We start from the raw sequence: 144179 nt of genomic DNA, 5'->3' as shown, positions 1-144179 counted from the left end.
ATTTAATTCTAAGGAGGCCTTAGCCATCCTAGCTGCCTTCCTACATCCTCTAGCAGCAGCCTTATATTCCTCCCAAGTGGCCAGCCCCTCCTTCCATGACCTATAAACTCTCCTCTTCCACTTGAGCATACCCAGCAGTTCCTTATTTAGCCACGCAGGTCTCCTGGCCCTCTTCCTTGACTTCCTACGTGTTGGGATGCTCTGCTCTTGAGCTCGGAATAAGCAATTCTTGAATGCCAGCCAACTATCTTGGGCCCCTTTACCTTCAAGCAGCCTTGCCCATGGGATTTCCCCTAGCAATTGCTTGAAAAGGCCAAAGTTTGCCCTGCTGAAGTCCAGGGTTGCAATTCTACTTGCTATTGTACTGGCCCTACCACACAAGATCCTGAATTCCACCATCTTGTGGTCGCTGCAACCAAGGCAGCCCTCAACCTTTACTGCTTTGACCAGCCCCTCCTTGTTAGTGAGGATGAGATCCAGCAGCGCTCCTCTCCTGGTTGGCTGATCCACCATTTGGATGAGGAAGTTATCATCCATACACTGGAGGAACCTCCTGGACTGTGGCTGGGTTGCTGAGTAGTCCTTCCAGCAAACATCAGGGAAGTTAAAATCCCCCACGATGACCACGGCCTGTGACTGTGAGGCCGCTCTCAGCTGCCTGTAGAAGGCCTCGTCAACTTCCTCACCCTGACCTGGTGGCCTGTAACAGACACCCACAACAGTATCACCCCTGCCAGCCTGCCCCTTAATTCTCACCCACAGACTCTCAACTCGCTCGTCCTCTGTCCCTGGACAGAACTCAGTACACTGCAGCTGCTCTCGCACATAAAGAGCAACCCCACCACCCCGCCTGGGCTGCAAAATGTAACTACAAACTGCATTCACTCTCAGCAGACTTTAATTTTCAACTCAGTAGTCCATTCCTCTGGGAAAGTTTTACAGGTCTAAGCATCAAAGAACACTGATAATCAATATATAAATGGCCAAATGCATATATAATGACATGTACATGCATATAGTGTGTGTGTACGTGTAGTAAGTCACAATATATCTAAAATTCACCTGCAGCCTCAAGATAAAACCCAAGAATGTGGCTTCTATGCAAGCAGAAAACAAGGTGTAACACGCTATTTCTTCTATTTGTCTCTGCACTCACCATCCTCCCCATTCCAATAGTATTAACCCAGATACAAAACCACTAAATTGCCCTAAATACAGTGAGGTATTTTGGCATGTATTTCAGATAACTTCTGAGTTCTAAGTATATTAAGTCCATACTTTCCTAAGATTTTTCCACTAACTTGAAAACTTAACATAAAATTCAAAAAGACATCTATGATTCTGGTATCAACTGTTGATTTATGCAACTGGAGCATTAAGAAAGTTGGTTTGTATTGGGAGAGCTGGGAACAACTCACCAATTTTGTAAACAGTCAAGGTGTATTTTGCAAGTTTAATGTTTTAGGAATGGCTCCAAAACCTGAGGTATTTAATGAATCTTTCAACTTCAAAAATAATATAGATTAGTGCAGATTATGGTCAATAAATTGCATGCTCTTAAAATTAGGCTGCATTCTAAATTTCAACCAGTTTTTTCTCTGGCATTCAATCCATGCTTCACCTGTCCTTAGGAAACATTCTAGAACAAGGATCATAAAGTATTTTTATGGCAACATGATATATTCTGATCTTTTTCATGGTCACTGTATTAGCAGGAATGGAAGGAACAACAGAGGTCTGCTAATCATGTCTCTGTCAACTACCAGATGATAAGATTCTGTCCATGCAGAAACCCAGTTCTGTCTGTGAGCTCTTCCTCTGTATGTTTGCAAATGCAGTCTGTCTTGAGAATACTTAACCTATCTCTGCCTTTCCTGGCATCAAAGCTGTCTGTCTTTTGTAAGCAGTACCTTTTCATGTTCTAATACCCTCTCCACTTATTGCCAATGTTCTTATTTGGATAAATAACAAGACTTTTCCTGAAAAAGAACATTGCTCCATTTTCTCCATTGCTCTTCCCCTGAAGATAACATTTAACTTAAAAAAACCCTCAATATTCTGAAACATTATGTTTTAATTTTAAGGTTCAGTATTGGTTTGGTCTAAAACAATACAAGTTGCTTTCACATGTTTTTTCAACCTTTTTTTTACATACTTAATGCATGTGAAGTTTTTCCCTAGGTCTGCTTTAGAGTAAAAACTACATTATCCTAAAGCAATAGCTATCACAGTAAAGGTAACAATCATAGCTTATCTACTATTAGTGTCCCTAGTAAATTCAAATTTCACTGCTCCCATGAAATTCCAACCTTAAGTCACTGTAAAGAATTTTTGCCATGATTCAGATGGTTTCTATAGCATCTCTACTGCCTCCAGTTCTCAAACCATTACATTTAATTTCTTTCTATTATTTTTAATTATTATAATTAATTATTAATTATAATTAATAAAATAACCTATTATAATTAATTTCTATTATGTCTATTATTTCATTACATTTAATTTCTTTCATTACATTTTAATTTCTTTCTGTTTATTTTGTTGGAATTTTTTTAAGGACCCATAGGACATCAGTCAGTTTGTTTCATCCTTCTTCTCCAGAGCCAGAATTTTGCCACATATGAAAAGTGTTTCTCTAAACCTTTAGAGCTTCTTTCAACTTCAAAAGATATCAATTTACTGAGGAATCCTAAAGCTGCCCCAGCCATTAGCTACTTCTTTATTTATGATCCTTTAATTTCTTCAGAACAAGCTTTATTAATCAAACAGATTACTCCTGGACAGATCCAAAAGGCTCAGTGGAGTTACTGGAAATGTCTCCGAGACTCCAGCAGGTTTTGGGTCAAATATTTGATAATTGTTACATGTGTGTTTGCTCTCCAGGGACTAAAATTTAAAATTCTCCTATACATCAAACACTACAGATTCAAAGACATCAGTCAAGCTAAATACTACTCCATCCTTCTTCCAGCTAACCCTCAAATTGAACTCTGTCATTTTGCAAAGGGAGGTAAGTATATGTCACGTTTGCTATACCATGCCCAAGACATATTCCTTCCAGCAGTGACCAGTACATACTTTATAGATCAGCAATTCATGGAGAGATTTAGATCTAGAGCTTCTACTGAGCTAAGAGGACTCTGAGTGTCTGCAACTTCAAGAATCATTCACACGATCTACTGGTCCTGTCAGCAGAAAGTTGGCTGCCTGCCTTACTAGCTAGAACACGATAACGTGATAAACAGCTTTAAATCACATCAGTGAGGCTATTCTAATCTCTGGGCTACAGGGAATACAATGGCAAGTCTTTTTTGCCAGTCTCTGCTGAAACTCACACTCTGTAAGAAATGCTCTGATGGAACATGTGTAAAATGCTTACTAGGATAGTCGAGAGAAGCCAAGTATCCCTTTGTGCAGTCCTAACCACAAGCATACCAGCAGTAAGGAAAGAAGCATCTTCTTTCTTGACGAAAATGAGCTAGTTCTGCTCATTTTCATCCCATCAAAACTTAGGCTTTTTCCTGAATCACACAAGTTTGGGGCACTACTCATCTGAGGTTTGCTATTGCCAAAGAATCCGGGCTACCCTAGAGGCTTGGTGTAGACCTGGTCGCTCAACTGAGTGCTGCACGACAGATGAAATGAATTTAGATTCAAGCCTAAACAACCAAATAACAAACTAGATCTAAAAAATGGCTTTAACATTATGAAAAGAATAAGCATAAGTAGGAAAAAACAGACAAGATTTTACTACAGCATCCTGCCTGCTGAATGAAGCAATTTCTTTCTTACACTCTGTATGAAATAGTCATTTCACAAGCATGTGGTCACAAGGAAACATTTCTGCCCTATATCTCAGGTTAGAACGCAAGACATCAAAACCAAACAATGGTGAGAGATGATTCAAAAACATTTTGGATCACATACGTGGTTCACATACGTGAACTTATTACTCAGAGTGCCAAGTATATCTTTTTACTACACTAACCCCACGAATCAACACTAACTTGTGCACCCAGTGTCATCTCCTCTTTCAAGCCTTTTCATTTATTTTATGATGAAGTTCCCACTAGATGGTGCTTTCAGACGAGAAAACCATCAGTCCCTTTTTCTTTAAAACATTCTCCTGCTGCAGCACTGGAACAAAATAAACAAATGCACTGCAATTATGGCAGGTTTTGAAGCCATCAGACTTGCAACACTTGCTCTGTTTCTGAGGAAAGCAAGCATCTTACATATTACACATTACACTAAATCACTAGTGTAAACTGCAAAATAAAACTAAGTTCCTGAATGCTTCCTTTTTTCATTGTATGACATTCCAGTGTTACAAAGTGAATGCATTTTGTGCATATTAAACACATCAAAATAGTGATTTTAGGCATACATGGCATACGTAAGATATTTTATTTCTACAGATAAAGCTGTTTTTCATTTACCTATGTATAGATATTCTGATTATACACAACGTATTCAATAAATAAAAATAATCTTTCTTCATGGAAAGTGACAGTTAATTCTGTCAGAGAAGTAAGAGGGAGAAATGCTATCCTTATCAATTAGAAGAAATTATACACATTCTACTGAGATAAAAGAGTGAAAATTGTTTCTCATGTATGTTAAGACAAAGTTAGCTATAGTCTGCATGACCCGTGGCCCCTCATCTGTGGATATGTTCTTTTTTGACATTTTAATTTGGTCAAAAGGACTGTAAAGGAAAGGTTACTGCTGTCAGAGTTAACAGTATCAGCCCTTAAAAGAGCTTGCTTCTTAACCTGTTATGCGTTCCTAATAAGAGTATAAGCTTCATACATGTGTCTATTCAATCAGAGTAACAAATCCTCTCCCCATAGTGGCTAAGTATATTCCCTCAGTATGGAAAATAACTTGGTAGTCCAATAAACATGATGACCAATTATGACTTTAACAAATAGTTGCTGTACATCACCAGACTCATGAGTTGGACATAAAATGAACATATTACATCAAACAGAAGAACAAGCTGAGCTTTTATAACAGCTAATCCTGGAAGGAGGACAACCACTAACAATTAGAGATGTGTTACCTTCACAACCAGCTGAGGTACACGCTTGGGGACATAAAGTGGGGGACCTTCCCACTGAAAGCATTAAACTCTGCTCTCTGCAAGAGCTGAGGCACTTGTAAAAGTTTTGATTCCTACGTAAATCCTTGTTCCCTCCACAGTTACAATTTTATTTAACAGATTAATTGATTGCAACTGAAGTGAACTCACAGGAAGCCTGATTCTGTCACCCTTGCTCAGGTGGAGTGCTCTTTGATGTATGCAACCCTACTTCACAGGAATGCCTGCATGGCAAAGCACTGCACAAAAAAGGATGACAGAACTGAACTGTGAAGTAGAGGGAAGGACATCTCAAGACTCAAAAGGGAATTTTGTTGATTAAATACATCATATTACTTAATTATATTCTTATGTTACACCCTGGATTAGAAATATATAGACTAATGTTCATGAGACAAAATACATCCAGGGAACTTTGGGGGGTTAAATGGTTGCTGCTTTGGACAATGGCACATCACATCCACGTAGGACCCCTCTCCAGAGACCACATGGACTCTGCCTCCCATCCCTGTACAGAGAAAACTCCCTCCACTTTCCAAAGAATGACAGAAAAAGAGGATCAGTTTTTAAACACCAAACTCAAAGTTGGGGCAATCTAAATTGAGGAGTTTTCTGTAACAAAAAGCTGCAGAAAGGAACATTTCAAGAGTACTATGCTACCAGGTTTCACTGCAGTTTTTGCAAAACTGACATTTTTTTACAGCGAGGCTTTGATTTTATTAAAAGTGTTACTTAATTTTGGGGTTTTTTTCCCTGATGAGAAGACAGTAATTCTCTTTAGGTCATGTGAACCTGTTCTGAAAACATTTTACTTGTTCCATTCAACTTAAAGATCACTTTTGATCATTTCAACAACAGCCAATATTAACCAAAGGTGCCAAAATATATCTGGTTTCCACTCACACCAGAGCTGGAGCTTCCTGACTAGACTCAATGTCCCAGGACTCATTCATAGAGTTCATTTTCCAGATGAGCTCCAGACATTACCCCTACTGTGACATTGTGTAGCCCCACCCACAAGAATACATGTGGTTGTGAAGCTTCAAAATAACACTGCAGGAGCACTTACCAACACAGTTTGATGTCTAACACAGTTGTTAGAAAATGTTTTTGTGATGCTGAGAATCTCTCCAAGGTCTCATTATAGATACAACATTTAATATATATATATACATTTATTTTAGAAAACCACTGATTTCTTATTTTATTAATAAATTGACTGAGGGTAAATGTTAAACTAAATACCCTTTGAAATCAAAATTCTTCAATTAGACCACCAAAAAAGTAACATAACAAGGTAAGTATTAAAGTAACACAGAACATGCAACCCTATTTAATCTGATTCTTCCTTTTTTAACCTATACAGACAGAAATAGAAAGACAAAATCATGGCAGTATCCCAAACAGAGAACCATCATAGAAAAGAGTTTTTGTCATTCTCTGATGTTTTAGTATTCTGTAAGGTACCATTAAATTTGAGCATGGAAAAATTAAAGATAAAATCTATCCATGAACGCAAACTAACTGGATACAGAATACTTAAGAATCTATGAAAAAGTGAGGCTTTCCCAGCAGCACCTCTGCAAAGGAAAAGGAAAAAGCTTGGACATACACCCGATTCTTATTTCATTATATTGGTATAAATCTCAAGTGGCAACATTTCAAGTAAATAATGCAGGGATCTGAGAAAAAAGAATAGTGAAATGTGTAATTTACAGGAGCTTCTGAATAAAACGGTGCAGCCCTATATCTAGCCAACTCGAAGACTGAAGGAAATAATATTGCATGGAAATAATTCATCTTTGTCCTTCCATCTTGGGTCTCATGATTGAAACAAGCCAAAGAAACATCATGGACATAATGATCCAGAATTATAAATAAATATAAATCTCAGTGAGCAATAATTCCTTTAAGCATCAGTAAGTGTGAAAGGTCACTTCACTTTACCAAACATCCACATGAACATGTACCATATAACAGTGATTCTCAATTCAAGTGAAACAATAGAGTAGCTTCTGAAATAAGAATTCAGCAGTGACTAAGTTTGGGTATATACTTTACCTATAAAGACTGTAATAAAGCTTTAGGATTGAGAAAAAACACTTGAATTAGCCATGTTTGATAATTTCTTATTTTTCAGTCTCAGATTATCTCATTCCTTTTGCTGTCCAGTATCCATATATATATATATAAACATACACATATACTGGACATACATATGTATGTCCAAGACAATAATTAACTCCTTGCCACTTATCTCACAAGTCTGCCTTAACCCATCATCTCTCTACTTCCTCTCATTCTTGAGCTTGTGCACAACAGAACATGACAAAGTTAGTTTTCCTCAAAAGGTTTCTGTTTGTTTCCTTTGTTTTTCATGAGCACAGAACTGCAGGCTTGAACAAGGAGTTCATACAGACCATTCCTGCTCTTCTTACAAGCTAAGCTCTTTTTGCCACAGCTGTCAGCGCTAGAATCCTGATGTTCAAATGTTTTTCTCATTTCCATATGGAATACATAAGAAGACCAACCAGCCACAGAGTCATGGTCTCATTCACCCTTCAGCATGGCTACAGCTTTAGACATCTGCTAAAAAGCTGGTCAGAAGTGAAAACATTAAAGAAATAGTTTCTAAGATGAATGCCTCTCCAGGAGAGGTGGAATTAGCACTGGGCAAAGAAAGGGAAACCAGCAGCTTTACAGCATGATCATTTCTATACCTCTATAACCCTGAAAAGATACTTCGAAAACATCCTAAATGGAGGCTCTATTGGTTGGCAGGGCGGTAAAAACATAGACTGATTTGATAAGTTCCTTTACAACAATCCATGGGATCAACAGATTTCATGCAGGTCCCATGAGATTCCAGGACATGCCCCTTTCATTCCTTCTGCTTCCCAGCTACACGCTTAGCCCAGCTGCCTGGCAACATGAATTGCAGTGGAAATCTTTAGGGAATCCTTATATTATAATGTTAAAGGAGTTAGAAATAATTAAATACGGAGAGACGAAGAAATTGTCTCTCTCCAAACGTAATTAGTTTTCAATAATGATCATGTAAATTTGTAGTTCACACTGTTACCTCTTCCTTCTCAGTGGCTCAATGCAAGTTTTTGCTGTGAAGCAGCTGAGTTCAAGACTGATGTAAGATCTAATCTTTTATTCTTTGAAGTCTTAGTTCCATTAATTAAGGAGAAATTAAACCAGTCAGAGACCTTTTATTCTTAGATTTAGTTAAATCAAGGTAACATTCAGCGTATGCATATTTTAATCACTACTTTTCAAATATCTTTTGAACAATTTGGCTAGCATTTATCTTCTTGAAAGGATATCTTTTCAGATTCTTGGAATCAGGTTTCCCTGATTCTGAAACAAGCTGGAAGCAGTGGCAATATGCACAACTACTTAACTGAGAGAAATGAGCCACACTGGGCTGCTGTAAGAACTGAATATTTTTAAAACAACCCAATTCATAGCAATGTATTTCAGTTAAGACCATAGTTGCAAGAAGGCTTCATGGTGGAGAATTCAGCTAAGATAGCAGAAAGCCCAAAGAAATAACACTGGAAATCACGAAGTGGCCCCTCAAGGCTACTATAGCAATAGAAGTCAAGGAGAATTATATCAGTAGAGAGCTCCCTTATGCTGCAATATTGATGAAAAATGAGAAGAAACTGCATTCAAGCACAGAAAAAAAACCCAACCATCTGTTTGGAAAGTGCTGTATCAGGTATTCCATGGTATGAACCTGAGGTAAGGAGAGGGCACTGCTATTCTCATCAAAGTTCAAAACAAACAAGCTATGAATCAAAGTGAATACAAGATATGATAAATCCACACCATACTTATCTATTGGGTATAGTGACATGAGCCGCTAACCCATTTGATCCAATAGATTTTTATCTTCTTGAATGCTCTGAAGCATTCATTTCTGTTTCACTTGAAAAATTAAAAGTACTGAAAACTAAATTTAATGACAGAGGTAGAGGTCACTCAGGACAAGGAGTCATCAGGGACAACTGTTCTCAGGGGCACTTTTAGCATGGTGCGAATTAAGTTTAGCATTGTAAAAGGCAATGATGTGTACAGATGGGACCCCTTAGAACAAGGGGGAGTACAGCTTAAGGAGGAAATTTTAACACAGGATGTCAAACACCATTTATTTCTAACAACGAATATTTAACTCCCAGGCTCACTCACGTATGATCCTGTACTACCAATAGCCCAATCCCAGTCTCTGATAGAGAGAAACACGATTCAAGATTGACATAGTTCACATTCTGAATCCAACCCCACAAAAATCATTAAAAATACCTCCCTCTATCCACTGCTAGACTGTCCTTAGCAGTACTGAATCCGCATCACCCTGGCTCCTGTGGTGCAGGGACCAAGTGCTGATTAAAAACAATGTTTTATGTGTGGCATAAGGACAGATGGTAGCAGTAGCTGTAAACCTCTGCAAAATGTACATTCTGTAATTATCAAAACAGCAACAAAAAACCTGCAGCATATACAGAAAGAACTGCAAAAAGCAGAGCTGGCTGACTAGCCCAAAGAGCATGAATGTACAAGGACTAATGGAATCAGAGGATTCTCATTTTTGCCAAAGTAGGCCACTGCAAGGCCAAAGCAGGAACGCTGCTGACACAGTAACACGCTTCCTACAGCTCCTCAGCATGCACAATTACGTGTTATAAGCATTACCTTGAAACTACAAACACTGCTTTTACTGGGGATATGGGGATAGTAAGCCCCCTGCAACTTGCTTGCGCTGAAGGCAGAGACATGTCTGGGTACTTGTACAAACAAAGAACAAGTTTTCTTTGGCAGGGATAATTAGCAGATTATAAATGTTATCATATAAACAGCTCAAATTAAGGAATGGAGCTTTTCTTCCCCCCATTTTTTGTTAATTTGGGCTTTCCAGAATCCATTAAAAAGCCCCTGCAGTGCAACCACATGCCTCCTTACAATCTCATTCTAGCAATCAAAAAAAAAATGGGTAAACTTTTAGGAAGGGACAAATACTTTCCATTTTTCACACATACTCACGATGCTCCCTGAAATCTAAACACCCCTATCATACAACTGCAGGCTTCTATTCTCACATTTCTTCTTCATTCAAAGCACTTCTCACTCTCACTAATGTACTTGGTTTGATTATTTGTGGGAGAAAATCCATGCCTCAGATTCATCACAGGTTCTGTAAAGGAGCATCACAACTTGTTTGTGTCTCATTTTTATTAGTAAGGTCAGTAAGCATTTCCTAGGTAGAGGTGTAGGAGTTGGACTGCCATCTTCAAACACAGAATATAAACAGCAAAGGTGAAATTTATACGGACAATTATGCCAAAAGTTAGTGGTATAGCCACCAAGGAGTTCAGAAGTGTTTCTCCTGAGCCTCCGGATGAGCAGAACTGGAATCAAACTCTGACTCTACAGGTACAACCCCAAGCCCGTGATTCTTGACAAACTCTACCAATCTTTTTGCAAGCACAGTTTCTTTTCTACATTTTTCCTGCCTACTGACTACTGATTTCCACAAGCAAATACTTTCTGCTGCTACCTACTAGTGGAGGTGGAAAAGTAGCAAGAGTCATAGACTGCCTTTTCCTGTGTTTAAAGCAGAGGTAATGAAGGGGAACACTGACATTCCTGCCCAGACCATGGAACAAGTCTCCCTAGGACACCAAAACCAGAGGAACCATCAACCCAACATCATTCTTTTTTTAACGTCTTCAATATTTGCCTTTAAACATGCATGTAAACCAAAATGAAACAAAACCTAAACTTGTTGGTTACAGCAGAGACTGCTTGAGTACTCAGTAAAGCACAAGTAGACTAGATTTTCTGAACAAATAACAAACAAGGCCTGACCAAACCAACTGCTGTTCAATCCCCTTTCCCCTGTTCATTTCCTTAAATGTGGCAGCTAGGATATTTTAGCCAGTGTAGCACAGCCTTGGTTGGCTGTGGGAGTCCTTCCTGGCACAACAAATGCCAACAACAACTATGTTGTCACTTCCAAGAGATCATACTTACAAGACAACATCTAACCCAGAAAGGTCTGGGAATGGATATGCGTCCAATGCAGGTAAATTACATCTTTCCCTACCAGCAGGGACGGACAGGGGTCTCTACAACTTAACTGCCCTGTCTTAAGATGAACAAGGTATGCAAGAATACAAATTAAACCCTATTAAATTATATTCCCACTGTTAACTATGTCAGTTTTGGTTTTATGCTAAGAATTTGCAACTGTAGAGGGTACAACATCTGAAAAAAAGCCCGCCAACTTCAGGCTGGGAATTTGGGATTTCTTACAGAAGAGATTCATGGAGTTTGCTTCCTATGGCTTTGAGCCATACTTCCCAGTATTCATACTTTTCAAACCTGAAAACTAATATAATTTTAATCATACTCTACATTAGGATAATCCAATGTGCCCATTCTAGGAAAATAAAAAAGAGGGTTTCGGTTAGTTATTTTTATTTCTTTACTGTTCCACTGAGGTAACAGTTACACTCCATTCATTCAACATGAGAAAACAAGCCTGTTCATTAGCACTTTCCACACACATAGGTTGTGCTATCAGACTACAGTTGAACAAACCAATTATTTCATACATTAGATTTCTCAATTAAATCATTTTCTAGTGTATTGCTTTAGTTTCCGACAAGGTATCCACATTTCTGTGTGTCAAAGCTGGTCCTTGGGTTTTTAAAAAGTTATGGCAGACTCATGAGTGGGAGAAAAGAAGTTTTGTGAGGAAAACAGCAACTTGTTGCCTAAATGTATTACAAGAAGAAAGGAGCCAGGAATAGAAATACAGGCATAAAAAAACACATGAAACTGACTACCACTATGAATCTTAGTCATGTTTTTAGCTATTCACCAGGACTGTTATGGAATATAGTCTCACATAAAGAAAACTTCTAACTGCAAACTTGAAGTAACAGAAAGAAAAAAAATTGTCCAAATGAAGAGTAAACGCAGTATTTCAAAAAGCACACACCACTCATTTGTATAATGGCGTCATAATATTTACTGATATCCTCCTTTCCTTGTGCAATGCTGAACAAATACAACTGTTGTTAAAAACTTCATTTCTTTTCCCCAGTAAAAGAATCATCCCCACTGCAGATGAGTGAGGTGAGATAAGGTTTGTACTGAGCTCTCTGTAGGTTTTTCCAAGATTTCTCCATTATATATTTGAACACATCACTAGTAGTTCAAAATCTGTATATTAGTTTGAAACCTACCGAATAGCTGCTGCTATTGTGCCATTTTCACCAAATTCGATGCTCTTTATGAATTACTATATAATGAATTACTATGTTTGCTGTTTGGAAGATCCCAGGTACATCACACAGCAGTGAATTCATCTGTATCATAAAATAGTAAAATAACTCAGACAGCAAGCAGTTCAGTCATCACTGAGAACAGCTGCAAGTATAAGCAGGAATCTTTCACAGATAAGCTCAGAAGAGAAAGTCTGGCTGCACAGAAGATCACTACAAACAAGAACTTCTCACTTCCTTTCATAGAGTTTGCCTACACAATATCCATGTGATCCAGGAAGATTTAAATGTGCAGCATGACAGCAGCAATAACTGGCATGAGGAAGGAAGCAATACTGGTGATAGAGCTGACTGTCTAATGCTACAAAGAGCAGTGCTTAGCAGTCAACACAGTAGTATCTTCACTTGCTCACACTTGATAGAAAAAAATATAATATAGCTAAAGTAAGGTACATAAACCACAGTTTAGCTAACCTGCCACTTTCATAAACAAAACCTTAGTGCAGCTAACACTTTTTACTTTCCCTGCAAATACATCAGAGATCTCAGGCGTTGACATTAAGGCGCATGACTTACTCAACTAACCATATTACACTGACACGATTTATCTGCATGTGTTAAGAAGAGTACCTGTAGCACCAGAATCCAGAGGCCAGTCCACAGCTGCTTTACTGTCATGGCAGAAGTGTAAAGCGTGACCGAGGTAGTGTTGATTCATTTCCAACTTGCACTTCTGAAGCTCCTCCAGACACTGCCAGAAACCTAATTCTGTAATAGAGAAAGGAAAATTAAGCACATGACTCTGGAAATTAACCTATTACCAAAACCTCATGACTTTTTGATACCCTCAGATTCTTAGCATATTAGAATAAAATAATGATAGAGAAATGAAAGTAATGAAGGAAAGAGAAATTTCAAAACCAGTATTTTCTACCTCCTTCAGCTCTTGCTGATTTGTTCCTTTTTTCTTACAATACTCTGTTCCTTTGAGCTATTAGTATCAGGTCTGTAGGGGATCATTATCATTAGTACATTGTCTTTGGTAAGCGTTTCCATGCTTAGCCTTGTAAAGGATAGGCCTGGTGACTGTTTCACCTATAGAATCATGGAATCAAGCAGGGTGTAAAAGACCTTTAAGATCAACTGCTCCCCAGTGGCTTAGCAAGCTCCTCTGCCAGCTCCTTCAGCAGTTCTGGGTGGAGCCCATCCGGCCCCATAGCCCTGTGTATGCCCAAGTGGAGCTGGAAGTCTCTTTACCATTTTTTCCTGAATTATGGGGACTTCAACACCACCCGTGTTGCTGTTGTTGGCTCTGAGGCCACGTCTGTACCGCCAGGCAGGTTCTGTCCATCAGCGCGGCCTCCGTTCTCCCTGCTCTGTGCGGAAAGACGCCATCACCTCCACCTCCACCTCCACGGCCTGAGCTCGCCTCGCGCTACCTCAGGCGCCACGCGCCGCTCCCACCCCGCCCGGTCGCGTGCTGCCGCGGGTGCCGTCACCGCCCCCTGCCGGGCACTGCGCACGTCACGTCGCGCACGTCACGTCACGTGACGTTACGTCACGTCAGGCTGGTTCGCGCGTCAGGTGGTGCGGGAGTCAGGTTGCCGGGCGCGGAGGGTGTTGCGCCAGAGCTGCGCGCCTCAGCGCATGGCTTGTGTACGTAAAACATAGAGCCCAACAACCACACTGGACCTGAAATTGTAATAGAAGGAGTTTTGCGTCATTCAATTCAGTATTCACGTCAAAGTAAACATTCGTTTTCTGGTACCAGAAGACATTTGTGGTAGGAAGCACCTACTTACTGCTAATCAACATTGTGCTCCCAAGAGCGCTTGAAGTTTTATACCTGTTTCATTTGCAACATTCTTTGACACAGAAGAGGCAACATTTGAGTTGTCATTCAAGTTCATTCATGGCATTTACTCAGGAGTGCAGTACAAAAATAAGCATTTATCTCACTCAGAACAACAAATACCCAGCCTCCACTTGACAGCTCAGGCAAAGGGTGGCATGTTCTTGGATGTCATCTCTGCAGTGGTGTACTGTCATGTTGAAGTGTATTCAGCAACTTGTGTACCTGACACACTAAATCCATTGGCAGGTGATTGCTGCTCAGAGACCGTGTGCTTTTATGGATGTGAGGAAAGTGGCATTTTGCTAATATGGATAACAGCTCGCATGGCTTGTGATGCTGCTGCAGCTCAAGAATGTGCCTGGGTTTTAAATAATGCAGCAGATTGCTCTGTGTTACAGGAGCCTTGTTAGCTGCACACAATGACATTGTGAAAGGGATCGTTGAGAACCACGTCAAGGACTGTCTAGAAAGGAACTATAATTTCACTGTCTCAAGTACTCTTGTAATTCTCCTCACAGTAATATCTAAGCACCACTAAACCTTTATGTGGTTTATTTATCTTCAGAACCTCCTTGAAATAAATGGCAAATAGTGGGAAGCAAAGTAAAACACAACTGATCTTAATTTGTTTGTGTGCTAAGAAGTACCTTTGGACATCTGAGATGTACTTCACTCAAGGTCACCTCAAAGACCTTTAGTAAAATGAGAAAGTGAAGCTGGGTATGCTGAATCCAGCTTTGCCTTCTAACAGCCACCCATCTCTCTGGGTGATTCAAGCCGAGGATTCAAATAATAGTTCAGGTGCAAAAAGAAGGAGGTGGCAACAATGGATTTATACAGAAACATGGGATCACATCCACCAAATTGTGTTCATAAAGAATCTACACAGGACAGCTTGCACAAACAGAATATATTATACACCTGCTGAAATTTGTATTAGAAACTTGTTTTGTCATGTCAGAGACACACAAAAGTAAATATATTGTGACACACAAAGTAACTACATTTAGCTCTAAATGCACACAAGAGAAAGTCAAACTCCTCCTACCTTTAAACCCCTCCAATTTAATGCCTCAGATTTAAATGTAGCCCACACACCACACGTGTAGCAAGCTATTTGCAAACGCACCACACCTTCTTAGGCCATTAAGGATCTGGTCCAGCAGTCATGCAAGATGGCAAGAAATTCCTATTAACTTGAATGACACAATAGGAATCCTTAAAATTGCAAAGTCCGAGTGTTAGACTGCAGTCAAACATTTAAACGTGTAAGTCAGAGATGAGGATGGAGGGTACAACTAAGCACAGGATATAGGTCTAAATACTGCTCATTGGAACTATCCTGCAATGTGTTTTAATCTTCTTACTCACTTAACTACAATGACCATTTTACTCCATGGTCTGTTAATATGTGTCAGACAATGCAAAATAATCTAACACTCACATTTTAATAGAGGTATCTAGGGTATGAGAAAGAGGTCATCATTTAAACTATCCTTCTTTTTCCATTGATTAAAGAGGAGTCAAACTTACAGATTACTACATTTTGGAGAGCCAAAGTGAGGCTGTTGATCATACTTAGTGGAGATGTTCGTATTTGCAGTTCTTCACAAACAGGCAGCACTCTCAAACTAACAAGGCAATGAGCTTCAACACGTTTTCACAAAGAAACCCAGGGTTGGTTTTGTGAAGAAATAGAACAACATACAAATAGATGAATAAGGTTTCATTACACAGAGATATATATTCGACCTATGAAAGGTTAACATGAAAACCTGCTATTTCATACTGCCACTGCTATTTCTCTCCTTGTATTGAATATTTATTCCATAGGCATACTAGGAACACCACAACTCATAAACTATTTGAATGTAAACAGATTTAGACGAGAAGGTTATTATATCTGCATCAGATTTTGTATGTATTTGTATTCTGGTTGGCAGAGCCATTGGCAAACACTGGTCTGAATTATTTAAGGCCATCTCTGAGTCACCAACATTTAAAATGTATTAGTATATATTAGAACTTCAAATTAATGCAAAGTTTGCCTATCTGCATAGCTTTTTTAAAAGGCTTTGTTCTGTGCTCTTTAATTTGAAATTCACTTCAATTTGCTGGAGTGCAGTGCTTCCAGCTCTCACTCATTTTAAATGCCAAAGATTTTACTTGAATAAATGATAAGTAAGTGAGGCATAGAAATTAACTTAAACATGCCTATTGACCACGTTATGTTAGAGTTATCGGTCTCTCCTTGTCTTACTGTTGTGGCAATAAAATGTTTTTGAAAGAATGTGAATGTGCTCAGTTGTTCATGAAACACCCCTTTCAGGCACAGAGATCTGTGCCCTGTGCAGGTCTAAGTACAGCGTGGAAACAGCTATGTATCAAGAGATTTTTGCTGTGACCCTGGGGAAGCCAATTAGACTCAACACCCCCAACCACATCATATAACTGTGACTACCTTGAAAATACTTCGATTTCCACAAATGAAAAATAAGTACAACAGAATGAACATTGGTATTTGTCACTCCCTCACATGAGCTGACTTATCTGAAAGATCATTGCTCTTTACTGGCACCATTTTGATGGTGGGATGCAGAGGATATAATAATGGCGTAATGCTACAAGATTCAGGCTACAAAGGGCTTGATGCTGGAAAGCAGAACATTGCTCTCCATAAAGCATTGTAGTGTAATTTGTTATCGTTGATTTAAATAACTTCCCATCAAAGTGAATTTCATACAACAGCTGCCATAAAGCACTCTGTCCCTTTTTCAGACTAAGAAGCCATAAGCACTGAGCACAGCTTATAAACAGCAGTAGTAGTAGGGTTAAAGGATTCCTGCCTAGTTCTTTGCAGGCAAGTTTTAATTCATCCTACTGAGCATCTGAGTAATAACACCAACACATTTTAATAATTTATGTGTTGCATGTGGCTCCATGCAACCCTATTTAGCTCAGTTACTTACTCCTAAAAATATGCAGTTGTCTCCTGTTTAGTATTGACTTATCCCCAAAATGATCATGTTTATTTTTGTCCTGAAGAATTAGAGTGGGTTTTTTTTTGATTAATTCTTTTAAACTCTTTCAGAAACATAGTCTTACAAAAGAGTTTTGCACATCTGTGTCAGGCTCGTCTTTAGTTCTGCAGACTCAGTGTTTGTCAGCTGGATCATTCTTATCCAGAGAAACACTCTGAAAATGCAGACACTGTCTGGTGCCGGATTCACTATGGTTACTGTATCCCAGAATCACTAGGGTGGCACACAGGATGTTCATTTATTCTAATATGATCTCTTACTGCTCTTGGATTCTGGTTAGAAAAGTCTGGCAGGCTTGTTCGAGCAATGCCCACGTGCTGCTTTGTTATTTAAACATTTTTCATTTTCCTGGTCCTTGAAATAAGGTGGAAAATTCCATTACATCATTATTATTTAATTATTAATATCATTTAAGTATTAACAATTAAGAATATAGCCCCAAACTTCTAATCTGATTATCTCTAAAATGAATTACTGTACAGAACAATAGAACACATCACTGGCAGGTGATCATGATGTTCTCTCTGGCACCTTAACTATTAAATTATAGCAAACGTCAGCAAGTGTTTGTCTAGCAAGAGTCAACCAGTTCTTAATTGGAGCCACTGTGCTTTCAGGTTCATCAGATACTTTGAATTCAGCTTGCTGAAGAGAAAGTACAAGGTAAAATATGTCCCACTGAATGCTTGTTCATTCTGTTCATCACCAGACTGCTAGCTCATACCTGCTGAAGATTCAGTGTACCTCAATAGGCAGCCTTTATGACTATATTCCAAAAAGAATATGCTTCCATGAAATAAACATTAGAACTCATGTCCATAGAGAAAGCTCAAGAGCCAGAAAAGTGTGTTGTACCTCTGCCATCTCTACTTACGGATGCACTACACCCATCATCAGTTTTTCAGGCAAAAGCAAGCTGCTCATCTTCCTTTAAGTAAAATTTGGTCTAGTAGCTTGCCAGGTGGTGATCGCTTGTGCATCTTCAGAGATCAGCTATCTGCAAAAGTATAGACCGTTCCAGACAAAGTTCAGTACAAGAGCACACTGGGCTCTCAGCCTGGTCTCATACTGCTTAGTTCTAGAGTTATTCCCACAAAATCAGTGGCATAGGCAAGACCAGAACTAGGAGCTCCATTCGTCCAAGGAGAAAAGGTAATTAATTTTCAAGATTTTAAATGGAATACATACATAACAAGAAATCACTGACTGGTTGCAAAAACACTTCCACAGAGCAAAGGCTGCTGTTCCATTAAAGAGACCCTTCCTTATAGGGCAGCTCTTGCCCCACAGACTTCAGCACTGCTATTCACTAATATTGATACAGCTACAGCTTGGGGAAGAGCCGACTGAAAACTTTCATCCTGGAGGGGATGTGGTAAAGCCAGAGGGCAATTTGGACCATGGAATTTTTTGCAAATGGATTATTTCCTTCTGTCATAAATAAACTCTGTGTTTCATTCTTAAAGAAGACAAAACCAGATGAAATAAAAATAAATTGCAATTTCTGTTATTTTTGGCATGTGTATGAACTTAGAAATACTCAAACTGGTAACCCAGGAGACAGACGGCAGACATCTGTTAAATCCATGCCATTGATACAAGGCAAGTAGTGACAATGTATGGTTCTTACACAACCTCATGAAACTACACTCCAGACCTCTTCAGGGACCCCTTCAGCCCTCAAGACACTTCAGGCCCAGTGTTACCACCAACTACAACAAAAGGACCTGTCATGTAGGCTTGGAGATGCTAACTGACATGCAGAGACCTAATTTCACATGAGGACTGAAAAGCCATCAGAAGGCGCAGTGATGGGGCTGGAATTTAGCGAAAGCCCACAATCAAAAGGGTCATCATTTAGCTGCTTGTCGCCAGAATTGTTAGTTGATAGCTTTGTCAAGACAGCATTTGTTAAAAGTAATTATTTATTTGTTTGTTTCAGCTTTTTAATAATAATAAGCTTTTCATTTGAGAAGGAGAGCCTGTGAAATGTATGCAGTGGTCTGGAAAAAACAGCTTTTGCCCTGAGAATGATTAATCCTATGCAGCTGTTCTCCTGGACTGTTTTCAAATGTGTTCAATAAACCTTAAAGATTTGTTACAGAGTGGTGACAGAATTATTTTGCTTGACTAACTTCACATTTTCATGAACTCTGAGAGCCTAAAACCTGAGAGAAGATAGCCTGTACTGATTTGTATTATAAATAGGCAAGAAAGTTTTAAATGGAGAGCACAACCAGCATTATAAGATACTGAAAACCACCACTCTGGTACTCACTCGTCTCTGTTAGTTATTCCTGCCTCAGGAAACTTATTTTCAAGGACTGCTGCATACTGCAAAATCAGGCTTTTTTTACAGCTGTTCATGACACATAAGAGAAAGTAAAGATGAAAGGTTAAATTAACACATTTTCTTGTTATCACAATCCTTTTCAGCTTAGTTTAAACCAATCTTCCTGATTTTCAGTCACGTTCCTCCCAAAACAATTTCTAGATGTTTTCAGTTAATTTATCATACTTGCTTCAGTTGTTTCCTTCTGCTAAGCTAGGCCCTAACTCAAGAGACCATTTAACTATCTCTAAACATGTTTTTAAGCTTTGTGAAAATCAATTTGTGATGGAGGAAACATTAACAGTCCGAATTCAGAAATGGATCTAAGTCCTTGTTTAAACTCTTCCCTCACTGGGGATGTCTTCCTGAATCAGTACTTCCATGTTATGGTGTGACATTTTCAAGAGCACTCAAGCATTTTAGCAAAGTGTTGCTCACTTGCAGGTTGGCATTTGTGAAAAATTATGCTGCTGCTGAATAAGGCTGGATTCGCAGATAGTTTTGAAAAGCTTTTGCTGAATTGCAGCCTTATTCAGTTCATTTATTTCAGCATAGAAATAGACCAAGCTTTTTACTTCATTCTGGCTATCACATTTCTATTGGTAACCACAATAAGCCATCTGCTTCCACCTGCTTTGTCCCCTCCTCTCCAAACATAAACCTTCAGTTTGTCCCTGAAGAATACTGTCTAGTGGGGGCTAAAAACAAGAACTATTTCTTTTACATGTTCCTTGATGTCTTGGAACTGGGTTTCACCCTAGCTGCTGAACATCACTGCCTCTCACTGATAATACCCTTCCTGTTGTAAAGAGCCAGCACTGCGTGGCAGCAGCCCAAAGCAGTTCTAAGTAGCACACACCACTGTGAAGTGCTGCCTGCTCTGTTCTGTACTCTGTGTTTCTGCCATTCTAATTCAATGAACCACCCTTTCTTCTTCCTTTCATCCACTTTCTACTGATGACCTTGTAAAATAAGGCTAATAACATCCAATGTTTTCTATAAAAAACTGCATTTTCTTCCAGGTCAGTCAGTGTTGTTGTCCTCCATGTCCACCACTTTTATAATGCTTTCCCACACATCTCTCTCTTTTCAAACAGGAGAAAAAAAAAACCACCCAAGCCTTTATTTTGTGCTGCTTTCCTTGCCTTAGATGCTTCTAGGCAGGAAGTTACCTTCTGATTTCACTCAAAATAACTGTTCACTGAGCCTTTCACATCCCTGCCCTGCAAACTCCATCAACAAAACACAGCTGGTAAAGGACATGTAGTGAGAAGGGAGCATTGAAAGTGTCCCTTTAACTTTGGAGAGAACATTTTTGACGTTTCTGCACCTTTTATAATAAAAAAATTAAACTTTCTAATCCCCAAGCACCCATAAAGCTTCCTAACTGAAAAATACCAGCACAATTCACCAGTGATTGCATGCTGTATGCCCCACTCCTGTGCCATGCTGTATGCAATTCCTTTTGCACTTAGTGCAATGCTTATTTTCACAAGCATCCTTAATTGCAGGAACATTTCACAACAACATATGCTTGATATCCAAGTTATCCATCTAATTATTTCCATGCTGGAAGATGCCACTGTTACACTATCAGGAACTGGAAAATGATTTCAAGAGATAACCAAAGAACAGGAATTCAAATGACAAAATGCAGCTGTCTCAATAAGCTTAGAGCCTGAAAAATAATCTTTGAAAAGTACTAGAGGACACACAGATATATTCAGCTGAAAATGATCACAGATAGGTACCATTAATCTCTTCACTCATTCCTGGAGAAGGATGAACAGTGATCTGTCCCTTAAAACTTCACTGATATGCCTGGTTTGCAGCACCCTGTGAAAGTCCACTACACACCAAATACATGTGGTTTCTTTACTGGCCTTTGGAGAGATGAATTGTCTAAGTTAGATAAGAGCTCAAGATGCATAAAAAAATATCAAGAGAATTAAAATCAATGAAGCGAAACTTTTCTCTCTCACATGATTCTCATCTCTCCAAATGGAAGTGCAACCTTGTTTTTCAACAGCAGAACCGCAAATTCTTGGCATGGCAATGGCACTGCTGGAGAACTTTAAACAAGATTTCACCAGGCAATGTAGCAAGGCTTACTCAGAACACTGAGACTTAGTTCTAATGTGATCCCACCATGAAATAAGAACTCCAAAACCAAAGAGCTGAACGTTTGGGAAAGCAATTTTTCAGCCATCATAAAGTAAAATCTCCTGATTGCCACTGTGTGGCAGTGCAAGGAAAACAAAGCCAAAAATAAACATACTGAAAATGCACATGGTCTTTCACTCAATCCATATCATGAGAGAAATTACTTGAACATTCAAACACAATACTCCTTTAAGAAAGAGCCATTCTCCAAGAGAACACTTGCTGATGTACCATAGTGTGTCGTGGCCATGTTAGCTGTTCATGGTATTTCATAGATGAAGCAGGGAGTAAGGATCCTGTATCAGTATCTCAAATACATACCGTGTTCTTATTTTCTGTTAAATTTTGCCCTAACATTAGAAGGACCATAAATGGATTCGTCAGTAAGATGGATATTGTTAAAACAAAACAAAACAAGAAAACACCGCATTCAGTATCAAGTAAATATTCAGAAAATAATGAAAACAAAGCCTTCCTGAGGTTTAAATAAGTAAGACCCCACAAACAACCAAGCTTTCTGAAACAGAGAACTCTGTAAGTACCTGAAACACAGAGCAAGCTTCAAGTATAACAAAAAAAAAGTCAAAACAAAAGTTCAACCACGCAAATAGGTAAGTACGTGCACTAAGAGTGACTCAGGAGAGCCTGAAAAAGACCTAATGGGCTACCATTCATAATCTCATAGCAGCCATCTGCCTACCTTTTAAGAGCAACAGAAGTCAGGAAGAAAACAAAAACATGCTGGCATGAAAAAATTAAAGTTACCAAAAGGATTTCGCATACAATCTCCTGATTCCTCAGCTAGTCACGTCCCTCTGCTCAGTAAATACTCTGCTGTTTTGAGGAATAATGGATAAGCAGCACAAGAGGAAGCTTTAAAAAGTGCACGTGAAAACCGAGAAACTTAATTGCAAATAAAGTTTCTTAATTGCAAATAGGTTATTTGGGGGAAAAAAGTAAAATGGGAATGTGATGAAGAAATGTTGTGTTGCATTGCATCACACTGCAGAAAGGTGCTAACAGGTGGCTGGCTGCAATAGTCCATAGGCTAGAAAGATGAAAGCAACACAGAAGTCTCTTTCAAGATACAGCATCTCTGCACAACAGATGAATGCTTCCTCCCTTTATGCTGCTTCTTAAGATGTGGTTTCATTTTCAGCTTACACCCATCTGAACCCACGCTCATGTCTGTATGCTCCTGCCCTTTCTTGTGTCACCACCAGCAATCACTGGTAAGTGGCAAGCCAGACCAACTTGCTGACACAGCTGAAAGTTCATTTGTTTTCTTCCTCTTCTGCTGCCTGCATGGCCACACAGCTGCTAGCACCAACGTAGGGAAGACAGTGCAATTTCCATGGATAAGAGGAAAAGATTGGATTGCCCTTTTCAGCAGCAGCTACAGGCTCTTAGGGTGATTTATGACAGTAAACCTGGGAAAGTAAGATAATAGAACAACCACATTTTTCTAATCTTTCCTATTACTCCAAATTATGAGAAACCTGAAACACACAGCTTGAGGAGCTGCAGTGAAAAACACCACAGGCCACCTAGCATCATGGGGCAGACTTCCAAGACAGGCAGCTCTGTGCATTCACGAACTTCCTGTTCAGAAAGTGCTGACTTTCGAAGTACTTCAGGGCACCAAGGGCTGGTACACCTTTAGAAAAGCTATTTTCACCTATTAATTCCTTGGAAATGGTGACTGCACACAGACACCTCTAAATGCAAGAGTGGCCAAGGTACAGGCTTGAGCCAGGCACAAAAAAATCTGTGGCAAAACCAGAAAGCAAACTTGCCTCATTGTGTTTTTAGCAAGCCATTATGTCTCTATATGAACTGCTTTTCAGTTCAGCACTCTCTTTTGAGGCAACCACTTGTAAAGCATTAACTCTACATAATCATCCTTCCAACCTGCAACACCCTTTACAGATTTGATAATGTAAGACATGAGAAAGATGGGACAAAATCAGTGTACTAATACTAGCTTTCTGGTGAAGTGCTTGTAAATATATGCATGAAATATTGTCAAATAGAAGTGAACTGACAAGGCCTCAATGTTCCAGTCAGAAAACATGAATAGAAATAAATCAATGCACAGACAGTGCACAGGAACAGCAAGATCGTGATTGAAATATGAAGAAAATTGGTAAAAACCACACTGCCAGGAAACCAATACTTTTTAGAGAATGTCAGAATGGCTGCATTCAATCATGCTGGGTCAGCAAGAGACTTTACTATACTTCTCGTTAGTAACAAAACTCCTCTCTCCCCTCCCATTACCTTCTTTCTTTTGGTTCCCCTCCTCAACTAAGCACTTTTGGTTGCCAGTCTCCTCCACGTCTTCTTCACACTCTTCTTTTGAACTTTGTTTTAAGCTGCAGAAGAGAAAGCACTATTTTTACTTTGGTGAATAATCTGACCTAGTACCCGATGCCTTATTTTAGAAAGTGACAGCACCCTCAGCAAAGTGCACATTGAGTAGACAAGCACTGGCTGCCGACAGCTCCCAAACAGCTTATCCACAGGGCACCACTAGTGAAAAGTATTTTCACTTGGGCTCAGGGCTGGTGGCAGTTTCCTTGGTGATTTTGTTGCAACTACCAAACCACACTTTATCACATTTACAGACTACCAAGGGATGGGTGATAGATAATGAGGGCAGTTATACAGAAAAAATTGTATCACTTTAAGAATTAGACCCATCCAAACACAATGCTGGTGAAAAAGCCAAAGTTAGGTATCAAAGAACAACACATGAGGTTTTAATTACAAGAGGAGAGACTATTTCAGGAAATAGCAGCTAAAAACCAAGGGTCACAAAAGACATGCAGCTAAAATATGAGTTTTAACAGCAATGCTGTGGCAAATGAAACAAAGAAGGAAACAAAGTAAAGAAATGGTAATCTGTCCTTCACATCGGCATGAAGTGGGGGACAGGGCAAAAGACAGTTTTTTTACCTGGCTGTAGACCACTGACTAACAAAAACAGTTTCAAGATAAGGTAGGATCTGGCATATAGAAAGAGACATGTCCTTTATCAAAAGATGCTTCCTCAGAATTTAACTGTATGGATAGATCAAAAGATAATCAAGTTGTGGCTTATTTACAATGTGCATGTATAGCCTGGGAAGAAACTACTGAGTGCTACATCGTTCTTTCATTTCATGCAGAAAGAACCACTCGTGGCCCACAGCTTAAGGTAGATAATTTTAGGTGTGTGTGGGAAAAAAAACCCTCAATTTGCACAATTAGAACAAGCTATAATAAGAAATGGTGAATGACAAACACATTTATTGTCTTATAGCTAACCATCACAGTCCAACAGAAAGGTTTTGACTTGAAGTGAGATGTTATGACCTTCTTTATTAAACTATTAGATTAAATGAGCTAACAGTTTCTTCTAGACTTACAAATCTGTAGGAACATCTAATTTCTTTCCCCTTTCTATTCCCATATGGATGCTATGCAAAAAAAACTGTTCTCAAGAAAATATTCCTTTATCATGCTCCCTCCCTTCACCAGCAAGGGCAAGCAGCACTGCTTGAGAAAGAAACACAAATCTTCTTTGCATTGCTTAATGCATATTGCAGATAACAATGTTCTGGGACCTCCTTGCTCTGCTTGTGCTGCAGAGACAGCAAACATCTGGCATAGGGACCTTGGGAGAGCTACAGGTGGCCAAGAGCAGCTTTGCTTGCCTAGAATTTCTTGAGTTAGGAACCACTGACAGCTGAAAATCTGCTTTGAGTTTGACAGAGGAACTCAGAGATGTGTGCTGGAGCTGTGATTCCTATGCAGTGCTTAGCAAGTCCTATTAAGAGTGAAACTGGCCTTTTGATCCAGTTTAGCCTGCCAAGACATACAGGTTTGTGATTTGAAGAGCCCATCTCTGTAATCTATACATTCTGATTTATTTGCATTCTCCTTACCATTTCACACCTCTTCTGCTAATAGAGGGAGCAGCACTTCCAGGTAAATGGAGGTAATAGTTTTGTACTGCTTTCTTACAGAAAAGAATTAGAGCAAAGACGTTGCTCCAGGACAAAAGACAACAAATCATTATAAAATGCTTACAAATTCCAGGAATTGACAGCATAAGAGAGGAAAGCAGAGGGCATACTTCTGTGCCAGGAGACACAGTTTCTGACCAAAAGCTAAGATGCTGGATAAAGAAAAGGGTTTGTGTGTGTGGAATCTGAAATAAAAGCTTTGACATGCAAATGCCAGGGCATCCTAAACACTCCAGCCTAAACTACTTTAAAAAACCCCTATTCATAGTTGATGATGGGAAGGAAAATAAGGCTTGGAAATACACCTTAGTTTTAATTTGTTTTGTCTGTTTCTATACTATCTTTGTGCTACCCAAAGTGAGGAGTAACTGTTTAAGAACCATAGCTAAACTCATGGAAGGGCTGCTTTCTGTATTGCATGTACTAATGAACAGCCCTAAGTCTAGAAACACCTCCCAGATGAACTTCTGGAACAGGTTCTGGAGACTTCATGGAGTTAGAAATTACCTCCAGTCACAGGGACCTGTAAGCAAAGGGCTTCCATTCCCATTACAGACCAACAGAGAGCGCCTTCTCAGCCAAGAAACAGCCACAGGTTGATGGTGTTAGCCTATGCTGGCCAATGGAAGCCAAGACTTCAGATGGCTTTAGCAGGAACAAGACTTACTGCTATGTAGAAAAGTGCCTTAACTAACTGGTTTTAAGTCTGCAGGCAAACCAGAGAGCCATATGACAAGCAAACTGGAAGTGTTTGGATCAGATGGCTGGCAGAATACAAAATACATCTACTGCACTCAAATTTTAAGTTCACTATTAGCCTCCTAACTGGTAAAAAACAGAAGAGGAGAAATTTTGTTTTGTCTGCTTTTTCCTCCTCTATTGTATTTAAAGGAGTGCTTTGGAATGATTTTTCCTTCTTCTTAATCCATTACAGAAATTCCTAGCATGCTCCTACCATGTTTTTCCATGATAACAGTGTACGTAGGCCTAGGAAAACATTCAAAAAACATGTAAGTGCAAATAGAAGAGAATTTAAATTATCTGAACTCATTTATCTTTGTTTTCTTTAAACAAGAAAATCATGAAAGGGAAAGATCTCGATTAAATACATGACATCTGCTCTTTTTAGTTATCTTCTGTGTAGAAGTGATGGTGTGAACACACACACACAATTACTGCAGGGTGTAAAAGTGAGCACATTTACAAAGATAATATCTTTAATAAGACTGATGCTATGCTCTAAAATCCAGACCAGCCTTCAGGATATGCAGGCTGCAGCTTTGATCCTCAAGGCAAAATACAACTTGAAACTAGTGTTACGAGTTTAACTTGCACAAGTTAATCAATTATATCATCAAAGGAGTTTGTACATGCAAGTATGGAGGGGGAAGAATATTAAGAAGGAGCTCAGTAAGTCATTAGCTCCTCGTAGAGAGGGGAAAGGCAGGTTCATAACAAACAGGAATTGCTGGTGGTTCAAGGACATGAAAAATAATAGGGCACAATATATTTATGGACTAAAATTTCTGTGTAGCTGAATGAAGTTTAAGCAGTTCTTAATCTGAATTTAACTTTAAAACTTGGCATTTGTGTTTCAGTGGAGAAGAAGAATTTCTGTACCTGAAAGTGTCTCATCTTTTGAATTTCTGTTAGTTGGGCCTCATAAAAGATGAGTCACTTGCCCTACTGGTTTCCTTAATTACAGCAAGACAAAACCATATAGGTTCAATAAGGAAACTCACAAAAGAAAAAAGAGCATTTTTAGATTTCTACAAGTAAATTCCAAAACCAGAAAGCAAACAAAAGTTCCAAACCTTAATTGAAAAAGAAGAATTAAAATGAGGGCATGATCTAATGTGTCCTTCCTCTTTCCAAGTCAGAAAGTTCCCTGATCCAAACAGCACGTATTTCAAAGTTATGAGGACCATCTCCTTCTGCTCTGTGAGAGGCACATGTTTGGAATATAAATGTTTAGGAGATCTTTCTGGAGAGAGAAACTTTTTCGGAAAAAAAAAAGACTATCACTCAATTCAGCTTTCAGTGCAGAAGGCACAACATCCTAGGAGAGCTTTCTATCACTGCTGTTCATTCATCACCCATTATTTGACAACTAAATTGTTTGCTCCCACTTCTGGGGAGGAGATGGGAACACCAAGTAATGCATGAAACCAGGCTCTCCAGATCTCTGTTTTCCAGCTTGGATTCAGCAGGAAGCTGGAGGTCACGGATCTTGGAGAGGAGGAATTTTCTGAATTACAATTACAGATTTATTTATTTTATGTCACAGTCATCACTGATAACAAAGTTCCATATAACATATAGTGAGAGAGAGCCAAAGATGTGAGAGGATCTAAAGTGTGGAGTTTTAAACCTCAGTGATAAGCAGCTCTGTTGTTAGGATTCATATTTATTCCAGTCTTCTGCAATGCTCTTGTGACAGCTCAAAGACTCTTGTGACAGCTCCAAGAACTTTGATCTGAAGCAAATTCTTATTTGAAATACTGCTGATCCTCTAAGGAGGAAAATTAAACTGAGCTCACTGAAGGTTAAAGCACCCAGAGTGGTTTTCCCAGAGTAAAGGTCCCAGTAGAAGAAACAAGAGAAGTTGTTTATAACAGGCAAACAAGATGCAGAAGACAAAAGACATGTTAGCTGCAAACTAGCAGTGGTCTTTTGTGTATATGTGCAGAATGAGGCCATTTGAGGGCACTGGACTTAATAACAGGATGGTTATTATATTAAAACCAAATTAGGACAGTTTACAGAGAAAGCCACTAACATGATATGTGTTTCAACATGCTTTTAACTACGTTCTTGGGGTCATGAGCAGTTTAGTTCAGCCGTAAAAGGTGTTCTACCTGATCTGGATTGTGAAGAAAGGAATGAAATTACAAGGCAGAAAAAGAAACAAAACCAATCCCTTCTCTTCAGCCATGGCATGGCACATGCTGCCACTGGAAAATAGCAATATTTTACAAGGAATTGTGTTTTCAGGAAGGTTAGCTTGAGAAACAGAGCCTGATTCCCACATAACTGCAAGGTAAAAAAATGCAGTAAGATTAGAAACACTGAATAAATTAATTGGATGGCTTCATTTGTATCATGAAAACTTAGGGAAAAGTAAAACCTGGAAAAATTACACAGCCATGTTTCAGCTTACACTAGACTTTACTACAGACTAGGAAGCAGCTGGCGGATTAACCTGCATCTATCTACCAAAGAGATCCAACTCTTCTACCTAAAGCATAACTTTTTAGCTGTTACAGGAGTTCCTGCATTAGACCCATGGAAACTTAACTGGGTTATGGGCGACATCTGTTCCATGCAAAGCCACTTACTATGGCGCAAGTTTGCTGAAAGACCCAAGTACTATGCTATCCATAGTTCACTACTATTACCCATGACTTAACAATGAGCCTGCTCCTACATAACAACCGTCATGGAAAGAGAAGTCCGTGTCCTGCTATGTGTCCACAAAACAACCTACAAGTGAATAGATATTTGGTACCAGTGACTATGCAACTGGAGATGTTATCTGCATTAAAGCAGCACCACGGAAGTAATTTAGAGTATTAGATCTAAACCAACAGTCAGTCCTACAAAGGAACTGGAACCTCAATGACGCTGGCTATTAAAGATGGCAGAAAAGTGACTTCTGGTTTAGATGTATACAAGGAAATGATTAAAAAGAATAAACTGGAAAATCATCCAAGTGATAAATCGTTTCTGGCAGAACCTGGATTTCAACTAGATCTTCTGGAGGCCAATTTAATACACAAAACATGCCTTCCTCTATAGAGGGCTTTTTCCAGTGGAGGTTTATTTGCTCCAATTAGATGGTAGGGCTAGGGAAACATTTAATAGCAGGAGCACCCAATGCCAGGCTATATTTACCAAGGGAGCATAATTGGGGGGGGAGTTTGATTTTGGTTTGTTCCATCTCTAAACAAGCCCTGACAGAATACTTTGCCAGGAGGATTCATACCCTCTATAGCCTATTAATTTGCAAGAATGACAAGAACTTAAAATTTTTCTGTAAGTAAGGTGAAACTCCAGACTCTCAAACAATGCCACGGACACCTTTTCTTCCAAATGCATGTGTTGAAATTCTGGCCTCATACCTTAGAGCTGTTCACATTTTGCTACATGAGAAGCAATGCACTTGCCAAAGTGATTTTCTCAGTGAACAAAGGTTGAAGCATTCTGCCATTAAAAACATGCATTAATTTCCCAGCTATGTGTGCAGCAATGACTTGTGTCTCTGTTAATAAAGTCTAAGTGTAATATGAACATTTTATTCATTAAAAGACTGCATTTGCAATTGGAGCTTGCAATGTGAATTATCTTATTTAATACCTTTAAAAATAATAAATAAATACGGAGAAAACTGATCCAGGCACAAGTGAACAGATGCGGATCTCAACTAAGTGCCTTTGTAATGATGGCTTATGATTGGTATTTGAAACAGTCATAAGTAGAATGTGTTATACATAAGGACTGTCAGAAATATCAGCTCATTTCTGTATTTTGTTTGCTTTTCCTTAAAAGCCTGAAGACACCTCCCTTTTGTTCTGTAGCTTTCAAGAGCCAGAAAAACAACAGATTAAAATCTAAGAGCATAGCTGTCTCAACTGTACATATCCCCTATAGAACCATTCTATGATTCTAATACGTTAAAGTTATTAGAAACATGAGCTCTCCCTTTACATCTGCAGTCACCTAGAGAGATTATAGAGGCTTTGTAACTTCCAAATTTTCACAGCTACACAAATTAAAACAGAAGTTTCTGACCTTGACACCTGTTTCAAACAGGATTTGCAAAGATGCCTCCAAATTGTAGACCCTTTTAAGGTCAGCCATTTATCAATCACTTCAGATATGCTGACACTGCTGTCTCACTGCTGCTTGGCAAAGTAAACTGCCCCATATTGAGCTCTGTCCTGCCAATAACAGGGCTTCTCTTTGGCTAGCATTTAAGCTAGTTTGGATGCTCCCATGTGTTACTGCAATCATAGCAATATCGACAGAGCAGCCCTGCTCTTTGCCTAGAAGTTAATTCATTAAGTTCCATATGTGGAATAGGATGCTGCTTCACACAACTGCAGACTCCAGTCCTTCAGAGGCTTTTAAAGCACATGCAGTTTCATGACTGTAAACCCTCAGGAAAAGGCTATTCTCTAGAGCTCTGTGCCCCCACCATAGTACATTCAGCTTTGTTTCAATGTATCTTCAGTAGGGCATTCTGCTTTGTAGCAGATGCTTCAAAGCATTTTTATATTGGACACTGCCTGCAGAACACACTGAGCTCTTCTCTGAAAGAACAGTTGCAATCTCAAGAACAAAAAAAAGAGGGGAGGGTGTGCATTCAGGCTCATGTGTGTTGTGTATTTCTCATGGCTCTGTGTCTGCAGAGAACATTTTCCAAGGAGGAAGGAGGTTTTCTGGTGTCTTTTTGAATCAGGCAAACAAAGGATTTCCACTTCATGATCAGCAGACATTCTTTTGTGAGATAAACAGGAATGGATAAGGATCCTAGGTTCCTTTAAGTACACAGAATGAAAACCACCATGAGATTTTAATGGTTTATAAACTACAAGGCTTTTGAAAATCATCATCAAGGAGCCAAGAAGTCTGGCTTCCCCTTTTCATACAGGGCTCAGCCTCAACTAGACGCATTTTTTCATTCAGCTTTCTCACATTTACCTAACTACGCTTGCCAGATGCTTTGCTGCAGAAACCATCTGCTTGACATTGCTTACATATAATAAAGTATCTCTCAATACAATGTATTGGAAATGTTTGGAGATCTTTACATGGGAACCAAAAGCAGCAGTGCTGACTCAGGCAGATCTCCCACTGATGTCAGTGGGAATTGTACCTGAATGAGTCCTGCTGGACCTGATACAAAGCTGGCTGTGTAGTGATTACGGCTGACTGATGTGAGAACATATGGTTATAGTTTAACAATACCAACTGTAATGGAGATGAGAAGGAAATTTTATAGCATTCCTGGCTTGCTGCCTTTTTATAACTATCAGAAACACCCAAACGATTCGTATGTATCTGCTTCTGTAACAGTTTTTCCCAGCTTCAAGTGAACACTGAGAAACTTGAGAAGTTATATCCTACCTCAACAGTTTTGAGTCAGTCTGTTGAGATAAAACTTGAAAGCCAGCAAGACTACATGGGAAGTCTGAAAGCAGACTTCACAGTTTCTCTACAGATTGTATTACATTACCTCTAGATGAGAATGCAGACGTTTCAATACATTTCCCTTGGTCCAATCTGGAGCAGAAATTAAGCCTTCATAGCACTGAAGAATAGTCAGCCTAGTAGTAGGGACATGAGTGTGACAACTGCTATACCAAACGACAATGGCTTCTCAAATTTGACCCCAAAATTTAGGTGTTATAAAATTACAGCTGCAGTAAGTCTAAAAGCTGAGAGTATCACTGAGGTTATAGCACTTGTGAATCGTGATCACAAAAGCGCACCTCTTAGTGAAGAAAGCAAGTCCTGTCCCTCACAAGAGTTGCAGAAGGATGAAGAAGGGCAATACTGATAAAATAAGGAAGAGAAGGTATGATGCATGCAGCTACAAGTTTTAATCACAGCTTTAACAGAAGGGATGTTGCAACTTCAATACTTTCTAAGAAGGGGCCATATTAGAGTCACAAATGCCAAAGAGCAGGTAAAACACTTCCTGTTGCAACCCACTAATTTTGGTTTAGAGGAAGCACCACAGAAGGAGCATCAACAAAAATTCCAATACAACAGTAAAATAATTAGGTTAATTAACATACAGAGGCACCATTAATTTGTCTCATGATATCAGTTCTCACCTTACTGTCACATTAAAAAGCTGTCAGCGTGGGTCATGTGAAAGAACAGGGAAAACAACACTTAAAGAGTTGTGCCACTGCAGTTATTCGAAGGAATGTGAAGTCTAGTTACACAGTAAAACACTCATTTTAGGAATTGCTTACCTAAAACAGGCTTCAGTGGTGGAAAAGTAAGATCTACCAGGATTACTATGCCACTATGCCATTCCTGAACAGCTAGCTGCTTACTTGTTTATGAAAGATCACTTGACACAGCTATATCTTCCCTTTTGAGTGTTATACCCTCCTATCTCCTTCTTCCTACATACCTACTGAGACAAAAGGTTTAAGTTAGACAAATCAAGTGGGAAAAGTAAGAAAGAGATCACAGCTGTAATTCTTTCCCTTTTGCAAGACTAAGTTAAGGAATACAGTATGTACCTCTCACCTTAAGTGAAAGCAAGTCAAAAAAGTAAGCTGAACCTGAATCAACCATCAATTTACATAGTTAAGCCCAGAAAAGCAAATCACTTATTTAGTTTTTGACATCCTTGTTTTACCTTGCCCTTGTTGTTTCCATTCTTGCTTGTGGTGTTGTATCGTGGTTACCTCATGCTTCTCTTGGGCTGACTGAGAGAAAAGCAACCATCAGTGCTTTAGTGGTCAAACTTTAACCTGCCTCAAAAGCACGGCTTTGTTTAGACAAATCAGGCAAGAAAGGTGTTCAAAGCAAGAGTACAGCTGTATTCAGAGTGAGTGGCATAAACCAGGAACAGGACACAACATTGCCTGCAACGTCACTTGCATGTGAACCCAAAGCAGCAATTCCAAGGAAGTGCTGAACAGAAACATTTGCAAAGCTGCAGGAGGAACTGAACTTCAACTCTGCGTGCAGTGTTACGTTATTCAGCACTTCATCAAGGGAGACATGAGTTTCATTTTGGACAGTAGACTTTATTAGAAATTTTCTCCTCATTCATCAGTAAATTCACATTAAAATACGCTGGAGGCAGCTCAGTCTAAACGTTTGACATCCTGCCATAACAACAACTTCCAGTTTAAAAACTAGATAACTGATCAGGCAGATAACTTGAAACATGTAAGAAATGCAAATAGAAAGCAGCATCTGAAAAAAATGGGATGAGCCTGAAAAATTAATACATTTCAGGTGGAGCTCGGGAAAAAAACCAAAATCAGTCACCCCAAGATGGGAAACAGTTAAATGAGAACTCCACAGACTCTAAACAGATAAATAAACATTGTAACCACACATACATTAAAAAGAGAACCAAGTACTTAGAGTTCATGCCACATAAAAATTATAAATTTGTTCAAATAAAAAAGTGACAAGCTTCCTAAAGTACGAATATCCTAAATTCCCGGGATAGTGAACACTTCCTTATAAATTGCAGAACTTCAGAGGGACTAGATTTGGTCTTGAACACAAGTGGACTGCATCTTACTGTTACCACACCCGAAGATTTGACACATATACCAGTTTTGCTCCCCTCGTGTTTTTAAATCACATACTTTTCTTCTAACCAGTAATCTGCTTTTTTAAACATCAGAACTTTTAGATACTAAAGGCCTGATTACGTTGAGTGCTGAACACTCGAAGCTCTCAACAACTCTGAATACTAAAGGCAATACATACAAAAGTCACTGTCAAGGTTTTGCCTTTGCTACTTTATGTTTTATCTGTTGGGGAGAGGTGTAGGAGAGAGAAAATAAAATAAATCACATTACTGAAGAATGCTCTGCCCCGCATGACAGTGGGTTTTGCAGGTCACATTTTCTATTGGCATTTACCAGAGGCAACAAAGATAAACCAATGTATGAGAGATGAGAATAATGGCCTTTAGGACTGTAAACACAACAGGCAACAGGTAATACACAAATCTTGATCAAATCAATGTTTTCACATTCTTTAGTAGTCCCCCACAGTGATCTGCTTTCACTGGTTCAGAAAAAATATATATATTAAAAATTAAATAACACTTCAGTGTCCATCACCAAGATTTATATTTTGCTGTAAACAATTTTCTGCCATTTGCATTGATGTAGTCCAATGTGAGGCCAGAGGGTTCTAGACATCTTATTGGTACTGTAAATAATTCTTCAGAGACAGAGGCAAAGGTAGAATTTCTATGTCATGCAGGCGGTCTCTGCCAAGCGCAAAACGAATTGATCTTCGGCACAGGTCCATTAAAGGCAAGGGTTCCGCTGGAAAAACAAGAAAGAAAAGAAGGAGTTAATTCTTCAGCCTCTCCATTTACAGGCGATGTTTTATTTATTAACATAGATTGTGGATTGTATTAAACAGCCATAAAGACAATGGTATTGTGAAAAAACCCGACCATGAGACAATTAAGATAATCAATAGAAGCAAAGACAGAATTCGATGCACTTCACCCATAACAAGTAACTGTGAAGTTTCAGACTGAGCTTCCTTATCTGTAAGGCTTACAATAATAATTCCAAAACCACTCTTCAGGCTCACCAAGCTGCAGCATAAGAAGTTGCTACATTTCCAGATGTCTAACAAGACAAAGAGCTTCTACTCTGTTTATAACACGACATTCATCTTGCGTAGCCTTAATGTGAACGACTCTGGCAACTTCTGACCTTGACATACCAGTTCCTTCTTACATCTTAGGAACTGGAAATGGCACTTAAGGGTAACCAAACTTCACAGCAAACAGTGCTCTTCCTGCAACACACTCTCAGTTTTTCTTTCTAGGGTGTTCCTTGGAAGCAAAAAACCTAAACAAAACACCCTCAAAAATCTAGAGAAATTTTAACCTATTCCTCCATCTTCATGCACAAATTAAGGGAGAAGGATTCAGCTGACTCGAGGGCAGGGTGTGAGTTCTCATATGTGTACACGCAAACAGCCCCAAAATATACAAACTATGTCTGCAGACCCTCCTTATTTAGTTTAACAGAAATAAGTACCTTTCAGAAATGCCTGGCAGATAGCATTTAAGACTGGGGACCCAACCACAGTGATCTGCAGCATCTCAAACCATCTCACCACTATATCCCATCCTGGCCTGCAAAACTTGCACAGAATTGCAGGAACATCATAGAATCCCCATCTAATAGTAGCATGAACAACCCCTGTGATTGCAGAGCTTGCAATGGAAATCTTTTTGTAGCAGGAACTGGAATAAAGCTGTGAGGCCTTTAGCCAGTCACAACTATCTTGAAGAACAACTTTAACCAGATGGATTTGGTTGCACATGTTAGTTTAAAAGGGTAAGAGATTAAGAGACTACAGGAAACTCTTCCTCTTCACGTGGTAAAACAATAGTATCCTTTAAAACATTACCGGTACTTTCAAATGGAGGGGAAAAAAAGTCATCTGATTATATTAATGATAAACTTTTATAAACTTGACAACTTACAAGTGCTCAACACTGTACAGCACTCAGTGGTGTTATCAAGAGTTCTCTTATGTGCCACATGTTGGTTGACACAAAGTATGTTAATCTGCCCATCTTAAACCCAGCTAAAATAAAGCTGACTTTATTTTAAAACCTAATTGGAAAAAAAAAATCACTACAAAGCACAAAATATCCAATTGAAGGATTTGCTTTATATGCCAGAATTGTCTGGCTGGTGACACACCACTCACTTAATGGACTTCCTATCATTTACCCCAGCATCACATTTGATTTGTCTAGTCCACAGGTTCACTCTGGTGTTTCTCAGGAGTGTCTGGCAAAAGAGCTTAGAAAGCATTCTGTTGTATGCTGAAAGACTAAAAAGCTTATTTAACTTCATAACCACTTCAGTGACTTGCATATGGAGTCTACTTCTCCGTAAAAATCCACTTAATGTATAATTTTGGCTATTAAAAGATGAAAAAAAAAAGAGCCTTCACATTCCAGTAATAAAGTAACATCTTCTATACACTGGTGATCTTAGTTGGGTTTTTTTTATACCAGAATTATGAACATTAAATCTTACAGGATGAAGCTGTAAAATTCATTAAAAGGGATTACATAAGTAGGAGCAAAACCGGCTCCAGGAGATGGAACACAACACATCTTACAAGATCTACACCATAAACAACCATTTGCTGAGTATCTTTCCAGAATCTCTGAGGTCCCATTCAGAAGATATAAAATAAAGGCTAAGAGTGCTTAAAGCCATTAACCTGACCCTGTGGTCTCTTTTTCCCCCTAAAGGAATATGTAAAATGCAGCCATCTGTGCAGCCAGTCACGGAGTTAATCCTAAACTTCAGAACACAATTTAAGGAAAGGCTAGAATATTTTTCAAGCTTCAAATGCTAAATGAATGTCTCTCGTCTCACTTCTACAGGGAGTTTTCATATGCTACAGAAAATGCCCCCAAGTGTTGGCAACAGCTGTTATATTACACACACTGAATGTGTTTCTGCAACTTGAAAACAGAACTATAGTTGTTATTCTCCTTTCTATCCAACAGAAGTTCAAACCTACAACAAACTTAAAACAGGTTTGTCCTGCAATAGTAAATAAAAGTTATTTTCTGGGGTAAGCACTGTACAAACTTGAGGAAAAATAGTAATAATAGCATTTTGCAACTGTGAATAGCCCTAAATGCCCAAAAATTAAATTCAGGAACAGAAGTAATCTTAGTTTTTAAAATAGTTTATGGGATAAATGTAAAACTGTTTAAAGACTGGCAATTTTGGGGCAGCCTAACTCAATAATGCTCAGAAGCATTGTTAACATTTGGCACACACCTTAATGCAAGCTTTCTTCCCTCCATCATCACATCTCCCAGTTTTACTACATACATTACAAAAGGAGGATCATTTGGGAAGAGGTCCAGCTTTCCAGATGCACAAGTTAGGGTCTGAAAACTGGGTGAGTTCCGGGGGAGGCATTTCTGTTAACATGGGGAAGAGGCAGAAGGAAGTTTGTATAAAGACTGTACAGACCCTTAACAGCGGCTGGGAGTGCTCCTCAGCACTGGCATCTGGGTGCATCCTTCAGCAGTGCCCTGCCCTGAAGCCCAGCAAGACAGACTCCACTGTGCACCCTTCTCCAGCCCATTAGGCCCTGGGCGAGATAGGTGCCACCAAGTGCTCCAAGAGGTCCCCTGCCTTGGGAGCTGGCAGAGCAAAGGCACGCCAGACTGCCAAGCATAAGCAAGTGGTGATTTCAGAGGCGCTTTAACGTTCATCAGGTGCCAAGGTCTGGCACACAGCCTGGCTGCTAGTACCTGGATGCCAAGCCTAGGCTCTGCCATGCCCGCACTGCAGATGGTCCTCCATCAGTTGAGAGGCTTTTCCTGTGCTGGAACTTCTTGGGGAGAGGAAAGTGGGGCAATGTCAGCACAGCACAGCATGCTGGCAAGGAAATGAACCACTGCAAAGAGGTTGCTGCTCATCTGCTGTAGCGGCTGAACCGTCTCTTTCACACACATGCAAGCACCAAAAATGCTTTTGGTTTTCTGGGAAATTCAATCAGAAACAGAAGTATCACTGTGACTTGGTCCTTTCGGAGAGGAAAAGTTCGACAACCCTGAGTATGCACTGCTACGCACCCCACCTAAAACGCACACACAGAGACTTGATGTATGCAAACCACTCAACAGTACATTCAAGTGTTCAAACCACTATTTCCAAAATGCTCACTTCCTTTGAGATCATGCAAATAACTCTGAGAAGAAAATAATAATGCAAGAGATGGGAAGATGAATTTTGAAGCCACATGGTTAGCAGTAAGTCTGCTACCGAAAAAGTCTCTCTTTTACAATGTTAAATATTTACCTTCGAAAACCTCTGAAATTCAGGGACATTAACTGCTTCTCAGAAGATCTCGCTCCTCAGCATACCTAATATGCATGATGAGAGTTGTGTTTTTGGAGTAACCCACAACAGAATGGAACTGGAACATTCAAGCCTCTTCAGAACATGAACTAGCCATTTAGCTGAAGTTATGTGAACTCCAGTAATGTTCTTGCCATCAGAGGAAAGGAGGAATGAATTGCTGAGCTGGAATGCAACACTGTAAAGAAAACATGATTCACAAGAATGGCTCTTTGTGTTAAATTCCCAACCAGGCTAAGAAATTCAAAGCAAGACGCGCTGGGGCACAGGAGCAAGCTTTGCACAGGAAACCCAGCGCTTCCTCTCAGGCTCCAGAGAAAAGTGCAGCTACAGCTTGTTGGGTAACACACACCCTGAGCCTCTGCAACGTACTTTAAGGAATCATCTCCTCATTTAAAGTTTACCATGGAAGCTCTACACCCAAAGTAGCTCCTCATAACTGCCACGTTACAGAACACTGTATAAAAACATACATAAAAATATGTAAAACATATAAAGCATAAAACCAGTGTAAAAATAATACTGCTTAATTTATGTGTCAGAACTTAATCCCATGTCTCCCAATTCTGGACCAGTGCAATAAAACAAAAATTAAACAGAAACCAACCACAACAACCAAAAAGAACCAGCTAAGAAACAGACCTTTGCTTCCACTCCTCTGCAACAGGCCCACTGTTGGTTGCAGTACAGGGTCCTCCATCACAAAGCTTCCCTTCCCTACACTGCACTTACACACATACTGAGAACTGAAAGACTGGGAGCAGGGGGTAAGGCACAACAACAGCCCATGCAGAGCTGCATTTCACCAAGTGGCATACAAAATAGCTTAAACAGCTATTTAACATAAGAGCTAACAGCTTAAAAATAGCTTAAATAGCTATTCAATAAATTATATTTATTTAATGAAATAACAAAAGCTATTTAGTAACTATAACTGGATATATGCGTTCTAATGGTATCACTCATGGTTTAAGGACAAAGGCAAAGAAATGTTTGTAACTAGAGACAACGATGTGCTTGTGAGTGTTTCCCCAGTAAATATGCATCTGCGATGGCAATTTGCACATCATTACCAGCTGAAAAGTTCATTTAGTTTTGGCAACCTGCAGTTATTTAACAATCTGGCACCCCAACAAGACTGCCTCATCTCTGTAAACAGGCTTTTATAGTTGAGATACTGAAGTCATTTAGCATCCAATAACACTACATGTTATTAACTGCAATGTTACATAAGGCTCATACAAAAGAGCAGCTTTTAGCACACAACAGTTATTTGCCAAATGACAATACACAGTTTTTAAAGGAATTTTTAAAGCTCTAACAGCACACAATGTTCATGGCTTTCCTTAATCTATGTAGCATGTATTTTGATCTCAGTTATAAAATCAGAGTTGTCTGGGGGGAGAAAAAAACCAACACAATCAATACAAAATTAAAACCAATTGAAAAAGAAAGGAAGTTTTTGTGACTCATCACCAAAAAATAAGGATTTTTATTTCTTTTATAAGTCTACCTACGATACCAAACTATATTACGCTTTGCTATTTTGAGGCCTCAGACTTATTAAAAAGCACTTCTATTCAGTGATTTATGATACTGCTTCCAACTGCTGTAAGGCAGGTTTAAAGTCAGATACAGAAAAAAATCAAAAAAGAAAGAAAAGAAATAATCCCAGACTGGTTTGGGTGGGAAGGGACCTTAAAGCTCATCCAGTTCCAAACCCCTGCCATGGGCAGGGACACCTTCCACTAGAGCAGGTTGCTCCAAGCCCCATCCAACCTGGCCTTGAACACTGCCAGGGATGAGGCAGCCACAGCTTCTCTGGGCAACCTGTGCCAGGGCCTCACCACCCTCACAGGGAAGAGCTTCTTCCTTATATCCAGCCTGAACTTCCCCTGTTTCAGTTTGAACCCATTCCCCCTTGTTCTATCACTACAGTCCCTGATGAAGAGTCACTCCCCAGCATCCTTGCAGATCTCCTTCAGATACTGGAAGCTGCTCTGAGGTCTCCATGCAGCTTCTCTTCTCCAGGCTGAACAGCCCCAATTTCCTCAGCCTGGTGCACAGCAAGGAGTCTTGGAACCCACCATGCTCCAGACAGCATTTTTGTTAATCCTTTTACTTGAGTTTTCCCCCTTCCTCCAGGTATGAAAGCACCTGCTAAAGGGTAACGTGGCCTAAGTGTTTCCATGAGGGTGATTTAGGGTATGCAGAAATTTGTAACTCCCATTTAATTATCACATATAATAAACGCACAAATATATGTAAGCCAGGAGTTTTCCTTCCAACCTTTCTGCCAAAGCTTAATTATTGTTTTAATTTTACACAGTACAGGCCAAATTCTTTCCCCCACATAATATGGTACATAAATACACCCCCTGTGACATATTTATGGCTTCCCTGATGCAACTGATGGAAAATGTGAGTTGTGTGCCTTAAACAGCACAATCTAGAGAAAGGAAATTGCAAATAATATATTAAAGAACACAGGCTATGACCAGTCATAAAAAGGCTAATAAATCTCATAACAGCAATGAAAAATCAGTCAGAGGGTGAGAGAATAAAAGAAATCACTTATCTATTTTTCCCACGTGTCTAAGCTCTGCAGCCTAACCCAGCAAATCACACAAATGAAGCTACCTTAGAACATCACATCTTAGTTACAGCTCAGGTGATCCAAGGGGATCACCACTCAGGAATCCCATGGTTTTTCAACAGAGCACTGCCATTTGCCCTAACTCCCATGTTTTAGAACCCAAGAGCACTGGGCTCTGGCGCATTACCACCAAACTTGACAGAAGCCATGTGCTACAAAGCTCCAAGAGCACTGCACACCCTCCTTCAGCCTCTGAGCATCCCCTGCCATCCATGCAGCTTGTTCCTACCCAGCTGGAAGCTATTGCCCTCCCTTCCTCTAAAGAGCAATGGGTGGCAGATGGTGAGATGGTTTTGTTATCAGTCAAGGCTGATAAACAGCCACGGTCTCCAGCAGTTGTCTGCTAGGACAAATAAACTCCTTATGCTGTACCAACAGAGGCACCTTGCTTGTATCAGACAGAGTGGGGAAGCAGAATCATAGAAATAATACAAACTCCCTCCCCGAATCTGAGCTAAGCCACATTCCACAAAAATTTGGTACTTGAAATTAAATATGTTAAAAGGAGAAAGGAAGGCAAGAAAGTTTGAATACATGGAAGGACTTAGGGGTAAACCTCCCTCCTCCTCTGCGTGTCTTGTGCTGGACAGGGGGGGATTGTTTTACAGCTGCCTCTGGTTTTTAAGTGTTAAATACAGTTACGCACAGTTTAACACTTCAATCGGGCATCATTTAGCAGAATTAAGCTGAAAAAGCAACACTGAGCAAGCAGATATTCTGCAGCATCATTTGTTTTCAGTTAATGCTCTCCAGCTGTGCTGTCTTGAGAGGGAAAGAGTTGAGAAGCAGAACAGAAAGAAAACAAACCAAAGTCAATCCCAAAAGCCAGTGGCCTCTTGTTAGGGGTTCGATAAAGAATCTGTCATTTGAGCACAAGTACGTATCTCCTTGCAATTTCTTTTTGCTTTTCAGTGTTTGCAATCTCCTATGAAGAAGACACATGACTCAGACAACAGGTCATGATTCATGAGCACTAGAGCGCATGCCTAAATCAAATGAATTCAACGCAGGCTTAAAATTTATTCTTAAAGATTTCTATTTAGTAGACTTAAGCATATTCCTAAACACTCTCTTTGAAGCACTGGTTATAGAAGCATTCTTCCTAGAAAAGTAATTTGCCTGTGTGTATTTTTACAAGGCTGTATATATAGTCTTACACATTGTATCTGCAGAAACCCTCTTCTGAGAGGCTCAATGTGCCCTACAGTTCTTATCCTCTAGGCAGGTGCACCTAAAAAGGTCTCCAGATTGAGCATATGCAGTATGTGCAACAGGAGCAATGCAAAGTTTGGCCGAGGCCAAATCTGCAAGCCAATTTCACTGGGGAAATGCTACTGAAAACCTTTATTTCTGAATTACAACAGCTCATTTAAATGTACATATGTGTTACAGTAATTCTATTTCCAGTAGCAAGAAAAGCCCAATATCACAGCTATGATTCAAACTGGAAAACATTTTAGCACATTATTTCTCCAATTTACAGATTAGTAAATTGTACTGCTCTGTATAATTCAGAAGCTACAAAACAGACCTAGATAATAATGAATTTTACCAGCAAATGAATGGCTTTTTAAAAAAGGAACAGAGTTACAGCTTCATAGACTTGCCTGCTGCAGAGAGCATGAGCAAGAACAGTGGCCACTTCCCTTCTGAAAGCGGAAGCACACTTACGATGACCTTCCCTGTGTGCATCGAGAACATGCAAATAGGAAATATGAGCTGCAAAGATTTGCTTTCTGTCCTTGATTTGTTTGTTCTTTTCCTCCCCTCAAACACCTCCACAGAACAACTCTTTGTTTTGTTCTTGAACATAGTATGAAGGTAAACTGAGACAAGTGACTTCAGTGATGATCTAAATGTTCAGTACAAAAGACACCTAACATAAATACACCCTCTTTAAAACCAACCAACAAAAAGTGCTTGAGGTTAGAGATGAGCCTAAGCTACAACCATTGGCTCCTTAGCTCCTCAGCTCCTCCCAGCTCAAATTTCCCCAAGTTTAACATCCTGGCAATGAGGATTTGGCTTAGATTAATCTCTAATGTACACTTTATACCTTTTACTCTTAGGAACACATTTATCACCATTAAATTCAGCTTGTGTGCCAGGCCATAAAGAAGGAAGTTAAAATATATTAAGGTGAGAGAAGATTAAAGGTCGGATGAGAATTTCACTGAGCAGATGCATTTGAGTTCAAAGACAACATCGTTCAGGGGTTACGGACAGATTTATGGGCAAAGTAATAATGGAGAAAGTTGAAGTTCAGGTTTCAAGGCCAAAGCACTGCAGACAACTATTGCAACAGGAGTTCCCACACTGCAAACAATATGCAACGTGATGACTGAAACATGCTGAAATAATTCCTTGAGGTTTATCTCTCCATAAAACATGATTCATAAATAGACATATAAAACACACATGCACAGGTACACATCTATGCGTGCAGCCTTCATGGCTGTAAACAGGTCCTTATTGCTTGGGGGAAGGATCAGAAAGAGATTTCAGGTGAAGCTTTCCCTGCCCTTCAATTCCCATCTACTCTTCTCCCACTGGCCTACTTTATCGACCTGTTGCATTTTATATGGCATATTCATTGTGTGGGATAGTGAAGTGTGCCCTGTCATCTTTTCTTGCACTGTGCCCAACACACTGGAGGTTCACAAGACTTCCTAAATCCTACCATACTAAAATAACACATGCTCATTCAAGATTTCCATTGCAAACAACTCATATATTCTCAGCTGGAACCTACCACATCAGTTTTCTGTATGGATGTTTAGTATTACACTAAATAATGAAGTTATTTACCCTAGTTAGCAACTAAATTGATTCAAAGCATCTGCAGCACATTGCAGCTCCCTTCAAAGTTTTACCATATTTTCAGGCTAACCGAACTGATAACTCTCCTCCTTAAATTAATAGAAATCATACTGTTTAAGACAATTTAGACTTGACTACATCCCCATTATCTTTGTATTTTCTCAGCTGTTTCAATCCAAATTACCCAGAGGCTCCAACATATGCAGATTTCCTCAAACCAAGTGCAGAAAGGCAGTAGCATGTCATTTACATTTGAATGCAATTGTATACAAGCTGATGATCTCTAGGGGAGATCCACAAACAACAGACCTGACTCATCACTTTGTTACTCTAGTTTTGATATTAATAGAATTACATTGAAATAAATCTGGAGTAATGAAATTGCTATTAGGCTCAACATAATGAATTTGATCCCATTGGTTTTAGTGCCATTTATATTTCTGATTTCTTGTTGGGTTTTTTTCTTAAGTTCCATAATCTTTATCAGCAGAAAATGGGTGCTGCAGACAATCTGAACTATTTTAATACTGAATTTAGGATTTGTCATCACTCCTGGTAAGCAAACACAGCTGTTGCTCTCTGGAGACATTTCTAAAGCATTCATTTTGAACACAAACGCACTCTCACATCACAGGTAGAGCACACAGGGCTGCCTTTACTCAAGTCATTTATTGTCGTATCTAAGTATGGGCTTGCATAGAATCAGAGAATAGTTAAGGTTGGAAAGGACCTTAAGATCATCTAATTCCAACCCCCCTGCCATGGGCAGGGACACCCCACACTAAACCATGTCACCCAAGGCCTCATCCAACCTGGCCTTAAACACCGCCAAGGATGGAGCATTCACAACCTCCCTGGGCAACCCATTCCAGTGCCTCACCACCCTCTCAGTAAAGAATTTCTTCCTTATATCCAATCTAAACTTCCCCTGTTTAAGTTTGAACCCGTTACCCCTTGTCCTGTCACTACAGTCCCTGATGAAGAGTCCCTCCCCAGCATCCTTGTAGGCCCCCTTCAGATACTGGAAGGCTCCTATGAGGTCTCCACGCATAAACTCACTTATTCTTGAAAACCTTAACCTGCATAGTTGCACTGCCCAGATAAGAAAATGTATCCTCTGGCAGCTTAAACGATATTGAAATTAGTTTATATTTTGTATGGAGAAATTACTTCTCTGCCCAAGTTAGAGAGTTCTAGAAATATCTTTTTTCTGTGCTATTAATCACAGCATTATTCTTTATTTAAGTAGAACAATACTAATTCTACCTCATAGCTTAATCTCTTCTATTTCCCTTTGTTTAGGCCTAAAATCATTGCTCAGCTCTTCCTATCGCAAGCTCCTGTTACCATCTTCCTGCCTTGGCAAAGCTCCATCTGAAATTCCACACTGCTGTGCGACTGCCTACAGCCAGCCCTCCTGGCATGTTCTCTTACAAATGGTCTGGTCATTTTGTGAGAAATAGCATGGAAAGATGGTTTCCATATTATGCATTCCTACAGCCACTGTATTTGATATGTTATCGTACCCTAAGCCTCTGAAGTACCTCTGAGCATAGAACCCACTGATAAGAAAGCGGAGGGGTAGGTGGGCTAGGGAGGGTGGTTTGCAACTGAATTGATTCTACGATTCTGTGTCTGATTCCCTCCATGTGCCCAGCAGCAGGGAAAGCCACTTCAGTATTTGCACTAAATCACAGAATCACAGAATCAACCAGGTTGGAAAAGACCTTTAAGGTGATCGAGCCCAATCATTACCCCAGGACTGCCAAGGCCATTGCTAACCCATGTCACTAAGGGCAAACTGATCTTCCCTTAAGATCTCCCCTCAACCCTCACGGCCACCCCTGCTCTCCCCCCTCAGCCCTCTTGGCCACCCCTCTCTCCCTCTCCCCCTCCCGCCATGATGACAAACATTAAAACTCACACACACACCCCTGGAATTTCACACGAGATCACTAGACTCTTACAGCTAACTCCAGTTTTGCTCACTATGTCCATGTACTTCTTCCTAGCAGACACACAGACAGCAGGAGTCCTCTCTGAGCTGTCTTCTCTGGCCTGAATGGCTGAAAGGAGAGGTGGAACTGCTGACATAATCCATCCATCCATCCTCTCACTCCTCACAACACTGCTCAATCTTTGGAGAACTTGGCCTGCAGCAGCATTCCACTCACAGCTCTTCCCTGTCCTCCTCCAACTCACCACATCCAGCTAACGCATTTCTTTTGGACCCCTCAAACTACACAACTTTCCCCCTGCAGCACTCAGTTCTTGTTGCAATGAATTCAGACACAAAGGGGAGGGCAGCGAGGGGTTTGCCTCAGCTCTCTCCTCCTCACGCACCTCCCAGTGTCATGCTTGGTCCTTCTGTCCTTGCGCTTCACGTTATCCACTTGTGGTTTTATAACCACCATCTGCACAGCACATCACTGATGTCAAACAAGATGAGGAGGAAACCAACTGCAGCTGAACCACCGAGCAGTGTGGCTGTGCTCTGGAAGGAACTATAAAACACCACAAAGGGTTTGGGTTTATTGCTTCTTACTGATTCATTATCAAATACCCTTTGTCCATAAACAGCCTTTTGCAGCTTTCTCTGCCCCCAGCTGCCAGCTGGCTAATGCAGTTGCGCAGGTGTAAATGAAAGCATCATTTGGCCTGCGAAACAGCTATTATGAACTAAGATTTATCTCAATTTTCAGATCCCAAAGTCAATTTGTAAGTCTGGCAATTAAAAAATTGCATCTGGGAACAACAAAGCAAAGCTGAGCAATTCACTCATCTCTTTAATGTACTGTATGCCTTATTTCTGTAGGAAATGAAATCCCATCTACCCACTCATACAGATGATTTCATATGGAAAAACAGAATGAAAGAAATCAAGTTTGTACTAAAATCCTTGTAACAATTACTACATGTTTGTGTTTCCAGATTCCTGAAGAGATTCAGGTAGTAGCTAGAGGCACTCGGCTCACTACTATATATGTCTGTGTGTATACACGTGTGTGTTTATATATATATGTAAAACATACATATACACATGCACATTAAAAGTATGACTGAAGGAAACATCTGAACCATTCTCTCCTTCTTTCTACACACTTACTTTACATATTCTAGTGGCAATACCAAACCATGGAGTTTAGTGACACAAATAGCTATTAATATTTCATTTTAGGCCTAAACAAAGTGAAATAAGAAGAGATTAAGCTATGAGCTGGAATTAATATTGTTCTACTTATAGTAAGAACAATGCTGTGATTAATAGCACAGAAAAAATACTTCTGCAATTGTACAACTTGGGGAGATGTACAATAATTTATTTGTACAAAATATAACCTAATTTCAGCATTGTTTAAGCTACCAGAGAACGCATTTTCTTATCTGGGCATTGGCAAATATACAGGTTAAGCTTTTCAAGCACAAGTGAGTTTATGCAAGCTCATACTTAGATACCACAATAAATAACTTGATTCATTACAGTATTAAGCAAGGCAGCAGAGCTTGGTGAAGACAGTAATGCCATTTCCAGCCCCCAAAAAGGGTTATTTTGTCATCTTTGATATTTTATTTACATTTTGGAATATGACAATTTCAAAATTACATATTGAGTTCTTTAACGGGAAGAATTGTGGGATTTAGGTTTATTAGGGTTTTGCTTTAGTAAATTAGTGGAATATCAGTGTGATGCTAGATTTCCATTATGTTTTAATGGTTCTGGACCTTTACTATCAGCCTCATTATTTTGAACACTGATTTTTATTTTTTTCTTAATGTGATTACAATAAAGAAAAAAGGTGAGAGAAGTATCTATCCCATTTTATGCTTGTGTGGCACGTATAAAAATACTATTTTTATTTATATATATATATAAATATAAAAATTCCACTATGACTCTTTTCAACCAAATCTTCTGATCTATCATTTAAGTATGCCTTATTTTCTCCTCTTATCAGCAGTCTCCTTCCCTTTCTTCCATGCTCCTACTTCCACGGCAGTGACACTCAGCGAACTGAGGTTTAAAAACAAAGAGCCTTTTCACCTGTGGATCTGTAAATACCAGGCATTGCTTTTTGAAATCCATAATCTAGGTGGCATTGGTGCAACAAATGAAACGCTGTTGTCAAAACAAATTCTTTAACTCAGTACTTAATCCAAAGTACAAACTCCCAAAATACTAAAAGCATATTCAGAATTACACACAGCACAAAAGAATGTTTCCCACTGAATTCCCTGTTGACTCAGCTTTTTTCACTCCACCAGCATTGTCAGCAAAGCCAAAGGGAATTTTGCCAGAGTAAACACTGCTAAATGGGGTCCCCCATCCATAGAGATTTTGCTTTTTCCCCGTTGCCAAGTCAATTCAATGTCAATCTGCCTGAAAAAATGAATTGGATTATTTTTTGTCCAAGTGCTCACAGTTTTGAGATAAACACTGATCCCTCGGGCATAAGATGATGCCCATGCCATTTTATGTCTTGGATATTTCTTAACCAATTAAGTTAATCATGTCAACAATGACCAAGTAAAAAGCTACACAAAGCTTTCCAAAATCATCATTTTCAGGGGAGGGAATAACCACCTAGACCAGACTTCCTGGGGAGCGTTCAATTTAACCCATCCTCATCATTAGTTAGGTGTTTACTTTGGTTATGCTTTTACTCCCCCATCCAGGAGAAGAAATCAAGGCCTTGTGCTTGTCTTAAATCTTACTCAACCATACATACCATCAAAACCACAACCCCAAAGAAGCCTGTAGTCTAGCACTAGAGACAAGAAGGCTTAATAGTTTAAGGTAACCTGACCCACTCATGCATCCCATTTCCCAAAGTGCTCATACTTGTTTTTCATCTCCTTCTTGTTCTTTTCAAGTATCTCCCAGCTCAAGAGACATGAGGAGAGAGGGGCAGTGCCCATCCAGGGTACTTTCCCGGGAACGTGGAAGCACAGTGCTTGTGTGTGCTGCTCATTCAGCACAACCATGCTGCCAGCAATGGAGTGGAGACCTGGTGCTCTCAATCACCTGCACCTCCTGTTTTCCTTTGCAGACATACCCAGGAGTGCAGGCAGGGAGGGAGGCACGACATGCTCCCCCCTCTGGGACTGCCAACCTGCGAAAGACCGGGAAATCAGAAGACTAAGGAAAGCATTACTAATTGCCAAAGATAAATTAACTTGGGAGGGGTAAGCACTAAACCAGGATCCGTGGAAAAATGTCAATGAACAAAGGAAAAAGAAAAAGTCTTTTTCCCTTTCTCTGTGTTACGGTTTAGGGTATTGTTTCCAAAACCTTATACTTTACATTGTCTCTGCTATTAATGACATATTTGTATGTTGATGTCATGCATTTCATATTTGGAATGAAATCTTTTCATAATAAATACTCAATTTTATTTACTGCCACAAAACCAGAATTCTGAGGTTTGTACATTAGGGAACCTAGTATCAATTGAAACATGCACTTCACTGTCTCTAAGGTAACTTTCCAGCTTAGGAAAATAGAGCAAAATTTTGATACTATTTGCTTTATCTAAATGTCTTCCAAAGGCAAAAGCAGGACCATCACTTCCTTTCCCTTGTTTAGGTAACATCAATTAAAACTGCTATTCCAGGACATTCTTCTCTTTGAAACACCAAAGCCAGACGACAATTGTTCTAAACTTCTGGACCTCTCTCCCATGTCACTTTGAACAATAACTTCTGTGCTGGAGCAAATGGAAACTTCATAGACAGCAACCTGTACCATGGCTTGAAGATCTCACAGACAAGCAGAAGTCACCCTGCAGCAATAGCCGATAGCAACCCTTGTGTTGAGATTTCAAGTGTGACCTGGACTCAGTACCCTTCATTTGTAACCTTACAGCACAGCATGAAGACATTCCCAATAAAGACACTTCCTCTACTCATTTCTTAGATGCATCACATTTTTTAGAAGCCAGTTGTGCATAATACTTCTCACTTCAACAAATTCATGCTTGGGATGGTCCATATGGATTTAGCAATCACCACTGACAGAGAAGGTCACAAAATTTTGCCTCTTCCAAAACCATCTGTTCCTCTTTCATGCTCAGAAGTCACAGCAGGACTGAATCCTTGCTTTCAAATATGTAAAGCTCAATTGATTCTATGTGCATTTTTCCTTATAGGCTTTGGCCTATTCTGATGGAAGATTCAGCTTAATCCATTCAAACACTGTTGTTTCGCAAAAAAACAATTTCCTTTGAGGCTATTTAGGTGTTTGAACAGAATCTGTCTTACTTTATGGAGACATCCTGGTTACAGAATTTTCTAAATGGAAAACAATTTTCAAGGAGTCCTGAAATGAGAACATGTTCCCAAATATCACTGTGTGGACTCTAAAAAGCCCCCCTGAAATCTAGGAAGATCACAAGGTTGAGTTGTTCATCATGAAATGAGAATATAGAACAGACCAAAGTAATCCTCATACATACAACATACATACATACATAAATACAACTGCCACCCTCTGACCACTACCATAACTCTTTTGCTCTTTTAATCATCCTGCAATGCCTCACTGAAGCTCCTACCACAGCACTAAACTAGGTCTTTGGGAAGCTCTGCTCAGAAGGTAAAAGCAAGAGCTGTATCAGAAATTTAAACAATAATGATTCTCCCAAGTGCCATAAACAAGTCATGATGCTGGATATTGAGTGTTTCCTGAAAGCATAGCAACGACGATGCCTCTCTGCATCATCCATTTGCAAGAACTTCAAATATCACTTTGAAAACCTGCAGTTCAAATTATAAGAGCAGAACAGCACTGTTCACACAATGCCAGAATACTCTGTATCTTCTGCCAGTCTTTCACCTTGGCTTTCAGATACAATAAGACAAGTTTCTAGTTGCACATATGCGTCCCTCCAACAGACAAGGGCTATTTATCACTGCTCAACCAGGCGCTCTTGGCAGTGCCGTGAGCCCCAGCCGCGCAGTGGTGCCAGCCCCTTTGGCAGGTGGATGCGGCTCTGTTCCCAAAAGCACCCACCAGCCTCGGCAGGTTAAAAGCACATGCTCCATTTTTCACAGGGATGTGGTCTGCGATGTAAATGAGGTTCCTCTCTCAGCCTGTCTTCAGACAGCACTCTCGTGAACCCACATCAGCCATTTCCTCCTTGAAATCTCACATTCCCAGAAGGAAGACAAAAAAAAAAATAAGCTTCCCTAGTATTATGCATCTGCCAAGAAATTTTAAGTGTTCCCATCCAAACCCTCCTCCCTTTTCTTAAGCTGCTGTATTATAGATTGCTCTGGGGAAATACCATAGACTCTGAATGTTCAAGTTATGTTCCTAAGTGGTAAACCATCAACTTTTACTAGACTCTTTACAATAAGATGGTGTGGTCTACCTGCAGAAGCAAATTATATCTTGCTATTTCTATATTAATTATATGTTACACAGATTAACAGCCACAGTAACATGAAGTTAAACTAGCCCTTATGGAAATCTACTATACCTGAACCAGAACAAATACGGAATCATGGAATGGTTTGGAATGGAAAGGACCTTAAGACAAGGTTGCTCCAAGCCCTTTGCAACCTGGCCTTGAACACTGCCAGGGATGGGGCAGTCACAACTTCCTTGAGCAAATATCACAAGGGTTGAAGAAAGTTTTGGGGAATGCATCAAAACACTATGCAGAGTTTATTTGGCTTCAGAATGGCTGTCAGACAAGAGCAAATTAGTTTTTCAAACCCTAAGATAAGAGCATCTGTGGTCAGACAACAGGCAGCACCTTTCAAAGCTCTGGTACAAGAGCTCCAAAGTGTACAAAGCAGGTACACTCTTTCCCCAGAAGATGATTTCCCCCTATACATACATCCTCCAATTTTGGCCTGTGAGTATTCATTCCTCTTAATGACTTCTTTGCCTCGGTCTTCACTGGCAAAGTCTCTGACCGCACCACCAAAGTCTTGGAAGGCGGATGCAGGGACTGTAAGAATGAAGACCCTGGGCCCACTGTAGGAGAGGATCTGGTTCGAGACCATCTTAAAAACCTAAACGTACACAAGTCCATGGGACCTGACGACATCCATCCACGGGTCCTGAAGGAGCTGGCGGATGAAGTTGCTAAGCCACTGGCCATCATATTTGAAAAATCATGGCAGTCAGGTGAAGTTCCCGACAACTGGAAAAAGGGAAATATAACCCCCATTTTCAAGAAGGGGAAAATGGATGACACAGGGAATTACAGACCAGTCAGTCTCACCTCTGTGCCTGGCAAACTCTTGGAGCAGATTCTCCTGGAAGGCATGCTAAGGCACATGAAAAACAAGGTGCTTGGTGACAGCCAGCATGGCTTCACTAAGGGGAAATCCTGCCTGACCAATTTGGTGGCCTTCTATGGTGGGGTTACGGAACTGATGGACGGGGCAGAGCAGTTGACGTCATCTACCTGGACTTGTGCAAAGCGTTCGACACTGTCCCACACAACATCCTTGTCTCTAAACTGGAGAGACATCAATTTGATGGGTGGACCACTGGGTGGATAAAGAACTGGCTGGATGGCCGCATGCAAAGAGTTGTGGTCAATGGCTCAATGTCCAGCTGGAGACCGGTAACGAGCGGTGTCCCTCAGGGATCAGTGTTGGGACCGGTCTTGTTCAACATCTTTGTCGGTGGCATGGACAGTGGGATTGAGTGCGCCTTCAGCAAGTTTGCCGATGACACCAAGCTGTGTGGTTCGGTTGATGCACAGGAGGGAAGGGATGCCATCCAGAGGGACCTCGACACGCTTGTGAGGTGGGCTGATGCCAACCTGATGAAGTTTAACCATGCCAAGTACAAGGTCCTACATCTGGGTCAGAGCAATCCCAGACACTGCTACAGGTTGGGCAGAGAAGAGATTCAGAGCAGCCCTGCAGAGAAGGACTTGGGGGTGTTGGTTGATGAGAAAATGAACATGAGCCGGCTTCAGTGTGCGCTCGCAGCCCAGAAAGCCAACCGTATCCTGGGCTGCATCAGAAGGAGTGTGACCAGCAGGTCGAAGGAGGTGATGCTGCCCCTCTACTCTGCTCTCATGAGACCTCACTTGGAGCATTGTGTGCAGTTCTGGTGTCCTCAACATAAAAAGGACATGGAACTGTTGGAACAAGTCCAGAGGAGGGCCATGAGAATGATCAGGGGACTGGAGCACCTCCCCTATGAAGATAGGCCAGGTTGGATGAGGCCTTGGGTGGCATGGTTTAGTGTGAGGTGTCCCTGCCCATGGCAGGGGGGTTGGAACTAGATGATCTTAAGTTTCCAGCCCTAACTATTATATGATTCTATGATACTCTACTAACAATCTCCTAATCAGATTGTCCCAGGAAGGTCACTGTAGGTTAAGAATAATGCATTTAAATGATTTCCAAGTATTTATAGAAAGATGTTGAGAAAGGAAGGAATGGCTTAAGCACAATTGAGACCACGCATGACTAATGAAGTCTCCTCAGAAGCTAAGCATTCTGAAAGGATGTCAGCCTGGAATGAGAGCTCCTAAACCTGCAGAGATACAAACAGAGGTACCAGTCAGCAGTAAATGATTTCACCCAGCAAAAACTGATGGACTGGTTTTCCTTACCACTGAAGGATGATTTACACATCTCGGGACATTTTAGTCTCCTGTTAGTTGCACTTCAGCAAATTTTCAGGTATCTAACTTTGGATAGTGAATAGCACTGAACTGTTTTTGCTGCAATGACCTTTTGCCCAACGCACGCACCACAGAAGCCATTCCAGTCCAACGGGAAATGGGTATTTGCCTTTAGCATTGGCAACCTGTTTGGTTCAGGCAACCCAAGAGCCACATGTCAAGGAGGCAAAGCTGGCTCTGCCTTGCAGGAGCTCTGTGCAGCTCCTTGTGCTGGTAAGTTATAATGGTGACAAGATGGCCAGGAGACAAGCACAGCTCAGAATGGACCTCTGTCCTGTTGGCAACATTTGACACTGCACCACCATATCTGCCTTTCTCACTGGAGAAGAAATAAATTTCCTTTCCAAACCACATATACTCAAGACCAACATGCAAAGACTTTTATATTCTCCTATTGAAAGGGAAGTAAAAAGAAGTCATTAGAAGAAGATGACTACAAACCACAACTTGACTCACTGCAAGCTTATTATTCTAAAATAAAGCTTTATCTTCACTTACACTCAGTCACTGCTCATAAAAGGTGTAGTACAAAGTCAGCATTCAACAAGCCAGGGGCAACCATGGTCTGAATTATTTACAATGTTCCATTGCTCTGTCAGCATCCCTGCCTTTGAAGCACAACCACCAAATTTAAAAACAGAGACTGCCTTTGGAGCGTTCTTCTGAAGCAGATAAAAAGAAAAGGGCTCACCTAAGTGCCAGCAGTTCCTGCAAATAAGCCCACAGACAAGGTTACTCACTTGCCAGCACCAGGACTGCCTGAGTACTGCTAGCAAAACTCTTTAGTGCTACCTGAGGAGCAAAACTGCCTGTCAAATTAATTCTTCATATGGTGAATACTGTCGCCTGTCTTTGGTTTATCATGACAAGCTGGGAAGAATCACAGTGGCTGCTCATGCAGGCAGGAATGACATCGGAGTGCTGCAATTTGGCCGTGCCTAGCCTAATTCCATTATTAAACCATTCCGTTTTAAAGAACAAAGCTAGACATCACTCATTCCACACAGTCAGACTTAAGTGCCTAAAAAAAAAAACCTCTTCCTTAAGCAGCTTTCAGCATATTTAAAAAAAGGTGAATTTGAAATATACCGAGAGCAAAAAAATATACCGAGAGCAAAACAGTTCTGAAAACAGGCAGCAAAACATGTCAAGAGATAGACACAGAAAATGTCTTTCAGCAGTGAACTATGGAGCGTGAGTCAAAAGCAAAGCTCAGACATACTCCGCGTTCCTTCTAGCTTGCAACAAGAATTAAAATCAGCCTTCAGTTTCTCAGATTTGGTGTAAAATGAAATCCCTAATCCAGTTTCCTGGTGCAGAACCATTAAATTGCAGCATAGGGAATATGAATGGATTACATTAGTACACTTCTAATGTTCTATCTAACGTTTCCTTGCAATAATTCAACATCTAAGCCTGATATAAGACTGACTAAATTTAGCTTGGAAGGACAGATTAAAATAACTCACACCACAGAACTTGTTAAAATGAAGGCAGTAATGAGGAGATGATGGGGCAGACAAAAATCAAGTGTCACAGCTCTCAGCAGGAAAAGCAACTGCTTTGGAAATCATACAGCTTTGGAAACAAAAATGGTCCAAGATGAGTATCTGAAATAAGCTGTGGAATAACCTCCTGAGCCTCAGTATTGGAATTTCATCATTTGATACTTGCAGAACAGGAAGGGTGTACAGGGGCAATGTTGGTTTGCAGCACACTCTGAGCATCAGGGCAGAGCAGCGCAGCAGGGTGGGCAATGGGAGCTGCCCACAAAGGCACTGCTCTTCCCAGCTAGATCCTGGGAGCTAGCTCCATGCTCCCCTTCTTCTAGCTCTTAGGCTTATGGATGAATGACTAGATCCCAAATTAAAGCTTGCCACTACCCTGATAAAAGCTCATTCAAAAGCAGCAGGTCTGAAGGTATAAACTGTTTTTCTTCCTAATATCCAACCTAAATCTCCCCTGTTTCAGTCTGAACCCATTACCCCTTGTCCTATCACTACAGTCCCTAATGAAGAGTCCATCCCCAGCATCCTTGTAGGCCCTTTTCAGATACTGGAAGGCTGCTATGAGGTCTCCACACAGCCTTCTCTTCTCCAGGCTGAACTGCCCCAACTTTCTCAGCCTGTCTTCACACGGGAGGTGCTCCAGTCCCCTGATCATCCTCGTGGCCTCCTCTGCACTTGCTCCAACAGCTCCATGGCCTTCTTATGTTGAGGACACCAGAACTGCACACGGTGCTGCAAGTGAAGTCTCACGAGAGCAGAGCAGAGAGGCAGGATCACCTCCTTTGACCTGCTGGTCATGCTTCAACTTCAAATCAGTTCTCAAACTACCGCTTCCTTCCCTCTGAAATCCGAGGCTGGGTGCTGCCGCATCGCAGAGCACAGGACTGAGCCTGGCCATGGCCTCTGCTTGCTCTCATTACCAGATGGGCTACATAATGTGAAAAATAAAGTAACAAAACACCTCCCAGGGTTGCTTAAATGGCTGATTCGTCGCTGCAGGCATCCAGCAAGTTGTGAATGATTACTGATGTAAAAGAGCAACTCCGCTGGGGATGGCAGTAATTAGTCTTTACAAAATGCAGTGGAACATCATTAGGAAGAAGAACAAGAAACTTAAGTAATTTATATACCACAATTAAACAACCGATAGAACTTGAAAACCTTAAGTCAGATAAATACAGCATATAACATGTGGATTTATAATCTTATCTAACAATACCACTTTTCTCTATTAACAAATAAAGTTAAGCATAGTGAGCAAGACACAGATTTGTCAACCTGAATTACCACTTCAACCAGCACCAAATTACTTTCTCCAAAGTTTCTCCTGTGCTATAGCACAGTTTCATTTTATCTATGAAATAGCCCTTTCTCATTTTATCTATGGCAATGCTTAATAAAGTGAGCCAGCTATCCAAGGAGTAAACCAGCTAGGAACTATTAACTTAGCTGGTGTAATAATTTCTTGTCATTTATATACCTTTAGCATGATAGCGATACTGAATATTACAAAGTGATTTAATTATATACACCACATTTATAATCTTATTCTGATAACTACAATTTAAATATATATATATACACACACATATGAATATGTATATATAGAAAAACATACAAATGCCTGGATGATTCTCAGCATCCAAGAGAGAAACAGATAATAATTACTATTCAAGCTCAACATGAAATGAGTCTGGAAGAAGCATGACTGTTTCCACCTGAAAAACAATGATGGGATCCAACAAAGCAGACCCGTTGCAGCTGGTTATTGCATGAGCTTTCTGCCTGTACAGACCTCTGACACCACACAGGTAAAGGCAATTTAGGCAGCACAGAACCCTCTGTGCCAATTCATCCCATCCAGTGCTCTTAATAAAAACCTGCATGCTCTCCTGATGCTACATGATCGTTCTCTATGGGGCAATGTCTACAAATACTTGTCAACTTCAGAGCAAACAGTGGAAATAAGCAATTTGATCTTGGAAACACAGCAGTGGGAGGGAAGGCAGCAGCAGTGCAGGTAGAACAATTTCTTAGCAAGAAAACTATTCAGACTGACTGGATGCCCACAGACAGTGTCTGACTACATGGCACAGACTCCTTAGTTTTACTGCCTAAGCTTCTGTTGTAACCATGTGATCAAGCCAAAGCTGGGCTGATGCACACCAGCAGAGAATCCAGCCCTTCACCGCCAGCCTGCCAGTACCAGTAGGAACAGCAAACTGATACAATATAGTATAAAATGACTAAATCCTGAAATCCAGCATTCAGCTGTTAGCATGTTAGACCCATAAATCTTACCTATTCTCAACTATTTAAGGACTGTCTGTAAATATCACTAGTTACTACCCAAGAATTTTAATGTTCCCAATTCTCCAGCCCAGCCACAGCTTGTCATGAATCAAAAATAATTTGGTTAGGGTTCAGTTGTTCTTTATGGGGGTCAGCAAATCAAGTTAACTAGCTGAAAAATAGTTGAACACAGTGCCTCGAGTGAAAGCACAGAGTGTCACGACCCAGTTCTACCTCCTGCTATCCAGATAGGCTTTGGCTTCCTCAGCTATCATCACACACTTCATAGGCTGCCAACCACAGTATTTCCTTTTAAAACAAACATTTGAGTTACAGATTATAAGAAGCAGTCTGTTTTAGCAGGTGCATTGTCAATCCCTGCCATTCTCTCAAGTTTTGCCTTACCTACTCAATGTCAGGAGGGTATGTGGCTTTAACTAACACACCACACCAAAAACTTCTCTGCAGCTGTATCCCGTAAAATAGAGAACAACAGATTTAAGCTTTAATTAAGAGAAGTGCAACGGTGATGGATCTGGAGCACAAGTGTGAGAAGGAACGGCTGAGGGACCTGGGGGGGTTTAGTCTGGAGAAGAGAAGGCTCAGGGGGGGACTTTATCCCTCTCTACAGCTGCCTGATAGGAGGATGGAGCCAGGAGGTGGTGGCTGGGCTCTGCTCCCAAGGAACAAGGCATAGGACAAGAGGAAATGGCCTCAAGCTGTGCCAGGGGGGATTTATACTGGATATTAGGAACAATTCCTTCCCCAAAGGGTGCTCAGGCATAGGAACAGGCTGCCCAGGGCAGTGCTGGAATCACCATCCCTGGAAGTGTTAACACACTGTGTAGACCAGACCCTCAGTGACATGGTTTAGCGGTGGCCTTGGCAATGCTGGGGTAAAGGTTGATAATCTTGAGAGTCTTTTCCAACCTAGCTGATTCTGTGACTCTGTGTCTGCTGAAGAATTTGAACACTGGAGCTGCTTTATCCATATAATTTAACTGTCTCCTAAATTCACCAGCAATGTTAGACTTGTGGTTAATTCATTCCCTTCAAACAGGATGGCAGCTAAGTAATAACAGGGGGAGAAAAAACCCTTAAAGGCCAAGAGAATTAACTGTATCTTACGAAAGCTAGCAAGGCCATGCATTATTCATGTATGGAGAACAGGAGCACACCCATCAGCTTTGAGGACTATGGGGAACTCTGCATCTGAAGCTCTCATAATTCGTAGCCATTAAGAAGGCTAGCTGCATTATTTTATCTGAAAACAAATGACAGTTAACTGCTGTACTTCTTACAGAGCCACACATAGGCAGAGGGATTGCTCCCAGTTCTCACAGCCTGCTGGTGCACAGCTAACATGAGAGGTTGACAGTTACCCCCTGGATGCAGCAAGGGAATACAGGAATATTAAAATCAATTGATAATCCTAAACACAAGGAAGAACTCTTGTGTTACTAGAAAATGTCAGAGCATGTGGCTGTTATATATCATGCTTTCATGGGCCCTAATGAGACCATCAGCATTTAAATCCAGCCAATACACAATCTTTTAAATTAATAAAACCACACAAACCAGCTACTTTGTGCTACAAGTAGCCTTTTCCAAATATTTACATCCACTACAAAGTGCCCGTCCAAACTAATACTAGATGTTTGCAACCTTCTTGCTAAAAATACACCTTCAGAGTACAGTAGCTAATATTGCTCAACAGTATAATCATGGAAACTGCATGACTGCATGACTTCTAGGCCATGCGTTAAATAAGTGAGCTCATTTTGTAGCAAATTTCACACCCACGTCTGAAATCTGTTATAATACCATATTTACTTTTCACTCTGGCTGTAAACTATTAAAACCACAATGCCAAATCTCGCAGACAGAACTCATGTTCACTGAAATCCTCATTGAAAACTGCAGAATTGTGAGCAATGCTCAATGGCAAAGATAGTGCTGGTGAAGGAAGGATGAAGAACCTCAAAGAATTATGTCATATTTGTCAACAAGCCTTCTTTAGGGGGATGCCTTCCCCTCAAGTAGGCTTTGCAAGCTGAATATACTTCATTTCTACTTCTTCCTTATTCTTTTACATATACTGATAGAAGCTGTTACAGATGCACATTAATTAAAACATGGAATATGCACAATGACTCCACTAAAATTTTCTTGTGTTAACCAACCGTATCTCACAAGCTGAGTCTTCACATCTGATGAACTATCGATTCTTTTTCTCCTTCTTCTACTCTACAAATCTAATGAACTATTGATTCTTTCCTCCTTCACCCATTTTCTGCTTTGTGTGCTCATCCTCTACCATCTAAACCTCCTTTCCTGTACAGCCTTAGGCTCATCCATCTCTATTTCAGCCATGCCTTTCTATACCTGAATAGCTGCTGGTCTGTCGCACAGTGGGTATCTGACAGTGAAACACTCCAAACAGAAGCAGAAGACTGCATGTTGAGCTGTGCTCAGCAATAGAAGAGCACTGCAAGGGAGCTGGCACTCTGTCCTGCTGCAGTACATAACTGTCACCTCCTGCCCTCCACAAAGCCTGATCCCACAGACCTGAAACCCCCCATACTGCCAGTGAAGTGAGGTGGCAGAGCTACTGCTGCTCACTCCATCCTCCTCACTCCTTCTCCACACTCCAATACAGGTGGACCCTCTCTGCTTTCTGAGGGGGTTCGCACAACCCAGGTGACTCACAGAAAGCCCTGCTGCTGTAGAAAGTTTCACCCCAGCTCTGGCTTCGTTTGTAAGTCAATGGTAGCGTTTACTGTGCCCTGCAAATAAACTCCAAGTGACTTCTCCTATTCCTACACCTACAAGCCCAATCCCCTCCCAGGAGGCAAATATTTAATGCTCACTGAGACTGTCCAAACCTCTTTGCTTCATCATCTTTCTAACTGTAACAGCTCCCTTCTCCTTCCACTAGGAGGGCTGCCAGGGTGCTATGAGCTCCCCACAGCTCCAGCTTGCTGCTGTTTCCCAGACTGGGGTCTGACTTGAACCTCCAGAACCTCATGACAAAGACAGAGGTATTTGTAGCTTCACTGTTTACAGATTGAGCTGTACTTTCCCCTACTGAATCCTGTCCTTTCCTGTTGACAGCTTCTCTGTGGGCAGGGCAAGTGGAGAGAAAGTGCCCCTCCTAGCCCCGCACAACGCAGGGATGGGGACAGAGAAGAGCAACTTACTTGGCTGTCCCACACACATCTGCCATAATGAAGGCTTAACTAAGAATATAAATGTAAAGAGTTTTCAAGCAGATTTCTTCTATTATTCTCTAAATGTATGGAAAAGCTGCACTTATCCATCAAACATCGTTTCAGCCATGAGTTTCCTCACACCCCTCCTCTCTTTGCTGGCCACCTGGCTGATGAATTACTACTTCTTTACAGCAGCACCTCAGACCTTTTCAGAGCTCTATGCAGCTACTTTCCTTCCACAAGTCCCTATCCTCCCCCCTCTGGAGGATACAGACATTAAATCCCACGACAAAGCTCTGCTTTGAACCCATCAGTGAGTGTGACCTCAGTCAAATATCTTATTTGCAGTATCTTCTGTAATACTCCCTCATAGGCCAACTGCTTCATAACACATACAAGCTGGCTGGATCTGCAGCTCTCAAGTATTTTGAGTAAATCCTTTATCTTTGGCTTGCTATTCTATCTATGGAAGTAATAGAGTTTAAATATGAAACAAGAAGTCTCTTCGGTTGGTAACACAGAAGCATTATTTTTCCAATTGCATTCTAGTTTTAAAAAATTACTCATCCCTTAACACTTGGGTCTTAAGATCATTAAGGAAAAATATGTTCAATATAGACCGAGTAATACGTAATGCCCAAATACTGGCAATCAAGCTTGAAAAAGCCCTCTGTTGTTGGAGGAATGAAACTAGTAACTAATTTGTCACTAGAAGCTTTTCTCTCAGAAGTAATTACTTTCAGAACAGAAGTGTAAACACCAGTCATTCCTAAGTTTCGTTTCTTACTTACTGTGATGTATTCTTAAAGCCTTTTCTCTTTTCTTTTTAGAGCTCTGCTTTTATCACATGATATACTACGTGCTAGTACAGTCCCACAGAAGTGGTAATGGAGCCAAGTTGTAAAATAGAGTAAATTAACTATGAGTACACTGCTGTCATTTTACCTCTGGATAAAACTTAATGGTCACATATTCTACAGTTTATCAGGAAGTATATCATCATCCCTTCTGTAAGAACTACAGAAATACAACCAGCCTTTCATTTCTTCCTGCTTATACCACAAGTTCCTCTCTTGGATGCCTGTTCTAGTCTCAACTGATGCAGTGTTTAAATGGTGATATCCACAATTTGATCACATGGAGAGTTTAATCTTCTATTTAACTAGCATTTAGGAGGGAACAAAAGAGGGGAAATAATTCTTCAGTCTACCTCAGGAAAAGGCACCTGCCCTACCAAAGACATGGGTTATGCAAGAGCCCAGTAAAATATGCACCATGTGAAAATAGTGTCTTATAAAAAACCCAAAACAAACAAGGGGACAAATTATAGCCCCTGGATAACTCTCTCACAGAGTTTAATAGAATGAGAACTTAATCCAGGCGCTTTTCAGATAGAACTCACAAGTTTCCCTTCTGCTAGGAACATTAACTTCAAACCAAATGGACACTACGCTTGGGCAGGTACACTAGAATAGGTACAGCCACCCACAGAAAAGGATGCGCAAGTCCACAAATATTTGGGAAAAATCTTCCCAAACCTTTACTCTAAAGTAAGCACTCCAGAAACACAACAGGAAAACTCATCCTTAAAGCCTCATTTCATCAGAACAAACTAGAACAAGATGATAGCAAATAAAGAAATTGGGCTCCCACAGGTATGACAATTCAAGCTGAAAGGTTTGTAAAGAAACCTCTGTCCTTTCTGGCTTGCCTTTCACTAATCAACTCAGCAGTCATCTGGGTTGGAGCTGGAAGCTCCTCCTGGCACATCCCCAGAGAAGCTATTTCTCCCATTGCCTCAGACACACACCTTGGCTGTGCATCAGCATCCTGCTCTTCCCAGCAGCTTCCAGAGTCCTGCAAAGCTCGAGCTCATCTCTGGGTTGTGTCTCCTTCCACCCCCTGGCTGAGCAGACAGGGCTGCTTCCTAGGAAGTGAAGGTCACCCCTTTCCTCCCCCAGGCCCCCTGTGATGGAGGGCCCAAACCAGTCTCATTGCTGGCTGCCCAGCAATTAAAATTCAGTAAATAGGGAATAAATGCACTGAGCATTTGTATCCCCCATCACACCTTCTTAGCTTTTGGTAGAATTTGCTCAGCCTTCACCATGAAGCCATGTCTGTTCTGACTTTATTACAAACATTTAAATGCATAAACCTTAGTGACTGCTTAAAAGCTGAACTAGAGTAAGTTTTGACATGCATGAAAAGAGAAACTGTAACTAAGCACTGAACTAGGAGGAGATCAGGTAGGTACAGACTGATCCCACTCCCCTATCAGGTTCAGGGAGGGAGGCCAGAGGACAGCAGCGTGACCAGCCATGGAACACTTCCATTGTAACATCTGGAAAAAACAGTACCAAACAGACAAAAACCCCTCAAACACCTAACATGTCCCCCAAACAGGCACCATCCCCATGATAAGGAACAGGCTGAGAGAAAACACAAACATGGACTACTGATGGTTTACTTTTGTGCCCTGCTTTTCGATACCTACAGATACTAAACCCTCTTGCTTAACTGAAAACACAATTGTGGGAGACATTACTATGAATAATATATAAATATTAACAATACCAAGCAATAAACTTGACATTTAGAGTTAGTGTTTCCAAACTACCTCCCTTTCCCCCGATTCTCAGAAAGTTTTAAGAGCTCGTGCTATTACAAATCATCTGCTCAACATGTTATTTCCCACCTGGAATAGCATTTGACTACTTTATTATTCTTGTAAATTTATACCTGAGTGCTTCAGACCTATTACTACTAAATAATTTAATCAGCATATGTCTCCAAACCTGGCTGCAGTAGAAGACCAAATGAGATAACTGAATATAAAAACCAAGCTCATAATCATGAGCTAACAGACATGCAAGGCAGGGAGAGTTCCCCCACATCAGCCCCATTTCTACAGTTTGCTGAAATCCAAATTCCCACTCGTTAAGGAGACCACAAACAGCTCCAAATCACAGAATCATAGAATAGTTTGGGTTAGAAAGGACATTCAAAGCTCACCTAAGTCCAATCCCAACTCTCTCAGCCTTTCCTCATAGGAGAGATGTTCCATCCCTCTTACCATTCTTGTGTTCCTCCCCTGGCCCCTCTCCAACAGGTCCATGTCTTTCCTGTACTGGCAACCCCAGAGCTGGACACAGTACTCCACTAGGGTCTCACCAGAGCAGAACAGAGGGGCAGAATCACCCAATATGGATTCCTGAGGGATGCTACTTGTCACTTGTGTCTATCCAGCCAATTCCTCATCCACTGAACAGTCCACCCATCAAATCCAAGGCTGCTTTTGCTGCCTCAGTCCCTGATTCTTACCACAAGCTTTTGACCTGCTCATAGCTATTCTTCAGAAACAACTCTTCACACTCTAGCCATCTCTTTATGTAGGCAGCAACCTCTCCACCCTTCCTTCCTTGCCTATTCCTTCTGACATTATTTCCTCTACACTGGTTCATTTCCATTGTGAAAATATTGCTTACGTTTCCCTTACCAGGAAACATACCACTGCATCAGCGGCATCAACTGAAGGGGGACGGGAAACATGCTAACAGTGATGAACTATTACCCAAAACTAACTTTCATACTCCTCCTCTCCCAAAATACTTGATGCAACAAAAGCCTCATTGTAGTGGCTCCAACCCAGAGCACACAGATGCTAACCAGATGCTGCCAGAGTGGAAAGTGAGGTAGAAAACAGAGCTTCAGCTGTTATGAACATGACAGGACTTCATCTGCTGCTACTTAAGTCAGCAGAAGAATGCTGCTGCGCTTCATACCAGTAGATGCTTTTCAGGCAAACATTCAGAATGTCCAAAAGACAGCTATCTAAACAATGGCCTCATCTTTCGATTACTTCTCAGGCTCAGAAGATGCACCCACCAGCTTACCTTGCTCTACCCAACAAGACTTGTTCTAGTACAAAACACAGCTCACTCCTGAAAGGCTGCATGCTGTGTAATATGTACTCCATCTTCTGAACTATAGATCTTAATTTCTGCTGATACAATGTGAGCATGGCCTACAATTATCCATCTGTGCAGATTTCAAAGAGTATTGTTTCAATCACCAGGGCTAACTATACTGTGATACGTTTTATCTTGAAAACCTGAGGAATATGTTCTACCCCAAGTTACCAGAACTTCTGAAAGGAGGAATAATGGAAAACCTCCACGTGAGCATTTTCATCTAACTTGGACCAAAGAAACAGCACATTTATTTCTATCTAAAGTTCTAAATAGAATTTTCTTCTATTTGAAGTGTATTTATTTCTGAGGCTGCTACGTATCCCTTAGCTATTTAAATAGCATTTACACAGTTTTCTTTATGGTGCCTGACTGTTGCTAACCCAATCAATGAACATATTGTCAAACACACCGTTTTCAAGTCAATATACAGAACTTAGACACACATCAATTTCAAGTTGCGCCCTGAAGGCCCAACATACGCTGCTGTGCAACCTAGAACCATTTCTTCTGACAGTTTGCAAATGGAACCCAAAATGAGTAAATGTGGCGTAGTAAGAAAATGAGTACAAGCAGTAGCATGCATTGCATGCCTAAAAATACTGTAATTACATCTGCTGCCATGAACATTCAACGGGTTTCCTCCTCCCAGCTTCCAAGAGACATTGTGATAAACGTAGATAGGAAAAGGTGATTTCTAATACATTAAAGGAATATCCTGACTGATTAAAATCCCAAACTTTCCACCCCTTTTGAACAGATCTTGGTTACACAGACACACACCAAAACAGACAGAAAAAAGAGAAGGAGAGACAGTGGGGAGAAGAGGAGGAGGGAAAAGGGATTTTTAATCTCTTCTTCCACATGACTATGACATGTTTTGTGACCTTTAGATGACTGAGAAAGCCACAGCTCTCTCTACCAGTAAGAGTTGCTTCCCTGTGAGCTACATCAGGGCTGGGAAGGCTTTTCTGGGAATAAACCTTCTCTTCTGCTCATCCTGTGCCTCAACCAAAGTTCTATGGTATTGACACTGAGAGGGTGTGCACATGTATACATACACATATATGGAATTTTATTCACAGGGCACATAAAAAAGCAGTGGTCAATTATGAAGTAGTATCCTCTGCTTATCAATACACGTGTCTGCTTACATGAGCCACACAGTTTTAGACCTCTGCACAGGTATAGGAATGGAAGCAAGACAGACCACATTGCTGTGGTTATAAGAACAGTATTCCCACAGTACAGCTTCCCAGAGGTGGGAAGTATCAGCTCCTGGCAAAACCCAGGCAAACTGCAGCAGCAGAGATGTTACGACCCGCTGCCACTTTCTTCCCACTGCATTTTGCTAAGGAGCTGTGAGCAGCAGAAGCTAACCACAATTGATCCTGGCTGATGGATCTGACCCAGGACTTATCAGTCAAATTCCTTCAAATCAAATAACTGAAAGAGAGCAGCCACGTAAGCTTACACAAGTGACATCAACAAGAAATTGCACAACCCTTGTAAGGATAGTGGCATCTTCAGAATGTCATCTTCAGGCATTTTAAGGGGAGGAAAAAAACCCCCCCAGACATGGGGAAAACAACTTGAGTTGTTTCAGAAGCATGCTCCCCATGATTACACAGAAATAACCCTATGCTTTTATTACATTTTATAAAACATTAAACATGCTTTGGGTTTGTTTTATCCCTCATTTTATGCAATCATTCAGAAAACTAAACAGCCGTTAGGCTGGCATAAAAAGAGAAACATGGGGAAAGACAGATCCCAGGACTACAGTGTCAGTCTTCCCCCAGTGTTTCTAGTCTAAAAATAGGTTTTAAAAGGCTTATCAGTGTCACCAGGCTTTTGAGCCCATGTTAAATCAGGACCTTCTGAAGTTCGTGTCTGCCCACGAGAGAAACAGCCTGCAACAGGAAATGGCCTCAAGCTGTGCCAGGGGAGGTTTAGACTGGATATTAGGAACAATTCCTTCCCCAAAGGGTGCTCAGGCGTTGGAACAGGCTGCCCAGGGCAGTGGTGGAATCACCATCCCTGAAAGGGGTCACAAACCATGTAGATCAGGCCTTTTGTGACAAGAGTTAGTGGTGGACTTGGGAGTCCTAGGGAACGGTTAGATTTGATTATGTTGAAGGTCTTTTCCAACCTGGTTGAGTCTGTGAAGCCTTTCACAATTTGGCAATTTTCTGTGCTGTGACATCTAAACCAACCAGATTCAAGAAACTGAAATACACACATTTATTCACTTTAAGACACTGGGCCTTTCTGTCCTCTGGAGAGGCTGGAAGAGAAAGACAGAAGTAGGCAGTACCTAGGGCAGTGTGGGAGAGCTGCTGATTAAAGAAAAGCAAGCATGGACCCAGGGCATCTAACACTTGCGGATGACTAACGTTGCCTCTTGAAGTGGGCAAAGAAACTTATGCTGAGCAGCAACAAGGAGCCTTCTGTAACCTTCCATTTGTCAGTCCTTCAGTTCAAAGACTGCCTGTGTTTATCATAAAGCACATCAGCGAGTCCACACATGGGGTCTTAAACACATTGTGCTAATAGCAGGCCCAAGAGCTTGTACTACTCGTCCTGCAGAGCAGCTGCTCCAGGATTATCGCTTCCATGAAAAGCAACAGGTGCTCCTTCATGGAAAACATATTTATTTCGAGCCTGCCTTCCCGAGGAGCATTATGCACAGACACACACGTGGCCTGGACCGAATTCCTTCTCCTCATACTCTCATTGCCAGGATTTGGGAAAATAATGAAACCTGATAGCCTGCAATTGCATCACAAAGGGCTTTCACCATCCTGGATCATGACCAGCCAGGGATGGACCAGCCTTCAAGAACCCTTCCCAGAAACCAGCACACCCTCTTTGCACTGACTGCACTTGCTTCTTCATCTTCTGCATTTTGCTGGCTTTACTCCTTTCGTCAAGCTTGCTGCAAAACTATTGTGAATCATTATCAGACTGTGCTGGTGCAATGTTAAGGGCTGCATTTTAACAGCAAAAAGCAGATCTTCAATTTGGTTGGACCAGCCTTTGAGTAACCTGTTCTAGTGTGAGGAATCCCTTCCCATGGCAGGGGGGTTGGAACAGGATGATCTTAAGGTCCTTTCCAACCCAAACCATTCTGTGAATTCTACGAATGACCAGAAAACACACAGAAATACTAAGATCTATCTCCACCCTATCCTGACCTTTCCTAGAAATAATGCTCACCGCACACCCTATGGAAATTTCCTAATTACAAGTATATGAAACACACTTACTTGTTTGATTTTACACCAAAAGAGAGACCACTGCTCTCTAAAAATTATTCTGACTGGCTTCGTGGACTCTACCCCATAAACATTGCATTAATTCATCCAGGCCAGTCATCAAAGACACAGCTATCTCTGCAGCAGAGAGTGAGAACACTATCAGCTTGTTCTGAATCAGCAGAGAAGCTGGCAGCCTTTCAGCCATCCAAAAAGAAGAAATTAGGTAGCTGCACAAAGGATAAACTTCAAAAGTGCTCGTCCAGAATTCCCTCTGGGAAAGACCATGCATTTTTCACATGCTGGTTCCAATCATTAACTGGTGAGTGCTGCTTATTTATAAACTTTTAACTAAGTTTTTTAAAGCAAAGAGTAAAATCTCTGTAGAATACTAAGCCCTAAAGAGGAAGACGCTGTATTTATGCTGTACTGCACATAAGAAGCATGTTCACTTCTTTTCAGCCGCATTCAAGTTCAAAAGATCCCCAAGAGGATGATTCAGCAGTTAATGCACATCTTTCAGTATTAAACTGGTGAATCTCTTTCCTCAGACCACACACAATCACCACCCCCTCTTATTTTACAGTTTTTAATGCATGAAAACTCCTCAGTCATGAGTCAGAAGAGGAAACTTCTCATCACTTGTACTTGATGCATGAGAGGGGACTGATGCTCTGCCTGGTCCTGGTTATGTTCTTTATTTAGCAGCATCGTGTGGACTGCAGTCACCTGTACATTGACCTCAACACCATCGTGTACAGCATGGCCACTTCAGACCTGCTCCTGCTTCAGGGAAGAATACTCACATTAAAACACCAAGGATTACGTTTTACAGCAGTGGGTTCGAAAAATGTGGAGAAAAACAAGCAGGAAAAAAACGCTGATTAACTCATACATGCTCTCACAGAGACATTCATTACTTCCAAGACATTAAGCATCTTAAAACTCCAGTCTAGGACATAGAGTTTCCTGCTTGTCTTGAACCACACACAATACTTGGGGCCCAAGACTGTCAGGACTTGTACATTGAATTCAGGGGCTCATGAAGGCACAGGAGCCTTGGGAGCCACAGGCTAGGCAGGATTTTCAGGCTACCCACTCCCAGATCTGTTTAGGGGGATCCTGCTGCATGTACCTTTGATGTGAACACTTTAAATACTTGTTTAGCAGAATTATAGACTCTATGTTAATTTGAGAAGTTTTTGATGGAAGCAACAGCTCTTTGAACATGGACTGCACACAGCTGGGTTGAAAGCAGAAAAAAAGAGGATTTGGTGGTTTTGTCATTTTAATATCTTACACTTCATTCCTGCCTCCTGTAGCAGAACTAGCAAGACTATCAGAGACCCATATGAAAGCAACATCTTTGTTTTGCAACCAATTTCCATTTCAAAGCAGCAAATCTAGACATCACTGTCTGAATGATTTCTTAAATCTCATTTCCATATGCCAAGCAGAGAAGTAACCTGTTTCTTCTGTTCTGTGAAAGCTTCCAACCTACAGATCCATCTGAGAAAGGCATTAAAACAAAGTATACAGATGCTCCCTGGAGCTTTTTGCTAAAGAGGTGATTTGTATGGGGCATTACAAATTAGCTTTTTTCAAATGAATGCAAAATCCCTAATTTACTTTATGCACATATTTAACAGATTACAAAATTCATAATATTGGATAAAAGAATACATATGAATTGTAACTCCTGTTTTGAACAGTGTCATTATGGAGTGATCCTCACCACAGTAGCAGCTTCAGAAAGCAAAAGGGGCTTTAATAAACACTCATACTGCTAAAATATTATTCCTGAGGGGCTGGCCATAGGTACATTGAGGAATTGCAACCTCTTCCTCACTCAGTCCATCCTGGATATTTGTCGTCTGCACGGCTGCTGTGCAGACAGACAGAAAACAATGTCAGACCTTCACGGTATTCGTCATGTTTCGGACCTGCCTCTGAAAGCAGCTATATTGCTTTAACACCTCAGTAGATTCAAGCACTTCAAATAGAAAAGCACAAGGTATGCGGGGGAAACTGGTTCACTTCACACACTCATTTCAAAGTTCAGATGGAGACATGTGATTCGTAAGCCTTTAACCACAGAAATACAAAAGCCATGCTCATAAAAATAAAATACACTTCCCATTTGAGCCACATCCTTCTCAAATTACTTCTGCAAGCTAAATTCACAATTTCAACCCAAGTTGCGTACAATTAAGAAATGTACTATAAGAAACCCATTCCCCATGCCTCAAGCAAAGAATCTGTCCTATCCTCATGTTTAGATTTTCATTATTATTATTGTTTTAAAGAAAGTTGTATTAAGATCCCAGCCCAGAGCAACAGTGTACAGCTTAATTGTTTCCATGTAGTTTGTGAAGGCAACAAACACCACTGGGACACACACATTCTACACAAGAAGAAATATCACCCTTTGCTACTTCAGCACCATTAATCCCTTCCCTCCCTCCATCCCCTAGCTTCCTTCCAGCGAGATGGGCTCAGGGTTACCCTGTGTGATGTCAATGGCTATTTTGTGCTGATTACTGGAATTAAATCTCCAGACAGGATGTATTTACAGCTGTCTACACTGTCTTACAATAAGCTGATGGATGACTCATCCTTTTTCCCCCCCTTCAGCTGAAATCACTAAAAGTAGGATGGAGGTAGTGACAGGCAGTAGGAAGACAGGATCCCCGCTCCTGCTCCCCTCTCCTGCCACAGGATACTCCTGTACAAGTTGATGAGCTGAAAACATCTTGCTCTCTATTTAAAACACATTAAAATGTAAGTCTTTATACATGTATGCAATGACAAAAAATAATCATAGAAAATAAATCATTATTAAGATTTTAGTATATGTAGAGCCACCAATAAACTGGCCTTTGTTTTGAAGTCCCAGTACCTTTGCACTTGCAAAGGCTAATTTCCCAGTGCCATGACTTCAGATCCCATTGTCACAGAATCACAGAATGGTTTGGGCTGGAAGGGACCTTAAAGTTCATCCAGTTCCAACCCCTGCCATGGGCAGGGACACCTTCCACTAGACCAGGTTGCTCCAAGCCCTGTCCAGCCTGGCCTTACACATTAAACAGGATACAAGAAATTAAAAATCAATTACCATAAGCATATCACAGGAAGATGAAGTGTCAATAAAAACAAAACCTGGACTTTTTCCATCACCTGTCTGATGGCACAGATCTGCCAGCAGAATAAAGCTGTGACCAGATGATGGGCTGATAGCACAGACTGAGCCACAGAGACTCTGAGCTCAGCAATTCTGGAGCAAAAAGCACGTCTGCCTTTGCGTCAATGGGGAAGGATGTGAGTTTCCATTGTCACAGACAAATGTAAAAGAGAGTAAGTGTATTCAGAGCATGCCTGCATGCCTCTCTGACAGCACCAGCAAAATAGTATTTGATGAAAGACTGAAGAGAGTTTATGGGTTTGATCTTATTTCAAACCAGGTAAGTCAGTTTATAATCCCAGCTGATTATCTTAATATATGGTGTACCAACAGAGGAACAGGTCTTGAGTAAGCTCTCTCAGTGCTAATGAATCAGCTCACTAGTATCTGCATTTAACCAACTTCTGCCACTGGTAGTTGGTTTCTTTCTACAGATTTAGGCCAGGCACCGGGAAGTCCTCAAACACAGTTAAATGTGTGCCTAAAGCCTACTGACTTCAAATGAATTTAGGAACACACTTGGAGAATTCGCTAAATAGAGATGATGCCTTGAACTGGGACTGGTGCTCAGCACACAGGCACAGCATCAGCACTTCCAGCTTTTCTCATTATCCAAGATGAGGACACTGAAGTCTGACTGCTCTACTGTCCTGGTGACCATAAGCACTGGGTGAAGAGCTTCTGGGTAAACACACACAGTTTACATATGAACCTCTTGAGCAGTACAAGGAAGCCCTGGAGTGTTTCGTTGCATACCATGGAACTAGGATGTTTGAGCTGAATAAAATACAATATTGTGTGGTATGTAAAAGGCATCCAACGCATTCATATCATTTGCATGGTTCTTCAGCTACAAAGCTTGCTTGTTTATGGTTTGAAGTCAAAATGCATCTGCTAAGTTACTCCAGCAAGACACAAGATTTAGCCTAGCAAATGAAAGCTTCCCTTGAAATGCATGATATATAGGGGTGGGGGGTGTGTGTTTGTGTTCAGCACCAAAATGGCTTTCATCATTTCTCAGTACCCCATTTGCCAGTTGAAGGAATTACTCAGAAACCACTAGAAAACAACACAGAGGAGAACCTGTACTTACACCTTGCCATGTAAAACAAAGAAAGAAGCAAGGTATTTTATCTGGAAATGCTACCTGAAGCATACCTTCCATCAAAAGCAATGGGAGTTTAAACACATCTTTATCATCTCATCTTCACAATGACCTGCTGAGTAGGACATGAGCAAACTTTTACCTAACCAATCATCCACTCAGCCCTGTGTTTTGCTAGACAAAGCAACATTCATATTTCATCAATTGTAAGAATCCTACTATGTGATGAGTGGAGATTTGATACATGAACACTGCCGCAGGCAGCCTAGAAGCCTAAAATAAAAGATTTCATAAATTAATTACTTTCCTTCACAGTGTAAGGAACCAAAGTGGCAAGTTAAAAAAAAAAGGTTAATCTTGAGTATGGGGGGGAGGGAATTTAGCAAAGTGAATTAATTGAAGGGAAGAAGTATCCAAAGAAGCCTTCACTTTAGCAACTTTAGGTGACGACCACGTCTATAAACCCTTATCCTTTACATAGAAATCCCTATCTAACTTGTTAAGAATATCAACATCCAGATTAATCTGCATTAGAACTATGGATTAACAGTAACAGCAATAACACTTTTGAAGTATTTGATACACAGCAACGCTGTATCTCAAACAGAAAGCTTCCAGTCCCATAGAGATGAGGAAAAGCTTCACCTGAAATATTTTTATCTTAGAAAAGGCAATGATATGTTAAGAACTGCAGTTCTTGCACATCATTTCCCCAAATGCTGCTTGGTAAAGATGTTTGAATATGTATTTACAGTGTGCAAAAGAAAAAAACCATCAAATTACAGCAATAAACACATCAATGCTGGTTTTTCAGTGCTTAATACCCAGGATAAACCAAACCAAGCAGGTATATGTTAACTCATGCATACAAAACCCAGACTGCTGAAATTCTGAATTCCATGTTTACTGTCAGCCTTTGGGGCAAGTTTTCTCAACCAAAACTGCAGTTTATAAAGTCCATTCCTCGTTTATCTAGAAGTGGCAAACATTCCAAGTGCTTTCCACAGTGCCATGGAATCACCATCTCCTTTTAAATATGCTCTTAACTTGGATCATTTCTGCTAATTCACGGCATTCCCCTGCCATCTGCAAAGGCACAAAGTGAAGTTATTCCTTCTTTACGCAGACAGCTTAGAGAACACCACTGATCCTTTCAAAGGGCACAGCAAACTTGGCACCAGCAAACCAAGGCGCTGATTTTCTCTGACTGCAGGAGAATAGGCATGAACATGGCACACAGAAGAATTAGCAAGTCTTCTCACAGGCTATCCCATGGAGGGAAAAGAACCCCAAAACCAACACATGCAAAAACCCCACAAAACAATAACCAACAATCTCGTTTCTAGACACAATAAAATACTGACATTACAACCTATTTAGCATGGTAATACAACCAGTATAATCCTAAGCAGTAAGCTGTCTTTGCAGTAGAACTTGCTTTGCTCCAGGGGATACTGATTTTATTGCATGGCTATAATTCAGGGAGTCGCCCAAAGTCATTAAAAAATGTTACTAATAAGCTTCCTTGCTTCTAGATACGACTTCAAGGTCAAAGTGAGAATCTACATCAAACTGCAAGTACTAAAAGAAATCTACTACTACCAATAGGTAAATTATCTTTCTGCTTCCTTCCCCAAACAAACAAATCAATTCTTTATGTGGCCCATACTGCATTATTGATGTACAGATGACATAAAATAGCCACAATTCCATAAACTGCTGTCTAAATGAAAGGTTAGTAAGCACATGATATGCAACGAAGAAGACAAGAATCCTGTGGTGCCACTGTCAGGGTGACCCCACCCACAACAGCCAAAGTGAAGACCACACCTATAAACCCTTATCCTTTCTGTATAAATCCCTACCTAACTTGTTAGGAATATCAACATCCAGATTAATCTGTATTAGAACTATGGATTAACAGTAACAGCAATAACACTTTTGAAGTATTTGATACACAGCAACGCTGCATCTCAAACAGAAAGCTTCCAGTCCCATAGAGATGAGGAAAAGTTTCACCTGAAATATTTTTCCCTTGGAAAAAGGCAATGATACGTTAAAAACTCCAGTTCTTGCATGTCATCTGAGCCAGTCTTGAGCATGGGTCTATCAAACCTGCTGTCATCCAGCCTGCCACACATTACCCAAGGACCTCATGGGCATTGCAGACCAAAAAGCTGTCACATCCTTTGTGCTTTATCTAGCCAACCATGTAAATCACCCAGTACTAAAGGTTACTTTGCGACATATGTTCCTGAAAACCTTTAACTTCCAGATCTCACAGAGAGCGGAAGAGTAGCAGCTGCCTCCCTGTGCCTGAACACAGAGGGAACACCAGCCTGTGCTGACTTTCCATTTCTAAAATGGAGAGTGCAATGGCCGCTTCACATTACCTGTAAGAGTGAGAAACCTGCCCCAAGTAGCAACAGGCAAGTAACCTTGGCTGCCATAGCTACAAACTCAATTGTACTCCCACTGAAGAATCAGAAGCAGAACTGCCCTGACTGTGGCAGAACAAAACCAGATCAGCATTGGCTTTGCTGAGACTGAATGAAGCTCAGCAGCTCCTTTCCAACTGCAAGAGTTAAAACCACCCGACTTTAACCTGCATAGCAGCAGCCACAATCTCACCCTGCAATCCCCCATCAGACCCAATAAATGGAACATTTGTACCAAAGTAGCTGAATTTCGTTTTAATTTAAAAAACCCTCAACTAGGGGAATTTACTGCATATCCTCTGATAAAGTGTTCCAAGAGATAATAAATTACACTCACTATTAAAATATGCAACTTCCAGTTCCTATTTTCCTTCTAACCAGCAAATCCTTCCAGGCCCTGCATACATTACCTGAAAGAGTTCTTTCTCATCATTTTAATCCTTGAATACACTCTTAAACCACAACGCAGTTTCTGGCTGAAGGGGCATTCATCGAGGAGAAGGGAACCATGCAGGGAAGGGAGGAAGGCAGCTGACAGCTGCAGTAGAGTGCAACCTCATCTCTGACAGACAAAGACAGAAGAAGGTTCTTCCAAGCTCTAGAACTTTTGCTTTTTTCATTTATTTCTATCTATGTAGATAGGTAGATGTATATATAGAGAAAAATCTGATAGAGGAGTTGATGAAGAGTTTTCTGAATGACAACTTCAGAAAATTCTTGACACACTAAGAACACTGGGGCTGTTCAGCCTGGAGAAAAGAAGCTATGTGGAGACCTCAGAGCAGCTTCCAGTATCTGAAGGGGGCCTATAAGTATGCCAGAGAGGGACTCTTCATCAGGGACTATAGCAATTAGACAAGGGGTAATGGGTGGCAGGGGGTTGGAACTGGATGAGCTTTAAGGTCCTTTCCAACCCAAACCAGTCTGGAATTCTAAATATTTCTGAACTTTTCCAAACAAAACCAAACAAGGCCCGAGTGTGATTTTAATAAAAACACACACTTCAATAACTTCAGTAAGTTTCAATGAGGATTTATGGTTTGCCAGTTGGTTTATCCATAATTTTAACATCTAACACTGAGCACACACATTTAAATTGTAATGGAAAACCATGTGAATTCACTCACATATTTTTCAACATTTCCCCTATGGCAAACGGTGATCACTCACCTACAGGAACTGCTTGTCAGGGGAGACGCAGTAAAATTCCTCTTTAAAAAGTCAAAGAATAGACATTTCTTCCCAGATGCAGTCCATGTATTTGTTCTATATTATAATGGCATCCATGGTGCCTGCAGGCAGACCCTGAGCAATGACAGGAATCCCAAAGAAGCCCAACAGCTGAAGAGAGAGATGCAAATCATAAACCCAGAGAGGTACTGGTGTTTAGTTTGGCCTTATCCCAACACAAGCTTTTTAGCTCCAGAAGTGCCAAGCTTTTTTCCTTGCCTTATGAACTTGCTAGGATCACATGGCCACATTAACTCAACAGTAATCACAGCTACCTCAAGCAAAACAGGCAGAACCATTTTCTCCAAAAGAAGTTTCTTTGTAATAAAGTAACATCAAGCAGGAAGTAAAATAATAGAGTCTATGTTTCTGATACAGTAGTACTCTAGCCAAAAGATTTTTGTAGTAAAATTTAATAGAAAATAAAAGTTTGCACTAAGGGTGTATGCAACAAACGCTTCCGAAAGAAAGTACATGAATGCACACCAACAAAAATAAGCATCTGATAAAACCAACTCTTCTACGAAAGTCCCTCATGTCCATTTTCCATGTTTCTTACAGGACTTACTTTTAATCATGCTGTGCTCTATTTGAATGGGAGGCAATCCCAACAGGAAGGTCAAATAATTCTCTTAATGAAATCACATTTAAGAAGCCTATCCCCAAAATCATCGTATACCCAAAAGTGACTGACTATCTATCTATCTATCTATCTATCTTACTCTCTTCTGTCTTCAGTCCAGGATTCAGTCCTCTCTCCCCAGTCCAGGATTCATCACAGTTTCAATAACATACTATACAATACACTATCCAGATAGTTTAGAACAAGAGCTTTATATATAGAATCACAGAATCATAGAATAGTTTGGGTTGGAAAGGACCTTAAGATTATGTAGTTCCAACCCCCCTGCCATGGGCAGAGACACCTCACACTAAACCATGTCACCCAAGGCTCTGTCCAACCTGGCGTTGAACACTGCCAGGGATGGAGCATTCACAACTTCCCTGGGCAACCCATTCCAGTGCCTCGCTACCCTTACAGTAAAGAACTTCTTCCTTATATCCAATCTAAGGCAATATATATATCCAACATAAGGCAAAGGATTAGCATGTGCAATTTTACATGCTGTTCTTCCCCCTTGAAGCTTAACTCAATAGGCTCAACACCACATCAGTAACTAAACTTAGCTCCTATGCCCCGTAAGCAATCTAGTCACGTATCAAATGTCACTGCACAACACTGACCCACTAAGTCTCTTATCTTGTGACTGCAGTCAAAGTTTGCTTACTTTCAGTACTTTCATTTTCTCAAGGGAAAGCAAATTCTATGCTTCTGAAGGATGAAAAAGATAAACTATGGCTAGAACACCAAAACTGACCCCGAAGTACATGGGTCAAGGGCAAAGAGGGGGGGGAAAAAGGAGGACCATCACTTTCCTCAAATGCACCCCTCTTTGGCTTATCAATCAAGACTACTAAAGTTGATTACCAAGACAACTGACAATAAACCTAAAACTCAACATAAAAAGGAAAAAAAAGTTTTCCACGGCCAAGTCCTTTGTCTGATGTGCACAACGTCATCAATTCCTTTTGTATTTTTGGCACTTTAGTGGGATCCTAATATAAGGAAAGAACATGAAGCATGTCAAAGCCCTAACATCACCACAGCACTGTTAATTTACAGTTTTTGAAGAGGTTCATTTCCTTCAATAAATCAGCATCAGGGAGTATGTAGGGAGGAATGCACAGACCAAACCATCAAGGTAAACCCCATATTTAAAGTAACAGTTGGAAGAAAAAAAAGAGCATTTAAGAGACAAAAAAATAATACACTAGAAAAGGTACAGAGTTCAGGTAACTCCTCTAGAGGAACACATTCTTAGCTCCAAAATAAACTCTTAAATTCAGCATTAAGATCTAACTGAAGAGTGGAAAAGTCAGAAGGGTGTATTAGATAGCAAGAAGAATTTGTCTTGACATACAATACCAGCATCTGAGAGGGCTGAACCACTGCATTTACACCTCAAACTGAAAATCTTTGAAGTGAAAGTGAACAGAGCACTGAACTGCATTGAACTGGGGAGGGGGAGAAGGTGGATGAGAGGGAATTAAAAGTACAGACTTATACTTTAAGTTTTTAACCATCACACAGAAGTTACTACACATTTTCTTGCTCAGTGAATTAAAAGCCAGTTTGATTTGATTCTTTTTTTTTCCCTTAGTTCATTTAAGAACTTACCACCAGGTACCAACAACAAAACAGCACTGGCTTGCTTATTCTCTCACACAAAATTAAACACTATCAACACACTTAAGGTATTCAATTTTCCTCTGAAATCAATTCCTTTCTTTTGTTTTTAAATAGGTCAGGCTCTGACCTCCCCAACACTCTCCAGCGCAACTCTCTGATAAACAAGCCCAAGATTTTTGCTGAAAACACAAGCTTGTTGGACATCTGGTGCCTCTAAAGGATTAAACATGGCAGAAACAAGGCCGGGGTGGTAGTTGTGTCCTTCTGGACTGGGAGAGGACTTGGTTACCTAATATAAGACCTTGCCAAAACTGGGCAGTTTGGGATTTTAAGCTCCAATTCCAGGAATAATGAGAAAGTGACTTTCTTTACTGGACTGGATCAATGCATGTCAAATACATTAGGCTTGCTGGCAGGTAAGTCAATCTGCAAATGAACTACTCCAGGGTTGTTCAAATGATTCAAGGAATCTACAACCTAATTTTCTTAAAACTCATTGCATTTTTTAATAAACTACTCTGGCTTAAAAATAGGTAAGTTAACAATGAATTTTTTTTTATTCTTGCAATACATCTTTTTTAGATAGCAAAGTATTGCTAACAGCTTCACGGGGACACTACTTCAGTGATGCATGTGTTAGTGATGTCTTGGGGAGGTGAAGATTTGCAATGGAGTGTCACACCAACTCCACTGACTGCCAGAAAGGTATCCTGATGCTTTACTCCCTGCCTTCAGATTCAATTGCAATCATGTTCCCCAACTAGCTCACTGACACCAAACTTGCACCAACACTTACAGTAACAGCATGCAACAACATGAGGCAGCTTATGTCCCATGCTGCATAATGCTTTAAGAATATAATATAGAGCATCTATTGCTAAATGTAAGCAGAAACAAGACAGAGGAGGCTAGTGTCAATCACCAAACATTTAGGCTATAAATCTTTGACAGGAATCGATCCACGTAAATATAGTGGAAGTAAACCATAAAGGTCAAATTTGTCATGTACTCACACAAAACTCCCTTAAAGTGAACCATTTTTCAGGTATCAGCAATTTTAGCAATATCAGGTTTTACCCATTTTCTGAACAGAAATCCTATTTCAGACATTCTAGCAGTTACTTGATCAGTGCCACCCTGCTAACATAACTGCTAACATTAGATGTGCCTAATGAAGCAGATACAGAATTAGCCAGGAGGCAGCATTTGCTCCCCTTGCTATCCTGAAGCACTGGTGATGGGTTTAACAGCTGAATTTTTAGATCAGACTTAATAATGTACTTAATTCTAAATAGAATATTTCCCTGCTTCACACATTGGGCTGCATCTACTTTCAAGAGAAAGAGAAGGCTGTTTTTCCTTAGCAGAAAAGGTTTTATATTTACAATGTGCTTGTGATGACCAGTTCTGAATGAATGATCAGTGAGTGGGTATAAGGATACCAGAAAACAACATGTACAGCTTCCTTTTAGGCTTAAAGGGTACCTAAATATGAACAGATGCCCATATTCAGCTCAAGAAAAAAAAAGGTGGAATTAACTCCACTATCGAGCAACAGCAGGAGTTTTGCCATGGTCTAATCTTTATTGAGGGCAGTTTTTAGGTTTACCTATAATAATCCATTTTAAGTAGTTGAAAATATTTTATAAACTGTGTCTGACAAAAACTTGTTTTTAGTCTCCTGGAACTATTTTAAGCATTTAGCTGGTAATGGAAAACACATGTGAGAAACAGAATATCAAATAATTCTAACAGTAGTATTTCCATGCTTTATTTTAATCTTATTAATAGAGGTGAAGTGGAAATGAAATTCACCTTATACAACCAAAAAAGCAGTCCTGTAATCCCTGCTGCAACTCATACAACATCTTCAGCGCTCTTCAAAATTACTTGACATTTTACTAAAAATCAAGTTATGCTCTTCCTCCTATCATAGATAATTTCCCTTCTATCATAGATCATTATAAACTGAGCCACCAAATTTTGTTACCTTTCAGCATTTTAGTTTTAATACATATACAGTTTAATCTTGTATTTGTTTTAACATACAACTTTTGTTTATGAGCAGATAATGCTATTATGTTTTCCATTTTCACCAGCACTTCTGGTGCTGAAGGATGCAATCGGATTGCCACACTCAGTATCAGTTGATCCTTTACATTTCATCCCATCCTCAAACCCATTTATAGCTTTGATTTCCACATAACCCCACCGCAATGATTCACAGGTCTGATTTTTTAAAGGTATGGTTTTTATTTTTAAACAAGGCACCTGATGTTTCCCTGGAACACCTCACCCATCAGGCTTTGACACAACACCTTCCATAGTCACTTTTTCCTGTGCCATTTATGAACGTATAGACATTTCTTTTAGTATTTTCTGCAGCTATTTCTTTTTTCAGGTTAAGCCAAAATAAACCAAAGGAGGTGGTTTGTCACATAACACCTATGTAAGCTGCCACAACATGCTCCGGATGCAAAAAGCTTACACAGCTCCAGAAAAGGAGACTAGAGTTTAGGAAACTAACTATTAAAGGTTACTAAACACATACACATCTGGCTAAGTCACTGAAATGCAGATTATTAGAGGCTAATGGATCACCCAAATGAAATAAGCTTCCCAGGAATAAGGGAAAGAATAGGGATCACCCTATAAGCCTACCCAGATCTCATATTCTCCCTTGTTAAAGGCTGGATACCAAGCTAGGTAGATCCCTGTTTATTTATTCTTCCATTGTGCAGAAACCATACTTTCCTTCTTATTCAGCCTATTAAGTTTTAGTATTCATGTAGTTTAGTATTTACTTATCTTTACAGCTGGGGAGGAGAGGTAAAGGAGGACAGATATGGACAAGAGCACACAGTACTCAAGATACAAGCTGGCCACAATAACAACCAGGTTTCTAATAGGAGAAGCCCAAATTCTTCTTACATTTTTAATTTAATCTTTACCTGAACACAATTATCTCCAGCCTGGACCAAAGAGAAGCAAAAAACCCAATGAGTTCCCCCCTCTGTAACAGAATCTGTTGTACATAATGTTGACTAAAGAATTGAAAACATACTTCTTTTATCAACGGGAACATCTAGATAAATTGAAAACCACTGCAGAAGTAGGTCTGAGCCCTCAACATGAAAATTTTTGTAGTCTGAGCATAAAAATGCCAGTTGAAGTGCTGCAGTCACCATTCCAGTGGTGGAAACTCTAGTTTTATACATTTATTAAGAAGGGACTGAACTCAAATTGCAGTGGCTGAAAAGACATCATTTAAATCACTCTATATGAAGAGTTGAAAGCACTCATCGAAACCACCACTGCAAAATCCCTGAACACATGCAACTGTAAGGGACATCCAGGAAAATGCCCATAGGGACACTACACTTAATGACTACTACCATCTAATGTACTTGAGGGCACATATCTTTGTCAGCCTAATTAAAACCAGGAATCATTTACTGTTCACTGTTTTTTCTGTGAGGCAGGAAACTACCAGAGACTGATGGCAGGAAAAGTGCCCCAGAAGGCATTGAATTCCCTACTACAATTACCTAACAAAAAGAGGTAGTAACACCTTCAGAGACTGCTGTTTGCACCACACAATTGTGTTTAATGAAGCAGTTGGCTTTCTTTTCCAAAAACAGCTACGAGAATTTCAAGATAGGCCCTAAAATGGGTAACAATGAAATATATGTATTAATTCATCTTGGATGGCCCATTTGGGGGGCATGGTTACTTCAGCAGTCTACACAAGCTTTTTTTTAAAGTTATAATGTAGCCAAATGTGAAAGTCATCATGTAAAAAACAGGTAAAGATCTGGAAATATTATAGATCTAACCCTGTTTAAACCAGAGTTCTTTAAAAGTTTAATTAATACCAGACATCGGTCCTTATGTAAAATAGGCTCTATTTGCTTACCAATTTATTGCACGCTGCCAAACCAAGTCAAAAAGCCCATAAAGGGCTCTGTGACTGAAACCAGCTTTGACACAGAAACAGAAGCAAAATAGGCCCTTCCCAGCATCAGCAGCAAGAAGGTCCATAAGGGCCTTCAGTCAGTGCCTCCTTCACCTACCCCAGCTGAAAACCCAGCCCTTTGGTGGCTTCTTACTCTGCAAGGTTAAGGTTAAAGCACTGCTTGAGAACTGATCAGTTTTATTGTGATTTTCTACATAAAGCAAAACTAACGACTTCTTGGCCAAAGAAAATAGTTCTAAAAAAACCCTAAACTTTTAGTTTATTCAGGGGATTAACTCAAACTTAAGGTGTTCAAGACACATCTGGACAGCTTTGCGCAACTGCATTTTTATGACTCATTCACTTGGCTTGCCCTAATTTCTTCAAAAGTTATTTTTCACCTTTCACCTCAAAAGAGTATTTTTAAATACTGCCTCTGCAAAATGACTGGCAGAATTGGCTGAACAGAGCCCATTTTTCAAATCTATAGGAACAGAGACAGTATCATTTGCAGATTAAAGTAAGAGAAAAAGAATGAGTAAAAGATGGCTTATAGCAATCTGCTCAGAAAAGGACAACACAGCACTCTTCTTCCTTGCCTCCTGAAAAAACACAGTATTTTGTAATACTCACTGCAGAGAAACGGGAGACACAGCATTCAGCATTATCATACCTGCTCACAAACAGGAGACATTCCTCCATCACCAGCTAAATCAACAGAGAAGTCTTTTTTGCACAAGGAGATACCGTTTACTGTGAACCTATGGATTTCAGACAAGCACACAGCATTACCCAACTCCACAGAGCATCTGAACACTGGCATTGGGTAATGGATTTACCATCTGCCTTTTGGGCTCAAAATCTTTTTTTTTTTTTTTACGCTTAATGTGTGTTCTCATTTTGGTTACATGAATGTGGGCTTTTTTTTTTTTCTTAGTACTGAGCAACTTTCCAAGTTGAGAGAGCTTTTGATTACCATTTTCATCTACTCTAAGAGCAGGTCAGTTCCTATCAAATCTACTCTCATGTATTACTTAAAATACTAACCATGTAAAGTCAGCCAAAAGCTCTACTTCAAAAGCCAAATCTCTTTTAAACATTAACACTGCAAAGGCAATTGAGCACTGGGGAGAGAAGGTACCTAAAAGACATTAAAATTAATGAGGTTTGGATCTGCAGCTTATCCTGTTTATAAAGGGCGACCAACAGGGGAAAACCAGCAAATAACAACATTATTATTAGAATTCAATGATGGAAAACCAAACAAGTGTACAAAAAGTTAATTCAACTCCCTCTTGCCTAAAGATTATTAGCACGCTTTTTCTACTTTCATATAGTAGTCATCCTCTACCTCCAAAGGACTTTAGCTTCATGACATTACCAAGAATCCTTAAAAACAGAATTATATCTATGGGTCAGTTAGGATCTGTGAAAATATACATGCATAAATACCACTTAATGGTAAAGCTAATACAGAGTTCTGAATATTTATATTTGCAAGGAAGTTGTCCTTTACAAAGTATACAAAGGACAACTGACATCCTTGCCAGACACAATGTTTTGTTATTGTCTACCTAGGAAAGCAAACCTTTTCCTTATTTAATGTAACATGCTTACTGTAACTGTTTATTAATATGTCTTATAAATTAAACACGTACTACTTAAAGTGAATTTCTGTTAAACCAAAATGACACAAATTCAGAATAATGGGGAATAAGTGATCTAGCGTACTATGGCAAAAGTGATGTTTAGGTTTTATGCTTATTTGTGTTTCATACACAAAATGTTTCTTGATACTTGTATTATAAGGAATTTTGCATGAACACAGGAATCTGGAGAACAGAAAGCAGACGGTGGTTACAGTCAACTACTCTGATGAGAAATTACTTGGAGCTCTGAGAATTGTTGACCAACAAGTTCAAGGGGGTTGCTGAGAAACCCATCAGCCGCAATAGCGTCATGGTTGTTCTTGCTCTGAAAGTAGCACTCTACACAAAATGACAGGCTACTTCCACAACACTCTATTCCCCAATGGAAAATCTGTAGCAATAACAGCAAAACATGGCAGGGAAGGCCCCTCTGAGCAGATAGACACCCACCCCGCACCACCATGCCCAAAAAGGCACACTTTTGGAAACAGACTGTCTCTAGCCAACTTCTGCTGCAACTCCCTCTCAGCAGAGCTTTCCCCCACGAGCTATTCATGTGTGCACCATCTCATATACACCGCCAAACAAGTAGCTTCTCACATCCAGTGCCTCAAGGCCACACCAGAGCCTGGATATCCAGAGCAGCAGTACATGGGTAAGGAACACCAGTACAGAGCTTCTGCTGCTCCACAGCCAGAGAAGCTGCTGAAGGCATCAAAGTCCAAACTGCCATTTCTTTTGTTCCATCTCCATTCTTTTTTAAAGACAAACTTACTTTCATTAATATCTTAATATTATAGCTTACATAAGGATTATGTATTAAACGCACTTGAAAACCTGCACCAGAGGAAGCCTGGAAGTTCCTCTGCATAAGTGATTTGGGAAGCTGCTGTCTGCATACAGATGCTAGCATTGTTCATGCTGCAAGTTTTATCAGTTTCACTTCAAAAATGTTGTCCAGGATGAGGATAAAAGCTCTAACTCCAGTATTTCAAGCACATCAAGTTACATGTTGGATTTTGAAACCAGGTGTCTCACAGATGATTAGCTTCTGCTTTATTCTTGGACAATGAAATTAATAAAATGCCTTGAACTTCTTTCTTGTGATCAGTTATACCTGGAAGTTAATAAAATACTTTCAGAGAATACAAGATCTGGTATATGAAGAATATTCTGTCAAAATCTCAGCATCTTTCCTTTTTCAATTCTCTTACTGGACTTCTCTGTCTCCTCTCTTCCTCTTGAGTGCTAGTGCCTTCTTCACATTTGCTCTTTCAAATATATCTTCCTAGATCTTGCTGGCATTTCTCACTTTACCTCTTGCTTTCCCTCCTCCCTTGACACGTATTTCATTCTGTTGCCTGTGGGTCATCTGCTTCTCATGATATTGTTTAGCCTTTGAACACCATAGCCCTTTTTCCAATGGCCTGTCCCCACAACTTTAACATTTAAATCTCATTCTAAACGAAAAGCAGATTACAAGTAAAGCCTGTGTGTTAGCATTAGTTACCCTCCCAAAACAGAATACCACTGAGGCTGGTTTCTTAACATCAGACCAATGCAATTATGCTCCCTGAGGTCTCCATGCTCCAGGTGAAGCTCTCCTCCTTTCCCAGATGTGTCATGAACAAATTACTTAGAAGCACAAAAGGATTGGCTGTAACCAAACCCTAAGGTACACTTAATGGACTGCAGATTTTGCAGGATGTTTAAAGTTTCCCCTCTGATCTCTCTGAACTTTGGCCTTCATTTGTTTATACAGGCAGAGGCCAATAGGTCATGCCACTAAAATCAGCAAGTTGTTTACACATATGGCAAGCACGCATGGAGCGGTAATGTAGTCATGGCTACATCCATGCACAGCACATTAAAGCAATTGCTTCTAGTTAAAATAACAAAGGCACAGTGAGGCCACATACATGATGAGGAGACCTTCCAGGGCAATGAAACTCAGTACGAACCAAGAAACTAACTGGCATTTCTTCAGAAGCCAATGCACACATTCGAGTCCAGCCTAACCCAGGTCACTCACTGTAACAGAGCTAGCTTCAGGAGAAGAGGCAGCCTTTGATGCCATCGTTACCAAAACGTCACAAGTTTTTAAGCACGAGTGCTGATGCAGCACTATGGCAGTTAATGCTGCTAGGAATATAAAAGTTTGCACAGGAAGTCTGGAAGAGAAGCTGTCTCTGAAGATACCCAACTCCAAGCACACTGCTGGGCTGCCTTTGTTTGGGCAACAGACCCCGATCCCGTGCCCATGGCTGGATAATGCATTTCACCAGAGGCAATTTACTGGGGAGAAGTTCTTCCTGCAGGGAAAAGCTTATTTTCATAATACTTATGCCAGCTTTAAAATTAAGGTTTCTTATTTTAAAAAAACATTCAGTGCTTAAAAAAACTAATTCCTAAGCCTTGAAAAATTATTTTAACCTTTATAGAGAAATCACTTTTAAAAAGCCTCTCCAAACAGCTTACTTCAATTAATATGAATTATTTGGAAACAAGGCATTTGCAGAATGGGGTACTCATATAACCCTACACTTTGTTTTGTTTTGATGGACAGAGGAATGGATTTTTGAGTGCAATTACAGGCTCTACAGGCTTAAGATAACGCCAAACAATAAAAGCCAAAGACTACAAGAAATGAGGAAAAGCATCAGGATATAAAATATGCTAATCACTTTTCTTGGTTAAATATACTGTAGCTGTTAAGCTTGCTGAAACCACAGAGAAGAGGAAGCAAATTTTTAGCTTCAAGGTGGTGTATGAAGCCTTGGTGGCCTATTCAAGTGGCATACTGAACAGGCAGACAAATATGTGGTATACTCAAGAAGAGTATTATTAAACATTTATAGTGACTTTCTGTTGAAAAGCAGAAGCATGCTGTCTTTAAATTTCATACCCACACAATATATACAGACATGAATTCCCATTTGCACAGGGATGCAGCATGCCACAGAAATCACTATCTGCTGAGAGAAAATGCAACTGTGCATCTCAAACAAAAATGATCCTTTGTTCATGTTACCTACCCCCCTGCTCAAAATGCATTTTGGTTTCATACCAAAGATATGCCAGGTCTGGAAGTTTATCACTCTCAGAAAGAAATGTTCACATAAGGCAGGGAGAGACTCTTCTATTATTATTCATTTTACAAGTTGGACAGATCTGCAAAATCAGTGTTTTCTTAGGCATGCCCATGGAAAATACAGCTACAGCTTTAACTAACTGATCTGAAGTAAACAACACTGGACACCTGCCTGCTCCGAACATGCACTACTAATAGTACTTTATCCAATGCTCTTAGTGAATAATCTTCCCAGTGCAACAGCCACTCTTTAGCACCAACGCTGAAGATGTGCAACTCCAGACCAGCCATGCAGAATCCTGGCCAATGCACACACAGGCAGCTATATGAAATGCTCGGTTTGTTTCAAATTACCAACAGAAATCCTCTTAGGAGTGTCATTTTATCTACTGCATTTCACCACCAACTAATACTCTAAAATGTTTTAATAACTGAAAGAATGCTCACAGCTCTCGTACATCAAGTTCATTTGTGCCAGTAGCTTCTAAAGTAACATCTCCCCTGCCCTCAACCCCAAGTTTTAGCACTGAAGACTGAAATGCCTCATCTTGCATTAGTCCTAGTGTTGGAGGTTTTTCAGCACAAGTCAGGTTTGATAACAGGCCTGAAGACAGATCTGATCATCAGTCCCAGCCCAAAACAGTTTAAAGTGAAAGACTTAAGTTCTCTCTATATGCAGAAATGAAACAAGATGGGGGGGAGCTCTGATCCAGTCCTACCCTCACTGGCAGGACTTTCCATTTGTTATCTTCAAAGGGAAACAAAACTGAACCCGAGGACACAAGGACTGTCACGCTCTGTCAGGTTTGCCCACTGGCTACGCTGGGGAAACTACAAAAACACAATAGCTTAGAGACACAGAGGACTGGGGAGAAAAGCTTCAAGGGGAAATGACTGGCAGAAAAGGAACACAAAAGGATGACTTACAGCAGAACTTGCCACCTTCTACCAGAGTGAAACACTGTGTGGGAGAAAGTGGGACATGGCACAGTTGAAGGCTGCCGAGCTCAGGATTACAGCTGCAAAAAAGCAAATCCCGTTCTGCCACTTGCCAGGTTCTGAGTGTTTGACTTCACAGCCTCAGCATCATTTTAACACAGTTCTACTTCTGAGTCAGCTCTCCCTTCATTTACACGGGAAGGTAGACAGCACCAGTAGTACTGTCAGTGGAACCATCTGCAGCATCTCTGGACATGCTTGTTTTCAGGCACGTTGTCAATTTCCATAAAAATACAGATTTTGCCATAATATGAAGACTCATATATAAATGCTCCAGGAAGATCAGAGTCTTCTCATATTTATCTTTTTAAAGTGGAGTTTGCTCTGAGCCCGAACTAGGAATTAGGCTGCTATCTCCTTCTCCTAATAGAGAGGATACACTGGTTTTAAGGGAATCAAAAAGAAGCCATCTGCATAAGCAGCCTTTGATTAGAGAAGGGAAGAAACATTCACGTCTAGACACACAAATAAAGTAGTATCTTAAGGAGAAACGTAACTTACAAAGAAACTTGTATGAAATCATAGTCAAAATGTACATAGCTCATGCATTTTTGGCAATGAAATAAATATATCACTGAACAGTGTATTGCAGAAGGATTGTTATTTGCACTGAAACTTGGATTTACAATGTACCATGTCCAACAGCAATGAGAATAACACAAATGCAAAACCAAACACCCTTTACAAGTTCCCAATTCTAATCCAAACCTGCGAGACTTAGTTCACATTGCTGAGCAATTCCAGCATCATAGCTAGAGCAAATTCATAAAAGGATTAAGCCAGGCTAGCAAATTTCTAATTGCTATTTTACAGTGAAAAATTTGATATTCAAAGACTAACTTCAGATAACACCACTCATTTCACTTATTAGAACAAAGATTTAGTCATTGCTTTACAAGGTCCTTATGTCTTACAAACAGGATACATGGGAAATCAGTGGAAACATGATCAGAACACACCAACATACATTTTTTCCTTAAAACTCAGATTTGGCAATTGCCACAACTTCAGAGTTGGAAGAAAAAGCATAGGTATAACAGGATGCAAAATACACCATAACACAGCTGTGTTCTTAGCCTTAGGAGCTACTGAACTCAAAATAAGAGTATGCCAGCACTTCCTTATGTTTTAGGCCAACAATAACTGGATTCCCTGTTAAATAAACAAACTAGACTGGATTGTAAGGGGAGGGCAGGGGGAATAAAGTCTGTTATCTATGAAGCTGATGAGTGCCTTAGATTGCCTGAGGAGTCTCTGTTGCTGGAAGTCTTAAGAGATCAAAGTTGTGTAAAACAAGACAAGGCTAATCTTACAAGTGCTGGAACTTCAGATCTTTCTAGCTACATACTTTCATAAGCAGCTATTTGCTACCAACATGAGGTAATCATATGATTCTCTGCATGACTACAATTAATTTACACAAATGAAAAAAATAGTCAACATTCACCCAAAAAGACACTGCAAAGACTATTTGCCATTACAGCTAACGTCACACCCTTAAATCTACAAAGGCATCATGGAAGAGTGACACTGCACCTAATGTTGTGATGTTTTAAGTAACAGACTGCCTTACCTGAAGTTAGGGATGAGGAGGGTAAGAATTTATTATTACTCAGAGTGTGGTAACACCAAAGAAGAGAAACTGAGCTGGGGAAGGGAGCAAAGTAGCAAAAGGGTTGTAGAAGAGTATCTGGGAGAGATGTAATGCAGGGGCAAGGAAGGGGCAGCAGGTGGCTGGGGCAAAGTCACTTAACCAAGTGGCATATTCTACTGACAATGCAGTAGTTTCAACCTACTGAGAAAAGGCTGAGAATTAAAGTGTCAACAAACTAAGATTCAAGGACAAGAAATGCGCTTAACCCAAGGAAGGGGGGTGCATGTGGAAGAAAGCAAAAAACCCAACCATGAGCTGATTCCTAAAGTGGGAACTGAAAATGCTGCTTCCTGTTAAATTATCTCGAAAGCTAAAGATTGCTTCTTCATAGCCTTAGTTGCTTAATTACTACCGCTTCACCCTCTGATTGCATGTCTATAGGGAAAATTCTTCCCAAGGTTTAGCAATACTGGATATTCAGAATACATTATTCCCACTGCAACCTCCAGAGTAATGCATCACACAAATAGCATATAACAAACAGGTTTAGATAAACAAAAAACATATCAGTCTTAAAGTTTTCACTGATAACCATTTGGGGGAGAAACTCAGAGTCTAATGAGAGATTATGTATTTCTTCTGGCAGTTAACAATTCTGCAGGTTTGACTTAGATCTCTTAATGGTGAAAAGGCCTTCCAAGGGGAATAGTTCATACTTGCAATTACCATTGTTATGTTAGATACAGACCAATGCAAATTATAATAAACTGAGAACTGCAGGAAAGAGGAAAGAAATTGTGCTTAGCTCCATATCTCCAAAGTTTTTATTTTAGAATAGAAATATCCTTACTTCGCAATGCTAGATATATGCAACCTAAGGTCTGAAAGTGATTGAAGGGTTAAGTTGCAGTGTTCTACAAGGCTAAGAGCAAAAGGTTTGCGCAAAACTCACATCCCAAAACTCCTGTAGCTGTATCAGCAAACAGAGGGGATGAGCTCTAAGCCACCTTTCCTCCTTCCCTACATTGTGACACAGAACAAGCCGAAGGCTTCTTCCTGGTCAGCTGCAGATGCAGGGGCAGCTGCAGCAACATTGTCAAATATAATGTCTATGGATCACCTATCGATATTATATACAGAACACAGACCATCTGTTTTGCTCTTTCACACTGATTCAGAACAGGGTAGAGCCAGACCTGTAATGTATGCTCATAAAAAGCATTTTGACTTCCAGAAGTCAAATTATTGACTATTCTGTCAGCTACTTTTAAGGATCAATATAAATCACTGCCTTCAACTCACCTACTCAATGACCAAGTTTTCTACCACAGCACTGTTACATTGTGCTCCCACCACTTCATTTAAACACACAAATACTGATATGTCAGCCATGATCTGCAATTCTGCAATGTATGTTTATACAAAAGTACTTTTCTATTTCTCTGCTTCAGTCTATAAATAGTCCTCAGGACTCCTCATCAGACAACAGCTATACGTAGCCCAGCTCTTTTTAAACATGCACATACCCTGATGAAAAGAGTATCTGAAAAATAACATATACTACAATTATATTTGGGGGGGTTTCATTATTGCAATAAGCAATGGGCAGATGTCTGATGTAAAATTCCATGCAACAGGCACTGGGCAAATATCAAGGTGGTAAATACTGATAGCATTTGATCAAAGAAGTTTGTCCTGGGGAAAATATCACTGTGCTTCTGCTAAGCACTCTCCATCCTGCCTCTCTGCCTTCCCCACAAGCCATGACAAATATTTGCAACTCTGAGTCTCTCAAACGTGAGCAAGAATCCATCTTGTGAAAGTCACAGCACATCAGCATGTGATGCTCAAAGCAGCTTCTGAAGCAGAACACTCTGGGTACCAGATGCAGCTGGAAAAATTGTGATTGATTTTAATTACAGCATTATTCTAGGCACAATATCCAGAGCCTGGAGAGCACACAGGTTCTTGATCTTTGACCTGAGCCTTATCCTTCTATGATTCTGCCATCTACGCAGTAATTAACATACTTCAAAGTCTGCATCATCTCTATACCACTACAACATACGTTTAAGTTCACTGCAGCTGCACAAGCTCATCTTTTGATCCTTTCACTCCTCCATTCCTGCAAGCCTTTTGCTCTTTGCCAGGCAACTGAAGTACACAGGCCTTTAAAGTATTCTGAGGTCTCCCATTTAAACAGCAAGCATTGAAAACACTAGAAATCTCTGCGGTCGACCTCTCCATTTGCCCTGTAAGACACCATATAAACAACCACTGCAAGCTGCAGTATGCATTCTGAGTAGTAACAATCAATCACTAAATAGCAAGTTACAATCCACGTTTGACAGCACAGTCTCAAGGAAAGCTAGGGTTCCTACCGCCAGATCTACTGAAAGCTGCAATCAGCAGCATGAGATACTCCCAGGGAAGGGGATAGGAGGAGAATTAAAAAAGGAGAATTTGTGAGGTTAAAAAGCAAGCAAACAACAACAAACCCCACACATATGTATGTTCAAACATATTTAACTGTGAATGCAACATGAGCATCGCAGTCCACAAGATCTACTCTGATTTTCACAGGAACAAACAATTATAAAAGCCTGCAATATTAAGTGCTATGAGAGTGCCACAACCAAACTTGCACTGCTACACAAAAGATGGCTGGATTGAAACCCTTTCAACACAGAAGAGAAGGTGTTTGCTTTACAGCACCAACTAAACAAGCTTATTTGGTTTCCTGAACACTGTTTTTGTTGCAGAAAATGCACCAGTGAACATGAGATAACAAATGATGTGATTCCAGGATGTCAAACTGCCCCACGGCGAAGTGGCTTTAAACTTCCTCTTCACATGATCAGATTAACACCCAGGCCTACACAGAAGTTTATTTTATAAGTTTACTTTAAGCCATGGGTTCACACTCAAGAAAAATTAATACTTTGACTTTCTCAGGGATAATTTAGGAAGCCATCCTGCCTCTTCCAGCAAAATTATCCCATGAGAAACCGGATGGGAATTTCTCTCTCTGCCATCTCACAGACCACAGCTATCCTCCTGTACTTAGCCCCTTTTATTTTATATCATTCACATCCTCATCCTGTGTTTTCATCTTTCTAGAGCAGCTCTGTGAAGGCTACAAAAGGAATGCAGAACAATTCTGTGTATGGATGTGGTGGACCAAGCTGTACTTTGCTTAGTCTGGCAGATATTCCCAGCATTATGAAACCTGGTTTTGCACAGAAATATTCAGTTTGCAAAAGTATCTCTCCCCCACTCTCCAAAATGAAACTAAACAAAATGCTGTCAGCAAATAGCAAAGTACTTAAGTGTCCTCCCATACTCCCCCCTATGAGAGCACTCAGGAAGCTGCCATTTAGCATCTGGCTGTAATAACCTGCAGGGTTTCTGCAGATAGATTCTTTCCCCCAGTGCTTATTACAGAGGTTTATGAAAAAAAAAACCATCTTCAACAGGGTCAAATTATTTAACTATGTTTCTACTTTGTATGTCAGATAATGTAATGAGTAGATAATTTCTATGAGCAGATAATTTCTGACAGAAAAAACAGACCACCCAATCCCAATTGGAAAGAACAGTAAATTCCTTTAGAAATCATCAACTGAAAGGCAGGGGTTGTACACATTATATTATTCTCTTTTTATAAAACCAAATTCCATTCATAAAGTCCCAAAACCATTAAAATTTTGTTCAATCATCTTTTTTTGTTAAATCTATGTATTTATATTCACTATCCTTCCTACGGTTCAGCTTATAGTCTTAAACAAGAACAAAGTTCCACTTACTACCTCGTTCAGCCTTCCATTCCCCATTCACAGCAGCCAATAAGCCAACTGCAGATGACTGCACGACCGCACGTCCGCTGTGCTCTGTATGGACCTGGCAGAGCACACATCTTCCTGAGCAGTAAGAAGAACTGGATAAGACCCAGCTCTGCAACTCATCTTCTGGTGGGTTACTACTTCAAGGTCACAACAGCAACACACTGCTCCTTACTACATCACCATTTAATTTCATATTACCCCTTTAGACCAAAACCAGCTAATGCTTACCCAAAACTCTGTATTCCTGGAGAACGAAGTACCTTGAGAGAGCACCTTCTGAAATTAACTAAGGAATTGAGCTCTCTATCAGAAAAACTGCTGAAAGCTGTATTTGACCTGAGCTTCCAGATTGCTGGGGATCCACAGCTGCTTCTGAGGGTCCTGGAAAGGCAACTATGGAAAGAAAGCCTACTGGCCCGAACTCAAGTATGTTTATGGGAGAGTTCCCATTACTACAGGAAATTTTTACAGGATCCACAAATCCTCTTTGAAAGCCACAGATTTAAAACATATCCTCCATTAAACAATAATTTTACTGTTAAACACAGCCAGGAAGTTTCCCCAAGATATTTTTTCTCAGCTTGTTCACTTTCTGTGGACACAGATTTCTTGCCACTCTGCTTGCCAGAAGGGAAGGCATTTTGATACAATCCAATCATTACAAGGCATAACTGATAGTTACTTCTTGTGGCAGTAACTAAGGGATGCAATGTACTCACAACCAGCTACTTTCTCCTCCCTGAACACTCTGTGCACAACAAAAGGATAAAGAAAATCCTACATGAGAAAAGTTGTTAGTGTAATGAAGAAACATGGTAATACTTACGGTCAAGTCCGTTGATGTATCTCATTGTAATTTCACAGTGCCCCCAAACTGCACTGACTATGGGATAAAGTTTTTTCCCTTTTAGTCCCTTGAAGGCCACTCCAAGATACTGTCCATCTACCATGAAGCTAAGTGTCCCTTCATCCATATCCAAAACCACCAGTAAGGAGTCTGGGAGTACAAAAGACTCATCCGGTTCCAAAAAGACAGGATATGTGACCCCAGGCTGGTTTTTACAATTATGGTAGAGTTTGTTGCGTCCCAGATCCCAGCCCCACGATTCACTATTGCTACCAACCAACGATGTGTATCCCACCGAGTGCAGTGGAGCTTCAGCGGTGGAGACCCCTACCACAGCATGAGTTCCCCGCTGCCTTGTGGGCCAGTGGATCTGCCAGACGTGGAGGCCTCTCGTGTAGCCGACCTTGCCCCGGATGCAATCTGTGCTTTGGGCAACGGGGTGTCTGTGAAAGGTCAGTTTATCATCTTCCTTCACAAATATATTTAAGGAGCGATCTTCATTGTTCCAAGCATGTTTATACTGGACCTCCAGCTTAGCAGGGGGCATATCCAACAGCATGTCCAGGCGCGCTGGCTTGCAGAAATCCGGGCCTCTCAGCTCTCGCTTAACAGGTCTATAAGGGGGCTCCCTCACATCCACAGACTTTATGCTCCCTGAGATTTTCTGGCCCATTGCTTGGCTTCAGCTTTACAAAGGAGAAAGAAAAGTTGACTTTGGCCCAGTGTTACCTCATGAAAGCACTTTAACGCCGCGTCAGTGACCCGACAAGCTGACTGGATTTACTTCTCCTGCTCGCAGCTCTTCAGCAGCAATGTTTTCAGAGAAGAAAATGCTCCTGAAAGAAAGCAGAAAGTTTCCAGTTAGTTTAAGAAAGCCAACAGAAAACTATTTTTAAAGAACTTTGTTTCATCCCTAGCAGTTATTTTAAACACCAAAGCTGACAATTCACCACTTTTTGTTCCGTATCCTACAGCACTAACCAGCCTGCCAGCAGGACACTGAGCCCACCAGCATTCAGAGAGCAGACAGTCATTTCCTCCTATTCATAATAGGATGCAGACATTCCCCAGCTTCTGCCCTTCCACCTATTTTGTCTGGCCAAGTTCACAGCGGTCCTGAAGAAGGCATATGCTGTTCCCCAGCAACAGTGATAAACTTACAGCTTCACTTTCACTTCTGCTTTTGTTTCATAGCCTTAGAAATAGGTCCTATGTGAGAATCTCCTTTTATTTCCAGCTCTTCCCTGCTCTGGGTCCTGGCAACAAAGGGCTTCAGTTTCTGTGCCGTTATTCAAACAGATGCAGCCAACAGCATATGGCTGCAAAATTTAAGTGTTTTCCTTTAACACAGCCTGTACTTGAATTAAAAAATTCATTAAGCTTCAGGTATTTTATAAAGGAGCTAACAAAAAGATAAAAATAATTAAAAAAAAAAAAAAATAGGGAATGAGGGAAGAGGAGCCATGGAAACACAAAGGAAGAATGAAGGATGGCAGTTCCAGTTCTTTGGCAGACTTTTCTAACAGGCAGCTACTACACCTGGGTAAATTCCTCAATGCTACTGGACAGCAGGCTAATCCACATTTCAGTATATAACTGATGAGAAGGTCAGTAAGACACATTTAAAGGGAATACCTGATTTCGACACGTATTATTTCTGTGCTTCCACAGACAAACATGGTAATTTAGCTGGAAATGGTCAAAAGCACCCAGGAAAGATTCTTAGCAGCCTGGATAAATTAGATTAATTCATATTTTAGAGCTTGGGTAGAGTGTAAAGGGAAGACAAGAACCTCTCAAAGTACTAAAGGAGTAAAAGCGAAGTCGAAGTCCTATAAACTCAAGTAGACGATTGACATGGGATCACTTAGAGTATCTGTGCCAGCAGACATACCTCTGCCTTCCAGAAAAACAAGTGCCAAGTCTGGGGATACTCGAACATATTGGAGTAAAACCACTCTGCTTATTTACTGGCAGAGTGATGAAGTGTTTCAAGCAGCAGCAAAAATCACCACTCTCAGAAGTCTGAGGAACGTAGGTGACAACCGTCTTTCATAGAGCATCAAACAGTGCACAGGGACATAGCTGTCTTGCAATAAAAAGACTTTAAAGTTCCAAGTTCATGTTCTTCCTTTTAAAGAACTCTTACCCCAGATAACACTCTCCCATTGCAAAGATCATTTCTGAAAGGTGATGAGTAAGAAACATGCACTCACAATGGAAGGAAACAAAAAGGGAACTCTAGAAAAAGAACACCTGTAAAATTTACCATCCAAAACACGTTTTAGAAGCAAATTAGGCCCTTGTATTATTAACAATGGCCAATACCACGTGAAGTGTTTCTGGATGTATTAAATACAGGATGAAACAACACCTGTGTTATGTGACAGTTTTCTTTCCAAAAGACAAAAGGTAAAAAGTTGATTTTCAAATCCATGTGACGATTAAGCTACTGTGTAAACTCATTATTTCCTGGTGCCTTGGTCCCACACGGGTACATGCACACACCTCAACATCAAACAACCCCCTCTGCACCTCGGTTTAACCTTCAAAAATCAGAATTAAACATAAGCCCCCCACAGCCCCCTTTATCACTCTGGCATGAGGATTCAGAACAATTCACAGGAGCTCCCCATGTGCAATCAGCTCGAACAGTCCCCACTTCCTTCTTTCCAAACCCCATAAAAGGAATCCAAAAGTTTAAACAGCAATTGCATTTAAGCTGATTCCATTTCCACCATTGCAGAAGCACTCACAGGTTGTTTTAAAGATGTGATGACAACTCTAACCCACCAAAGCAAGTTCAATACTTTATTCTAATCATGGGGGAAATGAAATAGCGATATGCACACAGGGAAACAACAGGGAGTAAATGTCATCAGGTAAGCAAGCTTTCCTGGAGGACAAATGCTCAGGGATTGGGTAGCTCCTCTTAAAAAGGTGCTTGATTATTTGAGCTTTAAAGAAGGGTATGAAAAGGGGAAATTTGAGATGTTCAAAGGGAACCATGGTGATTTCCATACAAGATTTAGCTCTATGTGCCTTGGAAAATTTCCTTTTTAAAACACAATATAATTGCCCCATTCCTGTCAGAGTGCTGAGCGGAGATGGCCAGGGAAGTCCTCAATGCATCTTCCTGCATCATTTCCTGATCACATGAGAAAATAAACTTGGCACCAATATTTACCTGGCAAATCACCAGGAGATTATAAACACTGCAGTGACTCCCTTGGCAAGCCACAGACATTCTTCCTACTGTACCCCAAATCGTGGTATAAACATGTTGCTAGTAGATGGATCAGTAATTGAGAGGAGTAAAATGTATCATTGTAACTACCATGATACATGTACAACTGCAGCTTTACTCTGGGATGTGCTCAGTAGCTACTTCGGTTTGAAACTCTGTATCACAGGATTAGATCATTTTTCATACTCAGACATTACCACGAAGTTACATATCATGAAACATTTGGCCAAATAGCTCTGAATGGACACAGGACCTAACAACAATGTCAAAGTTCTACACTTACTGATGCATTTGAGACGTGGCAGTTCCTAAGCAACACGTTGGCTCAAAAGGTACCTTTTATCAATTACTTTCTCCCACTCATCATATTGCACTTTCTTGCATCCTAGTTCTGTGTAGCTGGTAGATGTTAGCTTCTACTTATAGCCATGCTGATCTCATTCAAGTATTAGTGGACTTAAACCAGTAAATGAAAAAAGGAAGTCAACATTTAACCATTGTACAGCAATAAAGGTGTAACCCCACGCTGGCTATGGTCTAACAGCTCTGATTGCTGGTGCTTAGTAGTGGCTGACTTGAGAACTTTCTATGTGGAAGCAGTGATGGGTTGCAACACATAGCTCCTGCTCACAACCCGTGCAACAGGAATGTGAGCTTCACGGGGAGCAACTCATGCAAAAAGTCCTCCTGGCAGCTCACAACAGTCCTGTTGGTTGCTTGCAGGACAACCTGTCTCAATGCCAAGATCACCGATTCCCTTTTCTTGGATGCATGCTGTCCATTTACACCAAGCAGATGGCAGAGACGCACACTGAGGCAAGGAACAGCAGGAGAGGCATCACCTTATCCCTCACCCTGTCAGAAGCTGCTGTTGGAGGAGCACAGCTCACCAAGGCCCAGCCTGTGTCCACTGGCAAAACATTCCCTCCCTACTTCCACAGGTACCATCACACTTGCAACATAGAAGCCTTCGGAATATCACATTTGCACCATTACTGCCGGATCTCCAAGCAGCTTCTCCCCAAGGAGCTGCACAACTACCACACACCAGAGGCTGCTGAGAAAGCCAAGCACAACACCCACAAGGGAAAGTGGAGGGAAAAGGTACCATAACCTGGCTTCGTGTCTGCAGGACTGGATGGATACACCACATAGGATTAGTAAAACCTGTGGGTCAACCTGAAAGGAGGGAGGATTATTCCCTCTAGATGATGTACTATTCAATCCATTTACAGAAATATTTCCTTATAAAACCTTCTTACCATCTCCTGAATTAATAAAGACTTGCCAAAGCACAGCACTGTCATTGACCTGCTGTGACTTTTAGTACTCTTTCACTACTTTAAGAAACTTACATTTCCCTGCCTGTTATCTTATTAGATACACAAATAGTCTGCAATTAAAAGAACATTCATTTTCACTGCATAGTTCTGCTCTGAAGTTTTGCTCTCCCAGTAATTTCAAACCACTACAGGAGGTCGGAAATAAGAAACCATTTCAATCTGGCTTAATATATGATCTTTCCATTATATCTCTTCACCAGGTACAAGTAACACTCTGAATTTCTTCAGTTATCGTTGTGATAAAAGTTATTTTTATGGAAAATAAAGGAGTATTTTCATGGCAAGAGAAGCAGCATCATGTTAGTACACTCCTTCAGCAACTGGAAATCTCTGGCTAAAAAGACTGTTCGTTTTTGTAGCCTAAATTACTTTTGTCTCAGTTTCACATTCATGCCACGCTTTGTTAGGATATGATGATTAAACCTACTGTACAAGAACAAGCCAACTCCCAACAGGAAAAGTGTGTCAGCGTCACTTAGCAGTGTCCTTATGCAGGCTGCCAAAATATTTAGGGAAGTTATTCACAATAAAAATACAAATCATACTTACCAGAGAAATACTCACTGGGACATCACTTTGCCGTAACTAAATAGGGTGAGGTTTGTTAACAATTCAGTATGTTGGCATCAATGTAACATCACTGCTGATAAAAGAAACATGCTTTCTGCAAAGTCAGCTTTCAGCATTTATAGTAGTATTTCCCTCTGGATTATGAGCCAGATGTGCAGAAAGCTTGAGAAACGTGCACGAGAAGTGACACACATAAACACAACTCCAAACCACAGTAAGAATGTGCTACGGTTCTGCTTAGTTCTGATGTTCTGAACCATCAGAACTTACCAAAGAAGTGAGAAGCAGATAAGCGAGTCCTGACTAACAGTACTGGCCAGTGAAAATGTCTATCAGAAAAAGAATGGAAGCTGCTGCCTCTATCTACCAGCATTTCAAACTTCTACACAGCAGTTCCCACTCTTTTTGCTATTGACCCTCACTGGGTTTTTTCCTTGCTGCAGCCAGACCCCAGTGCCACCTCTCTGTCAACCTGGGCTTCATTATCAGCAAGCAAAGATTCCTGAACACTAACACAGTTGGAACAGAACACTCTCAACCAAGACCTCTTCTCCATCGGCACCAAAGCTGTTCCCCAGATGCCTGAAGAGAACCAATACCTGAAGTGTTTGTGTACTCTGAATCTAACGCTGGTCCTAACAGTCCTACAGGAGGAATAGGAAGAAGAAAACCACCAGCTCTGCTGTGTGGGCCAAGTTAATGAAGAAGGGTTTATAAGTTCAAGAACAAGGACTTTTACCTCCACTCAGACAATGTAAAGGCACAAGGCCCAATGTGCACTAACTATGCTCCCAGTGTGCAAACCGCAACATAACCATGACAATACTGTTCTGAGGGTGACAATGAATTAAACACATTTTTGGCACCCTAAGAAGACTGGCCAGCTTGGATTTAGCTATAGAACCTGGTATCCAACAGTGCTGATTTATTGCCCATTGTGAACAATGTTGGCTTTCTTTGTCAAACTGGGAATATACAGTAACAATGCAACCAGCCAAAAATGCTCGGATACTCTAAACTATCCTGTGATACACAGAACATTTTATACTGCGTGCACACTTAGTAAATGACATTTAACATGTGGGATGAACAATGCAGGAGTAAGCCATGACTTCTTCAATCCCTGAAAGGAATGCAAATCCTGAAAATCCCAAAGACATTCCTCCATACAGAGTAACCTTTTGGTAATGTTACAAACGAGTAGTTGTTTCAAAATTCAGGATAAGCTTGTTATGGAAATAGACGGTGCATTTAGCTGCTTGGAATTAGAATAATCTGAAATACCACACCATGTGTACCACCATGGTTAGAAGCAGTTTAGTCACATGATGAAAAATTCAGACAGAATCTTGAGTAGTTATGAATACAGCAGTGTGTATACTTTTAAATACTTCCATCTACTGTATTTTGGAACTGAGCTGGTTTGAGGTTTTGGGTTGGTTTTATGCCTTCCTCCTCACTCCATGTGCTTCTGGAATTTGCCTTTCTAGTACTGAAAGCTGGTTTTAGATGCAAATGTTTATACTCTGGAGAAACACGAAAGATGACAAAAAACTCACTTCAATTCTGTAAACAGATTTTTTGCAATGACTTCTCAGAGTACAACAATGCAATTTGAAAAACAGATACAGTAACATAATAGAGTAAAAACTACTCTTTTTTCACTTTACAAGTACTCTTCAAAGCAGATACATTCCCATTCTAAAGTTAATGAAAGGAAACATTTACTTTCTTCTCAGAGTATTTAACAGGAATAGCCATGTGACTCCACAATTACCATGTAGCTTTAAACTGCTACATCCCTCCTACCACCCCTTCCTATTGGTTCTTCCCTTTTGTCTTTGTCCTGGGTTCAGCAGTAGCAGCCAGTTTTTCTCCTTCTTAGTAGCTGGTGCAGCGCTGTGTTTTGACTTTCGGCCTGGGGATAATACTGATAAAGCCGATGTTTTCAGTTGTGGGTCAGAATGTTTACCCTGACCAAGGACTTTGTGAGTCTCATGCTCTGCCAGGGAGGAGGAGAAGCCGGGAGGAAGCGGGGACAGGACACCTGACCCAAACTAGCCAAAGAGGTATTCCATACCACAGCACGTCATGCCCAGGATGTAGAACTGAGAGGGGCCCGGAAGGGCTAGATCACTGCGGGGTGGGGGCGAGGTACCGGTTGGTGAGCGGTTGTATTCTCTTCCTTGTTATTTCCTTTATCATTATTACTATTAGTGGTAGCAGTAGTGATTTGTGTTATACCTTAGTTATTAAACTGTTCTTATCTCAACCCGTGGGAGCTGCATTCTTTTGATTCTCCTTCCCGTCCCTCCAGGAGCGGAGGGAAGAAAGGTGGGGGGGGGAAGTGGACTTCATGGTTCTGATTTACAGCCTGGGCTTAAACCACGACAGTCTTGCAGCCACCTGCATTCAAATGGCCTTGAGATGGGTCTGCCTCAGGAAAGTGAAGTGAGCAAAATCCAATATTTCATTTTGCCAGGTTATTTTCAGGTGGAAAAGCCCTCTGGCTCTGGCACATCAGACAGTCATGTAAACACTTGCTCTGGCATGAGACAAGAGACAATGCTGAATTCACCATCTATTTAGGCAGCAGCCCAAACCGTGGAGTGAATTTCCAGTCACTTCAAGCTGCCTTAAGGGACTGAACTTCAGGTATGAATTCAGTACAGTCATGGGTTTCATGGAGCAGGGACCCTGGCGACAAAGGACACAGAAGGCAGAGATGCCAAATCCTTCTTTGCTTTAGTCTTCAATGCCAAGGCAACCATGCTTAACCAACATGATGCCTTCTACAATGAGACAACTGGCTGGATAAAGGGAGAACAGTGGATGTTGTAAAGCTGGACTTCAGCAAGGCTTTTGACACTGTCTCCCATGAAATCCTCATGAGTCACCTACCAGACTCTGCAAGCAATGGCTCCACTCTCACAGCGCCCATCCAGTGGATGACTAGTGTTTAGCCTCATGCTATTCATAAAAAGACATTCACTAATGGTTTAACATTTGCAATGCTCTTGGAATGATCAGGATACTTTTGTCTTCTTTTGCTTTCAAGCCTTACTTGGTTTAATTCTCATTTGATTTGAGGTGGCAGCATACAGACAATACCTGTCACATGCTCTCACTGTTGGTTAGCCAGAGGAAAATCCACTGGATGCTCCAGCTCAAACAGCCCATTAGAGGCAGTTCCTGATCTGAGCTGGATGACTTCAATACCTTCAATAGTGCTGCCAGACTTCAGTGACAAAAACTATACTGTGCCTCTGGCCAAACACAGCAAACTAGAGTTGAAGATAATTCTTCCCCCTACACTGAGCTGAACAGACTGACGCAGAAGAGATGCTCAAAAAGGCAGTCTTGGACAAACTGTGGGTGCTCTGTTGTAGGGAAGCCACAAACAGACACAGGGCTCAGTCCATTCCCTCCACTCAGGATTGCATTGGAAGAGTGGGAGGGCAGGGTTGGAGGGAACCCAGCCATTGTACTTGCACAAACATGTAGGAGATGAATAAATGAGAACAAGTTCCATCCTGAACAAAAGCATATTCTTTTGTTTAATAGGAGAATAGGCTTACACAATCACACCATCTGCACTCCTTCTTAACCCTTCCCTCTTAAGTATTTCAGTCAACAGGACCATCAGGCAAAGCTGACAGAACAGCAGCAGGCTCAAAGATGACCATGATTCTATAGAAGCAGCAGCTGAGGAAAGACATCTTGGAAGTGACCACATTGAAGTCCACATTGGACTGTGAGTTCACATCTCGCCAAGAAACCCAGATGAGAACAAGCTCACATCAACACTGTAACTGCAGGCAGTGTGTCCTGAAGGTTTCACGTCAAGTCAGCCACAAGATAAATGCAGGAAGCAATGCTTCACCAGTCCTGCAGCTTTTCAAGTGACTGCTTCTAAGGAACAGGAATCAAGTACACATACTTTACATATGTTAAGGAAGCACCCTCACAAATGCAGATTCCACAGAGGATTTTGTATTTCTCAGGTAAGGCAACAAATGAAGTTACATACAGCTTTTGAACTCTACCAGACAAACCAACCTCCTGTTAAACAAACAAGCAAATGTTTTCACAAATAAAAGATGGAAAACCCACAACATTTTTAAAGCAACAGCAGTGCATTTCAAGTCTTAAACACACACTTCTGCTAAAGATCATGTCAGTAGAGAACAATAGCACAGACAAATAGGGATGATGAAGAAAGTAATATAGAAACAAACTGCCCCAGCTCTAAGCAACAAAACTCATTTTCCTTATGCACATAAAAGCTTTCCCACTTTACAGAGTAATATTTCCATTTGTGTTTGCTATTAATTTAGTAAATAGGGCACTCAGGGATGCAGGAGAGGCTGGGAAAGGCCACAGGGCTTTAAGTAGTTAAAAGATTTACAGCCAGTTACAGAAGGGTCTCTTAAGACTCCTGAAGCCACAAGGCACACAACCCAAGATGGGTCTCACAGTGGTGAATCAGAGAATGGTTTGGGTTGGAAAGGACCTTAAAGCTCATCAGCCATGGGCAGAGACACCTTTCACTAGACCAGGTTGCTCCAAGCCCTGTCCAATGTGGCCTTGAACCCTGTCAGGGATGGGGTAGCCACAGCTTCTCTGGACAACCTGTGCCAGCACCTTACCACCCTCACAGGGAACAGCTTCTGCCTAAGATCTCATTTAAATCTACCCTTTTCCAGTTTAAAGCCATTACCCCTGCTTCTATCCCCTACAAGCCCTTGTCAAAAGCCCCTCTCCAGGTTACTTGTAGCCCCTTTAGGCACTGAAGCTGCTTCTAAGGTCTCCCTTCAAGAAGCCTTCTCTTTTCCAGGCTGAACCAGCCCAACTCTGGCAGTCTGTCTCCAGAGCAGAGCTGCTCCAGCCCTCGCAGCATCTCTGTGGCCTCCTCTGGACTCATTCCAACCACTCCACGTTCCTCTTGTGTTGTTACCCCCAGAGCTGAATGCTGGGAATGTGATAGGAATAGAAAGATACTAGTATTCAATCTCTAGGTGTACTGTCACTGAAAATAACTAGCAACATATTCTGGAAGTCTTAAAAAAGCTATACAAAAAATGAGCATGCTCCAATTAATCTTTGCCCCATCACCAAGAAAAAATCCCTATATTTGATATAATTGCAAAGAACCTTCAAACATCATCTGAATGTGCCAGACACTGATTCTCCAATAACTCAGGCAGGCCCTTGCTTTGCCATGGAGAAGAAGTGTGCTCAGTTTATATCTGGATCGGCAGTACTACACAAAAAGAAAATGCAGATCAGGAAATACCTTCCAGCATAAAAGTAACATTTAGAAATATCTTTAAAAGGGACTATCTCCAGAGGGGAAAAAATAAATCATTTGCCTTTTCATTTCTAAAAACCATGACACACTCAATATGGCCTGCATTCCCAAATACTGGGGAAATATTGTTCGTTTTGGTTATTTCATCAATCTTACCAGAGCTAGACTTGGTTTTGCTTATTACACCCTCAAGAACAGCACAGGCAAGATAGAATCCAGCTGATTAATACAAGGCTCCTTCCAAAATCACCTGACATCTAACCAAAGTATTCACATGAGCATAAACACAGATATGCATTCATCAAGCAAACCATGGTTTACTATTACACAAAGCTTGGAAGTCCCATACAAACCACTCCAGCCTGTTGAGTGCAAAACCATGCTGGATACTGCGCAAACACTACAAATGGTTTCAGTAGAGGAAAGCAAGCCCTTTGGCAACAGGCTAAGAAAAAAAGAATATCTAAAGAAACTAGAAATCTGAAGGGGTTTAAGTTCCAGCCATTCGTTCAAAAGACAAACTGACATACACTTTTCCCAGAAGCATTGTGCAGACCTGGAATTTGCTCTTAGAATCATGGGATCAAGAGCAGTTGTGCACTTTTATATTTATCACTAACTCTGTTACAATTTACAGTAAAGACAGGTCAAAAATGGAGCCAAGTTTGAAGAAAGTCATTTACACAGTATGGAAGTTAAACCGAGTGTTAAAATCCAGGAGTTTATAATGCTTCTTATTAGTTGTGGAATCTCTCATGAACAGAGGTCTCCACAGTGGGGGAAGGAATGAAAACCAGGCAGCTTCAATTGCTCTGCACATCATCTTCATCACAGATGGATGCAAAGGGCTCTGTTACAATCCCGGTCTTAACAGTCTCCCTCTCCTTCCCTCCTTTCCCTGTAGATTCTATTGTCAGCTTCTTTAATACTGGGAAGCCACAAGTGTCTTGCTTAGCCATACAGCCTTCCCGATGGACTTGAATCTGCTCTCATGTTAGGACTCAACTCTTACAAAAAGCTGCAGCTTCACTGGAATAGAGAAAGATTTCCCTGAAATTAGGCAAGAGTAGTTTATAAAAGCTAACTGGTTTTCACCAGTCTTCAAGACTCAAGATTCTACACCACACGTGACAGGACAGACCTTATTTGTGTGGTTCTGTTGCATTTTCCCTTCTTAAGAACTGAGGCTTTGACTTCAGAGCTCTTTTCAATGTAAGTCTTCCTGACCTCACTCCAGAAGCCTCATCGTTACAACTAATCACCAGTGGATGCTGCTCCTATCTTCTCCACAGGCACTGGCCGACTTCAATTCCTGAAAGACCTCTTGTTTCCAAATTACAAAAAGCAGGTGGAAATATAAACCAGATCTCACAAATGGGATTCATTGGACTAAATCTAAATTCTATGATGCAGATGAGCTCATCGCTGGCATAACATTAAGGCCAGTAAATGCCCATTTTGAACAATGGACATAAAAGTGAATCTTGTCGAAAATTAGAGGAGCAAAGACAAAGAACTTAATCTCATACTTCCAGAATCAACACAGCAACTCATAAACAACATGATGTTCCCCTCATAATCAAACGTTTAACATTTCCCTCATAATTAACATAAAGGGGAAGAAACCGAGGCATACATCAAGACCAGTAAACCCACACTAATATTCTTCCCACTTTCTAGTATCCTTTTAAGACATGCACCTCCAACTCCACAGCACAAGCTCTTAAGGCCAGTGCAGCCCACCTGGCATTTCTGGAAAGAGAAATCTCATGGAAGCACGCTCGACTACCACCTTTCATTAGGTAGCAGATAACTGGTTCAATCCCAATCTAGACTTGCCAGTAATTACCAAAGCATGTTATTACTTTTGACTAATACAGTATAATCACAGGGAGGAGAAAAGGTAGAAGTAATTTGAAAGCAAGTTGAAATTCTTGTCAGAGAAAAAACAACCCCACTTATAAACACTAATCCCAATTTCTAAAGCCATTGCATGGAAATAATGACAAACTGTGCAAGACATTACAACGTCTAATACTGCAGAAATACTTGCATTTATTCAGAAAACTGTTCAACATAACCTGTGGATGCATATCAGTTGGACTGAGAGCATATTCCTGCTTAGAGGGCAAGCCAGAACCAGACTGAAAACTTTGTAATTTGGAAGTTTGTGCAGCCAGCAGCTGAAAACAGGAGAGATGAGACACACAATGCTCCAGGCTACCACAACACCCCAAAGTCAACCCTTTTTGTGCTGCCTTAGTTTTTAATGGATGGGTTCACTACTACGATCAGTGGCTGTAGGATACACAGGAATTGGTTCCACCTAAGGACATTTTTCTGTGCTCTGAAAAATATAGAACACTATAACATAACCACCATCCTTACCGGAAAGGGAGAAGACATCCTCAAGGAAAGCAGAGAGGGATGGACAGAAACCCTGTGCTACTATCTAACATCCCTATCAACATCCCTATTCCTACTCCCTACCTAATGACACACACCGTGAAAATAAACCCTTTGGGTAGGAATGAGGATTCACCAGGTCACCTGATAAGGACACAGGAGGTACAATTAGGAAGTTGAATTATATTCCCAAGAGGTCCCTGACAGCTATTCCCTTGCTCGGGAACCACTGTCTTAAAATGTTGGTCAGAAGAACACAAGAGCAGCCACTTGACTGGAGATGTAGGAGGAAAAACAATTGGTGAACCGTGCTGCAGCCAACAGAGACACCCAAGAGCAATGAGAAAACATACCTTAAAAGTGCTACAACTGGAACATGGCATACAGTTTTCTCGAACATAGAATTCCATGTATAAAATCTTCTTAGTCACTGCTGTGGCCAGACTCTACCATGGATGCAGCAGCTACCTAGCTCAAGTACCAGACTATGGCATTTGGAGCTAACCTTGCACTCCACAGCTCCAAGCAAAGTGAAAAGCACAGGGAAAAGAGGGCACACTCTTCCCTACCAACAGATGATTCACAGTGATCTAAGCAGGGGGGAACTTTCAGTACTAATAAAAAATACAAGGTTTGCAATTGCACTATGCAGAAATCACTGTGATTTATGACTTCTGACTAGACCCAATTGCAGGGAGGAAAAAAACCCACCCCTGTGTGTGCCTCTCAACTAAGCACACACCATCTCATGCCTGCATGAGGCACAGGAGCAACCAAAGCTGCCTGCTTCACACGCACTAAATACTAAAGGAATTAATTCCTGAGGCAATGGGAAAATACTACATGGGAGAACTTCCAAGTCACAAATTCTGCTTATTTAAGCTAAGCTGCTTAATCAAGTTAATTGAAGGGATTAACAAAGCATCTGGAGAGGAACACATTGGCCAAGCAGTCTCCAGCCATTCCTCATCTTGTGTGACTTTCCCTGGGCACAAGCTGGCACAGTACAGTTCATCATGCTGATTATCATCCATCAGTTCTGCTAAACACAGGCATGAAGTTTGAAACCTACTTGTGTTGTTTATTTACAGACTATACACATACTGGATATGAAACAACTATGTAATGCTTTGTGTTAACAGAGAAGCGCAGCTGAGTATTAGAGACACACATTAAAAAAGACCAATGGAAGTAAAAACTCTTCACAAACACTCTTTACTGAGTTTTTGTTTATAAGACAAGCAGGACAGAAGCTGACACTCTGTAAAGATACAACTGCATGAATATACAGTGAGGGGAATGGGTAGCAACCCACAAGAATGGCAGGTTTTCAATATCAGTCACATCAATATAAAGTTCAATTAAAATGTCATTCTAGAAAACACCGAGAACAGAGTTGGGACTCTTACAAAATGATGATTTTTCTTCCCTGCTATTAAGGCAGAGTGATTAAAATGAAAGATAATCCCTTCTATTTCAAAAGCTAATTACACGTAATGATTTCTTCTTCCTGCACTGTAAGAGATCTAAACGCAAAAGCTGAGTTCTACCAAGACCATCTACCCACACATCTTTGCTGTAATACTGTAACTGCTGGGATTTTCCCCTTACAATTATATTTGTACAACAGACTGTCAGGCTCAGCTTTGATTTCAGCATACCACATTTCTTACCTCTTAGGAAACCAAACACAGAACAGCTGTGGAAGCAAAACCCACTACATGCAAATATTCAGATCAAAAATAGTACAAGCAGAATACCCATTGAGAAGATCATGTCAGTGGGAAGTCTGAGGAATGTTATATTAAAGTGTCAGTTATGCCCTTGTGTAAGGATATCCAGAGGAAGCATCCCACACAGATTTTTCTCAATGGGTGGAAAGAGATGCCCAAGTTGTCTCTGCTGCCAGAGGTGCCACAGGGGAACCAAGTTGCTTGCTACACTCTATGTTTCCTGCATTGCTAATACAGGCATCTAAATTTTCCATCCCTTTCCAACAGCCAAAATGAATAGAAATAACACTTCTGCATTAATCCACTGTCTTCACCCATCTTGAGAAGCAAACAGGGTGTCAGGTCTCTACACAGTGGAACTGTGTTACACCAACAATCAAGCAATCTATTTCACCAACTTCTAGGTACAGGCAGTGAGAAATAGCCTCCCCTCATCTTCCAAATAATTTCACACCAAGCAGCATTCACTACGTCCCATTTCCCATTTCTGCGCAGCCTCAGACACAGCTCCCCCAACTCCAAACTATTTTACCTCAGGGAAAACAGAAAGTCTAAAAATAAAGGGAGTAAACGGAGAGCGTTGGCTTCTGTATTCATTAGGACTTCCTGCTCCAACATCCTCTATTAGCAGGATACAGATGGAGAACAGCAGTAAAAGCTGGTTCATCAGTCACTCCCACATCCCTGTGGTGTCAATACATCATTTCAGCTTGAATTTCCCTTTGCTGTCTTCTTCCAGCAGTCAAACTGTGATGGCCTAGCACGTATGGATTTTTTCTTCTCTTGCACTATCATTCAACACTGCTAGAAAGAGGTGTATTTGAGTAAAAATAAACTGCTGATTCTTGTTATAGGGCCTGAGAGTAACAAATGCAAACCAATCATGCCCACTGAAAAAATAAAGAGACAAATAAGTATAAACTGAAAAACCACCTAAACATGAATTCAAGGCAGCAGTCTCATGCCTCTTCTCCTGTCCCACTGCAGCTTACTGCGTTGAAGGAAGATGTATTACCACATCAGTGCTGACTCCTCACAGAGGCTTAAGCATCACAGAAGTATCTTGCAGCAACTCATGGCAGTTCTGTTTGTGCACCCTACCTACCTATAAAGTCAGTCTATTTTCACTCCCCTTAAATCCTGACCAATAATTAGGCTTAGTCCCTTTGATAAAATCACCACCTTTTCTCCACTGCACCTCCAAGAACTTGGGCTCTTGAATGTTCCTCCCTTCCCTCCTCCCACTACATCTATGCTTTGGCACACAGCTACTGGGAGAGTTATCACACAGGTGAGCCTCAATTCATTCTCTTCACCCACACGTTTTGCGTGAAATACCATGAATACGAACGTTAAGAAACTCAAGAAGAACCAGGTACATATTGCAGGCCTCATGCTCATGCTTGTTTAATACATCTTGTTACATTTAAACCTCAAAGGATAAGATACAATACATGTTGTAACAAATCCTTCCTGCATGCATTCTCACATCTCTGGTAGGTGATCACCGCATCTTGCTCCAAACAAGCCATCAGTGAACTACGTGTGAGAGTTTCTAGACTACTGGAAACAGTTACATCAGCACTGACTGAAGTACAAAGGAACTTCTTTATTTCATGTTGTAATCATCTTCAATCAGCAGCAGCCTCAATGCATTATTTGCCTTTGAATAGGAAAGATGACAGAAACCACCCCGTTTTTATCTTGCAACATCAAAACCAGAGGACTACGTAAATACTTAGTGAGTGATCAGCACACTCTGAATTAGAAGTGAGAATATCACAGTAAGTATTACCCAGATGCTAACAGCATCAGAAACTGACAATACTGAAATGCACGGACAAGTCAATTGCTGACACAAACCAGGTGTAATACTGATATGCAGCAACACAGTCAAAATGAGATGGGGATGGCAACATTTGCCATCTTTTATACACTTCAATGTCATTATCTTTAGTTCAAACAACTTCTGTCATCTCTGGCGTGTTCGGTAGCAGTTTTTAACAATAGGGAACACAGTATTTTGGCTTATTCATGCTGCATCGTAATTTATGAAAGCAAGACAACACAATGCACCTAAACCTCCTTGCAGGGTCACACACCCAAAATAACCACCTAGCTGCTGTGCTCCACAGACAGGGCCTTGAAACAAGTTCAGCACGTGTTAGTATCACACACAGAGATCCTCAATTTAAGTCCAAACAGACTAGTGACAGACCATGGGGAACAGATACTCAATTCCCCATGCAAATGGGTTACACAAAACTGAAAAAATATCTACATCTTTTTACAGGTTAAATAAGGAAAAGTTTTTAAGATAACACAACAAATGGAATAGTTAAATTTTAATGGGCTTTTTCTATCCTCAAGGAAGTGTCTCAGCCAGAAAAGTAAATAATACAACACAAACAATGCCCTGAGGACCAGGTTTCAATTTTAACTCTTAAATCCCCAAATTAGCTACACTGACTTTTGGAATAATTTTTAACTTGAGCCAACAATTCACATAAATGAAGTCAGATACAGGATACACTATGAAATTGTATGTGATGACATCAGTGAGCAACTAACACTAGTATGAACAAATGAATATTTCAACTTTATTCTAAAGCAACCATTCACTTCAAAACACTACAAGAATTCTGCTGCTGAAAGCACATGACAGCCTTTGGCGAGGAACATCGCACAGCTTATTCTGGAAATGTAGTCTAAAATACTTAACTTGGAAAACAAAGTATCAGTATCAGTACCAACCACCAGACTGTTCTGTATGTCCAAGCTAACCTTACAGCAATTCCCAAAACAAGAAACCTGTCACAATTTAGCTAGAAACTCACAAAATAGAGCTCCAAATTCAGAAGTCGCTTTATGCAACACTTAATCCAGCTATTTCCTTGGCTACACACACATTGGACTGTCACAGCATTTTCTCACCTGGGAGAAATACAGTCCTCGTTGACAGCATCATGCATTTATTGTTTAATTTTGTGTGGCTTCCATCATAAAATGGTTTCTTTAATAAGAAAATAAGATCAAGATTTTGGGGAATTAGTTTAGTGTTCTAAGACAACAACCAGCTTTCAAGGCCAGACTGGACAGCCTTGGGCAACATGCTCTAGTGGGAGGCATCCCTGCCCATGGCAGGGGGTTGGAACTGGATGATCTTAAGGTCCTTTCCAACCCAAACTATTCTAGGAGTCTTCCAAGCCACTTCTGTGCTTCCCTAACAAAACTATTTTCCAGGAAATTCTTAAAGGAAAACAAAAATCCAACCACATAGGTCATGACTATGCCTAAAATGACCACTTAGGGATTGCTGTGGACAGCACATTCTCAGTATGAAATGTATCACTGACATAAATACTTCGTGCAACAAGGCTTTCTTTTAAAATTATGGCCTCCAATATCTGACGAGAAAAAAAGAAGCATCCTTCCACTGGAGGTAGTTTAGTTTTGCATTCACTGAAGAAAAGATGGAGGAGAAGCAGTTAGAAGTAAATGACAATTTACTAAATTTCACAATTTTACCTAAAGCTTTAACCAGTTTTGAGAAATCACACCTTTTTCCACGCCTAAAGCTATGCAAGTGCTGTCACCCCCTTGATTAACACCCCTTTGAAAGGGCAACTCTAAATATGATGGGGTTTAAATATTCAAGAAACACCATTTCTAACAAAGACTACTGGATTAATACAATGAAATGGAAACACCATTGCTCAGACTGCTCAATATCACAGTGTGTCATGAGGAGAGCTGAATGTCACAAGGTGGCTGCTGCTGTGAGGTGTAGAAGGAACTGAAAAGCCTCCAGATCCCAGCTTCACTTTCCCCCCCCGGCACACAGAGCTTTGCTCAGGGACCAAGCAGAAAACTGCTGAGGAAATACAGTATCCAAGTGCAAGCCAGCAGTCCTTGCTGCAGCCCTTTAACACAAGGACATCCTCAAGGCAGAGGAGCTGTAGTAGGAGGGTTGGGCTATATGATTCCCTTCCAACCCTAATGATAATGAATGATTCTGTGAGGCTCAGCAGGTACCCACCAACAGGAGGTGTTGGGGGACAGAGCTACTGTACTTCGGATCCTGGTTATGTCCCCAGGCACAAACCTGTTTCTGCAGGAAGGAAATCATCGTTCTTCTGACAAGAGTGCAAACGCAGTCTTTTCCTCTCTCTTAAAATCCCTTTGTAAGATCATCTTTGGGAACTGTTAACACATAAAGGGACAAACCAGTCTGAAATAAAGCAGTAGTAGAATAAGCTTTTGGAAATGCATGTATTTAAATGGAGAAAGCAAACTCAACTGGAGAGTCTCATCTATGTCTCTGAAAGAATCAGTCTGCAATCACCTCAAAGGTGGACAGGATTCCATACACTGCTGCGCTTTGTGCCACACACCAAAGCTGACTTGTCACTTCAGCCTCTGACAAGATAAAGTTGCTAAGTCACTGCTCTGCAGTGCAATACAGTAAAACTTGTCATCTGATGACAGTCAGGAGCAGGATTACCCCGTGACGTTCAACCCACAGGTACACTAAATAAGCACAGAGAAACAAAAATAAACACACAAAATGCTGCTCAGCCTTGGTCCAAGTTCAAGCGACATCAGTATGGATAGATTTAGGTCACAGCTCTGCACCCATGTTCAGCCTAGGCACCTCACCTCTCACTAAGTTAAAAAATAAGATATAAACTCTCCCTCCTGTGTTTTTTTGCTATGGCCAAAACACAGCAAATTCTGTTTAATTTCTGCATTTCAACTGCTACACAAATGAGGGGCCACACTGCATTGGCCTCAGAGGCAAAGACAATACCCATGTAAGAAAGACACCACCCAAAACAATATAAACACACACATGTAAATTTAAATAAGCTAGTACCTGTCACTACTCCATTTTTGGTGGAAAAGGAAGGAAAGTAGTGAGCTCTACCCAGCACCCCTGATGGGCAGGCCCAGACTTTAATAGAGCACAGGTAGCCAAAATATAGCCATCGCGTTTTAATCAAACATGGCCAGTCAACTTGCAACTGCAGTTCTCAGCTCGAAGTCATAGCACCCTACAAGCATTGCTCCTAAAACATAAGGCACATTTTCTTGCTCCCCTCTTTGATGCTTTTTTCCATGCTGCCACCAAGGCTACCAGGGCACACGGTTCTTCAAGCTTCGCTCTGAAATTAGATTCCTTGAGGAAAAGGATTTTTCCTTGATAGGTGGTGAATGTTACTGATTATACTGTCAGCTTTCCAAGCACACAAAAGAACCCCAAACAAACTCCATTTGATTGCCATTCAATTTAAAGGACTGTGGGCTGTAAAGCAGTACAAGCAGCTGAGGCAATTCCTGACATCATACTGGACATCACCTTAAAGTGGATTCAGATGGTACCCACCATTTCAAATAATTTCACCCCAGAGAGGGCACAGGTCGAGTACATAGCTGTCTTTGAGCAACAGTAGCTTGGCCAGTGTAAAATAACAACTCTCTCAAAGGACAACAGTTGATTGTTCATTATCAGTCAATTCTGGATTCAGCCCTTTTGCGGTATGATATACTGGTATATATATATATATACACACACTCTGGTATACTTGTGGGATGCAGTCTATCTGTGTAGTGCTCCACACACACCTTTTCAAAGCAAATAAGCAAAATGCCCAAACCAACCAACCCCCATAAGCAACCTGAGCATAAGTTGAGTACAAGCTAAAGAAGTCTGAAGACATAAACAACTATTCCAGGAAGCACATTGATGCATTAACATCTTATCTGGCAGCACAACCAGCTAACAAGAGTTCTCAGCTGCCTAAACTGCACGTCAAAGACAGCTTAAAGGCATCCCTGAAGTACATGTGTGCTGCAGGGAGTGTTGCATGTACATAGCATGTATACAATCCCATGAAAACTGTGTGTGGGAAGGCAGCTATCAGGTCTGGCAAGCTGGAGTCCACTGCATATGTCTGCTTTCAAACAGTAGGCCCAACAAATATTAACTTCCAGAATTATTAGCAAGTATTTAGCTATACATAGTAATCTTATATTGAGTTCTGGCTGCAAAAAAATCAGTTAACTGTTCCATAAACAGCCCTAAGCATTGCCTTTACCTCAGAAAATGGATCTATACTGGCTTAATAAATGTCCCCAGGACATGCATGGCCTACATCTCCACTAGCCTCAAGCTGCACATGTACTGTATTAATGTAGCTCCTCAAGACAATACATTAAGTTAGCTGTGACCTTCTAAACAGAGTTTTGCCAGCATGGAAGCCTTCACCGCTCATGCCATAAGGCAGGTTTGCTCCCTGAATGGCATCAGGAAGTTAAGCACCCTATGATACCAGCCTCTACTCCTCTCTACCATCAGTCTTGACTCAGCCTTCAGGCAGGGTTTATGAAGTCCAGCAACATTTACGTCAAAACTCTCTCCTGGGAAACCTGCTTTAAAGAAAATTCATCTATTTCCTGTATGCAGATGTACTATTAAGAAGAAGAGTGCATTTATCCTCACTAACCAAGGGAGGAAAAAGTATCAAGGTCGCTCTGCGTTGCCATAATTCAAGCTGGGATTTACCATGCCTGGAAGACTCTGAAAGACCCGAATTTGCACTGAAGTGATGTTGCCCCAGCACAAAAAGAATGGGGTAAAGCGTGCTGGTGCAGCAGTAGTGAGCAGCCAAATAGACTAAAGAGAAGAGACAGCTAAAATGCAGCACGGCTTACAGAACTTGAACCTGGTAAGGCGCTCATCCCTCTTCTTCTTGGCCAAGAAGAATTATGGAGATGAGACAGCTGAGTATCTAATATGATGCTGCAAATAAGTATATTTAACAATTAACATCTCAGAAAACCATACTCTGCTTTCTCCTCAATTGCTACCACTACACCTCAACTGTGTAGACAAAACAGCTCCTCAAAGGAAAAGTCTCCAGCTCTCTCAGCTAAAGAAAATCCAACTCATAGTAACCATCACACAGTCCTGTGACATGGCATTGAGTGCCACTGTGAAAATTATTTTCCTTCCCCATAAAAAGAGGACAGTGACTTATAGGCAAAAGAGAGGCAGCAAGTGTGAAGGAAAATGAGACAAAAACAGCTTGCTCACTTTTTCTTGGTACATGGAAAATCCATCACACAAGTTTACACAGCAACAATGAAGCCTGACAAGTTAATGAGCTGCTGCTTATGCAGTCGTAGGAGAGATGGCCTAACGTTCAGAAATTCCTAAGCTGCATAAATGCACAAAGTCATAAAGATGACTCTGATTTTCTCAAACCAAACATCAGAAGTTCTGGTTCTTTCAATAAGCAAGATACTCAATTAGTACTTCACTGGGGAGGTTCATGCTTCTGTGAAAAACAGAATAAAATAAAACCCTCGCAGCTCTGAAAAACTCATTGCAGATATGTGGCACTGCCCCCGAGCCTGCTGAACAGGAAGCCAGGTGCTTCAAAACTGGCTGAAGTGACATTTGCAAACAGAAACACAGGTCCAGAGAGCCTGTTGGTATGACAGTGTCATTGTGAATGAACACAGGGCTCTTCCAGCCTAACAGCACCAATACGTGCTTCCAGAGCAACACCCACATGAGGGCCTCAACGAGGCAGAGAGCTGTGAAGTTTTATCATCCCTGTGATGCAGGCAAGTACCAGGTCTCCTTCCAGTCCTGGCATGGACGCTGAGGCACAGGACGGTCATCCAAGGACATCCAGAGTCAGCAGCAAGACAGTGAGGCGCATTAGCTACCAAGAAAACCAGACTCCCATTACAAAGGCCAGTTATAAGACTTCCGCTTGTTGTTAAGAGAACATACGGCATCTGGCATTGCTCTGTCAGCAGCACCAAATAATCTAACGGCAATTTGATATTCACGTCTCTGGCGGGCTACTTTAGTTACAGAAACAGCATTAAAAATGTAGCATCCTCTGAGATACGCTGCACGAGCCAGGCCAGTTTCAGCCACAGGCATTGAGAGTAACTCTTGGGGTTGTTTTTCCCCTGGAAGATAAGCTCTTTCGTAACATGGAGATACCTCATCGGGGATTGCTTCTGTCACCAGAAGGCAAACAGAGCACTGAGAACATATCAGGTCTGACTTAAGCACCAAAGGGCTGTAGAGGCTGAACTAGTAGCTGGCCATCTCTCTATATAGGACACTTTCCCCCCTGTTGCAGTCTACACTGAGTCCCAGACACAAAGAAATAAGAACCCTTTGCTGCCAGCATGGACGCTGCCACATCGACTCCCTTCACTGTCCTTACATCGAAGCCCTGGTCAGGAGTAAAGGGGTCTGTGAGAGCAGCATCCAGCTCCCAGCCCTTGCTCCTTCTCCGCCAACAGCTCCCGACCAACGACAGCTAACCCAGCTGCCTGCCTGGAAGCTTTCCCAAGTAACGTGAGGGCAAATTCGGTCAATACCTTTCTTTGTTGAAACCCAAGTCTCGCATACAAATCCAAGCTTGACTTGACAGAGGTTCAGTTTGCGTGTTAGCCTTGCTGAGAAGATAGTTTAGTATTTCAGACCCGTCTAAACAGCTGAACTGAGCTCTGGCTTTTACTGCCTGAAAAAGCACCAAGAAATCACTGTAAAATATTAGCTTGTGGCAACGGACAGGCAAAAGGCTTTGCTTTCACCAGACCAAAGTCAAATAAACTCAGTTTATAAGAAACGTAAACCTCTAGCTATCTAACATCTATAAATAAACCTCTTTAATAGCTCAGGAAACTAATTTCTAATGTAAAAACATTTCATCGCAAAACAGCAAACGGTTCAGAAGTGCATTTCTTTTAAACAGCAGCTTGAAAAACGGCACTGTTTAAAGAAAAAGAACCAACCGAACTCGCCTCGCTGTGTAACAAAACGCACCGTTCCCACCGACAGCAGAACCCACCCACCGCAAACTTACCATAAACCCCCATGGAAGCACCCCTATCGATCCGTTACGCCAGCAGAAGGAGAATCCAGGGGAAGAGACGCGGATCACAAGCAAACAAACTCCAAGACCCCGGTCGCCGTGACTTGCAGGCGCGTCCCTCCGCACGCTGCTCTCCCCGGGATTAAGCGTGATTCCCGCCGCCGCTTCCCAGCCGCCGCAGCCGCGGGGTGTGTGGGGAGCCGGGAGGCTGCGGCCCGGCACCAGGGCGGCTGCGGGGCTCGGCTGGGCCGGGCCGCCCGGGAGCCCCGCCCGGTGCCCGGTGCGGCGGCCTGTGGCGGGCTTTGTGTGCGCGTCCTGCCTGCGGGCCGCCCGCCGCCGCCTCATGCGAGGGCCGGCGCAGCGCCGTGCCCCCTTCGCGAAAGCCGATCCCGCTGATCTCATCGCCGCGGGTTACTAATCCAATGACCGCGGAATTAACAGTACAAGGCGACGCCCCTTCCCCATTCACACATACACACACATACCCCGCCCCGGCCCGGCCCCTGCGGCCGCCGCCCCGCCGGCCTTCGTGTGAGGGGACCGGGTGAGGTGCTCGGCACGGCGGGGTGACGGGCACCGCCGGGAAGGGACGGCCACCACACGGGCGCTCGGCCCGGCCAGAGACACAAGGCATGTAGATGCCTGGAGTTGGTGGGGATGGGGTAGGGGAGACTGCATTATCTGCTCTCTCTAGCTCACATACATGCAGGTGAAGCTCTAATTACACTTTTGCATGCCAAACCCACACTTTTAGCTAAGCATCGAGTGATCTACAAGCAAGGCAAGTCCTGTCAAACCAGTGCAGGGTACAAAAGAGCCAAAGGTGAGGGCTTCCATCGCTGCACCTTAACATCAGTAAATACCAACCCGAAAATTGGCGCTTCCTAATCCTAATAATCTCGGGCTCTAAATCCACCACCACCAGGAACACCAGCATAGAGTTACAGAGATGTTGGGTTTTCTCTCTAACACACACACAGTGCTCAAGACAAAAAATGTCAGATGCTGCTTTTCCTCATGTTTTCTGTGTACTTCGCACCCCAAAAACCAGATTAACTTCTCTTGGAGACTTCGGAGCAATCTGTAAAGGTGACGAGACGATCAAAACTTACAAAGGTAAAGAGCTTACTAAGTAATTTTCCACAAAAAAATACTGTTTTACCTATGCTTTCCACTTCTGGGGACAGAAAGTGCAAGACTTCCCCCTCCCTGCTCGTTCATGGTGATGTTTATTTCTATTTTTTTTCTTTTACTAAAATCTTAAGACAGGCTTTTAGCAAAAAACTGAGCTGGGCAAGAGAAATACCCACAGAAAAATGGAGAGGAAATTCTGCACATCCTTTGAGAGCTTTCAGTCAAGAAATCCTCATTACAAGCCGCAGTAAACCCAGCAGTGTGTTTCATGCCTGCCATGAGAGCAGAGAAGGTGTCAGGTAATGGCAGCACCCCTTCTGTGAGGACCTAGAGGTGGCTCCAGGGGTCAGGCACTGCAGAACCCTACCAAAATACATTAGAGAAAAGCAGTACACTCAAGTTGCTCTCCAGGCGCTGCATATCCCCCCCAACCTTTGGGATAACTCGTAGAAGTACAGTAAAATAGGAAACAAAGGATGAACAGGAGTTTTCTATATGCTCCACTGTTCTTGATCCCCATTCCCTCAGGCGGTCTTTGCTTGGTTTACATATACACATGTGGAAATCCTGAAATGAGTAGTTGTCTGTGTCTGTGCACTTCACTACCAGACAAGTTATCGAACTTAAATGCTCCTCCTGGATGTGAACACCCCTAATATCTGCTCCACAGCACTCATCTGGGAGAGGAGCCCTAGAACAGGCAATGTCTGCACAGAGTACGTGGAGCAAGCCTGTGCCGTGAAGGATGTTTTTATTTCTTTTCCTCAGTTTTTAGCAGGCTTACTTTCCACACTTTCCTGAAGTAGCAGTGCCTCCTAACACTTTTTCTGGCACTAAACAGAATGCTTCCCAGTGCAAGATGGGATGTGGTCCTTCATGCCTGTGCCAAGCTTGATGCAAAAAGCAAATTTGGAAAGACTTTCTACATGGTTTGTAATACTAATGCTACAAGAGAAGATTACAGAAATCACATCAGAAGTCAACTTTTGTATCTTTTCTGCCAGCTTTAGACATGTAGATCTGAAAACCGAACAATGCAGAGATCAATCAGGCAGCACAGAGTTTTGGGAGTATGCTTCATGTGCAAATGTGAAAACACTTGAGGGTGTAGAAAGTGTCATTTTGATTAATGAGAGCTAGAACATGCTATTTGTATAAAGATGAGAATGTATATACACCTCTCCACAGGGCTCATTAAAAGAATAGGAAACTATCACATTTTAAATATTAACACAATCTTAAAACAGACTTCAAACATGGCATAGATGCAGCCGATTCTTTTGAGCTGATCTCATTCTCCAGGTCTTCCACTGGTTTGATTTACCTCATGGAATAAAAATCACAGGCAGAAAGGAAGTCTTAAGAATAACATACATTTCTCTACATGACTGGGAAACACCAGGGCAGGTTAGAAATCCCTGCCTCTCCTATCTGCTTGCAATCACTGGGCAAACAGGGAGAGGAAAAGCTGCCCACTGCTGCCTGTGAAGTTAAGTGCAGTTAAGAAAAGGAGGAAAAAGCAAGCTTAGATCAAGAGAGATGAGGCAATAATCTGCTTTCTACATGCATCACACATGACAATCATAGTTTGAAGTTGTATCTTGGCATCTGAGCTTGGCAAACAGACCAAAAAGAATTAATTGCCCAAATTTGTTCTTCCCAAACACACTCACCTTCGAGGTTAGTTCCATGCTTAACAAATATGAAACCTCATCCACCCTCAACTCAAAAGTAATCACGAAATATTTCCTCCACACATGCCATAAGTACTGAAAGGTCCTGATCCTGCAATCCTTCTAAATAACAAACCAATTCACTATTATTTTACCTGCCCAGTTTGTGGGCATTGCTATACTCAGGGTGGCAAGAGGGGAGAGTTGAATGAGGTTCAAGAAAAGAAGGTTATCAGCAGAATGGACAGTATCAATAAAGCCCACCTTGAAGTCCACAAGATACCACAAATACACAACTGAGATTTATGTAAAGAACTGTAAAGAACTATGTTTCATTGCATTGTATTTTTCCATTTATGGGGCTTAAGCAACCCATATTACTTCTAAAATAACCCATATTACTCTTAGGTACAGCAATGCTACAATGATCATTCTCAGACAGGAACCAAAGACAAGAATTATGATGAAAAATCTTTGTTTTCATGCATTTTTGATACCCCCATGAAAAGACATGACCTTAGCTCTAGTTCTCTAAAGTTCACAAAATTCCTACGCAGGATATTTAAATCTTAAAAGAGTATTCCAGTCCCAAAGCTGCTTCCATGAATGCTGGCTCCAGAGAAATACAGAAGCATACACCTTCCTCTAACCATTCAAAGCACTGTCTGGTGACAGAGCTTCTCTACATAGGTGTTTTCATTCTGACCCAGCCACATACTCCTATAACAGTGAATTCAGACTTAACCACTGCCACTTGGAGTCTACCAAAACGATTAACCAGGACACTAGGATTCATGCATCTGCATCTCTTAATGAATTGAGAAATTGCTGCTGAGACCGAGATCTGCTTCCATAGGTCTTTAGGTAGAAGCTAGAATTTACCTTCTTGGAGTACATCCCCCTGCAACTGTAATGAGGAAAACCCACAGAGGTTAGGAAATCAGCACTTGCATAAATGTTTAATTAGTTCAGAGGTTCTAAACAGAGGATAAAGATTCTGCATGCCCTCTTTGAGAAATCAGGATGACATTCAGAAACACTTAACACTGAAAAAGTATCTTCTTTTAAAATGTCAAAAGTCCACCTATCCAAAAGCAGAACCACCCATGTATTTCCAAAACTTCGTATCCTAGAACACAGTCAAGTCCCTTCCCCAAACACATCAGATAAGGAAAAAAACCAAAATCTGACTATACACACAGCGTACTCTTAAAAGCAGCTCAAGTCCCCTTCCATTTTGCTCATGGGTTATGTTCATCAGAACTCATGGTCTCAAGGACTTTCTGAAGCAACTGATTGCTCTGTGAAGCTGGTATTCAGGTCTCCTTCATGCAAAATTTAGTTGTACATAGACATGCATAAGTTTCCACCAGCACAGAAACAAGGCACTTCAAGGTTTTTACAGAAGGGGTTCTTTTAAACACTGTAGTGAGTACTTGCCCTGTGCAGCAGCACACAAAGATATCTCAGGGGACAGAACAGAATCAATTGATGACAATAGTTATTACAGTACTGAAAACACTCCAAAATTCATTTTCCTTAATTATTTTGGGTTCTGCACAACCTAAAGGTCAAATTCCAGCAGTTGAATTCAAAAAAACCTCTGTTGGAGAATGATTTTTTGAGGAGGTAGTTCCTGTCTGAGAAGCGCAAAAGCCTGTATCTCCACTGGCTGCTGCAGTCCAGTACAAAGAGGGGTTTTCTTAGAACTTGCTTTGAAACTACGTTAGACCCTTTCAAGTCATTAGAATGCCACAAAACCCATCAAAACCTGACTGGCGGCTAGTTCCCATCACAAGACTGACATTGTGGTCTCTGCTTTGAAATCTAAAAATGAACGTAATCATATTTTGCACATGCTTTAATTTTCAAGTGGTATTACTACATAGCACTTCCCCTGTATAGCAATCAAATGCAACTATAGGAGGGTCCATTTCAGAGAAGAAATCAAACACAAAATTTTCAATAGAAAAAGATGGGTACAGAGTCTGGGATGATGGCTGCCACAGGAACACCTCTAGTATACAAGACTGCCTCCACCGCAGTACATTATGAGCTTGTTTTGGAAAAGGGAAGTGATACTAATGAGTTTGGGGTGCAAACGGATCCTCATTAGCTCACTTAAATCTCTTCAATTCATCAGTATCATCTTAGTTTGATCTGAACCGAATCATAACTGATCCAACACCCCCCAAGGTCATTAGGTCACTGTATGTGCATTCTGTTACATCAGCTACTGTACATGAAGGAAACTCAGTTAAGATACTAAATGATGCTTTTGATACCACTAGTACTTGGCCATTGAGCCACTCAAGTGAGAGAATAGGTCTGCACGGACCCCCATGGGAAAAGTTTTGACTTTATAGTTAGCAAGAAGTGACTGTGATGAACTTTCTCTCCTATCTTTTAATGCAGATACAACATCCCAAAATAATGACTCTTGGAAAGCCACAAGATGCATACTTTGTATCACAGGCAGCTAGAGTGTGCAAAACCATAGCACATTAGCTATTTCTTCAAATCCTGTCGTGAGGGGCTAATGTAGGTAGATCTGTCACTCAGATTTCCCAATGATGTATTTCTGGAAATACAAGTAATAATGGATCTCTTATACCCAAAGCCCAGAAAGTTTTTTAAGAAACAGACTGGTTTTGGTTTCAAACTGCTTTCCTAAAATACTTAGTGGATAATTTTTATAAGATTTCAAAATATAACTATCAGATAAATGAAGATGTAGGCCCAAAACAGATCCATCTTTTGGGAAAGACAGAGTTTACCCTCCATTCTGCCTTCTTCTGGCAGAAAAATCCTGCGTTTTCCGTAACTTACAGAAACTGGATCAAAGATGGATTTAATCACATTCTCCCAATAAAAATACACTACTGCTGTTGCTCAGCATATTCTAGACATTAACCTTCGGTTTATAAGCTTATATATATATATATATATATAAAATATACCAGGAATAAGAGTTGTACTGTTCCATAGGTGACAAAGTTTATATTAATACATCTTTCATCACATTAAAACAATCAAAAAAAACCCCATAAACAAACAAAAACCCCACAACTTTGTTTTCCCAGCCTGGAATACTTAAAGATACCACTTAAGCCTCTCTTTTTGCTGGTTACCAGCATCTGAAAGTGCAGGAAACTCCATCTGAAACTCTCAGGATGTAGCATATTTCTGTTTCCTGATGTGAAGGGCTGAGGGGAGGGGAGAGAGCCTCAAAGGTTTTAAGTTCAGCTTGCCCCCCTCTTCAAGATGTACAATGATACATATCTCCGGCAACTTACCCCAGGAGATCTTTTGTTTCCTCAACTTGAAAACATCCATTCACATCAGCAGCAAAGTCAGTACAGTTTATTATCCATTAGACAATTTGAATATGATTCTTCCTCTAAGGGCTGTGACTGCAGGCAACCATCTGGGGTCTGGAGACACAAAAGGCTGTTCGTAAGGGTGTACGCACAAAAGCACCACGGAGATATGGAAGTGTGTGTGTTACAAAGACACTCAATTGTCTTTGAGTTTCTGTTGGGGAAGGAGGGGGTTTGAGGGTGCCACAAGCATCTAATCAGAGAATTAAGCATCAGGGAGGCAGCCCTCAGATGGCAGACGTCAGCTCCAGCAAGGACAGATGGTGAGGAGTACACAGTATGTGCACACCAGCTTATTCAAGGAAGCAGTTCCACTCCTCAGTTACGTGGTGTTACAAGTCCTGGGACATCCTGTGTTGTGAAGTGAAAACGTATCATTGTCTTTATGAGGCTGTCACACCAAAAGGGCCACTTTCCCGTAACAAATTACAGTATGTGCAGATTCTCTGTTAATATTTTCCCTGAAGGATTACGTGTCCTACCAGAGACAATGCACAGGGCTCACAAGAGAGATACAATCTCTGTGAAGGAAAACAGCGTGAGCTGCAGTAGAGATACCAGTCTGGTTTAATTGTTTGTCAAGGGGAACATATCCCACTGACTGTCTTTTAGAATTGAAACTCAAGGTCTGAGAAGACAAAAGAAAACCATCTCATCCTTTAACTCACCTAAAAAATACACCTGAAAACCATTATTCATTTCTTTTTTAATCTGTTATGACTGATTTTAAATAGGAGTCATAAAATAACAAGCTGCCCTCCAACAATGCTTTTTCTTATGGTAAGGTACATGCAGTTTACATGATGTCAGACATGCTATGGCATACATCCCACTGCTAACTAAACTCTCAAAGACTAAGTGTACATCTAGCCCATCTTGTTCTTCTCCAGTATTTCCAAAAGCAGAGGATAAACAGTTTTACATCATATTTAAACAGCAGGGATAGAGTGACCCTCCAGGCAACAAAGCCCAAATATTGAAATAAAGAGCAGATGCCAGCAGGAAAACTGAAAAACTTAACGGGATCATAGGTCAATACAAGCAAGCACTAGTCTTCTGATATGACACAGGCCTTGCTGGATTTGTGAAATACTTAAACCGTTGCAGTCACTGTTGTCTAGCAGAGGAGAATAAGTCCTTCTTTTTTGCTTTTGTAGTATTTTCTCTTTTAAAAAATAGAATTAAAAACCAAACCAAAACAAAAACCAGAAAACCTGCAGAGGCACTTGCCCAAAACAATCTCTTAAATTAAAAATGTATTACCAAGGTCTGTCTTTCTTCCTATTGAGAAAGGGCAGTATATAAAAGTCTTGAAAGACTTTTCTTGTTTCGCAGAACATTGCCCAGGCATGGACATGTTCAGCATCTTTGAAAAGACTGTCAGTTGTTCACTTTAGGCTCTCTGAAAACTGATCCATGAGCAAATAGTGGCTCTTTGTGATCGGGCCATCTGCCCTGCAGATGGGGGAAAAGGTAGTATCATAGTAACAGCTGCTGCAACAAGTTGTGCTAGTTTGGGCTGGGATAGAGTTAGATTTCTTCATAGCAGCTGGTACGGGGTGATGCTTTGGATTTGTGATGGAAACAGGGATGTGTTAGTTATTGCTGAGCAGCTCATACAGAGCCAAGGGCTTCTCTCCTCCTCTCCCCACCAGCAAGCAGGATGGGGGTGCACAAGGAGTTGGGAGGGACACAGATGACTCCAGCTAACTCAAGGGATATCCCATATCATGGGATGTCATGCTCAGCATATAAAGCTGAGGAAGAAGAAGGAATGGGGGGACATTTGGAGTGATGGTGATTGTCTTCCCAAGTAACCATCATGCGTGATGGAGCCCTGCTTTCCTGGAGATGGCCTGCAATGGGAAGCGCTTAGTGAAGTCCTTGCTTTGCTTAGCTTGTGCGCAGCTTTTGCTTTACCCATTAAACTGTTCATATCTCAACCTATGAGTTTTCTCACCTTTAACTCTTCCAATATTCTCCCTGATCCCACTAAGGGGGGAGTACGTGTGCAGCTGTGTGGTGCTTAGCTGCTTAAACCAGGACACAGGTATAGCAGGGCACAGAAGAATAAGGATGAGGAGTAAAGTGAGAGAGAACTAATATTCAGGAAGTGTGTGAATTTTGAATGAGATCAGATTAACAAAGATAGAAACGTATCACTGCCGTATCAGCACAGAGAAGACCTAATATGAGCTTAAAGATGTAAAGAGGAAATCAAACAAAACTAGGTTAATTTATTTAGGGCAAGAAGGGAGAGCTATTCTCAGGACCACTATAGAGTCCCCTTTGTTATCTGCAGTTCTGGCATAAAAGCCCCTAAACCTTCAGACCCACAATTTCTTTTGTATCTCTACAACAGCAGAGCTCCAACCCTCAAATATGAAAATAAAAGTTGGAGAGATGCTTTGTTTCTCCACCTTTGGAGTTGTACATGAAGTCATAAATATAGTGGTCCTGTTCATATTGATGTAGCCAAGAGCTAGGCAGAATTTCCATTGTATCAACCTGTTTTTCTTAGGACTTATCCCTACTGTATATTTCATCGTTATGGTGAGTCTACTTTCTACATTTTAGCCTGGATTTAGCTTGAGACAAACTCCAACATGCTACAAACACCATCCTACAAGCTAGTTGACATCTCCAGTTTCTTTGAATTCACTGGGAGGAAAGGATATTTAATGGAAACTGTGGAGAGCAAGAGAGGAAAAAGTAGTACTTTTCTGTGCTGGATGTTAAACAAGTACTTCATAAACTCTCATCTACTTCTCCCACACAGAGTTAACTGGATCAATGTATTGTCTGCAACACAGCATTCCTACCTCAAGCTATTCACCTCTAATTGATTTCTTCCTGGATGCCACGATACAAACATTGGAACAGAACTTCTTGTCTGGAGAAGTGCTGTCACCCATCTCTCTTGATGACACCAGGAAGCACAGCCAGTACCTGAAACTGGATATGCCAAGAGCTCCTTTCCTTTGAAAGATTAACTGGTTTGCATCTAACATAATAACTGCATGGTATAATGCTGAACTTTCCAGCTGCTTCCACTTTTTTAGAGAAAGACACTTTTTCTTTTCTTTAATCCTTTAATATATAAAAAAAAAGACATCTTTAATGGAAACAAACTAGTTATTGTTTACCTCTATTAATAAACCATATCATCAGGGTATACCCCCAAATATGAAGTATCTTATGCATTCTATATATGTTAGGAGATGGAATATTTCTTATCTACATTTGTAGATTGTTCTGTCAAGAAAACTGTATCTGTTTGAACAGTAACTTCTTCCCAATGCTGACACATGGCAGAAGAACAGTTTGGCCAAGAAAGAAAAAGAAAACCTAACAGCAATCTCGTGTTGTTCAGTGCCTGAGTTCAGAAAGTTAACTGATAAGAACGGCACAGTCAAGCGGTCAGACATACCCATAGTTTGCCAGAACAAACACTCATCAGAATCGCCTTCCAAAACAGCAGATTCACTCTGCAACATATTTGGGGGTAATTAATACTATTTCCAAGCCCCCTCTCTTCTTTATGAGAAGCCTATGTAGTACTATTAGAAAAAAACCTCAGCACCAAAAATGCTAATACACTCCCAAACATTTGTTTGCTGAGTTGTGATCTAAAGAGACCAAGTTATATTCAGTGCCACAGAAGGTGCTGACTGACCTAGTCCTGCCCTGAACTGCCTTCATCTGACAGCCCTAGGCTAGAGATGATGAAGAAAATTAACTGTATCCCAGCCAAAGCCAGCACACCCTCTCAGCCAGTGAGGCAACCTGTCTCTTACATTACTGCATGTCTCCATAACATAAACTTGCAAGATACAACAACAGACCTCTCAAAGCATACATATACCTCACTGAGGATATCTAGATATACATATATAGACATATAAAACTGCACTTTCCTGTCTTAAGCCCAGCTTCTAGAACATTTTTGCCAGAAAGACACTCTCTGACCCCTTCCATACAGTCAGTTGCATTCCTTACAAATGAAAGACACAGCCTATTTCAGAAATAATTCGGGAACACAGGCCTCCCTCTGCCAGATATTTTGCCGTGGGATGCTGAAGTGAATCATGATCACAGTGTGTCAGCCATCTCTGGGGCAGTCACCCATGGAAGTCTCTAACAGCAGAGCTGGGGATGAGCACAGGCTGCTCAAGAAGCTTTGTAATTGCATGCTAGCTCACTTGTAAGTCAGCAGCTCTGTCATTAAACTGCAATAACACCACTACGATGCAGAAAGCTCAATTCAGAGATGAAGTTAAATAGCACGTTGCCAGACTCTGTTCACGTTGGCAAATAAATGAATTCTAATTCAAATGAAACTTCCCTTAATCATAGCACAATATTACCACATGGTTAATTAGAAGCTATTTTTAATTAAACTGAAAAGTTATTTAATGGACAAGATAGCAGGCTCTTAGAAGTTACATATATATGCAGCTAGCTATTTATTACACAGCTCTGATCCCCCATCCATATAAAATTGCTGCTGCAGTCACTACACACTTCAAAAAGCTTTTAACTCCAGTTCCTTAGGTCAACACAAAGAAATCAACTTTGACAAGATCCTTTACAATTTTCTTAGGTTAAAAAAAAATCCCACATAGAAGATGCATAAAGCTTTTTCCTTCTCTAATACATCACACTGTCAAAAATCTATTCAAAATCTAGAAGATGAAAGGAGGAGGATGCTACAGGAAAACTAAGAACAACACATGCACTGAGAACAAATGAGAGCACATTCATTAATAGAAGCACCATGTGTTTCCCTCTCTGCTCTTCTAGCTAGTTATACTCAACTTCGAATAAGTAGCTTTTAGGAATTTTTTTTTTTTTGAAGCTGATCCAGATAATTGAAAAAAATGAAACAGAATTCAACCAACATTTCAATATGTTAGTTCAACTGCACGTACTTACAGATTTTCACTACAGAAGTTTGTTCACTACACAAAAAGTGTGTTGGTATTTCTCCTCATTCAAAAAAATGACAGTAAAAATTCCAGCTAAGAAAAAGCCTAATTCAAATCTATAGACTTTTATCAACACAACAGAAACATTTGGTTCCTCAGTAAAACATAATCTCATTATGAGATTATTAAAATTAAGATGCTAAATGTATCTATTGAAAATTTAATTAAATAACTTTAAGATCCCATTTATTATTAAGATCTTACTTAATTGAGACCATGAGACATGTAGTTTAAAGTGCTGATGGAAAACAATTAAAACCCATTAAGTCTAGGACCCGTTATAACCAATTTGAGCCACAAGAAATAGAAAAATAGCCAAACCATATACATAACAAAATCTCCACTATCATTTATACCCCACCCCTGGGAGTGTTCAAAGCCAGGCTGGACAGAGCCTTGGGCAACATGGTCTAGTGTGAGGCTTCCCTGCCCATGGCAGGGGAGTTGGAACTAGATGATCTTAAGATCCTTTCCAACCCTAAGCATTCTATGATTGTATGATTTAGCCAAATAAGGCATCAGCTTTCTTTTCATTACAACACAGCAAAATGCAGGCTCTAGAAAAATACTGTCTGGAGGAAGGAAGATTGATTGATAACATTAATCCATGCTGCTGACAACTGAACTTGTAATTTGAAGTCATGCTGTTTTGAGAATATGGAAATTTAAAAAAGAAATGTTAAAATCAATATTTGGTACAGGCCCCTAAAGCATGTTAAGCAGCTGACTGTAACCCAAATGTATTTTCAGGGCCCTTTAAGCCATTTCAAATTAAATGGACTTTTAAAGCTAGCGGAACTGCAGATAGCTCCATTTACCACTATCTTGTCATAAAGGTGTAGCCCAGGAAAGATGCTTATGAAAAAAAGGAGCTGATAACGCAAATACTATTGTTGTTCATTTCTTTAAAAGCATAGCGCTAATACTTGTTAATTGTATTGCTCAGCAGCAGGAAAATGATAGGATTAACTCATCTTCAAGACAATACATCGAAGTCTTAATTAATGTAAAACTCCAGAGGAATTATGGATGGCAAACACTGAAAAGCAGCTCTAATAGCTGTGCAGTTCTTGGATCTCCTTCTCTCCCATTCCTGTGTGTCAACCAGTACCACTGCAGCCCTGGCTCCAGCCACGTACCTCTGCAAGGTCAGCGAGGGAGGTGACGGAGGAGGAAGAAATCTTCAGACAGCATAAGTAACGTATAGGGTCTCCCATGCTACAAACTATTAATCTAATGAAAAGCAATTTAGCTAAGGCAGAATGTTGCTCCTCCATACTTTAAAGGACAAAAACCCTTTTTAAGGACTGATTCCAAGGGCAACAGACAACAAAGACATTTCCAGAAGTGTGCTCTCATTACTGCTGTGCTTCAGGCGTGCCAGGAAAGTCACTGCTGACCTCATGCCAACAGAGAGGAGGAAGTCTTGTAAGGGAAAAACCATCCTAACAAAACAACCCAGAGAAAGCTTTCCCCATTTCCTTTGCAGCCTCTTCTGCAAAAGAAAAGTTCTGCTCTAAATAAGAGACTGTCTCCAAGTTGGTTAAATGTGCAATTAGGTTGTCTTTAGAAAAAATTAATTCTCAATGTATGAGTTAACTACAAATCTTCAAGCAACTCACCACATAGGTTTTATTATAGTAGAGCAAGAAGGATCAGTTTACCAAAACTATTCAGTGTTCTAGTGAAACTACTCTGAAATAGATGTAGTAATATGCAGGAAAATCTTCTCAGATTAGGGTCTGTTATTTTAAGCTTTTTTTCTTATTTAGAAAAGTAATAATATTAACACGTATTTTCACACATCTATCACACAATCATACATCCAGGTAAGAGAAGCCCTGAAGAGAACTTGTAATGAATCCCATATGGGAGCTGATGCTATGGTTGCTAGCCTCAGTTGATACATCATAGGTACTTGGATGCAGAAAATGCCAAATGGAATAGTGTGTCAATGTCATCTATGCTGTGGTAATAACCCTAAGATAGTAAGGAAGGCACCCCTGGGAGAAATAAGGCAAAGACAAACCCCAGGGGAGCAGCAGCAAATAGACTTTTCTGAACTACAGACAGTAGAAGTATCTCTTGGTTTTGGTAGGTACCTTTTCTGGCTGGCCAGAAGCTTAGAAGGCTAAAGAGGTAGCGAGTATTCTACTCAAGGAAATAACACCCAGGTTTGGTATTCCCAAAGAGAGATCATCAGATAACAGACCTCTTTTTATGGCTGAAGTACTTCAAGGGATTGTAAAGTTTTTACAGATTCAGTGGAGATTACATGGAGACCACATGTGGAAAGGTAGAAAGAATGAATCAAATGTCAGAGAGGCAGTTATCAGAACTGTGTTAGGAGACTCAGCTGACTTGGGTAGAAGTTTTACTATCAGCATTGTTAAGAATTTAGGTCACACTGAGAATAAGGAAGGGAATTCTGAATGGAAATCTTGCCATGTGGACAAATAAACTAGATCAAATGAATATAAAGGGGGATGCTATAATAACGGAATACCTACTTTCTCTGTCACAGACTCTATCTCTATGTATTTAAATAAGCACACTCCTCCACCCTTGGACGCACCAATCCATGACTTCCAGCCTGGGGTGAGGTATACATCAGGATGTGGAAGAATGAACTCCTAAGAGAAAAGCAGAAAGGACCTTTCACAGTGCTCCAGATACAGTGGTAAATGTTAAAGGAGTCAAATGCACTCAAGTAAAGAGGGCACCACACGAGGAGTGGATTTCAGAGGAAGTGGAACCACTAAAGATAAAATTTCTGAAATCCAAAGGAACTGCATTTGGAGTGATTTAGAGTCACTGTATCATTTCGAGTGCAAACAGGGAGAGGTTTTTATTTGCATTTATGTGCTAATTCAATGCACCTGCAAATGTTAAGCTTCTAGAGACAATTGGAAAGTGAGACTCATCTGAAATGTAAGTAATTCAGGTAACTCTCAAAGGCTTAATCTGTTGTAGACATATAGTTAACAAAAATTGGAACTTATTGTTATGTAGGCAGATAATTAAAAATTAGAACTTGTGTTACTATGGAAAAAAACTGGACAGATACAAGAGCTTCCTAAAAGGTAAGGATGACCTACTGGCTACTGCACACGAGGCAACATACCCTGGTTTTGGCACAATGCCTAGAAGTGTTTTGGAGTAGGCTCACTTCGAAATGAGTATGAGGAACATTTGTTTGCATAAGCATTGCTCTTTAAATACTATGTAATGAAAATCCCACTATGCAGAATACAGAAGTTAATCGTACCTCACTACACATGCTATAACTGACAGCCACTGAATAAACAAAATCTACATTAAAGCACATCACTGAGAACAAAATCTTGTATGGAGCATCCTTTCCACATCAACAGTTCTTAGACTGTTGTGATTCAGAGGCACTAGCAAGTATGTTTGGAAAACGAAATCATCAAAAGCTCTGAAGATCTGAAGAAGTGTTAACAGCTGAGGTGTGGCTGGAAGTCCAGAGCCCACAGTGTTTGAGTGTGTTCAGAACTAGAACAGCCAAATCTCCCATTCTTTTGCCAAGCACTTGCCCTCAGAAGACAGCACATGACAGGTAATGGTGGGAATTTACAGCATGCTACTTCAGTTATATGTATGCCCCCATATAGTCATACCCACTAGACAGAAAGGCCACAGTGCTTACTGTTTAGGATTAGAAGAGACCTTCTGGCTGCCATGGGCAGGAACACTTTCCAATAGGCCAGGTTGCTCCAAGCCCTGTCCAACCTGGCCTTGAACACTGCAAGGGATGGGGCAGCCACAGTTTCTTTGGGGAACCTGTGCCAGCGCCTCACCACTCTCACAGGGAAGAACTTTCTAACGTCTGATCTAAATCTCCGTCTATCAGTTTGAAGACATTACATTATAATGATATTTAAGTTATAAATTAAAGTTATAAGTCTATTTTAATTTATGTAATATATTATGTATATTAATTAATAGCATATAATTATAATTTACTGATATTTTATGATCTAATTTATAATTATATTCAAGTTAGGATTATAGTTACATCATACATCACCTGCTGGGGGTACCTATTCTTACTTTTAGCTATGTAAGAATCCTCTGCAGCTCAATTAGGAGTCTAAAGGCTTGAATCTCTGCTCTGCACAACAGTATGAATACTCAGTAATTTCACCCTCAACCTATGGAGCACTCATTTCCACAGATAAAACAGAAATGTCCCAAAATGCACCATCAGCTTTGCAGATACTAAGGAAGAGAAATCCATAACCCAGAGAGCTTTTTCCTTTAGTAACCCTTAATGCTTTTCACAGACACCGATTAAACTTGAATACTCAAAAATAGCACAATTTCCCAAGAACCTGAAAAGTCTCAAGTCACTACATGAAAGCTTTTCAAGTCCTTACATAGTCTCCCAAAATATGGTAAAATCATCCAGCTACTGTATTACATGACATTGGACAACCGAGAAAAGCCTGCCAAATGGCTGTAATCCACACTTAACAATTTGGGAAGTTCTTGTCCAAGTTGCTGCCAGTTTTAGATTCCTTACATATGATCAGGAATTTGGTTTACTGGTTTGCCTGGTTAAAAAGCTGCATTTCTTAGTTTCAAACCATCACTCCAGCAGCCACAAAGCTGTGACATTATATGTTTTAATTAACCACTAGTAAGAACAGAAACTTGTCAATCGAAAGGTCACTATGATAATACTTCATGAAATAACTTGAAGTCTCACAAAAGAAAGCAAGAAGAAAACAAGCTACATCAATATAGTGCTCTTCAGCTAATTACTTTATATTTTAGTCACGTAAAAATATCCAAATATGAAGATATAAACCAGCCAGGAAAGATACATTTGGTCTCTAGCATAACTTGGTGATAAAGGGACATCTAAAAGAAATACTCTTGTTTATAAACATGCTTTCCCAGATTTTCTGTATTTGTTTCACCCCATTTGAACTACCAGAGCAATGCCAAATAAATACCTTATTTGAATCAAAGAAGAGGACACAACTCTGTCTTCCTCCTTGTTACTTCACACAGATTACGATCTTTATCACCTCTTATCACTTCACCATTAATTCTTTAAGCTGCAAATTAGACTGCAACACTGTCAAGATAACAAATTGCAACATCTGCCCTTAGCTTCATGCACAGGATAAGGGGAAGGACTAGCCATCTGCACAGGTCTTTAACACTAAAGCATATGGAGACACGTTATTCTTTACCACAACAGGTTCAACCTTAACACATTTTCCATCTTTCTGGAAAGTTTCGAACTGCATCTTACTGTATATCAATGATTATTTCAACAGCAGAAACTATTTCAATTATACAGTAACATGTCATCTACAAATCCAGTTTGAAGGCTGATCTGAACATTTTAATGATGCAAAGTTTTTACTAAACAAAGAAATGCTCTCTAACATTGTAGTGAAATCCTCAAAAGCCAACAGCCATGACTGCATATACCCCAGCCTACACTAGTTTCACTGGTGTGAGAGAGTAACAGAGTGAGAAGCAGCATGCTCATCTCCGGGAGCAATTCAGATATGTTCTGCTATCCAACCTTATTGATGTACTCCACTATAGGCTTTTCAAGAGCAAGACAACTGAACTCTTCTGTTATGCTGGCAGCATGCTGAATTTGAGGTGTTTACGATCAAAACATGAGCCTTTTACCCATACCTTCTCATTAGACTAAATACAGCTAAGTGAAATCAAAACTCTCCCATCACAATGACAAAAACCCTACCAAAACCCCCAAAGCCACCAATGCTTGCTTTCTCCACCACCACTGATGCCTTCTGTACCTGGAGAAAAGCTTAAACTTATAGAAAAGCAGGGCTTTAAAGGATTTTCCTCTTATCCTCCCCTCCTTTTTTTTTTTTTTTTTTTAAGTTATAAGTTATACTAATGCCAAACTTATGACAAAAAAGTTCTGCTTATCCACAACTACTCATGGAAGGGGGGTTGGGAAGAAATAAAAAAGCCTGTCCTACGGTTTAACAGACTTCCCAAAAATTATGCCCTTGGAGGTTTCAAATTCGTCTAAGATCTTTCAAAAAAATCAGATTAACACAATCTCGGAACATGCATTTGAACGCCTTACACCTCAGTGTATACTTACGGCATGTCACCTCTGCAGAAGAACTGGAGACTTGTTGGGCGCCTCATTCACTTGTTATGGTACCATATAAATTCCTTTAACTCTATGTTCACTACACTTAGAAAAGCAGGTTGCTCATGATAATGGTAACACTCTTGCTGCATAAGCTATTGTAACATACCTTCTACTACAGTTTCATTCGGGAGACAAGGCAGGAGGTAAGAATCCTCAAACAACTGCAGGAATTTGCATCAAAATCTGCTTGATTTAACACAGCATCTCAAATCTGGTTTCTACGCACATAGTTCTCTTATTTCTTCTAGGAGGAGCACACAATTTATGTAGAACAAAGCCATCTGTGTTGCTGTGCTTCTAAAACAAAGCTTGACTTATAAAAGGTGATTAAGGTTTCTAAGTGCTAAGAACTACCCTTTGATTCTAAACTTTCTCCTGCCTTCTTTTAAGACAGTCAGTCTGACACAAAGACTAGATTGTTATAACATTTTCTTTTCAAATCCTCTTACGTGTAAAGCACTTCTTGTTTTCAGAGAGGTTACAAGAAGTGAAATTGTAAAAGAGAGAAAGGACTTGAAGGAAAAAAAGGCAAAATATATCAAAATGATTGGATTCGGAGGTTTGAGGCTTCTTTGTGAGGTTTGGTTTTGTATCAACTCAGTGAATATGGAAGTCAATCTCAGCACGTCTACAGCTTTATCTGGAGTTCCCTTTGACTGTACTATCTCAACAACTAGACCAGTTTAAAACTATGCAGTGCTATTTGGGGGTAAACCACTATCAAGCTTCATACACATGGTGAAGGCCCAATCCCAAACACTCTGAGCACCAGCAAGTACTGACATGCACACAAACAGGTCTATCACCTCAAAAGAAAGCAAAACTGCCTAGCTCTGAAGTGGCCTCCAAATACTCCCAATTGTGATTGTCTGGAAATGATACCGTTCTGCCACAGTATCTGTAGTGCAACACTGAAGAAACTCAGTTATCAGGTTTGGGTTTGTCTTTTCCTCCACCCCCACTCTTTTCCTTTCTGCGTTTGCATGTGAAAGATTTGCTATGCTTGAGAAAGCTTCAATGCCTGAATGTAGATACTTATGGTACAGGTCAAAATAAGACCATGTTCATAGCTATCCTTTTTGATTAACAAGATCACAGAAGCAATAATTAATTCTCACTTTTAGGCTTTCACTGGAAAACAAGACTGAGAGGATGGTCAATAGAATTTAAAAATAAGAACGTAAGTATTGCTCAGGCTAGTCCTGTTCTACATTGGTCATTTCTACATTTATATATACACTGCGGAATATTCCATCGCTATGGATTTCCCACCTCGTATCCACACGGTGCCAGGTAATGTTTCCTACCTTCTCCACTCTTTCTTCATTTTTCATCAGTAAATTGCTGCCATCAATCTCCACATCGCAGGAATGCTATGTAACTGGAAAAAATCTACCCTCCCCCAAACACACTAAACTTTAAGCATGTCCCTTCTTCTGCATTCTTTCTCACTTACCCCCAATCCTATTCTCTCGATGGCTTTGTAAATCAACCAGTTTCCAACAAGGTCTTTGCAGAAAGCATCTCAGACATGGGAAGCTGCTAAGTTTTTGTCTGTCCCATACAATATGGAGTACATCAGTGAAAAAGTATAACAGTGCAAGTTTTAATTCATATGCTCTAGAAAGTATTGATCTTGAAAAACATGCAGCTCAGCATTCTCCACTCCTCCTCTTCCCATATTAAAACTAAAATAGATATACAACATATTCCTACAAAAACCATCTTACGCATCAGAGTAGCCCCATATTGAGTACCTTACTGCTGTTCTTTTCAAGCCTGGGTTTTCATCTGCAAAAATAATCTCGGAATGGGAAAACTCTCCCATGAACTAAGATCAGCAAGACCCATTTCTCCCCTTCCCCTTCCTTTGAGCGAGGTGCTTCAATACAAGACCCACCCTGGCAGCCAAACAATAAAGCTGCAAATAACTTATTCTGATCAAAGCCCCATCTGCTTGGCAGCAGCAATTCAACTGCACTTGTGGTTTTTTGTATGGCTGCAGCTTCTGAATTGAATGATCCTTTCATTTAGATGGAAGTTTAAACAAAATATGGTAATTAGCATCAACCACTGTGGCTTTCAGGGCTACTGTCTACAAAGACATCTCTAATAAAAGGACTTTCCTGCTTTCCCATCTAATTACACAACATTGTTGAACAATACAATTTAAATTTAAATCAGGCAGCTCTTTTTTTTCCTTTCAGCCAGTTAACAGACTTCCTGACTTATACACTACCTATCGGGTGGCAGAGACTATGATTAAAAAGAAGAATTCCACCTCAAAGCCATCTCACTGGATTTTGGTTTATCTTCCCCTGAGGAATATGGCTGTGCTTGCCAATATTTAGCACTAGTCTTGCTAGTATAAATCTCTGCTTTTTCAAATGGATGCAGGATTTAGCTTTATACCACGGTAGGGTAAAAAAATAGACATTATGTAGCACTGCAGGTTTATGACATAATAAAAGATGCCAGCGTGCAATGATGAATGTTTTTAATGAGACATCCACAACGCTGTAGTCAATAAAACCCTTTATAGGCACAATCCTATAACAAGATGAAAATTTTAACCACTACTCGTTTTTGTTTAGGTACCATAATCCCTCATTAAAATGAAATCAATAGTGGAAAATTCAATCTTACGCCCAAAAAAGTGTATTTTTGGGAAACGATATTTTACAGACACACAATCGCATACTGACCTCACAGCAAAGCCAGCGTGGGTCTGACTAACACTTGGGCTGAAAGGGAAGTCCCTGGGGTGTAGCAGCAGGTGCTGCAGAAAAAAGCCAGTGGCTCAGTGTCAAACACTTAGTAAACATTAGCCCACAAAAACAGATTGAATGGAAAGACTTAATCTGGCCCCATCACTGCTGATGAGCTGGTAGGCAGGAATAAAACACTGGTTTAAAGCCTCTGGCTGGGGCAGGGATTTGGACACCTGAATTCCCCCAGGCTGCTCTGACAACTCCAATCTAAAGATTTATCCTACAGACTTTCCTTACCACCTTCCATCTGCCAAGTGAAACAAAAAGGGCAGGCAGACGAAAAAGATCTGAGGGAGACATATTTTAGTGGCATGAGTTATAATTTGAGGGAACAGTTTTAGTGTGTATGTAGTAAGTCTGGCATATTTGTGAAACTCATTTTTAGAAATATAATTGGAAGAGAAAGCTCCAGATGGGTCAGCAGCATCCTCCAGTAGTTCCAAAACAACAGGAGCAGTAAAGCACAAGGCACCAAAAGAGAAAAACTTTCTATTTAAATATCATCTACTGTACGTTCCCCAAACAGCTAAATCCCAAACAGATTTGGAACTGGAATACAGACAGCCCTCCTCACTTACATCCTGTTACAGAGCTGAACAGTAAACCAGAGCAAGTTAAAATAGAAATGCTGTGTTAAATCCAACTTGACAGTCCAAGCTTTTAATAACTATTCCAAGGAAGTGGTCTCACACCTAAACACCTTAGGCAGACCAACTTGGAATCTCCTCTTCTCCCAACTTGCAGTACAGCTGCTCGCATCAAGCAGTTCTTTCCTTCCCTTCTTGACCTGAGCTATTATTGCATCCCTATCCCAAGAGCAGGCAGCTTCTTCTCCAGGTTTGCTGCCCAGGAAGATGGTGTGTGGACTTTTCTCACCTGACACATAATAAGCAAGGCATCTAGAAATCCACCTAACCTAGCAACGAAACACAAGCACTCCCCTGCTTTCCACTGGGGAAAAAAAACCTGTCACAAACATATTGACAATTTTGGAGAGAAGTGGCAAAAAGAATGGAACCTGAAAGCGCTGTTCATCAGGAAACTGCTTGGGAGACATTCAGCTATCCCCTGAGCAAGGAGAGCTTACAGCAATTTTAAAACCTGCAGCAGACAGAAATAGGAATTCTCACGATAAATTACTGCTTTCTTCAGGATTATTCTTGCTTACATCTCCTTGATAATATGTTAAGATACATTTAGAAATAGTCAACATAAGATTCATGAATTCTTAATAAACTCTCATATAATGATGGGGAAAGCATTTTACACGAGATACAATACAATGTCTGATACCCACAAGGCTCTGAAACAGTGAAGACTTTTCAATTGCCCTTTTAACATCTGTGAGAATTCTGTCATTTCTCTTTCTGTAACAGAGTCTCTCACATAGCACCTTTGTGCTTGAGAGGGAGAAGCTAGAAGCTTACTGCTGGGTATCATTTCCAAAGGCATGTTCTAAAGTCATCATTTCGGTTAACTTGTGATCTGAATACACCTTTGAGTTAAAAAAAAAAAACAGTAATAGGAATCACTAAAAAGTGATCTTTTATGTCTTAGCAGGAATGCTGCCAAATACTGTGCCCTTAGTTGCTGCAAGCAGAAAACTGCATTAACTTGAAAACTGTGCATCATGAACATTACCAAAAAATGACCTTCAGCACAGAGGAAAGCATTTGCCAGTTGTGCAGCAGCTACTCTTATGCCAGAATAAACCACAGGAGATTTCATTATGATACAGCAATTTTACTTGGAATTTAACTTAAAACTTTCAGTAAAGAGGATTTACTGCACTGAAAATACTCTTTCTAAGCGAAAATGAAATATCCCCATGAAAGAAAACACACGCACAGTGCCACAGCTACAGCCACACAGGCTCTTAGCTTTGGCACAAGCAGAAACACACACATATGTTGTACAACAGCTTCCACTGATGCATCCCTGGGGAGAGATTCCCAGGATGGGACTGGTACCATTGGTCCTGCTTCAGCACAAGTGGCTCAACTCATGTCTGCACGTTTCAGCTACTGCTTTAGGTCACAGGGGCTGCTGCTCCGACTGGATCGTGAAGTGTGGGAAAGCAAGAACCCCTTTTTTCCTAGAGAGCATTATCAGACATGTATTTCAAGTTCACTATCAGTTTGCTAGTCATGTTGCTGAGTAATGTCTTCTGTAGCTTTTCTTTATATCGGAACAAAATGTCAAGCAAGGAAAATATTCAGCTTCTCAGAACTTAGTACGCTGCTTCAACCAGCCCTGACAATGACTCCACAGGGATCTTTGTAGAAAATGGAAGTAATGCAGCATGGAAGGGGGTAGCCTGTCTTCATTGTGCTTAAAGTACTACAATTAGACACCTTCAGCCCCAGCAATGACAACCTTAATGAATGTTGTTTGATATTCCTATCATTAATGCAGACAAATGATCTGAAGCTCTAATGGTAAAATTTAAACACTGTGGATTAAATGGCACCATGTTAAAAAGAAATATTTTCCTCCATTAACACAAACAAAAAATGAAGGTGTAGAATGCAGGGTGTTTTATGGAAAAAGACCCACAAAACCCAAGATACATATTGAGCTCACATTAGCAGGCCTGGGACAAAACGAGTTCTGAGACCTACAGGTAATCATTTTGTAGTATTCACCCTCTTGAAAAAGACTTCTGGACCCAATTGAGCATCCTAGCTGCACAGTAACATCTCAGTGATCAGGTCTCAGTCTTTGTAACGTCAGGAAAAAGAGGGTTTGATCCTAAGGAAAGGAGGATCTTATGAAATGAAGTGTTTGCTGACAAGCAGCCAGGATGGATTTATGCCCACCACAGGCACATATTCCAGATTCTTTCAAAGAGAGGAAGCTTTACTTTGCAATCACTATATTTGAAACATGCTTTTCCCCCCACCACAGATTAAGGTAACATCTTATCTCTAATGCCAGTCTCCTACTGACAGACCAACTACTACCAGCCATTACTACACTCCCATCTACAGCAGTCTGAGATGACTCAATAGAAATTATACTCAACAGCTCTCAAGGGAAAGGATGAATACACACACCGTAGTACGACTGCACAGAAGATACTTGTCTAGGATACCATGTTTACATGAAATGTAGTTGCAATTATGCAAAGCCATTATCATGATTATTTTTTGCCAATAAATGTCACTACTTGACAGAACTGTGTATCTCATTCCAGCACATACAGATAGGATCTTGCTTTTAAAGCCCAGAAACCTTCAATAGAATATGAGTGTAAGTATAATTTTCTAAAATGGTGACTAGGTTTTTTTGCAGTGGAAAGCAGAAACAGGCCTATGTTTCCCTCCCCTTTTTCATCAGTGCCATTCATTGCACCTGCCAATCAAGCTGTCCCTCAAAGGATTTGTCCAAAATCATCACCACTTGTTAATGCACAGAGAACTGCATCCACTGGCTCATAGGCAGTGACTGGACCCATTCGGACCTGGATGAACATTGCACACTTCTTGTATTCCATCCCTGCCTCCTGTTTGTCTATCTTGTTGTATTTCATTGTAGGAAGCATCAAGGGCTGCTCCATCCGAACAGATGAGTCTAAAGGGCAGAACAAAAGACTCGCTGAACACCTCAATTTCTGCTTTGCCTTCGATAGTGATCTCCCGTCGAATCAAACGTGTTCTTCAACATCTGTGCAAGTGCTGACAATCCTGATTTCCCAACTGTTTAGAAAGCATAGGACTCTTTGGGGAGGCATTAATCATTTTCTTTTTCTGCCACTTCAGTCCTCAGAAATGTAAACATGTTCATAGTTTGCATGCGAACTCCACTACCAGTTACACCCCAGATAAGAGTGTGAAAACCAGAACAGCTATGCAAGGATATCTTATTGCTGGTTAGTTCAGAAAGGCAAACATGGGATTTAGCTCCATGACAGCTCAGGCAGTAAAACAAATAGCATGCCAGCTCTGCAGAGCATAATCAGAGCACAATTAGAAGCAAGTGACACAGCCACCTACACACTGAAAACATGCTCTCAGTAAAATGCTGCATCAGCCAATCTCTGAGTATACAGTGGAAAAGTCTAAAAATACTTTCAGAGCAGTGAGACATCAAAACCAGTGCAAGACTCATGTAATCCTTTTTCACTTGATGCTTCATGTATAACCAGTAAGCCCTATGTCAATTCCCACTGCAGTGTAACACTGGTGTTATCCTACCATCTCCAGTGGGTGGATTATAATGCCTCCACTTTGTCTAAGCACTGAAGCGAGGTCACTCTTTTTATTCCCCAGGAATTCAGATGGCTTTGGAAAGGGGAGGCAATAAGTTGACAAAAACCTTAAACAAAGAAACAAACCACATCTTAATTGCACTTCCTGCAAAGATTAAAAACCCCATTGATTCAAATCTTATTTTTCTATCTAAAAAGTGATTCTCTGCTTCCCCCTTCAAATCCTCAAATACACAGCAGTAACTATGAAATAAGGAGCACTGGCCAGGGTGGATGTGGTTCTAAGTTGAAGATGTCCTTCATCTTGAAGATGCAAGTGGGGCTAGACTCAACTTTAAAGATGAGCGTTGAAGGTCCTTTCCAACCTAAACCATTCTATGATTCGACGATTATGTTACAACACCTGTACTACCAAGTGCCCCACTCTTTGCTGACATGCTGGGTAAAATCTGTGCCACAGCAACACAAAAGTTTCCCTTTTAAATAGAAAAGTATCAGAACAAAAGTTGTATGTGAAGATTTCTGCATATACACTTGTATAATTTATTTCTGCAGTTTAAAAATAACCTATGACTCCAAAGTAGTTCAGACTATAAGTCAATGGAAGTAATACATAGGAAAATCTGTTGCGCCATTCCGTTGTTCTAACAACTTCCGTCTCTGATTTTGTACAGGTTACATGAACTACAGTTCTTTCACAAGGTATATAAGGTCCCAAAACATATATTAAAATATACCTCAATTCTGACAGTTTTGAGATGTTAATTTCTGTTTCTGCTCTTACATGACTCTTCCTAAATTGTCATGCAAGAGCATCAAGCTAAAGAAGACTCTACACATATGAAACATATTGTGGAACAGAATTCCAAACCATCAGAAAACCAACAGCAAATTTTCACAGCAAAGGACTCAAATGATTTGCTGATAACCTAAGAATAACAAAATCCAAATAAATGAAAAGTTCTCCACAATCTGTTTGAAAACAGTGGGTAAAAACAAAGATGAAAAAGCCACAACTCATTCGCTAATTCACAATTACTAATTTATTCACTGAGCTACAATGGCATTTTAGTCTGAAAAGCAAACACTGGTGGTTGCCATTACATAGATTTCAAATCTAGTATTTCAAGCAGATGGCTGTAGGAGTTTGGATCATTTTCTTGTTTACTACTTCCACTTGCTTGTTGTTTTTACATTTGGACCCATTCCTACCAAAGCACAAAAGAGCAACTAGATAAGGGATTTGCAGTTTTATATTTGCAGTCTGTGCTAATAACAGTGCATGTATTAGTGTCATATAGAAATCAGCAGAAGCTTGAAAATAAATGTTAGAAGTATGGGGGGTGTTAGGTTATATATACTCTATATTATGCCATACCTGGCATTTCTAAGAATTGCACGCTCCTGTAAAATCTAAGACAGAGAAAAAAAAAGAAGAAAATGAAAACATCTTTAGAGTGAGTTAGTGGCTTGAAGAGCAGCTGATTAGATGGTCTAAGCACACACCTACACTGGCAGCATAACCTCCCTGTATGAGACAAAGCTCTCAAATAGGGCAGCAGGCTTGGTTACCTACAGCAACAGAGCTGGCAGCAGCTTCCATGCTGGGCTGCAAGGATGCATCAGAGAAGCAGCACCTCTGGGCCAGCGTGAGCCCAGCCAGGTCCAAATCTGCACCAAGCTCCTCCAGGGCTGGAAGCAACATTCAGCTAGCCAAGGAGCACATCCTGTTTCCCCATGTCTTTGGAGGGGCCACTCTAAGCTACAGTCGAAAGATGCTGCTGACCCTGTGCCAATGGCACTGAATGGCCTGACAGACATAAGCCATTTTGATGAGTGAAACATGCTCAAACTCTTATCTTCAACAGTACAGGAATCATGGAAGCAAAGAACATGCAGCTACATGGGAATGCTAAAAACAATGTCAAAAGTGAGAAGAGATAAGAAATCCAAATGAGGACTTTCAAGGGAACAGTATCTCTAACTGCTCCCAGGATAAGAAAAAGTTTGAATGTTTGCTTACTTCCTTGCTTATTCTTTAAACACAAGAAAATTCATGGGATTGCTGAAATCACGGTAGTGGGAACAGGAATTACAAGGTCCTTACAAGGTCCTGTAATAAAATCAGGAACCAGTTTAAGGCAGTTATTTTGGACCAAACAGGAAGCTAGGAGAAAATTAGGTTCAACTAATCAAAATCTGGGATTTTTTATATATATATATATAAATTCATTTTGTATCTTCATAATGAAAGAAGAGATCCTCCTTTGTGGCCTCTGAACCACGGCACAGACAGTCCCTTGGATTGCAAACCTCAGA

General features: G+C 40.7%; 1 protein-coding gene across 1 annotated transcript; it reads right to left on the bottom strand.

Annotated features, from left to right (window-relative positions):
* Positions 1–34722: 34722 nt before the first annotated feature.
* SPSB4 (splA/ryanodine receptor domain and SOCS box containing 4) lies at positions 34723–94683 on the bottom strand (the record flags this gene model as incomplete). Its single annotated transcript, XM_080623315.1, has 2 exons — positions 93987–94683; positions 34723–34850 (listed from the first exon to the last, which is right to left on the bottom strand). The coding sequence occupies exons 1-2, from the start codon at positions 94678–94680 to the stop codon at positions 34723–34725; spliced, it is 822 nt and encodes a 273-aa protein (XP_080479441.1). The 5' UTR covers positions 94681–94683.
* Positions 94684–144179: the final 49496 nt, after the last annotated feature.

The sequence above is a fragment of the Psittacula echo genome, assembly GCF_963264785.1.
Source record: "Psittacula echo genome assembly, chromosome: 7".
NCBI classification, from domain to species: domain Eukaryota; kingdom Metazoa; phylum Chordata; class Aves; order Psittaciformes; family Psittacidae; genus Psittacula; species Psittacula echo.
Note: the sequence above shows the minus strand (reverse complement) of the source record. Positions and strands in the feature narration are given on the sequence as shown.